The sequence below is a fragment of the Quercus robur genome, chromosome 11 (assembly GCF_932294415.1).
Source record: "Quercus robur chromosome 11, dhQueRobu3.1, whole genome shotgun sequence".
Lineage (NCBI taxonomy): Eukaryota > Viridiplantae > Streptophyta > Magnoliopsida > Fagales > Fagaceae > Quercus > Quercus robur.
The window spans coordinates 16,748,127-16,868,695 of NC_065544.1; the positions used below are offsets into that span (position 1 = coordinate 16,748,127).

General features: G+C 34.1%; 7 protein-coding genes across 11 annotated transcripts; 2 read left to right on the forward strand and 5 right to left on the reverse strand.

Annotated features, from left to right (window-relative positions):
* The first annotated feature begins 1,373 nt into the window (after window positions 1-1,373).
* LOC126706381 (sulfiredoxin, chloroplastic/mitochondrial) lies at window positions 1,374-5,547 on the forward strand. The gene is made up of 5 exons (XM_050405801.1): window positions 1,374-1,560; window positions 1,711-1,877; window positions 4,825-4,858; window positions 5,094-5,187; window positions 5,270-5,547. Exons 1-5 carry the CDS (start codon window positions 1,494-1,496, stop codon window positions 5,283-5,285), a joined length of 378 nt encoding a protein of 125 aa, XP_050261758.1. The 5' UTR covers window positions 1,374-1,493; the 3' UTR covers window positions 5,286-5,547.
* Window positions 5,548-10,386: 4,839 nt separating this feature from the next.
* Window positions 10,387-12,872, forward strand: LOC126706617 (protein NAP1-like). The gene is made up of 3 exons (XM_050406155.1): window positions 10,387-11,408; window positions 11,724-11,936; window positions 12,176-12,872. The coding sequence occupies exons 1-3, from the start codon at window positions 10,420-10,422 to the stop codon at window positions 12,672-12,674; spliced, it is 1,701 nt and encodes a 566-aa protein (XP_050262112.1). The 5' UTR covers window positions 10,387-10,419; the 3' UTR covers window positions 12,675-12,872.
* Window positions 12,873-16,549: 3,677 nt separating this feature from the next.
* LOC126706616 (pentatricopeptide repeat-containing protein At2g15690, mitochondrial-like) lies at window positions 16,550-18,777 on the reverse strand. Its single transcript, XM_050406154.1, has one exon. It carries the CDS (start codon window positions 18,461-18,463, stop codon window positions 16,745-16,747), a length of 1,719 nt encoding a protein of 572 aa, XP_050262111.1. The 5' UTR covers window positions 18,464-18,777; the 3' UTR covers window positions 16,550-16,744.
* Window positions 18,778-22,101: 3,324 nt separating this feature from the next.
* LOC126706453 (protein NAP1) lies at window positions 22,102-41,511 on the reverse strand. Its single transcript, XM_050405930.1, has 24 exons — window positions 40,859-41,511; window positions 39,770-40,212; window positions 39,594-39,668; window positions 38,113-38,193; window positions 37,266-37,346; window positions 37,006-37,088; window positions 35,984-36,068; window positions 34,391-34,516; window positions 34,162-34,269; window positions 33,039-33,083; window positions 32,781-32,923; window positions 31,956-32,088; window positions 31,072-31,182; window positions 30,884-30,962; window positions 29,834-30,027; window positions 28,877-29,022; window positions 28,070-28,151; window positions 27,813-27,923; window positions 26,870-26,995; window positions 26,635-26,774; window positions 26,444-26,540; window positions 23,564-24,555; window positions 23,036-23,248; window positions 22,102-22,796 (listed from the first exon to the last, which is right to left on the reverse strand). The coding sequence occupies exons 2-24, from the start codon at window positions 40,181-40,183 to the stop codon at window positions 22,298-22,300; spliced, it is 4,164 nt and encodes a 1,387-aa protein (XP_050261887.1). The 5' UTR covers window positions 40,184-40,212; window positions 40,859-41,511; the 3' UTR covers window positions 22,102-22,297.
* Window positions 41,512-50,624: 9,113 nt separating this feature from the next.
* Window positions 50,625-117,725, reverse strand: LOC126707451 (uncharacterized). Of its 4 annotated transcripts, XM_050407097.1 has the most exons (7): window positions 117,596-117,705; window positions 54,595-54,632; window positions 53,124-53,348; window positions 52,868-53,044; window positions 52,539-52,763; window positions 52,298-52,426; window positions 50,625-51,146 (listed from the first exon to the last, which is right to left on the reverse strand). In XM_050407097.1, exons 3-7 carry the CDS (start codon window positions 53,334-53,336, stop codon window positions 50,913-50,915), a joined length of 978 nt encoding a protein of 325 aa, XP_050263054.1. In that variant the 5' UTR covers window positions 53,337-53,348; window positions 54,595-54,632; window positions 117,596-117,705; the 3' UTR covers window positions 50,625-50,912. The 4 variants fall into 4 exon arrangements, with proteins under 4 accessions (XP_050263054.1, XP_050263053.1, XP_050263055.1 ...); XM_050407096.1 differs by lacking the exon at window positions 54,595-54,632 and having other exon boundaries at window positions 117,565-117,725; XM_050407098.1 differs by lacking the exons at window positions 54,595-54,632; window positions 117,596-117,705 and adding an exon at window positions 55,468-55,612.
* On the reverse strand, window positions 55,752-58,060 carry LOC126707450 (pentatricopeptide repeat-containing protein At4g19890). The gene has a single exon (XM_050407093.1). It carries the CDS (start codon window positions 57,932-57,934, stop codon window positions 55,826-55,828), a length of 2,109 nt encoding a protein of 702 aa, XP_050263050.1. The 5' UTR covers window positions 57,935-58,060; the 3' UTR covers window positions 55,752-55,825.
* LOC126707452 (sialyltransferase-like protein 2) lies at window positions 111,824-117,558 on the reverse strand. Of its 2 annotated transcripts, none has more exons than XM_050407100.1 (3): window positions 115,889-117,558; window positions 114,096-114,205; window positions 111,824-112,445 (listed from the first exon to the last, which is right to left on the reverse strand). In XM_050407100.1, the coding sequence occupies exons 1-3, from the start codon at window positions 116,045-116,047 to the stop codon at window positions 112,370-112,372; spliced, it is 345 nt and encodes a 114-aa protein (XP_050263057.1). In that variant the 5' UTR covers window positions 116,048-117,558; the 3' UTR covers window positions 111,824-112,369. The 2 variants fall into 2 exon arrangements, with proteins under 2 accessions (XP_050263057.1, XP_050263056.1); XM_050407099.1 differs by lacking the exon at window positions 111,824-112,445 and adding an exon at window positions 112,452-113,275.
* Window positions 117,726-120,569: the final 2,844 nt, after the last annotated feature.

Sequence of the window (120,569 nt, forward strand, 5' to 3'; positions counted from 1 at the left end):
ATTAACACAAGATCACAAACACAAATAACACAATAACAAACATAAATCTCCCTACCAGCCCATAGCAAATAAACCCAAATACTCCAATAGAACCCAAATCTAAAAACTCCAAAAAACTCAATAGAAAACCCACCACCTTATCGGAAGCCATAACCAACCCCGCTATAAAACCACCCCATATTGGAAATGGCTCCATTTTGATTTATTTGAACCCAGATCTAAAGCCTTCGAACCTAGATCTGCTTTGAGTTGGCTTCAATTCGAACTCAAATCTAATGATTTTGAACACAGATTTGGTTTGTGTTGGCTTCGATTTGGTTCATAATGCTAAGATCTTCGTTTGTTCCAATTTTTGCAGCTGGTTTTCTCTTTTTCCTATAGAAGATCAGAGCACCGACAAAAATTCTGACAAAAACGGCCACCGTATATGCTGGAAAACCAACCTTAGGTGCTCTTTATCAACATCGGTCAAAGCAAAACTGCCCACAACAGTTTGGTGATGAAAGTGCCCAAATATCTTCCCAATTTGTGTTTGTTATTGTGTTCTATTGAGTTTTTTGGAGTTTTTAGATTTGGGTTCTATTGGAGTATTTGGGTTTATTTGCTATGGGTTGGCTGGGAGATTTATGTTTGTTATTGTGTTCTTTGTGTTTGTGATCTAGTGTTAATGTTTAAATTTGAGTTTGTGCTTTTTGTGTTTGGTTCTAGGTTTGTACTTTATATTCTTGTGATGATGTTTAAATCTGGGATTGTGTTCTTGTTCAAAATGAATTAGATCTAAATTGATGTATTTTATTGTTTTTAATTTTTAATTTCGTTAAAATTGATTAATAAATTTTTTTATATTTAGAAGCTGACATGATATTTTTTTAATGCTAATTAAATTTTTTTTTTTTTTTAATTGGCCACGTCAGCATCAATTTGCCACCTAAGTAATTTTTGTTGGTGGACTAACGGAAAAGACCAAAATACATGTTAATTGATTTAGAAACTAAAAGTGGTAAAATTAAAATGTAGAAACTAAAAGTTCATTTACAACTTATTTTATTAGATTTTAGATTTTTTTTTTTCATTTTTAAAAAAAAAAATTTTGAAAAATTTTATTTATTTATTTATTAAAATGCTAACTTGACATTTTTAATAATAAATAATTTTTTAATATTATTTTAATGTTCAAGTTAACTTTATGTTCACTAGCAAACACTACTAGTGTGCCACACAAGCGCAGTGACTAAATTGGAAACTATTTTTTTTAGGACAGGAGCTCGAAAAAGGTAGGGTTCAAAATGTAAAATGGCCCAAAACGTAGCAACAAGAATGTATTTTCGTCTATTCATTGCTCATCGAAATATCTGTTTGTCAGTCAAAAACAAGAAGGAAATATTTGTTTAGTCCTTTGAGTTATTCCGCACTTTGTACTGTTTCTATATCTCTTCACAAAAAACAGAGGACAACCACAATCCAATTGAAAGTACAGAACCCAAAAAAAAAAAATGGCGAACTTTGTATTGCAATTCCCAAAGACCCTGAGAACCTTCCCTATTTCTGCTTCATCTAACGGTACAAAGATATTGATAAACTAACAGCTTTATTCTTTTCTCTTTTTAGAGTACGAGTATGAATGCTCTGTTTCTCTCTGGTTTTTGGTTTTAGTTTTTATTTTTTTATTTTTTATTTTTATTATGATCTCTAAAATGGTTTACAGCGCAGGAGGGGCATCGGTGAGTGGGTCCCAGAGTGGAGGGAATGGGGGCCCAGTGATAGTGGAGCTGCCGCTTGATAAGATAAGAAGGCCATTGATGAGAACCAGAGCTAATGATCCTCACAAAGTTAAGGAACTCATGGATAGTATCCAAGAAATTGGCCTCCAAGTACCTGTCAGTATATTACTATTTAGTTTTCTTTATCTGGGTTTCTTTTGCATTTTAATATTTTTTTTAATATTGGGTTTTTTTTTTTTTTTTTAATTTTTATAATAATTGCTGCACTGAGTGTTTGTGCTTTGTTTGGTATGCGAGAAAATGAATGGGAATTTTAGTAGACTTTGGTCAATTAAAAGTCATGCTTAAGTGGTGGAAGACTTCACTACTAGAAGCTTAAGGAAAATGAATGAGCTTTGTTTTTTTTTTTTTTTTTTGGTTAAATTTGATTAGCTACCTGAGATCTACATGTATTTTAGGTGAATCCAATATGACTCCGGTACCCAAATTTCAATTAAGTATAAGGAAACAACTTTAGCAGTAGTTGAAATGGCCTATTGTGATTAGGGAATAATATAAGGGGTGTCAATGATGGACCAAGGGTGAAAGTGATGTTCATTAGATCGCAATAAGCCATGTAGCAGTGGTGAATAATGTTATGAATGACTGTGTCCCTAAGAATTCTTTATTTTTTCCAAAATATTTTTAGGTTTGTAAACACATTGTCAAGTGTATTTATCATTTTATCTACAAGAATATAACATGTAAATGTGACATTGAATGGTTCCCAATCCACATATTTATGTATCAGCCACGCCCCAAAACCTCAAATAAATTGTAGGTGCTGAATAAGATATGAAAATATTGCTCATAGGTACTAAATAAGATATCATTAGAAAATAAAGCACAGACAATATAATAGATTAGGACAAATTTACATTCACTGGAAGAGCAACCTCCCTATGGTAGAAGCACAAAGTTCCAACAGTGTTACAGTTCGGTAGGGAGTGAAGTGTATAGAAGAGAGTTTGCATTAGAGTAGAAAAGATTTATATTTTTTGTTAGTCAAAAGGTTGTAAATTGTATGTGTTATTATGACTTCAAAAAAGTAAACTTTCTCAAGGCATGAGAATGTAGATACCCACTTCTTTAAATGGGAATCCATATTCTCACAATAGTTAGGTTTGGGGAGTCATTTTACAAATGTTATGTATTTCTAAAACTCTACTCTGACGATTGGTTTAGGTGATCTTTTAAAATTCCTTAGAATTCTAGACGATTCTCATGTTTGATTGCTAATAGTCAAGGGAATCCAGATGTCTATGGATTCCTACTCTCCTCCTCATGACAATAAAATGAATTAGACCATACTTTTAGTTTATTATGTGAGGGAACATTTTGAATTAATAGATTGGTTGTGGTCATTTTAGGCTACAATCAATTGGTTCATTTTTCAATCTTGAGATTAATTTGACGAAAGATGGTCATTGTGTTTTTGACACAAGACTGAAAGAGTGATGACATTGTCATTTGGGATGATGGTTTGCAAACCATGACATTGCTGGTCGGGAAATGTGATACTGAAAATTGAATATTGAATAGAGTTTGGCCAAAAAAAAAAAGACCTTACCTTTTCTTAGGGCCAACAATACCATCAAGCATTTGTGGTTTCCCGACCATTTTGCAAAATATAATGCTACACATTTACAACACACTGTTAGGAAAGTTCTCTTAAATTTTCTAGTTACGTAACTGTGAGTGAATATATTGGCATAACAAGAATAAAGAAATTGCTTAGGCTTTAACAGGTGAAGACAGTGGTTGCTCTTTAGGAGACTTCAAACCTAAGACTAGGTCATGGCGATAGCTAGAAAATTTCTTTGAGACATCCAAAGACTCCCTAGGACCAACATATAATGTTGCTTTCCATTCAATATGATTTTTCAAATTTGTATAACTCTCTTTTAGAATTACTGAATTAGTATTGCTGCACAAAAACTTTTAGGTTTGTCAGATTGTTGGATATTGGCAGAGAAGTGAAAATTACAATAAGTTTGCCATTATGATAATAAGTTTTACACCTCACTACTTTACATATTTTTGTAGTGCACGTGCTAAGAGTACAATGTTCTTATTGAGTTTTTCTCGACTGTTCCTAGCTGATGTGGCAACTTCCAATAGCACTTCCCAAGCTAATATAAGTTGTCCATTGGGATGAATGAAAGCCCTTCCGCTATATGAAATGAATCTCAAAAAAATTTGTCCAAATGTTTTTGAGTTTTGCTCAGGAGCAATTGTACTTGGAAAATTGCTAAGTATTTTTACTCATCAAAAAATGTTGTTAAGTATTTGTGGATTCATGTGGAACTGTGCCCTTAAATAAACAAGTAAACTATTTTAATTTTTTTTCTTTATGTTGGAATATGTGCATAATTTCCTCACTTGAGAGAGTGACCCTTTAGATCAACATATTCATTTTTTTCTCTGTAGAAAATGTAGGTTTCTTTATTTTCTTTTCTTTTTGGTTGGGGAGGAGGGGGGAGGGGGGCATGGAATTTGTATAAATGAAATTAGTAATAAGAACATCCATACAGGGCTTGTGATAGATCAAAAGGTGAGGTAGCTTCTATTGTTTTTCATGGTGTTTATGCCTTGATGCCTCATCTTCTCCAACTGTTGAACATTGGGGGTTAACAAATTTTTCAATGCTAAAAATAACAGTTGGAAGCATTCCAATTTTAAATTGTGCAACTGTGCCCTTAGATAAACAAGTAGTAAAACTATTTTAAGGAGGAATATGTGCGTGATTTCCTTACTTTAAACTGTGACCCTTTCTGATCAGTTAAGATATGAACATAATCCAATCAAAAAAAAAAAAAAAAAAGATATGAACATAATTGCAATGTGTTCTTGTTATTCCTGTATGCCAAAATGTTTTGGTTTCTCTTGATATATAAAAAAAGCTATGATAAGGATCTATGATCTGTCTGAATGTACATTCATTTGATTGAAAAAACAAATGGTGGTTACAACCGTTACATACACATACACATACACAAACACAAACACAGTCATATGATGCCAACTCTATTTTATTTGACCTACTGTCTTTTTAACAATGCAGATTGATGTTCTTGAGGTTGATGGAGTTTACTATGGTAGGTGTTTAATCTAAATTCTCTGTGAAGAGTTTTTAATTTTTATTTTTTGATAAGTAATTCTACGTGAAGAGCTATTACCCCCTTGTTCATTTAAATTCTTCTCTACAAATCACTTTCACAGCTACTTGAAAGAACAGGATGGTAGAGTCTAATTTGGATGTGTAAATATCAAAGCCTTTCGTTTGTTTTGCCATTATCAAAGCTCATGATTATCTTCTTTATTTTTCTGTAGGTTTCTCTGGTTGCCATCGATATGAGGCTCATCAGCGCCTAGGGCTCCCAAAAATCCGTTGCAAAGTTCGACGTGGAACAAAAGAAACTCTAAGGTTTATTTTACCCAGTGATTGTCTTATCTTGGATTTAATATCTGTTGAGAAACATTTTTAAGTCTCCTTTTTCATCTTGTAGGCATCACCTGCGCTGACATTTAGCGGCTTGTGTTTTCAGAGCGAATTTGCAACTTTAGCTCAATTAATTAGCTCTATGTGAACTAGGAAATCATACTGCAACAGTAACCAGATAGTCTATATATCTTTGTGTGTATGGATGTTTTAATACGTAATTTGGCCAATGTACCCGATCTTAGAGGAAGTTTGCTTGAAAATAAGCTTCTGATTGTGATAAAAAAAAAATCTTGTTGTATTTTGTCAGCTACGGAAATTATAAAATAAAAGGTGTAATGCAAATGTCTCTTCTTTGTCCCTTTTTTTTCAAAACAAAGACTAATGCCATTCTAGTAAATAGTAATAACACATTAGGGATGACTAGTGGCAGAGAGCCATTTGCCACACAAATAAGATCTAAACCCTGTTTAAAAAAAAAAAAAAAGGATCTAAACCCTATTCCTCTCTATTTCAACATCATACCAATATTCAAGTATATGTAATGACAGTATCCTTTAAGATTGGTGATCAAGACTAAAGTCACAGTGTTATCATAGACTAGATGTCGTGAAGTAAAGATTCAAGAAATTCTTGGAGCTGGTCAGATGTTCCAGTCATGAACATAGATACATCATTCGTGAAGGTATTCATATATTGAAGAGTTCAAAGGTTCTAAAACAGTAGAAGATTTATGTTGTAAGTTAATCTACGGGTTATATGGTCTAGGTATAAAGGTTTTATACTAAAAGTTAATCTATGGGTTGCCTTTTTGGGAAGACTACCCCCTCCCAATGGTTTTTTTACTTTGGGACAAGTTGCTCCATTAGTTTTTTCCGAGTTACCATGTATGTCATTTATTTCAACTGTATTTTATTTTAATTACACAATATTAGTGTTGTTTGCATAACCAATGACAATTCATAATTTGACTAAGTAACAACTTGACCTTAAAATTGATTAACTAATTCTTTTGAGGGTTTAGAATCCCAGTAGTCCACGTTTTTAAAGGGACTAAAAGTGATCACTTTGGACATCAAGAACTAAATTTCTTTTTTTGATGGAGCTAGCCACCGTTGCACATACATTTGTCTCATTTGTATTCATTTTGGGTGGAGGGGGGAATGGAATGAAATGGTAAATCATATTTGGGGCAAAAACGTCATTTGATTTAGGAAGAATTTGATATAGGGGGCTTAAAGAGATATTTATTTAAATGTAGTCTTATTAGAGTCAATCGTATTTTTATTGGTGAATTATTTTTTTATTTTAGGCCCTAGTATTTAATTTGGTTTATTAATTTTTTAAAAATAAGTCCATTAGAGTTTCCTATATCAATTAGTATTAGGATTTTAAAGTCTACATAATCACAATAATATATTCCTATTATTTTGATATATAAAACTTCTGTTGGAATTGTTCTAATGGTCCGTTGCTAACTCCAAATAATCCTAGGTTTCATCTCCAAGGACCGAAATGGTGTTGACTCCAAGCATGTCTAGGTGCTTCCTAGGTTCTTTATTTTAACTGTTCTTGTTCCTTAAAATTTCCGTTGATTTTTCATGGTTTGTCTAGCATTAGAGTTGGCTTGAGGTTAGTGTGCTGCTCTTTTCTAGAAATCTACATTTTTCATGATCCAAAGGGTTCTGGGAAACTGAGTCTAGGTAGCCAAAGAATGGGAAATATCAGGAATTCCTTCAAATTGCCACAATAGTGATCCAAAAATTTGAAGTGAGAAAGTTGGAAATGATCAATAGGTGCAAATGCATGGGAAGCTATTGTCACTGGCAGGTTGTTTACTCAACCAAATACTTGTACAGGAGGGGGCCATATCCGTGACCATAGTGGTCTTAATTTGGATTAAAGTATTTACCCAAAACATTGGGTTGACCACCAATGTTGATGCAGAGCTTTGGGTTACAAGGGATGGGTTGACATCATGTATAAATCTGTCTCTTGGAAGTTGAAATAGATATTGATGCCGAAGTAGTGCTTGGCTAGGTTTCTGAAGCTTACAATAGTAATTATATCATGCTTTTCTTATAATGGATTGCAAGATTTTGTTGTTTTTGATAGTCTGCTGTGGACCTTTGTATGCTTCTTTTCTATGGCAATTTGGGTTTGTATTATGAGAAACTTTATTTGCAAACTTCTGCTTAGTTAATGAAAGTCGGGGTTTACCCAAAAAAAAACAAAAAACAAAAAACCTTTAATAAAATGATTTTATTTTTGTTTAGTTAACATTTTGCTTTGATACAAATAAGTCCAATATATTTTACAGATAGACCCAATTATATTGGGGATACTTGAACCTAAGTATCTTGTATATTGTTTATGTAAAATCAATGTCTTACACAATATGAGATTTATATTTATGTGATCTTCATTAGCTACGATACATAAGATACTTGCAAATGATGTATACCCACTCTGCAGCCCCTATCATGTGTACAACTGAGCCTTGCTTGCTATATAAATAAAGTGATCACATGCAATGCACCTGTGCACATGATCAATTTTCGTCCATCACCGGTGACGCAAGTGCAATGGAATGATCAATTTCATCATTTCTCAAATTTCATGAGTCAATAACATCAAATTGATAGTACAAGGAATCTGTATATAAACCCAAACCACAAGGGTCATGCATTTTTACATTTTTCCTTGTTCAAATTAAAATAAAAAAATATATATGCAACACTAGAAAAACGGACCCAAACAAAATTAAGACAAGAAAATTAAAATAGCGTAGGCAATTTGGAGATTGTAGGGAAAAAGGCTGTCAGTTTCATATTGAAATTGAAAAAAAAAAGTTCAAATATTAAACATAAATGCCCAAACAAATATCATTGCTCTAAATAGCCTCAGAAAAAGAAAATTCTATAAGAAAACTATCAATCCAAAATTTATAATACTAGTACACTGAAGAAAAGGCACAAGTCTAACCTTCTATTTAGAGTTACTACTTGGCTAGTTTGAGCTCAAAAACTAGTTCCATTTCATGTGAAAATTCATGAGAAAAAGAATCTGAAAATCATCTCCCTCACAACTTGCACAAGTAGCCAAACAAAATAATTGGTGATGTGGTTTTACAATAGGGATTGCCACATTGAGTTCACGTGAAAAGAATTAAGGTTGAAACTTAAAACAAAATTGAGAAAAAAAAACACTAAACGGATTCCTCTGAGGATGCTTTGAATTTAACAGTGCTAGATTGAGAAGATCTCTTTAGAAACTACTTTATTTAACAAGTCTGAAGAGGGGATCACAGCATAATTAATTAATTCAAATGGAGATGATTCCTGTAAGGACTCCACATGAAAGCCCCACTTATAGCTAAACCTAACTGCACGAGCTACTAAACATGAATAAAATACTTGTACACTAATTTCTTACATAGCACATAAGATAAACTAGTTTCATCAACTTGATTTGGAGACATTAACTTCTTGACCAGACCACTTGCATTAAGAACTAATTCATGGTTTCTATTTCTCTAGTTGTAGCTTGACCAAACAGCATTCATATGATACTAATAAAGACTGCCTTATTCCATTCTCAAAATTGGAACAACCTCAGACTCTAAATGATAGATGCATTCATGTCTTGTGACATTAAAGATCACCATAACATATAATTTTTAGATCTTGGATCATATCATTCGTTATATCGACATTGCATATAAAGAGATCTCTTAGAACATTTTTAACAAGCTTTTTTGAGTCAACCAACCACAATTATTTCCCGATTACAAGTGTTAAAACAAAAGCCACCATATGATAACCCAAAGCAGAACTAACAAACACTAAATTATAACTTTTATCCTGTACATAGGACAAAAAAATAATTCTGCAATTGAAAGAGGATGTGCGTGAAAAATGAATTCCAAGCTAATAATAAAAAGGTGAGTTGAAGTACAGAAAAAGATAAGACAAACAAAAGAAAAGGATGAGAGAGAGAGAGAGAGAGAGAGAGAGAGTTTTCTTCCAAACACCATGTGGAAGATGCATAATTTTCAGTTTTCTTCCAAACACCATATGAAAGATGCATAAAACTTAGAAGTATTAATTAAATGATTAAATTTATCATATCCCAAGAGTTTAAGCTTTTGGGACAAATGGTAATTTAACAAACGAAAAATTTGGTCTCTTCAAAATATGCTGTCAGCGTTAACTCATTACAATAATGTAATGCTTAATTTTTCAAACGATTTATGTAAATGCATATTATTTGACTTGTTTGCTTTTTAGCAGTTTGACTGTGGATTCTCCCTAATGGAGGCAAATGTTTTGCCTAATAGGATCTGATCCTCAGTAGTTTTAGTTCAAAATTGAACTTCATAGACAATCTACACGGATTAACTTGTAAAGATAACAGAGGTATTGAGTACCATACTTTGAATGTGAAGAAACTCTAAATGACACAAACACACATTGAGAGACATTCACTCCTAGAGCAATGGATTTTATTTTATTTTTAAAATGTGTTATGCAAATACGCAACAAAACTTAAGAACTTAAGGTTAGCAACAGGTGCCTAGGTAGTTCATCACCTGAATTAATGAAATTATAAAATGGTTTTGGTTCTAATCTCGAGAAAGCAACTGATTTTTGGTTTGATTTTGGCTGGCTGTTTTATGGAACTCTGGATCTTGACTAAGCCAAAAACTGGTAGTTATTGGATCTTCTTAATATTAATGCTACAGCACAAGCATGACAATAGATAAAAGATTAAGACATGATATAAAATGCTTAAAATACTTGGGATTACTACAATGTAAAAGTATAGAAAAGCATTTATCTTCCTCTAGTATATTATGTGGTGAGTTTCACAGTCTTTAATCTTAAAAATATTTTTCAAAATGTCAACTTATAGGAGCCTGTACCATTTAGAAAAGTCAGCTTTTATTATTTTCCTTGTTATTGATATAGTAGTCTTACTGAATTTGTTTTGTAAGATAGCTTAGCATCATGCTTCTTTTGCAGTTAATATCCACAATCTATTCATTCATACATATTTACAATAATAGTAGTTCGTGATCAAATCACATCAAATGCATATGAGTACGTAATTAAATACATGCATGTTGATGCACATGTTTGGGATCCAATAAAACCATTAACAGATTCTTGTAATTTGATATTTTGATCCTAACACACCAACCATTAACTGCAGTATATGAGAGAATGCATCCTTGGGAACTTCAGGAGGAGATTGCTTGCAGTACTTAAAACTGATAATGATCTTCAACGGCCTTCTATTTTGGAGTCTCTGATTCGCAGACATATCAGCATTGTCCATCTTGCAGAGCAGCATATTAGCATGGATTTAACCCAGGGTATTAGAGAAGTTTTGCTCACAGAAGCCTTCTCAGGACCAGTTTCCTCTCTGCACTTGTTTGAAAAAGTGACAGAACAACCTACTGGATCAGCTGCTGAAGCTGTATGTAACTGGTACATAGAAAATATAATCAAAGATGTATCAGGTGCTGGAATCCTGTTTGCACCCATTCATAAATGTTTCAAGAGCACAAGGCCTGTTGGTGGATACTTTGCAGACTCAGTTGCTGATCTGAGAGAACTACAGGCCTTTGTTCGTATTTTTGGTGGCTATGGAGTTGACAGGCTAGACCATCTGCTGAAAGAACACACAGCTGCTCTTTTAAATTGCATTGACACCTCATTGCGCTCAAACCGTGAAGTGCTAGAGGCAGTAGCTGGCAGCCTGCATTCTGGTGACAGAATAGAGAGAGAGGCATCTATGAAACAGGTTGTTGATTTGGATACAGTGATTGAATTTTGTGTTCAGGCTGGGCTAGCCCTGGCTTTTGATGGGCTTCTGGCTGAAGCTGCTGGAGCTGTGCTTGAAGAAGGTGCACCCTTGATATATTCATTACTAGCTGAGGTAGTTAAGCATGTACCTGATGCAATACCTGAAAAGAAGGAAATTAGGAGATTGAAAGGAGTGGCAAATAGTGTCGGTGTGGTCTGTGACCATGATTCCCAGTGGGTGAGGTCAGTCTTGGGAGAAGTCGGGGGTGCAAATGATGGTTCGTGGAGCCTGTTACCATATTTATTTGCCACCTTCATGGCATCTAATGTTTGGAACACCACTGCCTTCAATGTTGAAACAGGGGGCTTCAACAACAATATCAATTGCTTGGCAAGGTGGGTATGCAGTCATTTTTCCATAAATTGGAATAACGCCGATGACAAGGACTCTTGAATGCTTATTAGTTAAATACTATCTGAAACCCAAAGTTAACAAATGCATACACGCAAATAAATTAAACCCCCTATGTGCCTTAGATCTTCTGGAACTACATCATTTGATAGCACAAATATCTGTGTTTTACCTTCTACGCTTCTAGATACGTTTGTGAATATAAAACTGAAAAGTTAAGCCATAGTCTGCTGCACAAGAAATGTTGTAGTGGTTCTCATTATGTTTAGCTATCTTTGACAATCAAATTTCTTCTGCAGGTGTATTAGTGCTGTGATTGCAGGAAGCGAGTTTGTTAGACTAGAACGTGAGCATCAGCAGAGACAATCTTTCTCAAATGGACATGTTGATGAGACACTAGATTCTGAAATACAGAGCCGTTTGTCAGCTGAGGCAAGCATAAAGTCCACAATGCAACTCTTTGTAAAATTCTCTGCAGGGATTATACTAGATTCTTGGAGCGAAACTAACAGGTATGTGAATGATTTCATATTCTGCTGCATGTGTCCAAATGCCCTTTCAAACTGTGATATGGCATGTTTCAAAATGGTCTTGTAGAAATTAGGCTAAAAAGAAAAATGACGACACTGCTGGACTATGTTTTTCTGCACAACTTGGTCTCTAATTCTCCAGTTTAGCCATTGGCAATATGGTGGTTTGTGTTAACATGTAAATTGTCCAAACTGTTAATGTCTTCCTCTTTTCTGCACAGATCTCATCTTGTAGCACAGGTTATCTTCCTAGACCAACTTTGTGAGATCTCCCCATACCTTCCAAGAAGTTCTCTGGAACTCCATATTCCTTATGCCATTCTTCGGTCAATATATAGCCAGTACTACACGAATAATCCATCCTCACTGCTGGCATTACTAACTGTATCACCCCGCCATTCTCCTGCTGTATCACTATCACATGCATCCCCTGTAATAAGGCAGGGCCGTGGTGACTCAACTCCTCAGTATCTCACTAATGATTCAGGCTATTTTAAATCAGCATCATCATCATATAGTCAGGAGCACATTTATGATAATGACAGTGGAAACTTTCGGGGGAATGAAAACAAACACCGGAATGTTCGCCGGTCTGGGCCACTGGATTACAGCTCAAGTCGTAAAGTAAAACATGGTGAAGGGTCAACTTCGGGAAGCACAGGTCCCAGTCCATTACCAAGGTTTGCAGTTTCTAGGTCTGGCCCAATAGCATATAAGTAGAAAGATGGCCAACAACAAAGAAGAGGGCGGTAAATTATGATATATATTTTCCCAAGGATAGTTATATGTGTATATATAGTTACTGAGATAGTTCATAAAAATTTTGACATAATGTATACCTGAAATTACTTTCCTTTTTGTGGTAGCCTTGATCGTGTAAATTAATGCCATTTATTTCATTCCTTGAACCTCCAAGCTTTTTATCAGAGCTAGAAATTTGTGAAATATGGTTGCTTCCCCTGGGGAAGTATGAACATTCACTCGTATCCTGTACAGCCCTCCATTAGTCATCTCCGGATTGCCCAAAGATGAGCTACCTGTGTTAAGTTTAAACTAGACAATCTCAAGTTTATTCTACCTGACATTAACCCGCTGCATTCTCTTTGATCATTACAGACCGAGAATCACAATACAAATATTCACCAGCAACACAATTAACATCTCTGCTCAAGTCATTGTTTGAAGGATTTTTCTTAAACACAATATTATTTCTATCCTGTCAAAGGTTCCAAATGGGCCAAGGAGGGGGCCTTATCAGTGACCATATTTGTCTTAATTTGGATTAAAGTATTTACCCAAAACATTGGGGTGACCACCAATGTTGATGCAGAGCTTTGGGTTACAAGGGATGGGTTGACATCATGTATAAATCTGTCTCTTGGAAGTTGAAATAGATACTGATGCCGAAGTAGTGCTTGGTTAGGTTTCTGAAGCTTACAATAGTAATTTATATATCATGCTTTTCTTATAATGGATTGCAAGATTTTGTCGTTTTTGATAGTCTGCTGTGGACCTTTGTATGCTTCTTTTCTATGACAATTTGGGTTTTTATTATGAAAAACTTTATTTGCAAACTTCTGCTTAGTTAATGAAAGTCGGGGTTTACCAAATTTATAATACCAGTACATTGAAGAAAAGGCACAAGTCTAACCTTCTATTTAGAGTTACTACTTGGCTAGTTTGAGCTCAAAAACTAGTTCCATTTCATGTGAAAATTCATGAGAAAAAGAAACTGAAAATCATCTCCCTCACAACTTGCACAAGTAGCCAAACAAAATAACTGGTGATGTGGTTTTACAATAGGGATTGCCACATTGAGTTTAAAAACTACTTCAATTTCACGCGAAAAGAATCAAGGTTGAAACTTAAAACAAAATTGAGAAAAAAAAAAAAAAAAAAAAAAAAAAAAAAAACTAAACAGATTCCTCTGGGGATGCTTTCAATTTATCAGTGCTAGATTGCAAAGATCTCTTTAGAAACCAATATTATAAATACCGTTTCGGACCCCATTTCGGTTTGTCTAGTTAAACAAAATATTTCAGTGCCAACTAATTTCGATGTACCATTTTAGGGTGTTTCGGGATTCCAAAAAAACAATATATATAATTTCATATCCTATTCCTTTTTATATTAAAAAAAAAAAAAAAAACATAAAAGTTATACTTTCATACATTTATAAAATTTGTTATTTTAAAGTTAATCTAATTAATTCTTTAAAATATTATTATTTTAATTAAAATACTAATTAATTTTTTTAATGCAAAGGCAAATTTGAAATAAGCCTGAACAGTGGCTTCATAATTTGGCTAAAGCACACTGCCCAAGCCAACTCTATTTACAACTTTTTTTTATTATTATATTTTTCCTCACTCACCCTATTTCACTTTCTTTCTATTTTTAATTTTTTTTCTCTTGTTTTCTCTCATCCACACACGTACACGTCTTCTGTATCTAACCCCTTGATATTTACACTACTCACTTTTGAATTCTATCCCATCTTTATGAGATCTCTACACATTAACTGACGCACTATCTTATCTTTTCATGATTTCATCTTTCTTTCTATTTTTTTACTCTCACACGCAACTTATCTCAGTTTTCCTCTCAAGTCTATTCTCTCTTCTCTATTCTCCTCTCTCTCTCTCTCTCTCTCTCTGATGGGTATCCAAATTTGTTAAGCATGACTGCGTGAGCCACACCATTCCTCTAGTTCTGATACTGTTATTCTTCTACAAATCATCTTATGAAGCAAAAGACTACAGTGTGTTTGAGGAAAGGAACGATGGGATTGATTTTGCAGAACTAACCAACACTAAATTATAACTTTTATCCTGTACATAGGTCAAAAAAATAATTCTGCAATTGAAAGAGGATGAGCTATGCAGGTGAAAAATGAATTCCAAGCAAATAATAAAAAGGTGAGTTGAAGTACAGAAAAAGATAAGACAAACAAAAGAAAAGGATGAGAGAGAGAGACAGAGAGAGAGAGAGAGAGAGAGAGAGAAAACTTTGTGTCCAAGTGTCCAACTATTTTAGCTTTCAGCTTCTAAACCACTCAATTATCCCATATTTCTCAAAAGAAGCTACACTATTATTGCACAAGGCTTTCATGCTTGCTTGGAAGCTAAGAAAATGCAGGACATATTTTGACTATTGAAAACTGTTACATTATTCCACTCCAACATGTGGAGCACAAAAACCTTTCTTAGTTGAGTTGAGAATTACCATATATACATATATGAAAAGCAAACTAAGAAGCACAAATACCCTCCACAATTTGTTCACTCTTTTTAGTTTCTTCCGATTTCACATCAAACAATCAAAGAATACCTAAATATAAGTCATAAACCCTAAAGAAAAAGCAAAAATATCCAAAATTAGTAACTAATTCTACATACATTTCTAGCACAGGTAATAAATAATAAAGCATACCTGCACAAAAGTCTCTGTTTGGTTGCCAAGAAAACAAGATTTCAAATGCCTTCCTCACAGTCTAGTGGCCTCAAAGGATGAAAAACTGAAATCGAACTTAGCTCAGCTCAGCAGAACCACATTTTTCTTTCCTCATCAACCAAACAGTGCACAGAATTAGTAAATCTTCATAAATTTCCAGCACATGTCACAAATTCTCCGTTTAATGCCGAGAAAATCTGAGAAAAGTGAACACAACAAAATTTCCAAAAAAATCTGAATCGAACTCAGCTCAAGCTTAGCAGAACCTTTTCAATCTTTTCTCAGCAACCAAACAGAGCATAAAATTAGCAACTCTACATATATAGCTAGCACATAGTCACAAAACTCGCTGTTTGGACGCCAAGAAAACGTGAGAAAAGTGAACGAAACAAAATTTTCAAAAATATATGAATCAAACTTAGCTCAAGCTAAGCAGAAAGTGAATTTCAGGAGTCAACATTGCTATCTTTTAGTAATTTTGTATTTTCTCAGCAACCAAACAAAGCATAAGGAGTCAGAGAGAGAGAGAGAGAGTACAATTTAGAGGTCGAGAGTTGAGATTGATGGATTGAGAGAATGAATTGAAGCTCAGATCTGAGTCTGTCTGTCTGTCTCTCTCTCTCTGCCCATTTAATACATCAAAGCACAGTGTTTTAGATAGAGAAAGACTGGAGTGGTAGTTGGTGTAAAAAAAAGCAAGCAGAATTTTGCTTCTGCTGAAATTTTAGTTTTAGTTTTTAAGAGTAGTGATAGTTACACTGTTTATCACTATTTCACAGTTCTGGATTACAGTTCTGGATTCAAAAGAAGACTGTTTATCACAGTTCTGGATTCAGAAACATATTAAGATGCCTACCTAACCAACAAATTATTTGCCTCAATTTTGTCCAAAAGAACATGCCATGAACATTTTGTACCTCAAGGATTGAGTCTCTTATATGCCTACCCAATTGCAACCTACACATTAAAAAGAAATAACTACTCTGCACAAAAAAAGATTAATATTATTTTATTCCAGACGGTTCTTGTTAACGGCTTTGAAGTCATGTTAAACATAAAAAACAGATATTTTACTAGTATGGAGCATATAAAGAAACTGAGGAGGGAGGGGGTTGGGATGGTGAGCCAATGGTCACTGCACATATCTTAACAAATATTTGATTGAATGTCAAAGCAAACAGACAATATATCATATGGCAATGGATGGTTCATGTCCTACTGGAGTCTCTGTCTGCAATATTCCATATGGCTTGGCAACTTTGCACTCTACATACCAAATTGCAACTGGAAAGAAAATCTCAGTGGATACGTGCAGTAGTTCAAAGTTTCAAAGGGCTTCACCAATAATCCCCACAAGAGCATTTTCCTTCCTTGAAATGATGAAACCGTTTGTTGTCTCTAATAATTAATTCCCTCCCAACAATCTTAGACATGATCTTGATGGCATTGTGACAGTCACCACAGATACGAAGGTTCTTAATGATCCTAAGAGGTGTTCTTGCTGGAGTACTAATCAGACCATACGCAATTGCCAAACGCTCACTGTGATAGAGCAAGGCCTGCTCCTTGGCCTCCTGATCAATGTCATGCAGAACATATCTTGTGTCCGGCACATAACCACCTTCTTTCATCCCAGCGGCCTTCAGCTTTTCATCATCCTTGTAGAGAGTTGGGTTTCTGAACTCACTGATCCTGTTCTTCCCATCAAGCATGCTGACTGCAGTATACTTTCTAGGAGGTGGGGTAGGGATCTTATTAGCAACAGCCTTCGACGGGTCAAGAGAAACCATTAACTCCTCAGCATGGTCTTCAAGATCAATATTTCCATGAATCCGAGCATAATTTCTCAATGCATCCCAAACCTCCACAGTGCGCTCAAAAGGCAGTTTCTCTATAAAATCCTCTGCTTCATCAAGATGGCCACACTTCCCAAGCACACCTAGAAGCCCCATATAATGCTCAAACCCTGGCTCAATTCCATACTCACTCTTCATTGACTCAAAGTGTAAAAATGCTTCTTCCACAGCATCTACACTAGCACAAGCCGAAAACACCGCAAGAAAAGTATCCCCAGTGGGTTTCATCCCCAGCTCCCTCATCTGCTCAAACAACTGCAACCCATCATCACCCAACCCGTTATCCGCATACGCATTAAGCATTAAAAGCCAAGTGTCCATACTCCTATTAGGCATATGATCAAACACCCTACGTGCATCAGTCATCGACTCACAACTGCTATACATTTCGATCACCATATGGTTCAAACTAAGGTCACCCCGAAACGTGGACTGCAGAAAGAAATCATGAACCTTTTTCGCATCCTCATACGACTTGGACACCTTAACTCTTTCTAACAACTTATAGAAGCAATTCCAATCAGCTTTAACCCCTTTCTCCATCAATTCAAGAGCTTCCTTAACCTTCCCCGAATCGCAAAGCATCAGTACATCACTAACCGAAGGCGGTGGTGGAGAATCAACCGGGGCTTGAACCTCAACAGCCTGGCCTCTATTAACGTTTTGGGGATGTGGGTATCCCTTATTTTGATTGTTCCACTGGTTTGGTGATCTGGGTTGTTGAAAAGTCGGGCTCTGAGTGTTGAACTGGTCAGGGTTCAATCCCCGGTTGGGATAGTTCTGACCACCTTGATTGGGATATCCACGGTTGGGATAGTTCTGACCACCCTGATTGGGATAACCACGATTGGGATAGTTCTGACCCTGATTAGGATACCCACCATGTGAATAGTTCTGGTTCTGACTCTGTGTCTTTGTTTGTGAGTTCCATCCTTGGTTTTGTGGGGCCCACTGATTAGGGTTTTGTGAATTCCAACCCTGGTTTTGTGGGTTCCATTGTTGTGGTTGTGGTTGTGGTGGTGAATGGGGTATTTGATTATACTCATTTGGGATTGCTGAGGTGCTTAGGGTTTTAGTTAGGGTTTCAGTGTTGTTGTTGTGATTGAAAATGAAATGAGAAGGGTATAAAGGTCGTACCTTGAAGAAGGAGGATGAGAAGTTTGGGGTTCGTGCGCGTCGTAATGCCATGATCGACGCCATTTTTGTTGAGCTGAACTGAGCTACCAAGTTCAAAACCCTAAACCCGCAGAGATAAACCCTATCGAAACGGTATAGGTGCGTGTGAGTAGTAACAGTGAAACTGTGATAGTGAGGCAGAGTCGCTCAAGCTTCTTTCTTTTCTTTTTTTTGGGGGGGGGGGGGGGGGGGGGGGGTGCGGGGATGATCTCTGAGAACTCTCTTTCTGATAATAAGAGGTTTGAAAAATGAGAGAGAGAGCAAGAGATGTTGAGGATGTCCAAAAACTGCACCGATCGAACCGTGCACAGCCCTAGAGAAAAGGGGAGAGTTATAAACGGGAGGGGAGCCTGTCCCTTTAGACCTTTGATTATAGTTTGGTGTGGTGGATTATGATCCGAAAAAACAAATGGAGTAGTGGACCGGATACGGGTTCTGGGCCTTGACCCAAAAAAATTAAGAAATAAAAATAAAAGCATTTTTGAAGAAAAAAAAATATATGATAAAATATTAAAATCGAAGGAAAGTTGGGAATGAGAGGAACGAGGAAGTGATGTTTCATGACTCATGTTGGATGGTTATTTGTGCCACAACAATATCAGTTTTGATAATCTTGTTGTGCATGATTTTTCTATCATTTGGGATTTGAGTTGATTTTCCTTCTATGGGTTTAAAAAGACATTCGTGGGTGTTGGTCACTCTTTTAGTCTTTTGGACCAATGCCAAGTCCTGAGCTGGACTGTCAAACTCATTTGAATTAGTGTGTGTTTGGGTCCGGCTAATACGTTTTCATTTGCGTTTCCGTTTCTCTTCTTTTTTTTTTTTTTTTTTCCACACGTTTTTTTTTTTTCCACACGTTTTGGGACAAATTTTACTATTACGGCTACTTTTCATGAACAGTAGCCGCAAAATTTGACTTATCAAACAATTTTCAGCCAATCGGTGCATACCGTGTACTGTTCACGAATCCACAAATTTCACTTTTCAATAACTTTTTCATTAAAAATGGGTCTCACGGTATTATTTACACATTTAAAAATTATTTTGCTACATTATTTTTCAGTTTTCAGTTTCAGTTTTTAGTTTTCAGCTGTATCCAAACGGACCTTTAGTGTCCTTAACTGGAAAACCTGCACCACATCCATGTTCTATACTTGTTTTTTTTTTTTTTTTTTTTTAACTATCAATAATTTATGGATAGCACATATGTGATGCACACATATTTTTCTTAATATTTGTATATAATTTATTTATTTAAAAAATATTAGAGCATCAAATGCATATTCACTTGTAATGGTATATTACTCTATATATGATTCTATTACCAAAGTTTTAAGAAGTTTAAAATATTATTATGATTAAAACATTATCAAATGTTTTGGAGCAAGCGAGTTTCATTATTTGTTATTTTTTTTTTTTAATCTATCATTTAATTTTGGTTAAAATGCAATTTCACTTTATGTACTTTAGCTAAACAATTTAAGGCGATTCTTTTACTATTTATTTAGGGCTTTTGTTAACAAGTGTCATTGCACTTCTAATAAGGAGGAATATATTGGATGCCACTACATTGAAAAATAATAAGAACAAATAAATAGATACTTCTTTAATTGTCTTATGTGTGATTGCATCTAAAAAGTTAATCAATTACAATAAAAAAATTCAACCTTAACCACTGTATTTAGGCACTCATTAAGCAGATCCTTTATTTAGTATGTAATTTTAATGATACTATTTTTTTAATGACTTTTAATAAGCATGTGCATCATGCGAGCATCCTACATAAAAAGTAGACCCAAATTCTTCAAGCACAAGAAGCATCATTTTTCTTTTCTTTTCTTCCCTCTCTTCCCCCCCCCCCCCCCCCCCCCCCCCCCCCCCCCAGTCAAGCAATTAAGGACCTTAGTTAGCGAACACAAAGCATTTAAAGGACTATTTGGTGAGGCTTGAACTGTGCAAGGCTTTGGGGGGAATGTCAATTAAGTAAGTGAATAGTCATTTTGTTATTTATGTTTTGTTTTTGTTTTTGTTTTTTTTTTTTTTTTTCTTGCTAGGCATTGCAACCGGAATGAGCTGTTGGGCAATGGAGACGCTACCATGAGGCCTGCTTTAATTTACTTGCAAAATTCAGTGTACTGGCAGCCTGGCACCATTGCATGGAACTAGTTTTTGAGCTCAAACATGCCAAGTAGTAACTCTAAATAGAAGGTTAGACTAGTGCCTTTTCTTCAGTGTACTGGTATTATAAATTTTGGATTGACAGTTTTCTTATAGAATTTTCCATTTTTGAGGCTATTGAGAACAATGATATTTGTTTGGGCATTTTTGTTTAATATCTGAACTTTTTTCTTCAATTTCAATATGAAACTAACAGCCTTTTTCTCTACAATCTCCAAATTGCCTACGCTATCTTGATTTTCTTGTCTTAATTTTGTTTGGGTCCATTTTTCTAGTGTTGCACATTTTTTTTAATTTGAACAAGGAAAAATGTAAAAATGCATAGACCCTCGTGGTTTGGGTTTATAAACAGATTCCTTGTACTATCAATTTGATGTTATTGACTCATGAAATTTGAGAAATGATGAAATTGATCATTCCATTGCACTTGCATCAACCGTGATGGATGAAAATTGATCATGTGCACAGGTGCACTGCATGTGATCACTTTATTTATATAGCAAGCAAGACTCAGTTGCACACATGATAGGGGCTGCAGAGTGGGTATACATCATTTGCAGGTATCTTATGTATCATAGCTAGTGAAGATCACATAAATATAAATCTCATATTGTGTAAGACATTGATTTTACATTAACAATATACAAGATACTTAGGTTCAAGTATCCCCAATATAATTGGGTCTATCTGTAAAATATATTGGACCTATTTGTATGAAAGCAAAATGTCAACTCAACAAAAATAAAATCATTTTATTAAAAGTTTTTTGTTTTTTGTTTTTTTTTTTTTTTTTGGTAAACCCCGATCTTCATTAACTAAGCAGAAGTTTGCAAATAAAGTTTCTCATAATACAAACCCAAATTGTCATAGAAAAGAAGCACACAAAGGTCCACAGCAGATTATCAAAAACAACAAAATCTTGCAATCCATTATAAGAAAAACATGATATAAATTGCTATTGTAAGCTTCAGAAACCTTGCCTAGCACTACTTCGGCATCAATATCTATTTCAACTTCCAAGAGAGATTTATACGTGAATATGATGTCAACCCATCCCTTGTAACCCAAAGCTCTGCATCAACATTGGTGGTCACCCCAATGTTTTGGGTAAATACTTTAATCCAAATTAAGACAAATATGGTCACTGATAAGGCCCCCTCCTTGGCCCATTTGGAACCTTTGACAGGATAGAAATAATATTGTGTTTAAGAACAATCCTTCAAACAATGACTTGAGCAGAGATGTTAATTGTGTTGCCGGTGAATATTTGTATTGTGATTCTCGGTCTGTAATGATCAAAAAGAATGCAGCGGGTTAATGTCAGGTAGAATAAACTTGAGATTGTCTAGTTTAAACTTAACACAGGTAGCTCATCTTTGGGCAATCCGGAGATGACTAATGGAGGGCTGTACAGGATACAAGTGAATGTTCATACTTCCCCAGGGGAAGCAACCATATTTCACAAATTTCTAGCTCTGATAAAAAGCTTGGAGGTTCAAGGAATGAAATAAATGGCATTAATTTACACGATCAAGGCTACCACAAAAAGGAAAGTAATTTCAGGTATACATTATGTCAAAATTTTTATGAACTATCTCAGTAACTATATATACATATAACTATCCTTGGGAAAATATTTATCATAATTTACCGCCCTCTTCTTTGTTGTTGGCCATCTTTCTACTTATATGCTATTGGGCCAGACCTAGAAACTGCAAACCTTGGTAATGGACTGGGACCTGTGCTTCCCGAAGTTGACCCTTCACCATGTTTTACTTTACGACTTGAGCTGTAATCCAGTGGCCCAGACCGGCGAACATTCCGGTGTTTGTTTTCATTCCCCCGAAAGTTTCCACTGTCATTATCATAAATGTGCTCCTGACTATATGATGATGATGCTGATTTAAAATAGCCTGAATCATTAGTGAGATACTGAGGAGTTGAGTCACCACGGCCCTGCCTTATTACAGGGGATGCATGTGATAGTGATACAGCAGGAGAATGGCGGGGTGATACAGTTAGTAATGCCAGCAGTGAGGATGGATTATTCGTGTAGTACTGGCTATATATTGACCGAAGAATGGCATAAGGAATATGGAGTTCCAGAGAACTTCTTGGAAGGTATGGGGAGATCTCACAAAGTTGGTCTAGGAAGATAACCTGTGCTACAAGATGAGATCTGTGCAGAAAAGAGGAAGACATTAACAGTTTGGACAATTTACATGTTAACACAAACCACCATATTGCCAATGGCTAAACTGGAGAATTAGAGACCAAGTTGTGCAGAAAAACATAGTCCAGCAGTGTCGTCATTTTTCTTTTTAGCCTAATTTCAACAAGACCATTTTGAAACATGCCATATCACAGTTTGAAAGGGCATTTGGACACATGCAGAAGAATATGAAATCATTCACATACCTGTTAGTTTCGCTCCAAGAATCTAGTATAATCCCTGCAGAGAATTTTACAAAGAGTTGCATTGTGGACTTTATGCTTGCCTCAGCTGACAAACGGCTCTGTATTTCAGAATCTAGTGTCTCATCAACATGTCCATTTGAGAAAGATTGTCTCTGCTGATGCTCACGTTCTAGTCTAACAAACTCGCTTCCTGCAATCACAGCACTAATACACCTGCAGAAGAAATTTGATTGTCAAAGATAGCTAAACATAATGAGAACCACTACAACATTTCATGTGCAGCAGACTATGGCTTAACTTTTCAGTTTTATATTCACAAAGGTATCTAGAAGCGTAGAAGGTAAAACACAGATATTTGTGCTATCAAATGATGTAGTTCCAGAAGATCTAAGGCACATAGGGGGTTTAATTTATTTGCGTGTATGCATTTGTTAACTTTGGGTTTCAGATAGTATTTAACTAATAAGCATTCAAGAGTCCTTGTCATCGGCGTTATTCCAATTTATGGAAAAATGACTGCATACCCACCTTGCCAAGCAATTGATATTGTTGTTGAAGCCCCCTGTTTCAACATTGAATGCAGTGGTGTTCCAAACATTAGATGCCATGAAGGTGGCAAATAAATATGGTAACAGGCTCCACGAACCATCATTTGCACCCCCGACTTCTCCCAAGACTGACCTCACCCACTGGGAATCATGGTCACAGACCACACCGACACTATTTGCCACTCCTTTCAATCTCCTAATTTCCTTCTTTTCAGGTATTTCATCAGGTACATGCTTAACTACCTCAGCTAGTAATGAATATATCAAGGGTGCACCTTCTTCAAGCACAGCTCCAGCAGCTTCAGCCAGAAGCCCATCAAAAGCCAGGGCTAGCCCAGCCTGAACACAAAATTCAATCACTGTATCCAAATCAACAACCTGTTTCATAGATGCCTCTCTCTCTATTCTGTCACCAGAATGCAGGCTGCCAGCTACTGCCTCTAGCACTTCACGGTTTGAGCGCAATGAGGTGTCAATGCAATTTAAAAGAGCAGCTGTGTGTTCTTTCAGCAGATGGTCTAGCCTGTCAACTCCATAGCCACCAAAAATACGAACAAAGGCCTGTAGTTCTCTCAGATCAGCAACTGAGTCTGCAAAGTATCCACCAACAGGCCTTGTGCTCTTGAAACATTTATGAATGGGTGCAAACAGGATTCCAGCACCTGATACATCTTTGATTATATTTTCTATGTACCAGTTACATACAGCTTCAGCAGCTGATCCAGTAGGTTGTTCTGTCACTTTTTCAAACAAGTGCAGAGAGGAAACTGGTCCTGAGAAGGCTTCTGTGAGCAAAACTTCTCTAATACCCTGGGTTAAATCCATGCTAATATGCTGCTCTGCAAGATGGACAATGCTGATATGTCTGCGAATCAGAGACTCCAAAATAGAAGGCCGTTGAAGATCATTATCAGTTTTAAGTACTGCAAGCAATCTCCTCCTGAAGTTCCCAAGGATGCATTCTCTCATATACTGCAGTTAATGATTGGTGTGTTAGGATCAAAATATCAAATTACAAGAATCTGTTATGGTTTTATTGGATCCCAAACATGTGCATCAACATGCATGTATTTAAAAACACACCCATATGCATTTGATGTGATTGGATCACAAACTACTATTATTGTAAATATGTATGACTGAATAGATTGTGGATATTAGCTGCAAAAGAGGCATGATACTTAGCTGTCTTACAAAACAAATTCAGTAAGACTACTATATCAATAACAAGGAAAATAATAAAAGCTGACTTTTCTAAATGGTACAGGCTCCTACAAGTTGACATTTTAAAAATATTTTTAAGATTTAAGGCAGTGAAACTCACCACATAAAATGATAGAGGAAGATAAAGGCTTTTCTATACTTTTACATTGTAGTAATCCCAAGTATTTTAAGCATTTTATATCACGTCTTAATCTTTTATCTATTGTCATACTTGTGCCGTAGCAATAATATTAAGAAGATCCAATAACTGCCATTTTTGGTTTACTCAATGAAACCATATTTTGATATCCTTAAAATAACTACCCAGTTTTTGGCTTAGTCAAGATCCAGAGTTCCAAAAAACAGCCGGCCAAAATTAAACCAAAAATCAGTTGCTTTCTTGAGATTAGAACCAAAACTATTTTATAATTACATTAATTCAGGTGATGGACTACCTAGGCACCTGTTGGCAACCTTAAGTTCTTAAGTTGTATTGCGTATTTGCATAACACATTTTAAAAATAAAATAAAATCCATTGCTCTAGGAGTGAATATCTCTCTGTGTGTTTGTGTCATTTAGAATTTCTTCACATTCAAAGTATGGTACTCAATACCTCTGTTACTTTTACAAGTTAATCCGTGTAGATTGTCTATGAAGTTCAATTTTGAACTAAAATTACTGAGGATCAGATCCTATTAGGCAAAACATTTGCCTCCATTAGGGAGTATCTGCAGTCAAACTACTAAAAAGCAAACAAGTCAAATAATACGCATTTACATAAATCATTTGAAAAACTAAGCATTACATTATTGTAAGAATTAATGCTAATTGACAGCATATTTTGAAGAGACCAAATTTTTCGTTTGTTAAATTACCGATTGTTCCAAAAGTTTAGGGGCCGTTTGGTATGTAATTTTGAGCAATAATTTTCAGTTTTTAAACAACATTACACGTATTTTCACACACTTTTTCACCCACACATTTCCAAAAAATACAAACAATGTTACTAGAACAACATTACCAAACAGGCCCTTAAGTTTTTAGGATATTGTAAATTTAATCATTTAACCAATACTTCTAAGTTTTAACACTCTCCCTCACATGTGGGCCGAAAGAGAATGAACTCAAGACCTCCTGCTATGATACCATGTTAAATTATTGATTGTCCCAAAAGCTTAAGCTCTTGGGATATAGTAAATTTAATCATTTAACCAATACTTCTAAGTTCTAACATCGTTCTTGATTAGTCATCAAACACCGGGAAGGAAAAAAAAAGGAAGAAGAAGAAGAAAGATAGAAAGAGTGGGATTTGTTTTCAAGCGGTTGAAAAAGCTGCCAAATATCGTACAAGATGGCATTCCAAACACAAAAGATTCAATGATGTCTAGGCAACTAAATTTAAATTTTATTGAAAGGATCATAAATTAGTAAGGCACAAAATTGATTTAATCAAAAGAGAGAAGGAAGCAACAAAAGAAGGAACTATCATCAAAAAGAAGAAAGACAAAGGAAAAAAAGGGGGGGAGGGGGGAAGTAAAGCACACTAGTGCACTGTAAAACACTTCTACACAATTTTGTTATCATCAAAGCAACAGGAGAGAAGTGAAAAGATTAAGGGAAAACAGAAGGAAAGAATAAGAATATAAAATGTTTTACCTCCCTCAAGACAAAGACATGGTTTAGAACACATATAGGCTCCATGTCATTCAAAACTGAGCACAGATTGGTCAGCCTCTGCATTGCAGCTTCTAACCTGCCATCATCGAAGAATTAGACATGCAAAGTTGCAGACTCTTGAATTGAAAGAAAGCAAAAGAGAACTTGGCATTTGATTTAAAATAACATACATTTTTATAGAACTATCATTTTCAGGATAACTCTCATGCCCAGGCAAAGCATAGCCAGCTGATAACTTTGGGGATTTAGTTGAAGGAATTGAAAGTCTTGATGCATAATTGATATAGGTAGCTGCCTGCTCTGGAAGAAGCTGAGAGATTTCTCCATAATTAGTAACATTAAACAGGAACAAGAGATCAAGTTCAAGTATTTCTTTATGTTACAACATGACATAAATGTATCAACCTGATTCTCAAGGGCACCAAATCCTCCTTCGGAATCAAGAATATTGATTAATCCCTCCAATCCTCCCATGATTGATTCAATGAGAGATTCAACATAAAGGACCGCATCCCGACCAATTTTTGTTACCTGCTTGCAGTATAGAGTAAAGTCACTTTAATTTCATTTTAGCATTTTTCTGTGTGTGTGTATATGAAACAACTGATGAAGGATTTAATCGGGCAGCAAAAGCAAGTAGTAGATGGAAGTGAACATGTACTTGGTATAAGCATCACCTAAAAGACAACACTCATTACCCTGGCAGTTTTGCCATCAGTTAAGTCACTATTGTTTGTAATGATGGAATCAAATTTCCCAATCACATTACACATTATCAGATATAAGGGAAAAAAGAATTTGCATTCCACCTTATCTTAAAATGATGATCAAAAGCATGTGGGTAAACCTTGAAAGAATTAAACCTCTCAGAAGTGCAAATGATCCTGTTTTAGGCAGATTCGGCAAAAATACAACTATGGATTTAAAAACCAGACCAGCCCGGCCCGGCCCAGCCAGTTCGACTGGGAACCTTGCACCAATCCAGTACAGTAAAACCGCCCAAACCGGTAAAAACCAGGAATTTGGTGCAAAAATGGTTCATTGACCGGTTCGGTTTTTAAAATTATTAATACAACATATTTCTTACTGATAAAAAAACACAGTAGCCACTATCTAAAGATTAGAACCATTTAGTGATGAAATATTTAAATGTTATGATATGTGGCTATTTTTAAGATATTGTAAGCTTCTAAGAAATCCAAAAAAAGAGGTCATAGGCTCATAGCCAATGCACAAAACTCTCACTTTTTGTGGGGTTTGGGAGAGGTAATTGGTAGGCTGACAGGCAACCTTGCCCCCAAAATATGAAAATTAAGGATGCATGGGAGTGGGAGAGGGAGAATTTTACCTCTTCCGGAACAATGGGAGAAGCGGATTCTGGAAAACTACTAGCAACACCAAGCCATGCACAGCAATGCTGAGGACGTCCTTCTGGTCCAAACATGGTGTTCCTGAAGACCTGTTACAACAATCAAGATCCAGGTCAGCATTACATAGCACTTTAATAGAATAAATAAATTCTATATCAATCAGACAATGTAATTTTTTTGGTATAGTAAGGGGAGCCTAGCAAACAGGTTAAACAAATAGAATGCAAGAAATTACCGCTGTAAGGTGCTGGTGGTAGAAATAGAGCTTTTTAAGACTGCCATGCTTTGATAATTGAGATTCCAGTTCATCAACACATCTGCATCAAAAGCGAAAGAGATGCACATAAGCTATTATTGTCTCTTTTGCAGAAATCCAAGTATGCATTGATGTCATCAATGCTCATCATATGTGAATTTTATCAATATAAGCTAACATGCTTCTGAACTAGTTCAACAGCTTTAACCAAATAAACAACCTAGATATCACTTTGAGAACACGATGACCTAGCCCGCTAAACTTGGAAATGTCTCAAAAAATGCACTGAAAACTAAGACACTGGCGTATTCATACTAACCTTCTTGGTTTTCCAACATGTTATATAAAAAAAGGAGCATGAAGTTCTTAAATCTTGGATTTTTCTTTTTCTTTTTATGGCCAGATATTAAGTGTTAGATTGAAATCACTAGTGATGATTAAAAGTAGGAAAAAGGTACCTTCAAGCATTTCACCAGAAAAGATTCCAGCTTTGACTTACCTCTTTCCCTCTCATTTTCTTTTATGTGTGTGTATGTGTGTAACATACGGATCATCTAAAAAAACTATACAGATCATTTTCTTTAAAATGTTTTTTGGAGTTCAAACAATACCTACTATTCCTTTTTTTCCCCTTGACTATTAAGCTCTAAGAATCCCTATTTCCAAATTGAAAACCATGAGTCTTCTTTTCAGTACAACTGCAATATTAATTTTGATTGTTGTAACTTATTGCAATAATGGACTATGATATTTAGCAAACTAATCAAAGTCGGATATATAGAACACCTGGACCAATTGTAAGCAGCATTTCCCTCTGATAATAATCCTTCCTTTCCGGTGGAGACTGTAGCTTTCTCCAAATGTCTTATGTTTATGTTAGACCGAGAAGATGTGACTATCATCAAAATCGTTAACCAATCCTTTCGGAAATCCTGATTAATTACCACAAATAATTATTTATCCATAATGTGCCAATAAAGAAGCCAGTACAAAAATGAGAACCACAATACTTACAAAACAATGAGGACAATTTTCAAACAAGACTAACCTCAAAGCAATTCAGCTGAGTGTGAGTTACAAAATAAGCATATCTAGAAACAACACACAAGTTGTGTGCAAGATGAAATATAAAACAGCTACAACTACAAACTCTTGAGTGCAAATTACATATCTAATATAATTTGTAGACTGTTGTGGCAATTCATTAAACCCGCTACATAAGAAATCCTCCGGTCAAAAGAGTGCAAGTTTTCTCTTTTCTGTGATCTAATATGGTCAGGGAGAAAGGGAGGATTCCATAGCTGACACCAAAAGTTTGAGACTGAGACTGTGGTTGTTATGTTTCTATTATCTCTCATCCGTCCAGTTGTCTTATCATGCATGATAAGAGACCACTTTTAATTATATCAATGACCTCTCTTGCATTATTATAAAACACAAACTCTGAATAACTTAAAAGTAAAAGCTTCAAGATATACAAAAACACACACTCAAATATGAGAAACTAATTGAAATCTCCAGGGCTTTTGACATAAACGAATAACCTCAGTTAACATGTTTATCAGATCACACACATTTGTCACTATGTTTTGTTACTACGTAATTTATTTATACGAGACTTTTACCCAAAGGAGGTGACAAACAAAATTACAGACCCATAGCAGGTCAGTAAAGTTTCAGAAACCTCAGAAGATGCAACATTTACTAAATAAAAATAGAACATGGTCTGCAGAGATAACTTACAGATAGATCACATGTGATGGCAGAAATATTTTCACCCTGAGGTTTTGGAATGTTTTCAAGGTGTTGAACAATTTGCTGAAGGAGTCCTTTTAAGCCTGCATCTAAGTCAAGCGCCACCATTCCCGGAGTGCCCAGCAAGAAACGGATTCTACCAGCACAGGAAGAAAGATATGACAATGCATAACCTCGAATTGCTGCATACAAGTATGAATAAAAGTATAAAATATACTTTAAATTTATATGAGAGATCTCTGGCTGTAGTAACAAAACAACATAGCATATTATCTAGTTGCTGCTCAGCAAAGTTTATCAGTCATATCAGATAAATTCTACATGAAAGCATTCATGTTATATCCAAGTGAAGCCCAGAAGACTGAGTATTCATGTTTAGTTTACTTGGCTTGCAGACTTGCACTGTTGATATGCTGCTCTGAAGGCAGTGGATGATTAACTAAACCATCACTCTACTAAATTACTATGGACCAAAACAAAAAATTCATATTTTTTTTCATGCAAAGTAGCACGGTAATGCCATCTTAATATATATATATATATATATATATTATGTGGTGATAATTAAAATCACAAAGCCAATCATGGAATGGGTGGCGAATTACTGTGGCTCAAAGTGTATATGAACCTTCTGAGAAGAGGGACTAGGGTTAATTTATTTTAATTTTTGGTACTAAATTATCAGATTGTCCTCTCAATTAATTCAGACTTTTAGAAGCTTAAAAAGGTAAATCATATTTAAATCTGCACGTAAACAACAATTAAAAATCAACAAGGTTATGCAAAATTCTAGATTCACTAGTGTAATGTCTGAACATCTCAATAGTAGAAAGTTATCCCTCCAAATGCATTTCACAATTTTTATTATTTGTATTTGGTACAAATTAGCCAAGGACTTGAGTCATTATAAACTATCTTAGAAGGAAACAAGTTACATATAACTTTTTGCTAGGGAGAAAAAACTATATATATATATATATATATATATATAAAACAATAAATTTAACCTGCAAATAATAATAATAAAAAAATTCTAACCTGCAATATACTTGCGCACTAAACAGCATAGGCGATCAATTCCATCTAATAGGAACCCAATGGTTGGATCACTTTGATCCTGAAACAAAGGTCATAGTGGTTAAAGTCAAGCACTTCATTAGCTGGTTCGCAAACAAGGACTAGTGGTAACTGGTGCAACCAATAAAGGGAAGGAAAACTTCACTTACTATGTCCACTGGTACCGTTCGTGCAGCCTTTGATTTTGATGATGCAATTCCTACATGTTGGAAATACCATATGACCTCAGACTGAGCAAAAGCCAAGGCAGAAAACACCATCTGTAGGAAATATTAAATCATTAGAGAATGCATAATTCAGCACTACAAAACTATTAATGAGTCAATTTTATATCTAAGTATTTTACATGTAAAAACAACTCTAACTCATTGACAAAGAGAGCATAAGGAGGAAATAAAACTAATTAGCAGATCCAAGGGTTCTAAAAAATTTAATATCAATGTCATTGTAAAGACTAATTAGCTGATCCAAGGGTGCTAAGAAATTTAATATCAATGTCATTGTAAAGACCACCTGCCCATATCCTAACTCATCCAGAAATGTAATTGGCTTAACGGTTTTACTGGAAAAAAAGACTAAGAGTTTCAGTGTGGGATAGGATGGCAGGTGAGCCACCCATTCAGAAGTAGGGCTATGACCGAGTTGAGTCAAGCCAAGTATTTAAAGTTAATAATTTGTTTATTTAATTTTATTTCAATCATGAACCAAGTTGAAGCTCACCACCAAGTTAGGTTACAATTCCACAAGATTCATTTGTTTTTTGAACAAGCTCAAGCTTGTTGATGAGTGGATTGATTAACTTTTTCTCTTTTTTTGGGGTAGGGTAAAACCTATCTACAATTCCTTGGGTGACATACCTTAGGTTCCCCAAATAAATTCAACCATATGTTTGCATTGGCCACATTGGCCAATAAGTCACATTCAAGTAATGCTATATGTCTGCGTGTTTGGGTGGGTGGGTGGGTGCACTACAGAACTTCCGGCATGTGACACAATTTCCAATACCTCATTTAATGAAGTTTGTAATGTTTACCTGAATGTTTGGAGCTAATAAACTAGGCTGGTCAGTAAAGAAAAGCACCATTCTTCCAATCTCTTGCTTCAATAATATTCTCCTCTCACGATGGATGGCATCACAAGACACAAATGCTTGCTCATGCACTTCACTGAAATGATCAACCAACATTACTATATCATTTTCAATGCTTGCTGATGGAGCCATAAACATCAAAGAGGTTAGATAATAATAATAATTAATAAATAAATAAATAAATAAAACCTGGTAATCTGATGGATATTCGAAACACGAGGAAAAAATTTTTACCATTCAACATCAACAGGAAAGGTTGTTTATGAGAAAATGAAAATTATGGTTGCTATTTTTATAGTTGCTTCTTAAAATATATATATATATATATATATATATATATATAAGAACAAAATTATAGTTACTCTTAAATGTTATGTCACTAATAAAACAAGAATTTCCCATGAAGTATGGACAAATATACAACTCAAAACTTTATGATATGAGAATGCCAGCATAGCTATCAAACAAACAATACATAGATACTGGTTATATCCCTTTTAATATTCCAAGGTCAATGCTGAAGTACTTATATTGTGCAAATTTTGCACCCAAAAAAAAAAAAAAAAAATTGCCTTAGGTTTAATTAGGTGTATCTTCATTATTAAGCTGTAAAAGGAAACTGTAAAATCAATATTTTAATTAACCTATAACAAATGTTTTTTCTTCTTATATTTCTACTCAGCAATGACAAGTTGTTTTACCTTTAGTGCTTTGCATTTAGACTTTGGGATAGAAGAAAAATAAGTTAATAAAAATTTCTGATTTTACCTTATCATTTTCTCAACCTGCTTCGCAACACTATACTCCAAATCCGCTTCTTTCTGCTTTGTACGTCCTGATTTTGCCATCTTCTTTGATTCTAATATTCGTGGCAAAACATATAACTGATAGTCCTCATGCAAAAGTATGTACTGCATTTTAATGTTTTACAATGACAGTCAATAACTGCAAATGACTCATATCTGAAAAAGAAAAAAACTTCAGCAAATGACAAGTATAATTTCAACAACAGGCGGTAGAACCCACCTCATCCCTGAATATTGTAAGAACTAAATTTTCCTTCAGCACAACCTGTAAGCCAGAACCAATTTAGAAAAGGGAAAAAATATTATCAGCTGAGATATATGATGAATGTAGCTTTTTTCTCTGATATAAGAAACCAAGAGAAAAAAACCAAAAAAATAATGACTCAATAGGCCTATCTTTTCCTCTAATGTTTGTGTTGTCTTTCTGATAGTTCTGTGGGGTGTGAACATTAAAGTGCAGTTTTAAATAAATGAAAATTATATGGCATGATATTTTTTTAAGAGATCTAAAAATCTCTTTGTCAATGACATTGAAATCAGTCTTCTATTGACACATGTATATTGGACATATACCAGCAACAAAATGGTTACATAACATTATGGAATTACTAAGATCTTAACCAAAGTTATTAATATCATCTTGTACCAGCCAAAAAGGCCAGAATGTATCATACCATTCACCAAACTGGTTCTCACAATTCATTACCCCCTAGAAATGTATAGCTTAAATTTTTGGAGTGTTTCTACTGGCCATTTCAGTGAATTTCGGGCATCTCAGCCAGTAACAAAATTGTCGGACCAGTATCAAAACTTAATATAGGCCAATGAGCTATACTATATAAAAATTGAACCCACCAATTTTATTTGTAATCCAGCATGTAGGCCCGGATGAAAGTTCTAATATTATCTATATTTATTTATTAGTCTAATGCTACTAACATATATATATACCAAAATATTTCTTTCTAGCGGCCAAATCGAAACAGCCATGGTATGGTATTAATAACTTGGGTTTAAACTATAAAAAATTTGTATACATGCTAGCTACAAGCCTACAACACCTAAATGCGCTCAAGTCCATATCAAATACGCCACGCTTACTTCATGAATCTGTTGCCTCCCAGTGGACTCTTGCATGTATACTAGTATAAGCCCTTTTTATAAATATTGCAAACTTAATTTATTAATTGCATTGCTAGCACTATGTATAGGATACACTTTCCATAATGCATGCTTATCATAGATTTACATACTTTTTCTTTCTCTTGATATAAGCTGAATTCAAATGTAAACTTTATTGCATAACAAGAGCAAAAAGGAACAAAGCAATGTCTGGGGCTTACATTGGCAATATCAATGCTAGTGACACGAAGCAGCTCATCAGGACAAACAAGATACCCAAACAATACCCATTCTCGGTAAGAAGTAACATTTGCTAGATCTTGTGCTCTCTGCAGGGGGATAATGACATAAGAAGTGCAGTGTAGTAGTGTAGTAAACAGTAATACCACTGACAAAAAAAGTTGCAAATTGTGACCTATCTCAAAATCATCAAAAGTAAACAGAATCTACCATTGGGTGAGCCGAATTTGTGAGTATATCTGGATATCGAGGATGATATGGACTCAAAAATCCCTCATTTCTAAGCTTCCTTGTATCTGTTGATAGGAAAATAACAGGACCGACTGCCTCTAGTACCTGGAAAAGGAAATTGAAACTTCCATTGTAGTTTTTGAAAGGAATGTCTCCGGCAGAAGTTTCTCAATGCAAAAGAAAAATGTGATCGACTAAATAAAAGTCACTTGAAAGATTTACAAGGCATTTAAAATGATCAAGCATTGAAACTTGAAGACACTATAACTTTGAGATCATTTGAACAACCATCCCACATCAAACTTGACAGTGAATCTCAAAGAACTAGGCATCCTAATTCAACAGTACCTATATAACAAAGACAATTCTTTTCCATAACAGCACATGCAATGCTAGAAGTCTTGCAGTGCATTTTGTTATGGGAAGCCATTACAAATATTAAGACCACATCAACCAGCTTGCCAAAAGAAAACTGGATATACGCAAAAAGTCAACAACACCCCCCCCCCCCCCCCCCCACTCCCTCTCCCCCCAAACGCCTTTTCAATTAATAACATGCGCCATCACCTCATCCACAAAAAACTTCACTCATCAAGCCCCCAATACACAGAAAACAAAGCCTCCATTTATCAGATGACCAATTAGAACAATGAAGGCATTTCCAAAGCCTCCTCACTGACAGCTAATGATCATGAATTTCAAGCATAAATGAGAAGACCCAAAGATATATCATCCAAGACCAGATGGAATCCCAGAAACCTACTACAACTGAGAACCCAATATTAAAATCTGACCTTGCTCTGATCATTGCTTCTACTGAGCCACTGCACTTATGTCACAAAATTCTACCGAAGCAAATATTTAGCAGTAACCTCTTTCAATATTTGCCTCTTCATTCTCATTTCTCCAAATCACTTACCCAGGAAAGCCATTTCAAAGATCTAATAGTTAATTATTTCAAATCTTCAAACTTCACCAACTGAAATCCTCGCCTAAGCAAATAAAATGACATTTGACTTCCAGTCCTCTTCAGATCCAGGAAAAGTTCCTGAACATTTTTCCTAATAATTTTTTTTTTTTTTTGGAGATATGGAATAAGGAAGGAGGGGAGAAAAACCAAATAAGTTGGAGAAGGATCTTAGAATAAGCACCAACTTCCCACCCTCAAACAAGAACAGACTTCCACATTTCTAACTTCCTAGTTTCAACAATAAAGAATCCAAATACGCGACCATTGTAGATACATTATTTCAGTTCATAATTTTTTTTCTTTCTGAATTTAATGACAGAAATTTTCTTTTCTATGATGATTGAGGCAAAAAGAGTAGAGGAGGAGGGTTTCTTTTTTGTAATTTTGACATATTGCAAACCAGGACACGTGGATGATTTTTAAGATTATCACCTCCCAACTATTATATATTTTCACTTAGACTGATTCCACTTGTAAGAATTCATTCACAAGTACAGCAGGAGCACAAAACTATCATAAGATGATCATCTTATCAAATGAAATGAGACATACAACTAAACATCATTTTAAAAGCATTTTGATAAGTAAAGAATGATATTAACCTCCCCAATACGTGGGCTCACAAAGTTTAGGTCCTCTTGTAATCCTTTCAGTGGTGGATCGTAAGAGTCTATAAATTGAACCAACCTGAAATCCAGAGACAGAAAGATATATGGTGTGATGCATCAATTGAGAACAAGAATCATATGACAGTTTTTATCTTTTGTTAGTAAGGTACATAGGCACTTAGTAGACCCTAAACCCATAAACTCACCCCCACCCCTCTCCCCACATTCTTGTTACAAGGAGAAGAGGAGCTCACTGGCAAATCATATGACAGTTATCCTTTCAAATATTAAAAAAATAAATAAATAAGGAAGTATCATCTGCAACTGGCCATTAAATGTTAATCTAAGCATCTAAAAGTGTGTTTTCCTTCTCCTAAAGATTGTTATGTTATAATACATACAGAGTACATAACTATCAACCATGATAAAGATGATTCTCTCTTTTGGGAAGCCAAACACAAATCATACCGATACACCCTCATCGGTTTGAAATTGTGACCTAACCATCTGCCCATTGTTTATAGCAGTAGATTCTATTTGGTTCCAAGACCATTGGCCCGTGACAAAAATTATGACAAGTCACAACTACCATTTATCACAAAAAGGATAAGCACAAGCTTTAAACACCATATGCAGATCATAGGGCCATGTGGGCATGGAAATGGTGGGCATCACTTGTTCATGTGTGAAACATAACAAAAAGATTCTCTTCAAAAGAAAGAGTCACACCCATTCAGTTTCAAACACCGTACAACCTCTAAAAACTTCCTCTGCTCTTCGACTATAAGCAGCAAAGTAACTGGAATCCTTATTTATTCCAGTCAGTGACTTGGACGTAGAGAGTTTCCTCCAAACATCTTTGGACATCAGGTTACATGCCACTAACAAAATTATAAGCTAGCTGTATAGTGTATAATCAGTAAAGAAAAAGGAAAATTCAAGATACTCCTATATTCATAATAACAAACCCTTCTAGGAGCACCAACATAATTTTGAAAAGTAGAAATATCTCCTACCTATGGTAAAAATCACAATCTCGGTCGTTACTTGACATGGCATGTAAAAGGTTATAGATTTGAAGCACCATTTTCCTTGGTATCTGTTATGAAACCATTGCATTAGCACAAATAAAAACATGCTGTATGGTACATGACTATACACATACATAGTTAAGACAAAGCAGTCAAAAGGTTTCAACTAGAGCACTTTTAAGAGTAGGATAAACAGGAAGAAAATGAAAGACAGATAAATGAAACACAATGGAAAGTTGACTTGCCTTCTCGGAGAAAAGGTTAACACGAACAAAGGAACAAAAGAGGTCCATAAATGCATGTAGTATAAGCGAGTTCTGATGGGGCTGCAAAATACTGTCTTAAGTTAACAAGCATAGTGTTGATGATTTTTGTCAAGAAATAATTACTCTAGCAATTTAAGTAGTCAGAGAACAGAGTAGAGTTTTATTATTTCAGCACCCCCTCATGTGGGACCCACACATGGGCAATAAAACTTACCCTAGTCACTTTTTTGTGAAATAGTTAACAAAAGAGGTATAACAGTAATACGGAATATGATGCTCAAGATAGAGCTTGAGTTTCCTCCTGCACTAAAAAAAAATGACTCAGAACATTTGGACTATAAATTGATCTTGCATCCCCAATACCTTCAGTCTTTCACTTTTTATTCTTCTAGCATCCTAAGACTGTTCAAATAGCCTTCACACAAACCATCCACCTCTCCCAAAGTGACAGTTTTTTCAAAAACATCTTTTGCAACATCCATTCAAGGAAACAATTTTAAAACACATAGAGAGAGGAAGATCATTACACTAGGAGAGGTCAAGGTTCCTATGAAGAGCCTAAAAGTTAGTTCGAACAACCCTACGAAGTGAGAACTCAAAAACTTTTGTAAACCATATGTTCTCAGTCAGATTTTCAAATGGAAGAGGAAGCTCAATGTCTGTCTTGTACCTTGTTCCCATGGCAAGCACTATACAACTATTGGTTGCCATTTCTCAGAAGTTGACAACTGAGCTTTCTAGAGTGACAAGTTGCTAACAGTTTCCACTCATCAAAGTTTACATCCAAAACATACATTTTGAACAATGACGAGAATTTGAAACTCACCAACAATGTAATTACTGTGCTGCTTAGATCCAGAATAAGCCGCAGCGCTTGTTCTCGAAATGCCATCAAGTCAAGAAGAAGCTGGTTCAAGCAAAGGAAAGCAATTAACTGAGTATATTTACCAGGAAATTGATTCTTAAACTATGTAAAAGTTTGCAACTATAAATTCATCATTTGACACAGAGTTATAAAAAGAGCCGGTTTTGAATTAATATTATGAAGTGGAAGCTCGACAGATCCCCACAATTCATTCCTAGCCCGTACAGTCCAAGCTTGCAGTAGGACAAGGAAGTTCCAGATATATGACTTGATGTCATGATGAAACATGTTTTTCTTATAAGTAATCATGGATGAATTTCGCTTAATAAAAAAGGGAAATTAAATGAACGAACTTAATAAATAGAAAAACAAAAAAAGGAACAAAGAGGTCGCCGCTCCTCAAGTCATGAAAAATGCTGAAAAATATTAATTAGAGAAGTCATCTCATTCCATTCACAAGTTAAACTCAACAAATAATCACAGAACGAGATAATGGGAATGAATAAAGAGAAAGAGAAAATTGATTAAATGATATGACACTAAAACTCTAATTCAGGATATAACATCCGAATTCCTTTCGCAACCTCAAGTATGAGGCTATCCATCATACTTTATAAATTATACTGACAAAAGATAATAACATTTCTATAATCCTCTTGTCATCCCCTCATTGGAAACAATTTCTAATTGTTTTCTCACAGTATTTATTAAAGAACAATGAATTAAAGTTAAATAAAGCTTCTTAATTCTCACTGATCATTGTGCCACATGAGATGACCAAATGATTTGGTAAGCACACTCACATGGTAGCCAAGTAGTAATACAGTTAGTTCCAGTTATGCAGTTGATTGCATGAAATACTGGGTGTTGTGGGGGGGGGGGGGGGGGGGGGGGGGGGGGGGGGGTGTGGTGGTATGATCAGAATTTGGAACAAGGAAAACACTATATTATTTATGAAATGATATGGCTCATCTGCAACTGCAGTGCTTTCTTCTTAGTTCCAGAACTTTATTATGGTAATCACTAGGTTTCTTTTAATTTTTTGGCTAGGGCATAGCTTATCTTCTCTACTAAACATGTGTTGCGATACATGGAGGTTCTATCATGACAGAAGTGTTATTGTTATGAAAACTACAGTTGACAAGCTAGATATTTGAACAATTAAAGACACATGCTTGGATGTGCATTTGACAACATTAACTTGAACTAGCATTTGATCATCAGAACATTAAACAAAAGACATGATTAAAAGAGTGAGATTAGAATCAATCTTCGGCTATGCAGCACTGGAAAAAAAAAAGACTTGGGGGGAAAGCCATTCAGTTTATTAGTTGCACACAAGCTTAACTTTGACCATGCCCAATTTAGAATAAATAACAAAAATGGGTTGAAAATAAGTAAAAGAAGAAGAGAAGAAGTAAACATAAGTACCAACTCTATACCTGAACCCATGGTTCCAAGCTCTGCAAATGAAGTTCTACACTATCATGCAAAGCATCCAATGCAAACTTATCAACCTGCAGCATGGTCACCCAAGGTGAAAGACTTCACTAGTGACACATAAGTAATTAACAAAGAAAACACCTTACTTTGAATGGGAAAGGAAATGAATTCTTACACGTTCAAGTTGTAATTTGCTAAAATGCTCTGGAAACTTCTTTGAGAGCAAAATGCAAAGTTTTGGGTAATTAGGGAACACACCCGCTTTCCAAAATGCTTCGGTAAATACATGTCCAATTGGATCTGGGTAGTCCAAGATTTGATTCAACCTATACATTTTAGCCATAAGACCTTCAGCAACTTCATTAAGTTGGACCACCGACTTCATGTTCAAACCCTTTTGTGACCCGCCTGAACTCTGGACCTGTCCATCAGGACCTGCATTCCTAGAGCTCCTAGATGTCATTGGAGGTGTCATTTGTGGACCCAAGTACTCAGTCCACCTTGATGGTCCCTCCCATTCCCTTGATCTTACCAGAGGGGGTGACATTGAGGAATCTTGACTTGAAAATAGTTGTCGTGATCTTGCCATTGATTAATTATACCTCCACTCAAGACTTTCTGCAAACCAAGTTTAGCTTACGAGTCAATTTCTTTAATATTATAAAATTAGTCTATAGCAGACTTATCTTGTTTCACATCTCCATTTACACGATTTAAAAAGAGAACAAACTAAATGCACCATTCAGTTGCCAAGAAAATATATAGATGAATCAAGTTACATTCTTATCTTCCTTTTCTCAGTTTTTCTAGGTAACCAAAAAGGTCATAATTTTATGCATTTTCAGTCCAAGTGTCCAACTATTTTAGCTTTCAGCTTCTTAACCACTCAATTATCCCATATTTCTCAAAAGAAGCTTCACTATTATTGCACAAGGCTTTCATGCTTGCTTGGAAGCTAAGAAAATGCAGGACATATTTCGACTATTGAAAACTGTAACATTATTCCACTACAATATGTGGAGCACAAGAACCTTTCTTAGTTGAGTTGAGAATTATTATATATACATATATGAAAAGCAAACTAAGAAGCATAAATACCCTCCACAATTTTTTCACTTCCTTTTTATTTTCTTCCGATTTCACATCAACCAATCAAAGAATACCTAAATACAAGTCATAAACCCTAAAGAAAAAGCAAAAATATCCAAAATTAGTAACTAACTGTACATACATTCCAGCACAGGTAACAAAAAATAAAGCATACCTGCACAAAATTCTCTGTTTGGTCGCCAAGAAAACAAGATTTTAAATGTCTTCCTCACAGTCTAGCGGCTTCAAAGGAAGAAAAACTGAAATCAAACTTAGCTCAGCTGAGCAGAACCACATTTTTCTTTCCTCATCAACCAAACAGTGCACAGAATTAGTAACTCTTCATAAATTTCCAGCACATGTCACAAATTCTCCGTTTGGATGCCAAGAAAATGTGAGAAAAGCGAACACAACAAAATTTCAAAAAAATCTGAATCGAACTCAGCTCAGCTAAGCAGAACCTCTTCAATATTTTCTCAGAAACCAAACAGAGCACAAAATTAGCAACTCTTCATAAATAGCCGGCACATAGTCACAAATTCTCTGTTTGGATGCCGAGAAAACGTGAGAAAAGTGAACGAAACAAAATTTTCAAAAAAATATGAATCAAACTTAGCTCAAGCTAAGAAGAAAGTGAATTTCGGGAGTCAACATTGCTATCTTTTAGTAATTTTGTATTTTCTCAGCAACCAAACAGGGCATAAGGAGTTAGAGAGAGAGAGAGAAAGAGAGATTACAATTTAGAGGTTGAGAGTTGAGATTGATGGATTGAGAAGATGAATTGAAGCTTAGATCTGAGTCTCTCTCTCTCTCTCTCTCTGCCCATTTAATACATCACAGCACAGTGCTTTAGAGAGAGAGTGTGTGTGGAGTGGTAGTTGGTGTAAAAAAAAGAAGGCAGAATTTGCTTCTACTGAAATTTTAGTTTTACTTTTAATTTTTAAGAGCAGTGATAGTTACACTGTTTAACACGTTATAATTATATACTCTTATTTTCACTATTTCACCGTTATAACTTAATTAACTCTTGTTTTCACAATTTTATAATTATCTAAACTATTATTTAAGGAATTTTCTTGTTTGAATTTGTCATTTTTTTTGTTCAAAAATACCCCTATATCTCTATGTTTAAGTAAAAACAAAATTAAAGGATAATTCGGTAAAAATGTGACTCTAACTTCTACTAAAATATTACCTAAAAAATAGGACAATTCTTTTGTTAATTTTTGAATTACTTTATTTACTTATAAATTAGATTCTTAAAATAAAAATTATATATATAAAATAAAAACATAGAATTTTTTTACTAAAAAAAAATCTCACTGGACACGTAAAGCACGTGTAATGAGGCTAGTAAGTATTTATTATGCTTGTGTTTGTACATGGTATTAATATTCTACTATTTTAAAGAGCTTTTAAATTTGATTTGATAAGTGGTTTCAGTTAGTTTAACTAGAGATTGGATATTTAAAAAAAAATTGATTTGATAAGATAAATGGATTATGAATTGTTTGTTTAAAAATTGTGTTTTTTTTTTTTGGGTCAATTTTTCCTATTTGATTAAGAAGGAAAAAAGATTAATATCCAGCTAAAAAGAAGGAAAAGAATAATGTAACTATGTAAGGGATAGTTATTGTAAGATAAGTGTCAATTTGCCCTGTCTTAAACTTATTTTAATTAAGTTGAATTCAATTCTTTCCTAAAAAATAAAAGAATGTACACTCTTTTTTATAGTTTTTTTTTTTTATTTTTTAAGATACACAACGTTTTTACAGTTTTACCCCCCATAAAGACTTATTTTTATTATATATTTTACTAAATAAATAAATAAGTCAATGAATATAATAACATCCAAATGAACGATCACACAATAGACAAAAAATGCCAAAACAAAACAAACACACAAAAAAAATAAAAACAAAAATTGATTCAATTATGATATTGATTCTTAGATTTTTTTTTTTTTTTTATACTTTTTTGATGCTAACGAGGAGATGTTGATTCTTTAGTTGTACTTTAAGAAAATGTATTTTTAAAATCATGCAAAAAATAATAATAAAAAAAAATTTCAAATATAATATATTTTTAAATGAAAATAAATGGAATCACACAAAATAGAATAATTACCCGGGTTCAACTCAACTCAACTCAATAGTAGTCTTATCCTTTAACGAGATACATATATAACATGTGGATAATTATTTTACACGAGGAGATAAAATAAGAAAAAAAAAATTATAGTTTTAATTTTATCTTGTGATTGGCAATTTTTCAATGGAAAATACCTTTTTTTTTTTTTTTTTTTTACAATTTGATAATTACAATGTTGGAGGAGAATTTAAATCTTAGACATCTCTATTATAAATATTAAGAGATGCCAATTAAACTACACAAACACGCCTATCACTAACATCACTTTTATTTTTCATTACTTGCACCATGTTAGTTCTGCAAGTTGTAAAACAAGTTGGTCACCAATTTTTTTTTTCCTTGCTTAGGAAAAGTCACGGACATCTTAAGTGTCCTAATCAAATATACAATTTTCTTCTATTAGCTAGTGTTGCAAGAAACTCTTTCATCCCATTAATAATGGTTCCTAACATTATTTATATGTATTTTAATTATATAATTTATTAAATTATTTTAATAAATCAAGTAACTATATATAAATCAAGTAATCAATAAATGCATGTCAATATTTGTTTGTGTTAGCAAATAGAGGGTGTGAAAAATTTTCCCCAAGGCCCATTTAGAGATTTAAAAAAAAAAAAAAAAAAAACTATTATTTTGTAGAATGCATCAATTATGAGGAAAACCCGAGGTAATGTGCAAAACAGCAATGCAAAAGAATTGTATATAGTTAGTTAGGCAACGTTTGAAACAATAAAGGAAAGTAGCATCTCGAGTTTTAGAAACCCGAGATCCATATTAGTAAAAGGCCACATAGATCTCGAGTCTTTAAGTCTCAAGTTTTATGCGAAAAAAATTTCACCTATAGTGGCGTTTTTAAGCTTTTCAATGACGTTTTAAAGCCCTATAGCGGCGTTTTCCTGAAATTTTTTTTTTCTTAAGTACAGATTTATGGAGTCCTATAGTGGCGTTTTTAAGCCCTATAGTGACGTTTTATAGACCTTTTATTCAATTTATGGAAATCGAGTCTTTAAAACTCGATTTTCAGCTTAATTTTTTTTCCACTTTAAACTAATCCACTTAGAAATCGTGACTTAAAAACTCGATTTTTATCTTGAAACTCGAGTTTTAGACACTCGAGATGCTAGTTTTCAATATTGATTTGAAACGTGACAATTAACTAAATTTTTTAATATTTATTGTTATTTAGAAAAAAAATTCAGGAAAACCCCATCTTAGCACAATTTTTTTGAGACAGGTGGGCTTTTTTGTTTTAATATATTTTTTTTAACATACCTATTATATTTCTAATTTTTTAGGCTCATGAGAGGCAAACTAGGAGGCACGATGTACGTATATTCATAAGCACGTAGGGATGGAACTTAATTGTGATCATATACTATTCACGAAAAACAAAAGGTGATCATATACTATTGTGTTATTTATTTATTTGTTTTAGGAAAATATAAATAAAACCTCACAAAATTAAGTTGAATACTATAACTTTATTTTGATTTAATACAATTTATCAAATTGCATTTCGAATGTTAATTTATTGTTCTTTCTAGTATTTGTTGAATTTTCAAACTAAATATTATAAAATATTACAAATCAATGTAGTTTCTTCGAATTTGGCGGTACACATTGAAATCGATTTTTATAACATAAAAATTATCCTATTTATGTTCTTTAATTTTTTTTATTCTCTCTATTCCTTTCTATACAAGGCTAATGATGAAATCAAACAAACCTATTTCTCCACCGGCCAAGTATATATATATTATATGTATCAATCTTTTCTTTATATGCTAACACCATTTTTTTATTATTAGGAACCTACTGCACAACGAAAAGAACTAATAAATTATATGTACGGTAATTAGTTGACAAACTATATGCTGAGAATCTGAGACCCTACTATGGGGTTGCTTAACTTCATGCAAGCAAAAGATTAAAATTTATGACACATAATTAGAATGAAAATGTTTATGATATTGATACATACATTATTAGACTGAAAGTATGTGCCTAAGCAAGTACACAAATTTTAAAAGTTTATTAGCCCATTTTTTGGGCCATGTCTCGCTCACATAACTTTTTTGTGTTGGTTAGGGGTGTGCATGGGTCGGGTTAAAGGGATTTTTTGACTCAATCCATCACGTAAGTCCTACCCAACCCAACCTAACCCACATGGGTCAGGTTGGAGTCAGGTTGAATGCATGGGTTGGACAACTTTTTCTATTACTATTATTATTAAATTGAACAGAAAAAAATATATCACACTTGCCACTTGATTTGATAAACAAAATGTTCATTAATGTATGAATTAATATTCCAACTTAGTTATACATTAATATACAAACTAATATACATTAATATTGGCTTTTATATATAATAGGAGGAAGAGTTGGTTATTTAAAAAAAATTATTAATTATATAATATTTTTTAAATATATATTAAATATATGGATGGGTCGGGTCGAGTTTGACGGGTTTGAAATTTTAAGACTCAAACCCAACCCGACCCGCTATCAAAAAAAAATTTTGTAACCCAATCCAACCCACCAAGTCCTAAAAACTGACCCAGCCCAACAGGTTGGATTGGGTCAGGTCGGTTTCGGTGGGTCGGTGGGTTGGCTACACACCCCTAGTGTTGGTAACTTTTTTTTTTGTTTTTGAGAAATTTTTGTGTTGGTAACTTGGTATACAAATATACCATTGTACATTTTGTGCTGGTTGGAATGTGGCAATTTGTATTATTAATGAAAAAGTTACCATTTGCCATGATATCAAGAGGTCTTAGAATAGATAAGTATCAAATTAAACGCTAAGGGGAAAAAAATGTATCAATTAAACACCATGTAAAAGTAAGAATTTATAAAAAAGAATGATAAAAATCGATATGGTCCATCCTTGTTAAAGAAGAAAGAAAAGATTTTGCCTACCTACCAGGATTTTAAATACTTTTACACAAAGTGTCCCACCAAACTCTTTTAGGAACTAGCAAAATACATTGTGGAATCTTGTCAAGTTTTGGTTGTGTTAGTTGAGACTTTTGTCTTTTTTTAGTCGAGTTGGAAGGTTCTTAAACTTACATATTCTTGGAATCTGAAAGTGATGTTGAAACTGCCAAAAAAAAACAAAGTCTATGTCATGGTCTTGAATTTATATGAATAATTGCATCAGAGTTCTATTTATATTTTTTGGGAGGGAAGAAAAGTACATTATTACAAGAGAAATTAAAATGTAGCGTTTCTTGTCCTCCAAAAATAGAGATAGAGGCATTATATAAAATTACTAATACGCTTTCCAAGAAATTAAAAAATAAATAAATAAAAAAAGAGGGGAAAAAATCACTAATTTGAAAAGTTTGATAGTTTGGTCCAAGGATTCCCCACATGGGAAAATAAGAGAACTCTTTAAAAGTACATGAAAGTAAAGTTTCTTTAAATATGAGTTTGCTAGTTTCAGGTTGAAAGATATCCTCATACCATAAAGGGCTGTGATTATTAAATACTTATATACCAAGTACCAACTCATATTATAAAGGGCAATGTTTATTACACACTTGTGCATCAACACAAGCGTGTAGCATGTTTTTCCTTATTATAAAATTTTGAGAGAGAGAGAGGCTTGAAAAGTAGCGCATGGAACGAGATGCCACAAATCAAGGAGAAATTGAGGCTTAAACTAATGATTTTGATGAGAAAATAATATGAGCGCACAAGGTGTGTGAGAGGCAAGAGCAAAATTACACGAGGAGTGGTTTTTTTGGTTAAGAAACACATACTAGAGAGAAACAACTTTTGGGTTTTTTTTTTTTTTTTTTTCTTTTCTTTTCTAAGAAAAGATATTGAGTGTGCAACTACGGAGAGTTATAAATTTGTAATATTAAAAGGAGGTGATATTATTGTTATTTTTCTTAAATTGTTATGAACTCAAAATTTGGACATTTTATAAAATATTGTAACTAAGGGAATTTGTTCATCCGAATTGATTCCACCGTTAATCCTTTTAAAAGATTTTTCACATAAATTTTAGTGTTATTATGCATGATTGATCTATTTAACTATTTATTAGATTTTATAAATTCACAGAAAATTGGGTTGTGGGCCTGTGGCCCAGATACGGCATTTTCTTTGTTAATGTGCCATACATACGGCCTTAATTTGATAAAACAAGTAAATGCATACCTTAAAATTTGAAAAAAAAAAAAAAAAAAAATCAAGAACATTGTACAATTCTATCTTAAGAAAATAGAGTGCAATTCCTTAATCTTAAATCTAATTAAACTTGCGGAATGTAAAATTCAGCAATCATGTGTATGTTTGGATAGTGCTGAAAAACACTTTTCAGTTGCGTCTCACATTTTCCAGTAGGCCCCATGCATTGTTCATAAGAGCCGTAAATATTTTTTTAGCAAAAAAAATTTCAAAACTGGGTTCTACGGCAATATTTACACATTTAAAAAGTGTTTTCAGTTTTCAGTAATAAGTGGTGTCTAAACACACCCTATATGTATCATGCGAGGATCTCACTTATCACATATGAATCAACCACAAAATATAGAGATCAAATTCAAAGATAAACCTAAAATTTTATTTTTTCTATCAAGTGTAGCTCATTTGTTAATACAATCTATTATTGTATAAAAAAATAAAAAAAATAAAAACTAAATTGAAAAGTTATAAAATGAATTTCTTTTATAATAAATTTGTCAAAAAAAAATTCCTTATATAATAGTAATCAACACAAAATTATTATTTGTTTCATTAATTTTTTTTTCCTTCTCAACCAAATAAAAGAAAATTATTTACAATTTCTATCTCTTCTATTAAACACATACAAATTAGAATAATAATATTTTCTTTTCTTTTAAGTATTTTATTCTTACTAAAATTTTTACCGTCATTTTTCCATCTTTCCAACTAAACTTAATGTTAACTTCTTGTGAGTGCAGAATCTGTAGAAATCAAAGAGATTTTCTTTCAATAGTAAGAAAAAGGGAAGAAAAAAATAAATAATGATAAGCATGATGGTTTCCTCTGTACATGACAGCGCCAAAAGGTGTATTAGTGGAAGCCATGATACAGTAGGGCCTGTTTTATATTAAATTTTCTTTTAATATTATTGGTTGACTTTCTTTAGTTTAGTGGGAGTCACAATTCTCAAGCTGTGCGTATGTTATAAGGCTCAATTTTCTTCGCTTTAGAGTTCGGATAATGAGGTTGAAGACATACTTGGCTTAGACATTAAGCCCCCATGATTGCATTTTTCCTTTATGAGTGCAAAATATGGAGCAAGTCGGCTTTGAAGATGATACTTGTGATGATAATGCACCCACCTCGGATTAAGATCGTCGACAATTCTTAAGATAACTCCATTGTGGAGTTTTTCTAAAGTCCTATCAATCCCATTTATAATGAGCGGATTAAATTTTACTACATCATCAAAATTTTTTTTTTAAATCATTGATTATTATTATTTTTTCAATAAAATTAGACGGAAGACTTAAATTGAATAAATTTGAAATTTAGAGAACTTAATTGAACAAACGTAAAATTAGAAAACTGAAATAAACTTCAATCAAATTTAAAGGATGTAACTTGCATTTTAGCTTTATTATTTTGTTATCTGTAATGAGTCCAAATCTTATTAGGTTGACTATTCTAGAATAATATTTTATTTATGAAGGAAGAAACTTCACTAAAGTTCGACCTAGATAGCTGGGTCTTGCCCAATAGAAACAATAGCTCGGGTGGAAGTGAGCACTTTGAAGTTCAAGTTAGATCCATTCTTTAGGAATGGAAAAAGAGAGAGTGAGAGTAAAAGTGAGACAAAAAGAGTTAGAGCTGTGAGCTCCCTTCTTACCAAATGATCTTCTCTTCACTAAAAAAAGGTGTGGTTGTAACTTGTAAGTGAATAAAGAATGTGTGATAGTAAAAGTTCTATTATTAGACCGCCATTATCTAAAATTTTAGAAATTTTAGAAACTTTACGGTGGAATTTCTCTAAGAACTTTATAAGATTTTAATCTCTCTCACCTCAAAAGTATTTTGACACGTGTGCTACATTAGAACCAGCCAATATGTCATTTTCTTTCATGAAGATCATGTTGCAATAGAGACCACAAACAGTTACTATCATTTTGAAGGGCTTTTGAAAGCGTCCCTACCGGCTACCACTAATGGAAAGATATAATAATTCATTAGTGTCGTGGAAGGGAAAGAATAATCGAAGTTAATGAAATCAATTCACTATTTTGGCATTTTTTTTTTATTTGTTTCAAATTTTTTGTGGAAAACCGTTTTATTATTACAAGTTAGATTTGTCCACGTTATTAATCCATTTACCAATTGAATTATGTTAAATTGACGGTTAAAGTGAGATTGTGTGCTAAGTGAAGAAAATGAATGACTAAAACACATATAGTGCCCAATTTGGCATTATTATAGGAAGTAGAGTTTTAACTTTTTAATTGTATAGCTTTTGTGATATAAAATTTTATTTAGAACTCCTTAATGATTTGAGTTATTAGTAAGATACAGTGAATAGTGTTTTAAAATTTGAATTTATAAAGTATGAATAGTAAGTTGTAGAGCTTTTCTCTAAATTTAAAAGCTCCAAATTTCAGCTTTAATCCACCATTTTAGTGGATTTTCAAATACCCCATTTTTTGGTTTAAAGTGCTTTTTACCACACAAAAAGTATTTTATGGCTGTGTTTCCATTGATGTTTAGAATCAAGAGGTAAAGTTTATATCTAGTGCTCCTATGCATTAGACGAGATACAAGACTGACACGTGATCATTTTAATATATGTGTCACGTTTATGTCACATTTAATCTATAGAAAAATTGAATGTTGTCCAAACCCAGTCTTAAGGCCTTCCTCAAAATGAATACTCTAGTCTCTAACACATTTTAGGCATTGGTTGGTGACTTTAGATAGAAAAAACCAAAATAAATTCTCTCAGAAATTGCATGATAAGCTCATTTGTTTTGTTTGATCTTTTCTTGTCATACAATAAAAATTAATATTCACATCAAAGAACTGAACTGAGCACCATCTCCACCTGTGTGGATTTGAATGAGCTTATTTTCATTGATTTATTTTGTTTATTGTGTAAAAGTGATACTTTAAAACGCTAGTTAAAAATAAGCTCATTCAAATAAAACCAATGTTCTATATCCAACCTAAAAGTGGGGCAAAAAGAACAGCTGTTTTTATTTTATTTTATAAGAAATTAGAATAGCTGTTGAGACTATATTAATATAAATTCTTATAATTGTTACAGAATCAAAATGCTGTAGCAGAAGTAATTATTAATTTGAACTTGTTATTGTATTCACAGACTACACCAACAGTTCATTTACTTACCTCTTCTGACTGTAGCTAATAAAAGTAATTACCGGGTGAAGATCAATATTAATAGAAAATCATTATCCCCAACCTCTTACATTATATTAATACTACTTGATGCAACTAATGTTCCTGATCTCATTCATGTCGTAAACAAACAGGCTATATAGGAAACGTGTAAAAGTTTCCTGTACAGCCCCTAGTATTTATATAGTTGCTTATGTCCGTATGTCATGTATTTTTTTCATTTAGTTTTCAATCTATTTTGCTCGTGTCCATCTTTTTAAAGCTTCCATTTTTAAAAGTAAAAGTATACTTGAAACCCACATTTTAACAAACAAATGGTTAGCAAAAAGTCAAATAAATTGATGCCAAAGGGATTGACAAACCTATAATAGAGCCATGTCTAGGAATAGCCCTTGAAGACCAAATTAGGTAAGACCAAAAAACTGAAGAAAGGTTGCATTCTATACTTTCCCAGATGTTGTACAAAGTGATTTTTTACCAGAATCTTTGTAAGATAGCAAGAAAGTACATGTCAATAGCAGGTACAACCTTTCCAGCCAGATCAAACTTAGTCACTAAAGTTTGCTGGTGGCCAACACCATCCATTATGCTGAATAACTACTACTCTACAGACCATGGCATTTACTGAAATGGCTAGACCATACATAACAGCAAAATCATATGAATTCAAGATTCTAAAAATTTATTTTATGATCTGAAATTATATACAATCTATGTAGAAAACCGCTCTCTGTCATGAGGAGATGAGTAGTCAATATCTGGGCCAAGCGGAATGATCCCAAATGGATTGATAGAAGGATGGCTTCCATAGTAATGTCGCTTGATGTGCTCCATGTTGACTGAACTGCTCATGCCAGGGATCTGAAAAATGTCTTTGGTGTAATTAAACAGATTCGGGTACTCACGTAACTGTTTCTTGTTACACTTGAAGTGGACAACATAAACCTGTCATTATACGAACTCAAATTTTTAAGATACTTGAAGAATCTGAGAGAGACAAATGCCAAAATTTCATGCAAGACCAAGAAAGAAAAAACAAAGCCAATACCAGACATAACGGAGGTTGGCCAAAGAGATCCTGTACCTATGGCCATAGTTTTCTCTAGGCCCAGCATAATAACAAAGGAAAATCACCAATGGTTCCTTATTTTAGAGTTAAATAGCTTTTACTCTCGTTCTCAAAATTACCCCAATTTCCTCATATCATGACTTTTCCCATCAAGGCATAAACAAAATTTCAAACATGACAGTAGCTAAGGTATTTTGGACAAACCATTTAAATAAAATGCAAAAGGCTATGTGGAATTAAATATAACTTTTCCTTTTGGGTAAGTAATTAAAGAAGACAATTTGGTAATCACAAACAGCTATATATGGGGCTGCTATGGTAATTTTACATATGCAGCTTCTAATAGGACAACGCCATGGAAGAGGGGGGGGGGGGGGGGGAATCAAAATAGTCAAATGATAAGTCCAGTGGTATTTTACATTCAAAGGTTTTTATGGCCTTCTTTCATGTAGTCGGATTTTATTTGATTGCAATCAAATAAAGTCCGACTACATGAAAAAAGCTATATTTGCATCTAACAACGCCTATAGTTAGGCAGGAAAAAGAAAAGATGCGTGTTGTGTGCAAGGGTTCAGAAAGACTGCAAGTTGACAACAATTTGAAGGTATTGTGTGTAAGGGCACTTCACTTAAAAACTAAAAAGCAATTCTCTCATGAATCATTCTAAAAGTGATCAACAAGAAGAAAGTCTAAAAACTAACATTCCATTTTGCTTCTTGAAAGACAGAATTAGGAAAGCCACTAGTCCTATGTGAATTCTGAAAGACTAATATTATTTGAAATTCAACTAATTTTGACGAATAATATCTCTTGAAACTTTATAAAATTATCCAGAAGACTCTGACATTTCTTAATATATATATTTTTCTCATAAGTAATAAACTTCATTGAAAAAAGATGTAAGAAAATACAGAGAAAAAGGAAAAAAAAAGCACACAGGCTGTGTGCTAGAGGCAACAGGGAAAAGTCATAGTCCATGCTTATTCCAACAGTCAAAAGTCCATGCTTATAAAATAAATATCAATACCTCATCAAATCTTATGAGAGTGACAAACAACCGAATATCTGCTTCAGACAGCATGTTCCCACATATGTACTGTTGCCTGCCAAGTATCTCCTCACATTTGTCCAATGCTTCATACAACTGTTTCACAGCCTGCAGATGAAAGGATCATTAAGATGCTTAAAAACAGCAGTCATTGGGAGAATACTTTCATAACAAGCCAGCCCCATTTAGCCTCAAGACAGTGGTATGAACAATTGCATACCTCTTCATAAGGTCCTTGCTTCTTTGCAAACCCACATTTATAGACACCGTTATTTATCCCATTGTATATCCATTCATTAGTCTCATCAATTTGGGCTTGCAAGTGAGGAGGATAGAGGTCTAGATCTGTATTCTCTGCTATGTCATTGAATTCAGTGTTGAACATGCGGATAATCTCTGAACTCTCATTATTAACAATTGTTTTGAGTTTCTTATCCCATAGAACCTAATATAGAGCAAAAAATCTATCAAATAGCATAAAAGATTCAAACTTAGATAATTCATGTTAAAAAAAGGAAAAATTGGAAAGGAGGACATGTGGTAACATACAGGAACTGTGTACTTTCCAGAGTAGTTTGTACTGGCAAGCTCATAAAGTTCTCTAATACTTTTTGCTCCATTCAAAGGGTCACTTTCAGCTCCTGGTTCCTCTGTATTCGAAGCAGGAAAAATCCACCCCATATGCTCATCAGTTTCCTTTGTTCTTTCCCACTTGGGTTTAACTGACTGAACAACAAACAGACAATATTGATTTGGTCATAAGATTGATTCCATCTCTAAGAAAAGCACTAAAAGATTTACTGACCGTGAAACTGATGGCTTTGTCAAGTCCTTTAATCTTCAAGTATGAAAGACACCTTGAAGCCCAAGGGCAAGCATATGATATATACAGATGATACCTTCCAACTTCTGCTGGAAATAGGGAGCTTGGATCTCGTGAAATAATGTTACGGAATGTTGATGCAGTTCTCATGAAAGCACCAGAATCTGACATCTCATCCAGTGAAGATCGAGCCATTTGAATGAAGTGCTGAAGAATCCATAAAAAAAGAAGTATATCATTACTTCCAGAAGTAAATATGGTCAAAATTGTAGAAACTTATAACTATGGTTAGAATATCATAACCAATTACTATGTATATAGGGATGGCTGAAAAGTTATATTATAGGAAAAAAAAATGAAACTAGAAATACAAAGTTAGAATCTTGCACAGAACAATTAATTCCTAAGGAAGAGGCTTGATAGATTTTGCCATCTCATAGCAATTTTTCTGCTTTGTTTGCAACACTAGTTTGCTTCACAGTTATTGAACCCCATACAAGTAAAAAAATAATTTCTTTCATATGAATAAAATTAGTGACATCTAAAGTAAAATTTACTCCAAAACATTGTATACCATGGATTACTATACATAATAAGATCACTTGCTTTCTGCTTGCTTGAGATCCTGGGGGACAAGTCACATTTTTAAAATTTTGGATGGTTACAAAAACTATACAAGTATAACCCAACAGGGTATGTGCTGTTACATGCATGTTCAAACAATGGTTACATGTTTTGCCAACAAAGGTATTAAAATTCTCAATGAATCAGTGAATATGAGAATCCATGAAACTACAAATGCATCAAGAAGAACCCACAGGTTATCTGTAGTTTCCTTTGCAACAAGCATTCCCAGTTGGACTATATACACCACAGACCACAAAACTCCCAGCATCCTTCTCTATTTGCAATAACAGAGCCAGACCATGTTCTTATGTGGGAATTTAAATCAGCAACCAAATTTTATTTTGCTGGAAAACATTCCAAAGATTACATTTTTACAGCTAAAAAGGTAACATTTATGGTTGTGAGATGTTATTCATGCAGAGAACCAAACATTATAAAAAAATTTACCCATCATCAGCTGTAAAATTCCATTAAAATATATGGGTCTGAAATCATATTCATGTCAAAGTTCTCAACCAAATATTTTCCCATTAAAACATATGGATCAGAACCAAAAAACTTCCTTTACAGCTACAAGATTTTGAATCCAGATCATAAATTAGTACCCAATCAAATAACTCAGAGTCAAATATTATAATTCTAGTACTAGGAAACCCAAGTAAGAAAATTTCATGAAAACAGTTCCTTTCTCAGTTTTCTTTTTTTTTTGAGCAGCTGGTCATTTAGAGTAGTTGAACAACACCCAGAAGTAACAAGAAGTTAGTATAAGCTAACATGGCAGGGAGAATAAAATAATGAAATAAACGGGAGTTTGCAAGCTTTCTACCTTGGAAGGGACTTGCTGGATGAGCTGCTGCTTCTTGGTGCCAAATACTAAGATGGGTTTGTGGAAAAGGGATATCATAGGATCAAATAAAAGAAAGCGGCCAAGTGGGCTTATTTTATTGTTGAGTCTTTGTTTACTTATCAGCAAAGGTATCAATAAACTTTTGAATGGAAATATTCATTTTTTATAGAGTTTTTAAAATGATAGTGAGTGGTTTAGACTTTTGATATTGTTCCATCATTAATATTAAATAAATATGAATTGATCATGATTATAGAAATCATGTCTGTAAACAAATGAAATATATAAGGTAATTTATCATTTTATAGACGTAGATGGTTCATCTGTGAAGTTTTAGCTTAATTAAGTATGAGATCGCACATTGGTCATGCTGGTCAAATAAATTATACAGAGAAAAATTCAAATTATATAGAGAGAAAATTCAATTTGTTTACCACTTTTTGTCAACTTCGGATGGTTAGAACTTTATAATTTCTACAATTCAGATCTGATTTAAAATTAAAGGTTAAAAACATGATTTAGAAAAATATTTCAGTCCATTTTTAGAAAAAAAAAAAAATATATATATATATATATATATATATATTTTTTGTGTGGCTAAAACAGTGTAAAAGCAGCTTTTGAAGTGAAGCAATGAGCAAAAGGTCATTTTTTTAGGTCGTAACAATAGCAAATTTTTGTGATCCAAACTGAATGGGAACTTTATATTATTTTTGGAAAGATATGGAGGTTTCAAAGAATTGGGGAACATTTACAGCTGGTAACAAAATTGCAAAATAGAGAAAAATGGAGCACTTTAAATCTAAAATTCCTGCCCCAGTTAAGAGTCCTGCAAAGGTTTTTGGTTCTTACCTTAATGAAGATCTCCTAGTCATACACACTGAAGTTATTGTGGGCATAGAAGATCCGTTGGTGTTCAAACCTGAACTCAAAAAGGGATACACTTAAGAAGAAGACACCTCTGGCCAATCCCTGCAATTATTCCATGCAGTTTGAACACATTTTGATTGCTATCCTGAAATGGCTTAAAACAGTACATGGCAACGGAACTCCACAAAATATATAATATGAAGCACTGGCTTATCACGCTGGTAGGCTCTGGAGCTTTTAAACCATCAGCAGTAGGAAAAGGATCAAAATATTGAAACTTGCTTTAGCATTTCAGCTTTTCAACACAACGAATTCACCCATCTAGATTAAACAATGGCTGCTAACCAATTCCTTTAGAGATCCTATCGGACAAGCTAGAAACAAGAGCATAGTTGTTGCTTTCATAACATGCGGTCATAAACGCTGCCAAAGTCACACGATCCACATTACGGTCCTTATCTAATATTCTATGAAAGAACAAAGCTGCTATGCCCACTTTCCCCTCACTACAAAGCTTCCTGACCAAGGTATTAACTGTTCGGCTCCACAGCTTTTTGTCTAGTCTTTCTAATATTATCATGGCAGTAGCAGAATCATCTATTTTGCAATACTCATAAGCCAATGTCAGCCGAGTAACTTCACAAGGGGATAGGCCCTTGTCTATCATGATGTCATATAACCGGTGAGCCTCATCCAACTTAGATCCTTTGCAAAGCCCACTTATGAGAGCACCATAAGTAATACTGTCCGGTTTACAGCCATGATCATTCATCCTATGAAAATATTTTACAGCCAAGTTAATGTTCCCATCCCTACAATACCCGCATATCATGGATGTATAAGTCTCCTTTGTTGGGACCAGGCCAAGCATGATAGCTTCTTCAAAAAACTTCTCGCTTTCTTTTAATCTTCGTTGCCTACAAAAGGCAGCAATCAATGTCGTATATGTACGTATATCGGGTTGAAGGCCAGCTTTGACCATCTTATTGAAAAACACCAAGGCTTGCTTCGTATCTGCTTGCTTGCAATGCTCTGATATGAGGATAGTATATGTAATTCTATCAGCTTGCAATCCATGTTGAAAACCCTTCTTCAGCAATTTATAAGCCTCATGAACCCTTCCCTTTTTGCAGAGGCCATCAATAATTGCATTATATGTACAGATATTAGGAGCAAAACCTTCATTATTCATTATGTTCATCAACTCATATGCTCTTTCAAAATTCCCTGCTTTACATTGGCCATCAATGAGAGTGGTATATGTATTTGTATTGGGAACCAATCCCTGTTCTCTCATTCTACTCAATAACATCTCAGCACGGTTCAACTTTTCCTCTTTGCAATACCCACCGATCATAGTTGTATATGTGTGAACATTAGGCTTGTAAGTATCACTCCGGACAAGCTTAAGAAATAGTCTAAAAGCCTTCTCAGTCCATCCCTTCTTGCAAAGCCCATGAATCAACGCTGTATGGGTGTAGACATTAGGTTTCCAACCTTTCCTCACCATTTCCTCCAACATTTCAAACGCTTGCTTAATGCTTCCCTTCTTGCACAACCCATGAATCAAAGAAGTGAAATTAATCACATTCGGTGTCAAACCCATCTCAATCATCTTATCAAAATACCAACACGCCCTATTTGCAAAACCCTTCTCACAAAACGCAGTGATAACTAACGTCAACGTCGCGTTGTCCACAACAAAGTCTCTCTCAACCATTTTACTCAACCACCTATCTGCCTCCAAAATTCTACCAATCCTACAATAACCAACAACCATCAACTTATAACTACAACAATCAGGAGACACCCCTCTCACACACATTTCATCGAACACGTTCTCTACATATTCAACAAGACCCATTTCACACCCAATTCCAATAACACAATTCAAAGTATGAGTACTCCGCGCCAACCCCTGATTCCGCATCTCGATAACCATATCCACAGCCTCCTTAAACCTCCCAATCTCACAAAAATTTCTCACCATACACTGCATCACTTCATGGGCTCTCACCATATTTCCATTATCAATCAATGCCACTGCACACACTATGTAAAGCCGCATAAAATGGCGAAACTTGGAAACCCCAATTGCCCAATAGAAGAAACTTAATGCTACCATCGAACCCGCCTCGCTAGCAAGCGAAGCAACGACTGTAATGGCATGTTCATGAGTTAAAGACTCAGCATTTAGGTGAAGGGTAATGTTTGGGGGTGAGGTTGTGAAGTGGGGTTGTTGGTAGTAAGAGTCACAGACCAATGAACAAACAGTTCTAACAAGTGAATGAGATGGTGATGGTGATGGTGAATTGGGTTGTGTTGGAATGGTGCAAAAGTCATGTTGTTGATTGGTACAAAGTGTTCTGAGAGTGAAGAAGAGTGAAATGGGGATTGGTGTTTTGTGTTGAAAGCTATGGGATTTGAGAAGAAATAAAAAGGAAACCATTTGAAGTTGTGTTCATGGGATTCATTCAAATTTCAAAGGTAAAACAAAAGATGGGTTTGTGGCCTCGTGTTGTTTTTGGGTGAGTAAAGACTCGTCTGCCTTTCAGTACAACACAGACAAAAGACTCTTGCCTTTCTTTCCGACGACCTAAGAAAAAAAAAAAAAAAAAACAATGTAGTGAGAGACAGAAACTGGCGATTGGCTGCCACACTGTTGAGTATTGGACTGAGTACAAGAATGAAGAAACTCGCACTTTTTTTTTCTTTGATGAATGAAGAAACTCGCACTTTAGACTTTGGGCCAAATCATCTATATATATATATATATATATATATAATCAAAATCTCTGAAGTTTCTACCATTTTTCACAGCACAATATTTAAATATAATATTAAAAAAAAAAAAACTAAATGTACCTGGACCTAAACGTAAGTGTTATTTAAACCTAAACCTGAACTTAGGGACTAAGGCAATGTAGAAAGCAAATATCAATGTGAGGGAAAAACTCCTTCAATTCGACACGGCCTTTTCTCCATTCATGGAGATGGGGTTGGCCTCTCTTCACAAAGATATTGATTTTTGTGATTATGTGAAAAGGATTTTGGGTGTTCTAATTTATAAATAAGTTTGAAATTTTTTATATTTTGTTTGTTTTCCTTCTATTTCGTAAACACTGCTTGCCAAAATCTGTTTTGTATTTTTCAATGACTTCTTTGGATTGTGTTTTCAATGGTTCTATTGAGTGGACTCATAATCTCAATGATTTTCTATAGATTATGCTATTTTACCATGTTTTCTTTTCTTTTGTAGCATGCAACTTATCCAAATTTGGATAGTTCCACCCTTCCTTGGTGTCTATGATGGTCATGGAGGTTAGCATATGACTTTTATTTATTTTTCCATATTTTCCTCCCATATCATTACAAATTTCTTCCAATTAAAATTTCTTTTCGAATTGAAATTTTTGTCCTTTTTTTGCTGGTGTTGGCATATTTTTCAGAATTAATACATTCTTTTGAGCGATATTTAGATTTGCTTATGAATCTTAATTCATTTGCTTAGGAATCTAGATTTATGAGGTCTTGGTTGGCTATGTTGAAACACTAAAATTGTTTGGATTCAATAATATAGTTAGGAAAAATTGAGAAAATAAATTCATAAAGTGCCGAATTGTAGGAAGAGTAGTAGCATTCACAAAAGGAACTTGACACTTCAAAAAAAAAAAATTTATGGGAACACCACCAATTAATTTAATTCACAAATTTCACTCTTTCGACCTTATTCTTATTTTTTTTAGAATAACCTTATACTTATTGAAAGCTAATGTAATATATGATATTTAAAATAATTGTTACATATCAAATATACGCATATTCTTACTAAAATATATGTATAAGCTATGTCTATTAATTAAGGTTTCTTATTCGTATATAAACTAATACTATAATGCGTATGATACATATAAATACAATTGTTACAATATAGGACTTGAGGAAGAGAATTATACATATTATTCAAGGTTTCCCAACTTTAATTCCAACAATTAGGCATGACTTTCCAATAGGTATATATATTCTCCTTGCAAAAATTTTATTACATATTCTCAAGTTTGGTGGAAACTAGAAAATATGCATATGTAGATGTGGCTCATGTATTTTTTTTTTTTTTTTTTTTTTAAATTTTGAAAATATGTCATGTCTTTCCTTATATTGTGAATGTAATTTTTGCAAAGCTATAAGGACTATTCTTTTGAAAGTAACCCATCTTTCTCTTATACTTATCAATTGTGTGTGTGTGTATATATATTATTATTCTTTTTGGTTTCAATAATTTCTAAGCTTAAAATCTTCTGAATCTTTAAATTTTTTGGCCTTTCAAAAGTTTAAATTTTTAAATTTTTGGATTATTTTTTGCAATGTCTAAAACTGTTTGGCAGATTTCAACAACTATAGAGTATAGGCATGTAATTTTTTTTTAGGGTAGCCCATCTTTCTTTTATATATTTCTATTGTATGATTATATATATATATATATATATATATATATATATATATATATATTTGTTTTGTTTCATTAATTTCTAACTCTAGATCCTCTGATTTTTTTTTAAATTTTTTTTTAACTCATTGTAACATTGAATAAAGTGAAAATATTTAACATTTGTTAACTATACGGTGCATCTCATGACTTTGGTTATATATATATATATATATATATATATATATATATAGATTAGAAATCCATATAAAATACTTTTGCCAACTTAAGCAATCCAAGTCCTAATTGGATGCTTATAAAAAAAGTCCTACTTGGATTCCATAATTATGCTCCACGGATATATATATATATATATATATATATACACACACACACACACACTCATGTTTTGTGCCTCAACATTGATTTTGTAATGTAATAGAGTTCATGCTGAGACAATTTACTTCAGGAAAATTAAGGCTTCTCCTTGTGGTGAGAGAGCTCTTTAGAGTTTGGGTTTTATGAGAATATTTTGATACTTTCTTTGTAATCTACATCTTTTCCTTGAATCATACAAATTTGTGTATTCTTTTATACACAAATACATAAGAGAGAGAGTCAAACTTAAATTCAAACTCGAAAGTTGATCATTTATCTCCAAATTTGCAAGGTTAATCATGAACACTATAAAAACAGTGCAAACCCCAATATATTTTTTTTAAAGCTGAGTATAGGTATGAGCTCTTCTTTTGTTATTTTCTTCTCCTCTACTTTGTTTAAAAAAAATTTTTAAAAAAATTTATTTTATGGTTTTTCATGTAATTTAAAAAAAATTATTTTATGGTTTTTCATCGTTTAAAGTTTAGACCCATTAAAATTTAAAACTTATTGTTTTATGGGTTTGTGTACTTTTTTCTTTTTCTTATATTTCTCTTTTGAATTGTTTCAATAACTTATTCTTTAATTATATATCTTTTTGGCATTTTGGAAGTTTTAATATTTGAATTTGTGTTAGTTTTTGCAATATTTGAACATGTTTAACATATTTCAATGACTATACCTTGTATTATTCTTTTGAAGGTAATCACTTGTTCTTTTATATTTCTCTATTGTGTAATCATATACATTTTTTTTTTGTTTCAAAAATTTATAGGAAGTAAATCTTATGATTCTTTATTATTTTTAGTCTTTTAAAAGTTTTAACATCTGAACTATTCTTTCGATGGTAACACGTCTTTCTTTTATATTTCTCTATTGTGTGTGTGTGTGTATATATATACATATATATAGGCTCTGAATCTTTTGATTCCTTTCAACAGTTATAGTCATGGATTATTCTTTTGAATGTAATCCATCTTTTTCTTATATTTCTCCATTATTTAGTCATATATATTTTGTTTTGTTTGAATAATTTCTAAGTAGTGAATCATCTAATTTTTAAAAATTTTTTGGTCTTTCAAAAGTTTTAATATCTGAATTTTTGAGTTTTCTTTTTTGCAGTTTCTGAAACTGTCTGACAAACAAATTTTTGGTAAGCCATTGCATGTTCAAGTAATGGTTTTTTCATCAAATTGTAACACAAATTGAAGTCATACAAGAGCAAATCATGCAATAGTGTAGTTTCTTAATCAATTTAAGAATTTATAAAATTACTTTAGTTTACCTCACAAATAGGAAGGTTCCCGTGCATAGCACGGGTTAGCAACTAGTATATATATATATATATATATATATATATATATATATATATGAATAGAATAGTAATGGTTTGTCTGAACAGGAAATCATTAATAAAATGGGTCATATGTCTATGGTTGAAATTGCTTATATGAATAACCATAATCTTGACCACCTTGAAATTGTTGACCTTCTTGTTACTGGATTTTTTGGCACTCTTCATGGATAATGAGACTCATATCTCACAGAAGATTCCAAAGAATCTATTAAAACAGCTGTTAAAAAGAATGATGAAGGTTTGCCTATTTTTTTATGAAAGTATTGGTCAAGGTATACCTGATGGTGTCAATACCTTAATCTATCTGTTCTCAAACACTTTGTTGGTACTTCATCTAATATTTCGTCTCGAATTTCTGATTATCTAAACAATTTAAGATTTCCTAATATGTCTAACTACAGATGGTACCAAGATGTTTTTATTTCCAGAGTTATGCTTTGGAAAGATTGCTACAAGCCTTATTGGAAAGAAAAGTTTATTGATGGTATGCCTCCTATCTTTGCTCATAAGGTAAAACAAGAATCAATTGGAAAAAACGATTCTATTAATTATGATAATTTAACTTATGGTGTTATTCTAAGCACTATTAAAAAACTTGGTATTAATATGTGCAATGATGAAAAACTGTTAAAACACCAATTAAAGAATAAAAGAAAAGCTAAATGTGAAATGGGTAATTTCTGTGAACAATATAGTTTGCCCCCTGTTGTTTCGTCCAGGTAAAAAGTAAAAAAACGTGATAAAAGTTACAAAAATTATAACCATAAAAAATATAAAAAAATACATAACCAACTTTGTTAAACACAATGATTTTTATTCTAAAAAGAAAAATGTTTCTAAAAAATATGATAAACAGAAATCAGGTAAAGGCAAATGTTTTAAATGTGGTAAACCTGGACACTACAGTAAAGACTGCAAACAAAACCTAGTAAGTTAAAAAGTAAGTTTAACATGTTAAATATTGATGATAAAGACCAAGAAGATTTATTCCGAATCCTTGAATCAAACAATTTGTCTGATTCTTTTGAAGATGATTTTTTTTCCTCATCTGATTCTTGTTATCAATCTGCTAATAAATTTTCTGGTTCACCTAATTTTAAAATTGGTTGTAGAGATTCTTGTTGCAATGTTATTAAAACTGTTAATGTTCTCACCAAAAGTGAAGAAAATGAAAGTTTATTAATTACTTTTATAAGCCAAATTGAGAACTCTGAATTAAAACAAGAGTATCTCAATAAGCTTAAGAAAAATCTAATAAAAGATGAAAATGTTAAAAAACTGAAATCAACAATAAGCTTTGAAGAAACCTTGGAAAGATTTAATAAAAAGAAATCCAAATATTTGACTGTTAATGACCTTTAACATGAAATCACTATTGTTAAACAAGAAATAATTGAATTAAAAAATGAATTTAAAATCATTAAAAGCAATAACAATAACCTTAAACAAGAATTGTTATGATTAAAAATTGATAAAAACCTTGATAAACATCACTCTAATAATGAACAAGATGAGCACAAAGATGGAGATGAATCTAGTTAATAGGCTCTTCTTTCTGATAAAGGTATTGCTAATGATTCTCAACTTAATCTTGTTAACAAGATGCTTCCTCCAAAATGGTTTACAAAAGCTAAAATTGTTGTTTCCCATGATTACCATTTCAATGTTATTGCTATGATTGATTCTAGTGTGAATATGAACTGTATCCAAGAAGGATTAATCCCTTCAAAATATTTTGAAAAATCAACTGAAAGATTAGTTTTTGCTAATGGTACTCAAATGAAGATTAAATATGAATTGAATAATGCTCATGTTTGTCATAATAATGTCTGTTTCAAGATTCCCTTTGTTCTTGTTAAAAACATGACTGATAAAGTGATTCTTGGACTTCCATTTATAAATGCTTTGTATCCTTTTTTTGTTGAGCATGATGGAATTACTACTGATCCTTTTGGACAGAAAGTAAAATTCAAATTTGCTTCAAAGTTTGAAATTGATATTGATGATACTTTAAATCTGATTCATGCTAAAACCAAACATCTAAACTTCCTTAAGCAAGAAATTAGATACAAGAAAATTGTTGAATAGCTTTCTGATAAATTGCTACAGTCAAAAATTGATAATTTTCAAAAAAATTTGATAAATGATGTTTGCCTTGATATCTTTTGGCAAGAAAAAGGAGCATATTGATAATCTAAATACCACTAGTAAGTGGAATAATATGACTTCCTTGGCAGAAAGGAAGAACAAGGGAAAAGCATCTGCACAGGGCTATTCTCAAGACAAAAGGAGTTCAGCAAAATTTCCTTTTATAATGCATGAAGGCGTATCCTCTAGGGTTAAATTGAAAGGATCAAAATCCCTTCAGGAATTTGTCCTGGCAGAGGTGACATATTCCAATAGTGACATGGTTATTGCTTTGCAGGAAGTTTTGTCCAGAAATTTACAATTCCACAATGGAACCTATACAGAATTGCCAAATTCTATTAAAGTTATCCTTGACAACCTCCATGCTACTTTTACTCTAAAACACTACACCCTTTCCAAAAAACCCTTCAAACACTTGAAATTCACCTGGTCAATACTACTCTATTAATGAAGCCTATATAAGTCAACTCTTTGGCAAATAGGATATCCATTCAAAGGATATAACGACTATAATGGATACTGATTATGCTAGATTGAGTTTTGAGATCCACTCTCTATTGAGAAGTGTTATTGCTAACTTGCCAACTGAAGTACAATTTTGTATTTTAGAAAGCAAGTCTATGTTCAGATCTTTTGATCTCTGGTACGAATATTTCAAGATACTTATTCCAACCGCTCTCCCTGATCCTGCTAATTTGGATGATCTTAGTGACATCTAAGAACAAGCTGATTGGGAAGAACACTTTCGGAGCAATCTCAGAGTGTATGAAAAGAAGCATCCCTTTCTTGGCCTTCTGGTCAATTATGAAGATGGTTCAGACAATGCTGACAGGGATCCTAATTGGTTGTCCCAAATGTTTGAGTATGGCTTTATCATACTCATAAAATTAACAAGTCATGATCAAGCCAGTTAGCTCCTGCAAATTATCTAGATAGTTGTTAAAAAATTTGATAGTCCCTTTGTTTCCATCAGATGCTGGAGCACCTTGCCAAAATGGGAGAAAGATAATTGGATGAATGTCCAGCCTTCAAAACATCTAGTTCTCATTAATGGATACACTTACCAAGGGCAATGGCATGAAGGAAATTCTTATTTATCCTTCAGAGATCCTTATGCTCTTGCAGAATGCTGGAGAAATTATTTTAATAATCAAATTATTGATGTTGTTCAGAATCTATGGAAAGATTATCATTTCATAGGAAGTACATAAATAATTTTTGTTTTTGGTCCCAAACCTTATGCTATTGTCATTTCTCGTATACAGTTTGCAGAACATTGTAATCTAAGAAGCTTCATCATCCCAGGAAAAACTCTGGAGTATGAGCCGCTTCTATATTGCGGATTCTGCAACCAGTACGCTGTTTATCATGAACATGAATGTAATGATGATCCTCCATGGGACCCTTATGACGGCTACCCGACTGATGCCCTTAATACTGATTAAGTCATTCCATAGTACAAGCAGCTGAACTGGCCAATGCCCCTGCTACTTCACCTATTAAACATGTTAAGCCCTCTACTAAGCCCAAAAAGAAAAGTTCTCCTCTTGATGACATTCGCAAGGATCCTGATGCTCTGTATGCCCTCCTCAAGCTGAAATGGAAGGAGGAAGAAGCTGCTGATAATCATGATTCGGAAGATGAATTGTCCTTCAAAGCATCTGTTGCAAATAACCCATATTACCCCTACAATTAGGAATTGTTTGGTCATGATGAAAAAGACACTCTTGATTTAGAGGAAGACTAATTCTCATATTGTCTGGCCTGCACAACGGCTAAAATTCTACAATATTTTCCTGGTGAAGTCCTAATTATTATGCTGCTTTCCCCCCACAGAAGATGCTACTTTTGATAAAATAGAACTAATTTCAAGCCTTGTACTTGTTGAAATCCTGTAACTACTATTGTTGTAAGTATTGTTGTCTATTTTCAATAATAACTACTGTAGGGACACGATTTACGTTGGACCACAACAGGGTTGGGTTCGCACGTAAATGAACCCGTGCAATATCATTTGTAGAGAGTGGGATCGAAAGGCTAAGCCATGTTTACTCGGCTGTGGATCTGTCGAGTTGTTCATACATGATCTCGAGGTGTTCACCCCTTTTTGGTCCTTTTTCTTTCCGGAAACCCCCCCCCCTTTTCTTTAGGTTGCAAACTTTCCTTTTATATTAGCATGCATTCAATTTCCTTCGTCCACGTGTAGGGTCGAACTTTCCTAGCCTGACACTTGTCCCATCAGCTTAAGACCTGAGTTGTTGGGAGTGGTTGAGTAGGCTAAAGAGACACGACTCTGTGAGAGACAAAGCTCCGTTTAGGACAGGTAGTTTGGGCAGCCTTTCCTAGATATTTTAGATTTCTTACAAGATTATCCCTATACCGCTTTTACCCCTTTGCTTAGTGTAGCTCTGGGCTAGCCGAGGGCTGTACCCTCCTCGGCGGCTTCTATGGCCCATTGGTGCTTTGCGTTTATTGGGCTGGGATTACTATCCTCCTCGGCCTGGGCCTTAAGTATTCCTGTGAATAGGTGGATCTGGCCCATCTGTCGTCGGGCCCCACAACTACTTTCAACTTTGTGTTTAATATACTTGCTGCTACAACTTCTTGGCTAGTTTTACTTTGATTACATATACTTTGATTACATATTTTCAATATAATATATATATATATATATATATATATATATATTAAAATCCAATTAGATTTCATGTATTCTATTTAATTTTTAATTTTTGTGTCAAGTGAATTATTAAATGTAAAAATGAAAGAGTTCAAATTCAATTAAATTCTAAATTTTTTGAGAGAGAGTCCAGTTAGATTCTAACGCTCTACTTGTTTCAAAAATGATGTTTTCAAGAAAATTAGTCATTTTTCAAAAAGCATTTTTTATAAAACTATCTCATTTTCCAATGTTTGATAGCAATTTTAAATGAGTTGAAAAATAACCTCCTAATTTCCCTTATTTAGCTTGCTATGAGATAGAGTTGTTTTCTAAAAAAATTTAATGGAAAACAATTTCTAAAAATAAGCCATACTTTTTATATTGACCAAAAATAGTTTTCCTTTGACTCATCTTTTTTATGTTACCAAATACTAAAAAACTATCTTTATACAAAGTTTTCCATCGAAACAAATAGAGCGTAAATTGAATTTCAATTAGAGTCCAATTTTACGCTATGTGCCCATCTAATTTTTTAATTTTTGTCGCAAGTGAATTATTTGATGCAAAAACCAAAAAGACTAAATCCAATTAACTTTTAAATCTTGTGTGTGTGTATAATGAGAAACCATTATATATTTTAGAAATTTATGGTTTAAAAAAGTTGTAAGCTAATACCACATATATTTAAGAAATCTCTTCTATAAAAAAATGTATAATTTGAATCGTGTAATTGGGTTTGTGTATAATTGTACTCATGCATATGTACGAGGTTACACACTAGTCTATATATATATATATATAAAGTTAAAACTTAGAGAAAATCTAATTAGATTCTACAATTGAGGTCCAATTTTGTGTCTATGTCCTAAATTATTTATTTTTAGAAAGAATTTTATTTCTTAATTTTGGAGTCAAATGTGAGACCATATCATAAATATCCATCTAAATGAGTTATTGCATACAAAAACCAAAGAGTCTAAAATTAATGAATATAAAAAAAAAATGTAAAAATTGACAATTTACATTTTTCTTACAAAACTTTTTAAAGAGTTAAAAAAAAAAAAGGATGACTATTAATAATATATAAATTATAATGTAAGAATTATACTATGCATCTTAATGTATATCTTTTAAGTATATTCATGCATATGCATGGGGTTACAAGTTAGTTGTATATAAAAGTGCGCATTCCTTGAGACTATCTTATTTAGGCTTCCACCTCATCAAAGTTTGCATTTATATCAAATTTTTAGTTCATTGAATATGTCAATGGAGTAAATACACATATTAATTATTTATTGGTGTGCACTAATATTATATATATATATATATATATAAGTATTAAAAAAATTATATAAACTATCTAATAGTACATCTTGATGAGAAAGCTTATGAATGACAAAAATGTAAGCTTTGACATCAAAAGAAATCTAGAGAAGAAGAAAGTGATTGCAAGAATGTAAAGTTGACACAAGATGTACATGGAAAACCCTAAAAAATGGATGAAAAACCACGGTTTGAGCAAGAAATGAACATTCTTGCTCTGTTTAGTTTTGTATTGTATGGAAAGAAGAGGCCAATCTTGTACAATAAGGGTGTTCTTCCTTAAAAAGAGAGACTTTGTTTTCTATCTTACTATCTTATCAACTTTCTACTCTCTTCTCAAAAGATTTACTTGAGTTCTCACCCTAAAAGTCTAGTTGCATGTTTCTCTTATAATCTGAGGAATATGGCTGAGTACAAAAATAGGTGTCAAGTCATCATTTTCCTATTTTGGACCTTACCACAGTTGGGGTACTATTTGGTGACTGGAGGAGAGAGAATGCACCAACATCAGCATTGTGGCATGCGGGTAGGTGACCTTGCCACTGCCTAGGGAATAACTCTTAGGCAATGAGAGGGACATCAGAAGTATTGTAGATGATACACGTGTCCTTGAAGTGGTCCAATATGCACTCAACCAATAAGGGATGTTTTTATAGTAGTTGACCTTAGAAGGTCACCATCTCCCTTTTGTGAGTACTTGAGTACCATGTCAGATGCATATCTTATTTCTTTCCCAAGGCAGTCACGCCTTTGGCACGGGCTAAGGATAGAACTTTGTAGCAATGATTTTCCTTCATTTGCTCATAGCCACTCCACATGTAGGGTCTAGATCCAATCACATAGACAGTCTCCCATGCCTCGGTGAAATGCACACTATCTTACTATTTATTTTGGTTCTTTCAAATCTAAATCACATTTCTAGATAACACAAAAAGTATTATCCATATTGCATATTAAAATTTTATTTTCAAGAATTATAATTTAATGGACAATTGGGTATAATAAATCATCTATCTATCTATCTATACTTCTAATAAAAAGATTTTCAGTTTATATTTCAATATTTGTTTACTAAAATACCCTCACACACATTATTAAATGCTCTAAAATATCTCTATCTTTTAGTTAAATAATTTTAAATTAAAAAACACAAATTGGCTAAAAGAGTAATTTATTGTTCTTTAGTTTTAGACTTTTTCTTTTATTTCCTCCATTCAGCCTAAAACTTTGAATACTATCTCTATCTCATTTTTAAATATTATTCTATGTTACCTTATCTCAATCTTAAAAAAAAAAAATATATATATATAAACAGTTATTTATATATCATTTTTAAACATTATAATACTAAAAAAAAAAAGCATTATTGCACACGCAAAGCGCATGATGAATTTCGTATAAATATGGTTATAAAGTAGTTAAATGTGCAATAATTATAACAACCAAATCAACCTCTCTCTCTCTCTCTTAGAATATGGTTTTCAAATTAAAAATTTGTAAAAAAAAAAGAGGTTTGTTTGTTGTGATTAATTTGAAGGGAAACATGAACCCAGTTCCTAAATGCATAGATCATCCCAATGAATCATGTGACAAGGAGGGATAATCTATGCATTTCCATTTCACCCACCATATTGTTATACACATTTCTAGGACAGCTATTTTCATAGATTCTGATTTAAACATTATTGCATGTTCTCAAACTTAATCATTTAGAAGGTTCTTTAATTACTCAACTTTCCTAGCAGCTGTGGAACACCATGTTATAATTTCACAACTGTTTTGCTATATCTTTAATTTTATCCCAACAATATTGGCTACTATATAGTACATACAACAGATGGCTCTTCATGAATTATTTATTTATTTATTTTTTAGTGTGTTTTTGGTTCCAAGGGGATGGGCATAGTAGATTCAAACTAATGGCTTACGCTTCAGATAGCGTTGTTCTCAGCCGATTGTTTTATCCCTATTGGGGTTGTTTAGATACAAAAAGATTAATTGAAACTCTTCAGAAAATTTCATTTATTATGTCAGATTGGTTTGATTAGCTTAGAGTCCATGTTTTCTTTGGTTTTTCTTAGTTTCACTGTTGGTGCAGTTTCATTCGGACAAACCATAGATGTACAAAGAGGAGCTTCTTTGTTTCGTCCAGCTTGCATTAGATGTCATCATGTCATAAGATCTATTGTTTCCCATCTTCCCAGGGCGCAACACTTTTTATAAAAGATCTTCAAAGGTAATCTAAGCAGAAATCCCAATATTTTGTTGGAAATAGCATGCCTCATGATATTGAGTCTTTTGGCTGAATATTGTAGAAAATCAAGTTTATTTGTGACATGGGTACTATTTAAACTTATTTGGGAAATTGAGGAGAGAAGGGAATTTCGGCAATACCATCGCTAAAATTCTGAGAAAAAGTAAGAGAGAGGAGAGAGAAATGATGTGACGGAAGGGGGAGAGAGAAAAAAGAAATTTCGGCAATGGTATTACCAAAATATGTGCCCAAAAAAAGCAGGCTGACCTACCCGAAATTGGGGACTGACTTGACCAAAATTAAAAAAAAGAAAAAGAAAAAAGAATTGTGGCAATTGAATTGTCAATTGTGGCAAGAGTAATGCTACATCCAAAAACTATTTTATAATTTTAAAAATTGTTGTTATGACCAACTTTTTACTAGTTCTCATCAGGCCCCACCAATAATATCACTTTTTATTTATCAATAATCATTTACCACATCAGCAGTTTGTGAAAGTTTTTGTAAAAAAAAAAATTGTATCTCTATCATTTTGCCTAAAGTGGATGATTACCAAAAAAAAAAAAAAACTCAATTGTGGCAATTGAATTGCTGAAATTGGAGGTTTTTTTTTTTTTTAATCATCCACTTTAGGCAAAATGCTAGAGATAAAAAAATTTTTTTATAAAAACTTTCATAAATTGCTGATGTAGTAAGTAATTATTGATAAATAAAAAAGTAATATTATTGGTAGGTCCTGATGAGAACTAGTAAGAAGTTGGCCATAACAACAATTTGTAAAAATATTATAAAATAGTTTGTGGATGTAGCATTTCTTGCCACAATTGACAATTCAATTGCCACAATTCAGTTTTTTATTTTTATTTTTTTTTAAATTTCAGTCAGGTCAGTCCCCAATTTCGGGTAGGTCAACTTGCTTTTTTAGGCACATATTTCGGCAATACCATTGCCGAAATTTCTTTTTTCTCTCTCCCACTTCCGTCACATCATTTCTCTCTCCTCTCTCTTACTTTTTCTCAGAGTTTCGGCAATAGTGTTGCCGAAATTCGCTTCTCTCCTCATTTCCCCAAATAAGTTTAAACAGTACCCATATCACAAATAAACTTGGTTTTCTACAATATTCAGCCAAAAGACTTCATGACATTAGTAACTTTCAATGAGCAAGAAGATAGAAAAATATAGAAGTATATCAAAGAAAAATTAAAAATACAATTTTCCCTAAATCCAGAAAGATAATGAGGATATTATATTAAAAACTGTATTAACCGAATATGTTGTTGCTTTTACAGGAATGGAGTTGACCAGAAGCAGTGATGAAGCCACATTATGGGCATGAGTTTTGAAAAAAAAAAAATAGTAGAGGTATTAGTTTGTGTAAGCGTGATCCCAACAATTTTAACTTTTTAAAGAATTTACAAGCTTCTATCCCCTCAGGCTCCGTGCTAACCAAAACAAAACAACATGAATACAAAGGAATTTACTATATCTTTTGAAAATCTAATTAAAATAAATACACAAGTTTCATTCTCACAAAATATCAACATCCTAAAACATAGAACATAATTACAAATGCTTTACCGTGATTGTCAATTAAGTTGTGTACTGTAAAGCTTGAAACAAACAAGTACGAGGTATTGGTGAGATGTAGGTTTATATCCTTGTAAGATTTTCCCTGCCATCAGTATCCTTCCACAAACACATGTTTCTCCAAAATCAGAGATAGCATTTCTAGAGTAAAATAATTTCTTATTGAGAAAAGTATTTTCTTCTCACAAAGATTTCCTCTATGAAAATAAAGAGTTCTTTAAATAAATATGCTGACTTCCAGAGAAAGGTATTGTGGATTATTGGATTAAGTGAAACACTCTAAATGAGACAAAAGATTTTAATTCTCAATATTCACAATGTAAAGAAACTCCTAAAGCTACGCAACAAACAACAAAACACTAGAACCAATCTGAACAAGTCTTGAAAGTCTTAATCTGGTTGAACCATATATAATACAAAATTATGGTCGGGTGAGATCCACACATTGTCTCCTTTAATAATGGACAGGATATTGATTATCTTATTTGGTACCAGCTCAGAGTTGCTGTATCAAATTGATAAAAAAAGAAATTCAAGATCCTAGTGCAACAGCATAAAAGTTTGTTATATTATATTGCAATTTATTCCTATCAATTATAGAATGTCAAAGTTTCGCTCATGTGAAATGATGCTGAGACCTTCGATAGCCAGGACAGAAACAACGTACAAACCCGAAATTTGCAAAAGCCATTCGACGGTGGGCAATCACGCTCATCAAACCTGCAATTGGAATGTGAACACCCTCTTAGAATAATGTAGCTCAACATGATATTTTATGATGTCTCTAATATCAATAAATAATTATTCAAAATATCTTGTAAAATTATGCAATATTTTTATGATGTAAAATATTGGTATATTGAAATATGTCTACTTGATTTAATAGACTAAGATTATAAACGCATTCATTATAATCCTTGACTTAACCATATCTATCATAATGTAGCATATTCTTATAGGTACATAGTTAGACCATGATGGAAATGAGATACAAATTAAAATTGGTCAGACTAAGAAAAATAAAAAGGGCTAATATTTTGACGGTTAGTGCATAGTAATCTCGGTAGTTTTTCCATAATGAGATTCATGCACTTTGAGCATTGACCTTAATAAATTAATCTAACGTGTCATTGCCAGGAACTTGGCCTCCTATAAGAAGTGTTGTCATTATAGTGATTTTGGATATGAACGATAAATGAATCCATGTGTTAGTCTAGTAATGACACATTAATAAACTTCTCATTAATGAATCTAATTAATGACAATGTTTATTAATAAATGCAACATATCTATTACATGAATTGATATTACCATAGAAAAGATTTTATGGCCGATCATGTCCTTTCTGAATATTATAAATATTGTCTAAGTAATAGGTTCATGACAGAAACAAAGTAGTTGAAGAGGAACCTGCAGATAAAGAGAAGCCTGGAAACTGTGAAGAAAAAGAAGAAAAACGACAGTAGCCTAAAATTCAGTTTCTGCATACGATTTGAAGTTTAGCTTTTATATACTTTCTGTTTTAGTAGTCACATGTGCTACACGTGTTAGAAGTAGTTAGTTTTGTTTTCATTTTTCTGTTTCCAATTTTGGCGGGTAGTTCTGTTATAGCATTGTATATTTGTATGGTGTATTCTGTGACTTACACAATAAATAAAATTACTTTTTTCCAATTTTGTTTTCCTGATATGAAGGCCACACTTGCAAAAGGTGTGAGAAGAAAAAAGAAAACTCTTGTTAATCCTGACTAGCATCTTAATTGCTTGTGAAGTTCTTGAATAATATAATTTAGTATGTAAAATTTCTCACATCTTATTGTTGATTTTTATTATATATGCACATAATAAAATTGTTAATTGATAGATGTATTATATTTGTTTCTCTTGATTTAATTTTTAAGTGAAATTCCAACACACCTAGTGGCAGAGAAGGCGAAGCCATAGCAGCATGATCACGAGAGGCCTGGAGTGGCTCGTTCTCATTCTCCAACTCATGATGTTGGAAAAGCAATTGCTCCGGCGTCCAAAACCTTTGGTCGCTCTTCAGTTGCCTAATGGTCTCAGTGCGGATCAGAGAGTTAATTTCTGGAATGCCCGATAAGTACAACTTCTGATCAATGAGAGCCTGGTCTTCAATGGATATAGTTTTTTTTGGATAATTAAGAAAGCGGAAACCACCATTTCGAACATTATTTTTGGAAAGTAGACCCTGCAATAAAATGAAAAGAACAATAATGAGGGAGTCCAAAAGCAAATGTTGAGCCAAGAATTCTTAAAAATTAAAAAATAAAAATCACCTATGCACATGTAATCACATTACCTACTTAACCACTAAGAGCATTCACATTAAGAGCATTCACACCCAGACTTGTAAATGCCATATGTAGGCATATTTAGCATCAAAGCCTCAAAAAACCTCCAGCACCCGGACTTCTAAAAGGCTACTATTGCAAAAATATTTGAATTGTGCTACAGTGCGATTCTAAATGTAGAATTGCACTGTAGCTCAATTCTTTAAAAAAAATATAATATTTTATTTGTTTGCTCTCTCATTCACACGACACTTCACACGGTCTCATCTCTCTCATCTCTCATCGCATGCTCTCAACTCTCACTCTCTCTCTCTCTCTCTCTCTCTCTCTTTGTGTCGGTGGTTGGGCCTCCATGCTGGTGGATTGGCGGTTTTTTTTTTTTTTTTTTTTTGCTGTGACCGGTGCTTAAAGGAAGATGTGGGTATGGCTGAAGTGGGTCATGGGTGGGGGTTCTCTCAAGTCCAGTGTTGCTGGGTTTTGTTGGTCGTTAGAGATCGCCAGTGTTTGGGTTTGGTGTTGCTGGGTTTTAGCGTTGTGGTTGTCGACGTTCTGGGTTTCTGGGTTGCTCAGATTGGTGATGGGTTTGGTGGAGATTGGTGTGGGTCACGGCGAGGTCATGGCGAGGTCATGCGTGGTGGAGATGGGGGTGGATTCTGATGGGTTTTTCTGTTGTGATGCTGGGTTTTTTTATTTATTTTTATTTATTTATTTTTAATATGGGTTTTTGTTCTGGTGGGATTTTGGTGGGTAGTGGTGGCTTGGTGGGCATGGTGGAGGCGCGGTGGTGGTGACTGGGCAGTGGAGGTCCAGTGCTAGAGTTTGAGGGAAGGTACATACGTGTGTGGAGGAGAAAATTGGGAAATTTTTTTATTGTGTAGATATATTATTTTAATGAGTAGAATAGGAAAATAAAAATTGGGATGCTGGGTGTATTGTAAAAGGGTATTGTATAAATGATAAAGTAAGTTTTGAGATAGTAAAATAGAATAGTTTAAAGATTTGGGATGCGAATGCTCTAAGGTTGGTATAAATGCTAAAATGCTATTTTTAGCAACTAAAACCATAAAAATCTAGTCCATCAAAGATTCTATATGCTAAAAAATTTGACATCTTACTATAGCGAGCTTTCATTTATGAAAGCTCACTATAATAACATGTTTTCATTTTTTATTGACTTTTAATTCTCACTCTCTCTCGTTCTCTCTCATTGAGCTCTCTCCCTCTCACTCTCGTTCTCTCTCATCTTTCTCTTTCTCAAACTCTCCCTCTCGTTCTTTGTCCTCTTTCTCACTCTCCCTTTCTCTTGTGGGCTCAATCTCTCTCCTCCCTTTCTATGGGTTCTGATCTAGTTTTTAGTGGGTTTTGGTTTTTTGATTGGTTCCTAGGTCACGATGTGGTGGTTTGTTGGTACGATTTAGGTGGTTGGGTAGTGGGTCACAGCAATTTAGGTGGTTGGGTCGTGGGTCACGGTGCAATGATTCAATGGTCCGATTTGGTTGTTGGGGTCGTGGGTCATAGTGGCGCTGCTTCGTTAATGGTTCGATGGTTTGATTTGGGTGCTTCAATGGGATCGTGGGTCATGGTGGTGGGTGGATATGGCTGGTGGGGGCGATGGTGGAGGTTTCTTTTTTTTTTTTTTTTTTTTTTTTTTTTTTTTTTTTTTTTTTTTTTTTCCTGCTGTGGTTTGTGGTGGTGGGTGGATGTGGCTAGTGGTGGCAATGGTGGGTTTTTGTTGGTTGTGGCATGGGTGGTAGGTTTTTGGTGGTTGTGGTATGGGTGGTGGGTTTTGGGTGGATGGTTGGGTCTGTGGGTTGTGGGGGCATGGTGGTTGTTGGTAATGTTTGAGTTTTGGGCATGGTGGCTGTTGATATTGTAGTGGTTGTTGGGTGTGATTGGGTTTGGTATTGTGGTGGCTGTTGGTTTTGTGGTGACTGGCGGTGCTTAGAACTGTTGGGTTGAGAAAGAGAGAGAGAGACAGAGACAGAGACAGAGGGAGAGAGAGGAAGAATAAAATATGAATAAAAAAATAAAGAAAGAATATTTAAATGAAGTATTAAAAAAATAGAAGTTTTGATGTTGGGTGTATTGTAAAATGATATGTTAAATGCTATAAAATTGATTTTTTAGATGCTAAATGCTAAATTTTTTAAAATCCTTGATGTGAATGCTCTAAGACACCTTGTTTCGACTTTCGACTTAAAACTTTTTCTTCATTTTTGGACGTTTAGAATGGTCAAACTGAAATTATTTTGGCTAGAAAAAACACCATCTTTATAACTTATAAAGATCTTTAAGCTACTTTACAGTCATAAGAAATTAGGTCAGTGTGGCAGTAACTTTTAGCTTTTTGTTATTGTTTTTTCTTTTGGAAAGGAAAATTCTTCTTATATATTATATCGTATGTAAAGCCCATATTTTAAGTTGGCAACCATGACTAAATTGTAACCTTTAAAACTTAGTTTATGTCTAGTGTTTAGTTTAAAAATATTCATAAACAAGACAAATGAAGTTCTGCATAAGTGAAGACTCAAAAAAGTAGGAAAAAATAAGTGTAGAAAGAGTCTCACTTATCTTGACCGATCGAGATTCATGCAGATTAGATTTCTCAGTTTCTTTCTCAACCATTGGATCTAGGTTTTGATGGATCTTAAGAATATGTAAATACAAACCCTACAACATGTTTTTACATATTTACGAGGGCAGTGCTTTGTACACATATTTGATGTTTTCCAAATCCTTTTGAAGCTACAACTGGAGATCTTGTGCTAACAACAAATCTGGCTATAAAGTAAAGTTGCTACATCAAATCAACCACAGTTAATGATCTAAACCTTTGAATGGAGTTCTCAAAGTCACAAATGAGAGTGTTTATGTATAACAGTTTCACAATAGAAGAGTTCGTAGATTTGAGTTGCTTGTGGTCACGTGAGTAAGTACTACATGAGATAACAGTAGATTTAGGGTTAAGTCTATTATACAAACTTTCATTCTATTAGTGATATGTTGCCTTGATGATTGTTTAGATTAAATCTTCCCTAGGTTTTTTATTTTAAAACCACAATTTCAAAAGTTTTCTAAGGTCATTGTTCTTGGTGTTCTTATGATTTGTGATTGTGTGATGTTTGTTTTAAACATATAAATGTCATTTTAAAATTTTCATAAATAAATTTCTTAAAATACCCTTTCACTAAAATTTAAATCAAGGATAGTAGTTGGTAATGTTTTCTTACCAGGACATTTCTTGGATGCCATCGTTGTCGTCGGCTAAATTTTCTCATCTCCCCCACGGACTGTTTGCGAACAATTTCTCTGCCCATATCTATAATCAAATCATGCATTGTTAGCCGTTTCGAGCAATCAATTGTAACAAGACCACGACGACAAAAATCTCCTAGTTCACTTTCAAGGTATAAACCTGAGTTTTGGAGGATTTTGAATTCGTATCCAATGAAGAAATGGGCAATATCTAGAAACAAGTTCATCTGCTTGTCGCTCAGTGAATAAAAACTCACCATAAGCGTTTCAAATATTTGGTAACGAGATTCTTTTAATTTTTCCAACGCACATCTCCATTGAGATTCCTCCTTGTCGAACAAACAAGAACCCAAAACTTTCAGTATCAATGGAACTCCTCCAGTATAATATATCACTTTCTTTGAGAGGTCTGCATAATTTTTAACAGGCTTGTCTTTTCTATACGCATGCCAACTAAAGAGCAGTAAGGACTCAGCAAAGCTCAATGCCGGTAATTTATAGATCATATCCACCTTAGCTAGCATTTCCTTATGTCTTGTTGCGATAATAATTTTACTTCCTGCATGAAAATTATCTTTCTCAATGCCTAGTTTATCTAATTGATTTAGATCATCCACATCATCGAGAACTACAAGAACCCTTTTACCCTTTATATTGTCTCTTATTAAACTAGTTCCTTCAACTACATCTGTAACTTTTTTATTGCCATGGTTTTCTTGGATACTGGAAAGAAATTCCTCTTGTAAATCAATCAGACCATTTGATTGTTGAGCTCTTAACCTTACATTTTCAAGAAAGCAACTTACTTGGAATTCACATTTTAGTCGCTTATATATTTCTTGTGCAATTGTTGTTTTGCCAATGCCACTGATCCCCCAAATGCCAACCATGCAAACATCTCCTGCATACCTGTCTAAATACATATTGAGTTCCCTCACTCGAGACTCAATTCCAACTATGTACGGTGTAGCAGTGAGATATGCCTGATTTAGTTCATTCGAAATTTTTGCAATAATCCTCCCTATAAACTTTGAACTGCCAGTTGTATCAGCCAAAAAAATAATAAGAAAAATAAAAAGAAGTCAGTGATGATTTAATAAGATGAAACTAACCATTAAAATGACAATGAAACAGCAAAATTCTATTTGGATATCCCATAAAAATATAAGGCTAAGTACAAATTCTACCAGGTTCTTAACACAAAAAAAAAAAATAATAATAATAATAATAAATAATAATAATAAAATAAAATACAAATTATACCATTGTTTCCCCCAAAATTTTTTTTTGACCACTCTTTAATTCAGTCATTTAAATTTCAAATTATTCGTTTCAGTCATTTAATTTCCATTTGTTTTCAATATAATTTTTTCATGCAATCCACGTTGTTAAGTTTATCAAAACAACGTCGTTGCAGAAAATTTAAATAAAATAAACAACAAAAAAAACTAAAAATGACAATTAGATTGGACAAAATTAGATGGAATGACTAAATTAAAAATAGATTAAAATTAAAGAAGTAAATTAAATAAAAATTAAGATTAAATTGAAATCATGTGAAATAAATTAAATGATAATATTAGCCAAAATATAATTTTGTATTTTTGGGATAATGAATAGATTAACGTCCAGTATTACAGGAAAGAGAAAGTGTTTGATCCCTAAAAAGAATGAAATATTTTAGAACTGCAAATTTCATCACATTTCTTTATATCACATCCACTTTTCAAGTTTTAAATATAGACATCATCACTTTTTTTAATTTTTTACACATTTTAAAATGTGTACATCAGGACATACATGAGAGTGTGTGTAAAAAAAGTGTGAAAGAATATTTACTATTTATTTATAAGTATTACATGCACACCTCTCATCTACATCATTGTTATTATTAAGTATAGTTGCAGATTTGCACAATGCACAAGAATATGTAATTATGTTACAATGAGATATAATGTATAACCTGTTTATTAAATATTTGCAATATCATATATTAGAATTAGTCATTTATAACAAAGTATTTTTCCCATATGAATATATTAATTATTTTGGGTGTATAAAATTATTAATTTAAAAAAAAATCCTTTTTATCTTGCTCTTTACGAAATGAACCAAGGGAAAGGATCTCTTTTTGTTTTACTAAAATATATGATGTTATGTTGCTTTTTTTGTCAACTAATGAAAATTTTGCTCTCTCTCTCTCTCTCTGTCTCTCTCTGTCTCTCTCTCTATATATATATATGTTACTCTCTTTTTTGTTTAAGATTTTCACCTACTCCTATTATGATTTTTCAATCATGATAGTAGAAATGGATCGGAAGAATAAATTAGATTTTCCCACTATTAAAAAACTTCAACGCGTAGCCCTCTTTTTTAAAGTTTTCTTTAATCTTAAACCAATGCATTATCATTTAATATTATAATTCTATCTCTTATGAATTTTCTATTTGGGAAAAACTTATTTAATTTAATTTTTTATTGAAAATATGCTAAATTATAAATGTACTTTGAAAATGTGAGAAAAAGTGAATTTTTTTATTTTAAAAGTTGTACATAAATGCTAAAAAAAAAAAAAAAAAAAAAAAAAAAAACTAACTTATAAACTAGTCCCAAACGCACACAAAGTATACAAAAGCATGATCACAATATTTCTTACTAATACATTGGTTATCTCTATATATTCGTAAATATCTACTAATTCAAAATATACTACCTATATGAAAATGCTTTACAAACAAAAGACAAAACGTCATATCAAGAATTTTTGCTCAACAATGATTAATGGGAAAAATTAGAAAAACTGTTTTCTTTTGATAGCCTATTAAGAATACTTTCTTCCACCCAAAAATATTATCAACTAAACAACTATAATTAAAATCTCATAATTAATTTTTTTTCATGTATCATTATGAAATTTTTTTAAAAATAAAACAATAATTAAAAACCAATTGCAAAAGTCAAATTATGTCACCTATTAGATTATTTCATTTCACTAATTGATTTTTTTTTCTGAATAAATGCTACTATAGAGTATTTTAAAAATAACTATTGGGAGAACTTTCTCCACAAAAATTACAAAATTTTCCATCCAAAATGATTAAAAAAAAATTAGCAAAGCCTCATACTTAAACATCTAAAACAACTAATTATCAACCCAAACTCAAATCAAATCAAAGTGATATAGAGAAAGAACCTGTAATTGTGAATTGAAACACCACAGCACCTAAATGCATAAGCCAAAACAAATTTGTTAGAAATAAAAATAAATGTGATTTGAAAATTAAATCAACAATAACAAAAAGAACCATCAGTGAAAAAAATAGGTAGAAACTATATATATCAAAAGAGAAACAAAATTGAAGAAATTGAGATAGTATTGACCTTTTTTTGTGGATAGAACTTGGAAAAAAAATATGAGAAAGGTGGAAAGGAAGTTATATAAAATTTATATAAAAAATAAAGGCTTGAAGGAGATGAAATGTTGAACAAGGTAAATGAAAAAATTTAAAAAGATATAGACCCCATTTGTTTCCACTTTATGAGCCCAAAAAGGGCGTTTTGAAAAAAGCTAAACCAAAAAATGCGTTTGGTAAGCCCAAAACGCAACTTTTTTATAAAAGTTGCGTTTTGAGCATTGAGAAAAAATGAAGGGGAAACGCGGAAGGGCTTATGGACCCCTGAGGGTCCATAAATGAAAACGCGCTATGCGAGTTTTGTATTATTACCGTTGCAAACGCGAAAATACCGAAATACCCATCAGTTCTCTCACGCCCTCATCTCTCAACTGTGTCTTTTTTCTTTGTCTTCCTTTTCTTCTTCCTCTTCGTCTTCCTCTGCTTCTTCACCGGTCTACCCCCACAATCAACAAAACCCATTTCAACCTTTGATATTCCGAACATAGAATCAACAAAACCAAACCAAAAATAACTCAAAATCAACACAAAAACAACTTAAAATCAACTCAAATCCGGAAAACCCATCCCAAACCCAACTCAAAATCAACCCAAAATCCATAGAAAAAAAAAAAACCCAAAATCCCAAAATCCTTATGTTTCAATCATCTTCATCTTCATCTTCTTCTTCATCATCATCATCATCTTCTTCTCTGGAGTGTGAAAAAAAAAAGAATAAAGAAGGAAAGACAAAATAAGGAAATAAAGAAAAAGGACAAAAAAAGAGATGCAGAGATGTAGAGACTTCTTCATCATCATCATCATCTTCATCTTCTTCATCATCATCATTAGCTTTCGAAGTGTCAAAAAAAAAAAAAAAAGAGATGCAGAGACCTTGAGCCGCCTTGAGAGATGAGAGAGGGGTTTGTAAATGTGTGGAACATTCTGGATATAGGATGGACCGTGTAGAGTGGAAGGGAAAAATAAGGAAATAAAGAAAAAAAAAAGTAGGGGCACGTGTGTGGAGGAAGTGGCAGGGAAGGAGAGGAAAAAAGGAAATAAAGAAAAAAAAATGAAGGTACGTGTGTGGAGGAGAAAAAAAGAGGGGAAAAAAGAAGAAAATATGGATAAAAAATAAAATAAAATAAGGGAAACATAAAATAAAGAATAAGAAATTAAAATTGAGAAATACTGTTACAATATTTTCACAATAAATCTTAAGTGGTATGTTATTATTAGTTAATATTGGTGAGAAAAAAATAATTTGTTTAGAAATTGAAAAAAAATAATTATAATAGTACGTTCAAATTAAAATCAGTATAAATTATCACAATACTTTTACAATAAATCTTAAGTGGTAGGTTATTATTAGCTAATATTGGTGAGAAAAAAATAATTTCACAATATTGATTTAAGTATGAAATAAACTCTCTTATATACACTGTCCTTTTTGGTAATTTATTTTTCAAACTGCCACTTTTATAAGTGTTAGCCAAACACTCAATTTTTTCAAAAAGTACTTTTTAACAGATTTTACCAGCTTTTTGAAAAAGCACTTTTTCATTATGCACTTTTTGAAAACTCCACTTTTTCATTATGCACTTTTTCAAAAAGCTGAACCAAACTCACCCATAAAGAAGAAAATTTAAGAATGTTTAAGGGAATGAAATGGAAAATTAAAAAAGACAGCTGTTAAAACTTAGAGGAGTTGAAAGGTTGAACTAAGATGGCAACAATTGAAAGAGATAAAAAGTTGAACAAAAAAAGTAAAAAATTGCAATATATATATATATATATATATATATATATATATATATACTAGAGTCAAGCCTTATCCTTTCAGTAAAAGGACAAAATTTAACTACAAAATTGGTTGTAACTTAAAACTACAAACTCACTCAATAAAATAAATATTACAATATATTTTGAAAATATAATCGTTAAATTGCACATTTTTTACGCGCTTAATACATATGTCAAATTTTGTGTCAATTGGATATTATTTACTATATGATCTAAAAGCTTATATTTTGTGCATAATTTTAAATTACAAAAACTTTCAACTTAAAAAAAAAAAAAAAATTAGTGATGACATAGCTATTGTAGATTTGTCAAAATTCACCTCCAATAAAAAAATATTGAGTAAAGTTATAGCTTATAGCTACAACTAATTTTGTAACTAAACTTTGTCTTTAGTAAAATTTGTAATAGGTGTGACTTTTGCTTAGGAAATCTAATATATATATATATATATATATATATATATTTATATATATATAATATACTTTGTGTGTGCAATTAGGCTTTTTATTTATATTTATATTTTATTTTAAATTTTGGATATAGTGAAATAATGTTTAAAAGTGAGATAGAGATAATGTCCTAATTTTTAAGATATTTCTCTACATGAGAATTGATAAAAGTTTGAAAGCCTAAAATTTAGGAACTTTTTTAAATATTGTAAATTACTCTTTTAATCAATTTGTGTTTTTAAATTTAAAAATATTTAACTAAAAGATAAGGGTATTTTAAAGAGTTTAAGAATTTGTGTGAGGATATTTTAGTAAGTAAAAAGATGAAACCCAAACAAGAAATCCTTTTATTAAGGTGGCATTTGGTACGGGGGAATCAACATTACTCTTGACATCTAGATTCTTGGGAATGTGATGCCTTGCAATCGAGATGCCTAAAAATGCAACTATTCCTATGTTTAGTTTAATTGGGAATCTAATTAGATTCCTAGAAATGTGAGATTAAAATATTTGGTTTATTCTTAGGAATCTTAACTAAATTATTTATTTTTCCCATTTTATCCTTAAATTTATTGTAAATCCAATATTAGTCTTTTAAAAAAAAATCTTCCTCTAAATAAATAATGGAAAACAAAATATAAACTATAAATTATGACAAATTCATTAAAACTATTGTTTAAAAGCAGAAAATATGAATATATCAACAGAGTTGTCTATCCTGTTTATGTTGTTTTGGTGTGAAGAGATAAAGACAAAGGAAAAATTATTGATGATATTTTTTTTTTTTATATTTTATCTCAATTGCTTAAATGATAAGGAAAAAGAGTTAAAATTGTCAATTTATAAAAAATACAATTTCCTTAAACTTGATAATCTAGATACCCACCTATTTTAAAGGGAACTTATATTCCTATTGAAAAGGAGTCAAAGGAGGAATTTAGATTCCCCCGATATTCCTTAGTGTGATTTGCAACCAAACATGAAAATTTTTAAACATTCCTAGGAATCCTAAACATTGCCTGGTACCAAACACCACATAATAGTGTGTGTGTATATATATATTAAATAAAATGAAAAAATGATAGGAAAAAGATATTGATGATGCGGCATAATGGGAACTTTGCAAAATTTATTGCCAGGCTTCTATGATCATATAATATAGGGAAAATTATTAGGTACTCTCGAAGTACCATAAATGCATATTCCCTCCTCTCACATGAATGGTAGGTCCCACCATTCATGTAAGAGGAAGGAGTACGCATTTATAATACTTTGAGAGTACACAATAATTTTCCTCAATATAGATAAATATCTAAATATTAAGTGAGAGAACATATTACGTACTAATCAAACTATTGAAAGTGATTTCCTGCCCTCTTAGCTTTGATGTTTATAAGTACTCTTAAATCTTAAATGGTGTGGGTGTTTATCTTCTTGAAATGTTGTTTTCTATCTTCAAGGGCTACATATGATATTGATGCAACTTCTTAATTGTTTTTAGATTCTACTAGCTTGAGTACCAAGCCTTATTTCCTATTGTTCTACTGCTAAGTATTTTAATTGATAATAAATTCTTTAAGAGAACTATATGAGGCTTTATCTGAACGAGATTAGATTTGTGACGTGGCGTTGAAATGATAAACCTGTCCTTACCTGCTTTAAACATGTTTTAGTTTGGTTTATCTCCTTTGTGCCACTTGTACTTGACAATTTAAAAAAAGAAATCCTTGATGTGAAAGTTTCGAAGGAACAAGACATGGTCAAGCACTAATTCTTTGTGGAGCATTGCTAGTGTTAAAATTTGTGGCACAACTTGCTTATATGGTAGGTTGTAGTTGGTAGAGGAGTAATGATGATCCATATAAAGACACAACTCATCACGAGCATCCACAGTAGGTGTGGCAAATGTGCCAAATGCCAAATATTTGGCACATTTGTCACACCAAACACAAAAAACACCAAATATCAGATGGGCTAAATCTCAAAATTTTTACAACATGTGAACAGTACCGTTGCAAATTTGTAACAGTACGGAACCGGTGTGGTATAATTATATTCTTTGTTTATTTCTCTTTCTCTCTCATCTCTCCATCAGTCTCACCTTTCTCACCCCAATCCTCTCCTCTCTCTCTCACCCCAATCCTCACTGCTCTTCCACACCCATGCCAATGCCCATGCCAACGATCACTTCCACGTCGACGCCGATGCCAATCTCTCTCTAGCAATGGTTTTTCTGTTTTTTTTTTTTTTTTTTTTTTTTTTTTGGCTGTGGTTTGATGGGTTCGGTTCCGACGGAGGTGGGTGGGTTCGGATGGGCTAGGCTATGGGTCGGTGATGTCGGTGTGGGTCTGTTGTGTGGGTCAGCGATGACGATGACAGCGATGAAGATGGTGGGTTTGGAGTCTGGGTTATGAAGGTTTTGGGTTTGGAAGTGGGTATGGGTGAGGGTGTGGACGCGGTGGGTTTGTCGGGGTTTATGGCTGAGGTGGTGGTGGTGGTGGGGCTTCCGATTTGGTGTTGGTGGGCTATGGGTTGTGGGTCAAGGTTTTGGGTCGGCGGCATTGTGGGTCAAGGTTGGTTGTGACAGCGTTGTGGGTTTTGGTCCGGTGGTTACTTGAGTTTGTTTGTTGATGGGTTGGTTGGGTTGGGGTTTTGGGTCAGTGATTGGTTAAGGCAGTTGATGGGTGGCAGAGGATTTGGCTGGATTTGTTTGGGTTGGGGTTTGGCTGGGATTTGTTTGGGTCGTGAAGGATTTGGCTAGGATTTGATGGGTTGTTTGGGTTGGGGTTATGGTTGTTTGTTGTGGAATTTGGCTGGATTTGCTTGGGTTTGCTTTGAGTTGTGTTTTTGGTTGTGAAGGATGTGGTGGTTATGTGGTGGTGGCTGTTGGTTGTTGGCAGATGGCTATTGATTGTGTTGATGATTGTAAATATTATTTTAATGTGTAGTAAATATTATTTTAATATATAGAATAAAATTATAAAACATCTGATAAATGGGATGTTGTAAAATGATGTGGTAAAATAATAAAGTAGGCATTTGGTGTGGTAAAATGACATAATTTTTGCAACATCTGCTACAGATGCTCTTATGACAATAATTATGCCACAAGTTGTAGAAACCGGAATTTTCCTTCTTTGGGGCTCCTTTGGGAAAAATCTACTTACTCTCTCCATTTCAAAGGCTGAGGTGGTAGTTTTTGCTTTGAGAGAGGGAGAGAGATGGGGCCATTTGTAAGGAAAACATGATTAGAATTAATAAAATATAACGTACAAGGCAGAAAAAGTGGCCGGTGCTTCCAGGATTTGGTTTAATTTTTGTCCTATTATTATTATAATCACGTCACTCACAACTCACAAGGCGTATAAGGTTACTTGGGGGTGGGAGATTTGCTACATGATATAAACATTAAGCACGTTATATATATATATATATATGTTGAGTAAGACTTAGGTACAGTATTTAGGTGCTGTTTTATAGATTCTTCTCTTAAGATTCTGCCATGTGGTTTTTTTTCTCATTAATGAAAGTGTATTTTTTAAGTTAACAAGCTACGTGGCAAAATCTTAAGAAAAAAAAAAAAATCTAAAAAACTACACCTAAAATACTATACATAAATTTTGTCCATTTATAATTAGAGGCTGTTTGGATGCAAAAATTTCATCACTCAATTTCCGTCACTCAATTTCCATCACTTATCACTCGTCACTCATCACTTAATTTTTCACACCCGTTTGGTACCATCACTCACTTTCCATCACTCAATATTTTTCACACTATTTGTGGGCTCCATACCTGTCACTCGGTGCAGATTTTTTTTTTTCCAGTACCCAAACTCACAGAACCTAGTAAAAAAAAAAAAAAATGAAGAGAAAGAATTGAACCCAGAAAAACCCAGCCAAAAAAAGAACCCAAAAAAAGAAAAAAAAGAGAAAGAACTGAACCTAGAAAAACCCAGCCAAAAAAAGAACCCAGTGAAAGAACAAAAAAAAAAAAAAAGAGAAAGAACTGAACCCAAAAACCCGATGAAGAACAAAAAAACCCAGCCAAAAAAAGAATCCAGTGAAAGAACAAAAAAAAAAAAAAACCCAAAAACAGCACGCAATGAAGGAAGAAGAAGAAGCCACTAGTGTGAAAGGAAAAAGAAAAAAAGAACATGAAGAAACGCACGCACCGAACCCAGTGAGGAAAAAAAAAAAAAAGATGGTCAAAAGTTGCGATTGTGACTGATAGTGGGTCCCTCTATATAGGTGTTTGTGTTTGTATCATCGGCGAAAAACACAAAATACAATAAGATTCATACAATCTCTTACAAAAATAACAATTGAAAAATTAATTAAGGAGTCTCTATAAAATAAAAGAAATAAAGGGTCGGTATTTGTTAGCTTTGGACAAATTTCAATTAAACAAAGTTCCTAGAGGACAAGCAAAAAAGATTAATAAAATATAATTTACTCCAACTAGAATATTGACCCGCTATATATTTCCGTAGCAGTTAAGTTTAAGCTTGGTCACTTACTAAAAAAACCTTTTAAGTATTCCCATCTGATTTGATTGTTTAGTGTGTGATAGGCTCAGATTTTGAAGTTTTTTTTTAAAGTTCCTTTATTTATTTATTTTAAGGAGAATTTGAAAGTCATTTTACTCTTGTTATGGGTAGTTTTGTGAAATCAATGATTATGGGATTATTTTTCAATTTTTTTTGTTAGATTGTGTTGAAGAAAAAATTATACTCCCTCTGTCCTAGTTTGTTTGTCCTCTATTCCATTTTGGAATGTTCTAAAATATTGTCATGTTTCTAAAAATAAAAGTCATTAATTTACTAATGTTCCTATTATACCCCTATTTTATTTTCAAAACTTTTTGAAAAGAAAACTCACAAATATTTAAAAAATCAATCTAATTGGGGCATCTTTTCAGTTGCCTCATTAAGAATAACTCTTATTTTTTAAAAAGCTGATAAATTTATTTAAGGGTAATTTTGTAAACTTATACATTTATATAAGGCAGACAATACAATAAATAATATTTTCTTAAAAAGTTTGACTTTTCAAATAGGATAAACAAATTGGGATGGAGGGAGTATAGTGGAAAGTAATAAAAAATGAGAGAGAGAATGCTAGTATTAATTAGGTAATAAGGTAGAAAACAATATCATTTAATGATATTTTTTTAACTGATAGATTTCTTAGAAATCTAACGGTGTAAAAAAAGTGTAAGTTTATAAGAGTTACATCAGGTGTAACTTGAATTTATCTCATACAAAGAATAACGAAAAGAGGAGGCTATCTTTCTTGTGTAAGAAAAATAAAATCTGCAACTTAAGAATGTTGAGAATAAGCACTTGTGCAAGGTTAGGGATGAATTAATTAGGAGAGAGAAGGAAAATAGAAAAAAAATAAATAATATTCTCTTAAATTAATTAGGTTAGCTAATATGAAAAATAATTAATTTTAAAGATGATATTGATTTTTTAATCATTAGATTTCTTAGAAATTTACGGTGTATAAAATGTGTAATTCTTGTGGAGTTACATCAGGTGTAACTTGAACTTATCTCATATATATATATATATATATATGAGTAATGCTATGGATACAAACTATTTTACAACATTTTTACAAACTGCTGATGTAGTTTTAGTAATTTTCAAATAATTATTGGTAAACATAAATGTGATTTTAGTAGTGGACCCATATTAGAACTAATAAGAATTTGTCACATCAGCAGTTTGTAAAAATATTATAAAATAATTTGTAGATGTAACATTACTCGTGTGTATATATATATATATATATATATATTAAATAAAATGAAAAAATGATAGGAAAAAGATATTGATACGGCATAACGGGAACTTTGCAAAATTTATTGCCAGGCTTCTATGATCATATACGGTATAGATCAATATAGATAGATATCTAAATATTAAGCGAGAGAAAACATTACGTACCAATTTGCGACATCTTGCAAGTACCAGCCAGCCAAGTTTGCAGCCTCATTCAAAGCAGCCTTCCAGTGCTGAACCTTATCTTCCCCAAAACGCTCCTTACACCGGGCAAAAACTTCGCCAAAACTCCCATTCAGGTCCTGTGTGCCCTCATCCAGGTTCCGCACTTCGGATGGATCCAAATCATAGAAAATGGGCAGTACAATTTGCTGCGAGCTCCGGTTGCATTCCATGATCTTCGCCAGCTCATTCAGACACCACTCCGAAGCAGCATAGTCTTTCGAGAATACGATTACTGCAATCATTGACATCTCGATTGCCTTCTCTAGCTCTATCCATATATCTTTCCCTCTCTCCATTTTTGTGTCATCTCTAAAGGTGTAAATCCCTCTCTTCTTTAGAGCAGCAAATAAGTAGCAGACAAAGCGTGCGCTAGTATCTTTGTTTTTGTAACTCACAAATACTTCGTAACTCTTTGCTGGACATGGGATGGATGAGAATGATGCGGAACACATTTCTAAGGCCATGAAAGCAGAGCTACACAGTATTCATCCAAGAAAGAAATTAACCAGAGAAATTATAGAGGGCCTATGTCAATAACAATAGTAATAATAATAATAATAAAAAAGTATACCAAAGGTCGGCGAGACATAGTTGTACACTTGATAGGTTTTCGGGTTTGGACTTTCCTATAATATATTAAAAAAAAAAGCATTTTGGAATGCATGGTTTTGCGTGCATGCGTTCAGTTGACTTTAACTATGTCACTAAATCATATAAAAAACATCGTACCTAATCATTATATGTATAAAAACAGTAACCTAAAAGTATGATATTTTATCATGTGGCACACGTTATGTATTGAAATACTCTTAAATCATATCAAAGATAATAACAAATTTAAAAATAGAAACTCTTTATTTCTTTTGATTCAATATTTCAAGACTACTTTTTGTTACATTTTTTATTCAATGTTTTAAGATTACTATTTGTTTCATTTGGTTCAATGTTTCAAGACTTTTTTTTTTTCACACACAAAAAACTCTTCGCATTTCCATTTACCATTTCCACTTTTACTCATTTATATACACATGCCTATAACCCTTCATGCTATCCCATCTCAAATACACTCAAACAAAAAACGATATCATTTACTTTCAACCTTTCAATGACACCTATGTAACTCTGACATTGTGGTACCATTTAATTCTAACCTGTATGAGTAGGCTATGACAAAGGAAGGGAGCTTCCATTTTTTATTCAGTGACGGTAGCTTACAATTTGATGTTGAAGTCAGACATTTTAGATTTTGTAAAAGTTGTAATTTGTTTTGAGTCTCTGGGTGTCTAGGATTTTGCTTTGGAAAAGTCACAAATGTATTTTGTTTTGGAATTAAAGAAAAAGAAACATTCTAATTGATTATTATGAAGTTAGCCTCTCTCTTTTTTATTTATTTATTTTTTTTACTGCTATTTTATGCAATGTGAGCCATAGTGATAAAAATAAAAATTGATGATGATTTCAAATTATTTTCAGTTTTTTTAAAGGGTATGAAAGTCCAAATAAAAACTATTAAATTTTGACAAATGGATGTGTTTTTAGCCAATTTCTCTTTCTTTAATCACGTTCTTTTTATGTTAATACTTAGAAATAATTTCTTTAATTTCATTAAGACAATGAGTTGGGTGTTTGCGACTGAGGTTTCCATATTTGGTTGTGAGAATAGAGTGGTTGAAAAAGTGTTTGAGAGGTTGTGTAAATTTGTGCAATTTTAGAATATAAAAGTATTTTATGCTTTAAATTATTATTTATAGATTTCAAAATCATTTATTCAGTTTAAAAAATAAATCTACTTTTAACGGTAAATATTATAATATGTTATCGTCTTATAGTGTTATATAATTTTTTAAAATAAAATATGAATTAAGAAAGTTAGTAGAGACCTCATACAGGAAAGTATAAGGTTCTGCTATGTGGCACATTCTATGAAAAGAATTGAAATACTTTTAAGTCATATCAAAGATAAGAACAAATTTAAAAATAGAGAATCTTTATTTCCTTTGGTTCAATGTTTCAAGATTACTTTTTGTTACATTTTTTATTCAATGATTTAAGACTACTATTTGTTTCATTTGGTTCAATGTTTCAAGACTTTTCTTCTCTTACACACAAAAAACTCTTTGCATTTCCATTTACCATTTCCACTTTTACTCCTTTATATACACATGCCTATAACCCTTCATGCTATTCCATCTCAAATACACTCAAACAAAAAACGATATCATTTACTTTCAACCTTTCAATGACACCTAGGTAACTCTGACATTGTGGTACCATTTAATTCTAACCTGTATGAGTAGGCTATGACAAAGGAAGGATTTTTTATTCAATGACGGTAGCTTACGATTTGATGTTGAAGTCAAACATTTTGGATTTTGTAAAAGTTGTAATTCGCTTTGAGTCTTTGGGTATCTGGGATTTTGGTTTGGGAAAGTCATAAATGTATTTTGTTTTGGAATTAAAGAAAAAGAAACATTCTAATTGATTATTTATGAAGTTAGCTATTTTTTTTCAATTTTTTTTTTTTTTTTTTTTTGGTGTTAGAACTCATAATTTGTAGGTTTCTTTGATGCCAAAGGGATTGACAAACCTATAATAGAGCCATGTCTAGGAATAGCCCTTGAAGACCAAATTAGGTAAGACCAAAAAACTGAAGAAAGGTTGCATTCTATACTTTCCCAGATGTTGTACAAAGTGATTTTTTACCAGAATCTTTGTAAGGTAGCAAGAAAGTATATGTCAATAGCAGGTACAACCTTTCCAGCCAGATCAAACTTAGTCACTAAAGTTTGCTGGTGGCCAACACCATCCATTATGCTGAATAACTACTACTCTACAGATCGACCATGGCATTTATTAAAATGGCCATTCATAACAGCAAAATCATATGAATTCAAGATACTAATTAAAAATTTATTTTATGATCTGCAATTATATACAATCTACGTAGAAAACCGCTCTCTGTCATGAGGAGACGAGTAGTCAATATCTGGGCCAAGCGGAATGATCCCAAAGGGATTGATAGAAGGATGGCTTCCATAGTAATGTCGCTTGATGTGCTCCATGTTGACTGAACTGCTCATGCCAGGGATCTGAAAAATGTCTTTGGTGTAATTAAACAGATTCGGGTACTCACGTAACTGTTTCTTGTTACACTTGAAGTGGACAACGTAAACCTGTCATTATACGAACTCAAATTTTTAAGATATTTGAAGAATCTGAGAGAGACAAATGCCAAAATTTCATGCAAGACCAAGAAAGAAAAAACAAAGCCAATACCAGACATATCTGAGGTTGGCCAAAGAGATCCTGTACCTATGGCCATAGTTTTCTCTAGGCCCAGCATAATAACAAAGGAAAATTACCAATGGTTCCTTATTTTAGAGTTAAATAGCTTTTACTCTCGTTCTCAAAATTACCCCGATTTCCTCATCATATCATGACTTTTCCCATCAAGGCATAAACAAAATTTCATACATGACAGTTGCTAAGGTATTTTGGACAAACCATTTAAATAAAATGCAAAAGGCTATGTGGAATTAAATATAACTTTTCCTTTTGGGTAAGTAATTAAAGAAGACAATTTGGTAATCACAAACAGCTATATATGGGGCTGCTATGGTAATTTTACATATGCAGCTTCTAATAGGACAACGCCATGGAAAAAGAGGGGGGGGGTGGGGGGAGAGGGGGGGAAATCAAAATAGTCAAAGAAAATGGCAAGGAAACAAAACCGACTTGAACAATACTCATGCATGGCCGAAATTTTAGACTTCTTGGTTAATAGAAGTCTTGCATTCACATTGGTCTAGAACACTTGACATGCAGCCGAAATATGTCACTTCATTGAATTCATGAATTGTCAAGAGTGTGCTAGCCGAATTGAATGAATTCTTAAGCAATAAATTGCTTAGCCACTATTGTTGACTTCCTTATCTTTAGAAGTCTTTAGTGTGCTGAAATTGTTGGCATTTCGGCTGAACCTTGGCTATAAATCAAGGATGTCAATACCGTACTTGAGGCCGTACCGGTTTGGCCACCGGTACGATATATTTCGGATACCAGTCAATACCAGTATACCGTTTTGGGTTTACCGCTATTTTATATATTTAATATATGTATATACACACACACATACACACACAAAATCTCTATTTACCATAAAACAATACCTCAAAAATTCATGTTTACCATAAAACATTACTTCAATTAAGAACAAATAATTCATAGTTTTAAACTTTAACATCAACTAAAAAAAAAAAAAAAGAAGGTATATTTCATGTTTCGGTCCGGTATCCAATTACTGGCCGGTACAGTCGGATTTCGCCGGTACGGCCAGTATTTTTTCCGGTACGAAACAGGGGGGTCAAGCGTACCGGATTGCTGGTCGGTACGGTATATTCTGGTCGTACCGGCCGGTAAGGTACGGAATCGATAACCTTGCTATAAATAGAGATGGAGCAATTGAGAGCAAGGGCTGTGTGAGAAAAAGGAGAGTTCCTACGTGAGCCATTTCATGTTTCGGTCCGGTATCCAATTACTGGCCGGTACAGCCGGATTTCGCCGGTACGGCCAGTATTTTTTCCGGTACGAAACAGGGGGGTCAAGCGTACCGGATTGCTGGTCGGTACGGTATATTCTGGTCGTACCGGCCGGTAAGGTACGGAATCGATAACCTTGCTATAAATAGAGATGGAGCAATTGAGAGCAAGGGCTGTGTGAGAAAAAGGAGAGTTCCTACGTGAGCCTAGGAAGATAGATAACTTCTTCTGTGTGTGTGCACCAGAGCTAGGAAGTTGTGTCTTGCAATTTGTCTAAATACAATAGGGTGTTCTTTACTTATTTGTGAGAGAACCAAGGGTGTATTTGGGGTTTGGGTTTGTGTGAGAGTGTCTTCAAGTCATTGTTGTAATCCCCACAATTATAGTGAAAATTTATTCTGTCGCCTCCTGTGGACGTAGGCATATTGCCGAACCACGTAAATTCCTTGTGCCATATCATCTTCTCTCTCTCTTCTTTAATCTTGTGTAAACAGATTTATTTCACCCAATTTCCACAACAGATTGCAATCAAATAAAGTTCGACTACATGAAGAAAGCTATATTTGCATCTAACAACCGCCTATAGTTAGGCAGGAAAAAGAAAAGATGTGTGTTGTGTGCAAGGGTTCAGAAAGACTGCAAGTTGACAACAATTTGAAGGTATTGTGTGTAAGGGCACTTCACTTAAAAACTAAAAAGCAATTCTTTCATTAATCATTCTAAAAGTGATCAACAAGAAGAAAGTCTAAAAACTAACATTCCATTTTGCTTCTTGAAAGACAGAATTAGGAAAGCCACTAGTCCTATGTGAATTCTGAAAGACTAATATTATTTGAAATTCAACTAATTTTGACGAATAATATCTCTTGAAACTTTATAAAATTATCCAGAAAACTGTGACATTTCTTAATATATATATATATTTTTCTCATAAGTAATAAACTTCATTGAAAAAAGATGTAAGAAAATACAGAGAAAAAAAGAAAAGAAAAGAAAAGCACACAGGCTGTGTGCTAGAGGCAACAGGGAAAAGTCAATAGTCCATGCTTATTCCAACAGTCAAAAGTCCATGTTTATAAAATAAATATCAATACCTCATCAAATCTTATGAGAGTGACAAACAACCGAATATCTGCTTCAGACAGCATGTTCCCACATATGTACCGTTGCCTGCCAAGTATCTCCTCACATTTGTCCAATGCTTCATACAACTGTTTCACAGCCTGCATATGAAAGGATCATTAAGATGCTTAAAAACAGCAGTCATTGGGAGAATACTTTCATAACAAGCCAGCCCCATTTAGCCTTAAGACAGTGGTATGAAAAATTGCATACCTCTTCATAAGGTCCTTGCTTCTTTGCAAACCCACATTTATAGACACCGTTATTTATCCCATTGTCTATCCATTCATTAGTCTCATCAATTTGGGCTTGCAAGTGAGGAGGATAGAGGTCTAAATCTGTATTCTCTGCTCTGTCATTGAATTCAGTGTTGAACATGCGGATAATCTCTGAACTCTCATTATTAACAATTGTTTTGAGTTTCTTATCCCATAGAACCTAATATAGAGCAAAAAATCTATCAAATAGCATAAAAGATTCAAACTTAGATAATTCATGTTAAAAAAAGGAAAAATTGGAAAGGAGAACATGTGGTAACATACAGGAACTGTGTACTTTCCAGAGTAGTTTGTACTGGCAAGCTCATAAAGTTCTCTAATACTTTTTGCTCCATTCAAACGGTCACTTTCAGCTCCTGGTTCCTCTGTATTCGAAACAGGAAAAATCCACCCCATATGCTCATCAGTTTCCTTTGTTCTTTACCACTTGGGTTTAACTGACTGAGCAACAAACAGACAATATTGATTTGGTCATAAGATTGATTCCATCTCTAAGAAAAGTACTAAAAGATTTACTGACCGTGAAACTGATGGCTTTGTCAAGTCCTTTAATCTTCAAGTATGAAAGACACCTTGAAGCCCAAGGGCAAGCATATGATATATACAGATGATACCTTCCAACTTCTGCTGGAAATAGGGAGCTTGGATCTCGTGAAATAATGTTACGGAATGTTGATGCAGTTCTCATGAAAGCACCAGAATCTGACATCTCATCCAGTGAAGATCGAGCCATTTGAATGAAGTGCTGAAGAATCCATAAAAAAAGAAGTTTATCATTACTTCCAGAAGTAAATATGGTCAAAATTGTAGAAACTTATAACTATGGTTAGAGTATCATAACCAATTACTATGTATGTAGGGATGGCTGAAAAGTTATATTATAGGGAAAAAAAAATAAAACTAGAAATATGGGCAAAATGGCCAATTACCATCAATTTTTGAAATATTTTGCCCAGAAACACTGTTTCGGAAAAATATAGTGATCTACCACTATTTGTGGTACTCGAGCTTGGTGAGCTCAAGTACCATATTTTTTTAATCCACCGTGGCACCATGACATGGAAAGCTTAATTAAAAAAATAGCTTGGTACTCGAGCTCATGAAGCTCGAGTACTGTTCTAGCCCATTTATACCGAGTTGTCTCCCTGTTACCCACACTTAAACCATCTGTTACTCACAAACCCATCTGTTACCCACACTTAAACTTTCTCAATCTGCCTCTCAGTCTCGCTATCTCCCTCTCAATCTCAGCTATCACTTTCTCAATCTCCCTCTCAATCTCGCTATCACTTTTTGAATCTCCCTTTCAATCTCGCTATCATCTTCCACACGCTCTCAATCTCCCTCTCAGTCTCGCGCTCGCTCTCATTCTCAGTCTCCCTCTCGGTCTCGGTCTCGGTCTCGGTCTCCCTCTCAGTCTCGCGCTCGCTCTCACTCTCACTGTCGGTCTGCATCTTTAGTTTGGATTCACAAGGTATGTCTCCTTATCTCAATATTTGTTTAAGCATTGGGTATTTGTGGGTCTTTGTGGGTATATGTGGGTCTTTGTGGGTATTTGTAGAGGAGATGCTGTAAATGTTATTATCTAGTCACAGAACCATTCTCTGGAGCCAGATTGGAGCATTGGGTATTTGTGGGTATTTGTGGGTATATGTGGGTCTTTGTGGGTATTTGTAGAGGAGATGCTGTAAATCAGAGACAGAGCTAAGTATTGACCAAGGGGGGCTCTAGCCCCCCTCACCTCATGAAAATTTCCTTAGTAGTATACATGGTAGAGAGCTTTTCATAGGGCTGTGGCCTCCCCAAGTTTTTCAAGAAAATCATATTCGGCCCCCTTGACCGTTAAGCAAATAAAATTAACCCAACCCTGCACTGAATACTATATAACCCAAACGATAACAAAAAAGAAGATAAAATTGGTCCAAATAACCTTGCACCGAATACTATATAACTTATTTCTTATTATTCTTTCTTTAAAAAGTTAGACTCACTTACACTAGTTAATGTTAGACCCTTAAATTGATTAGATTAGTAACTCAAGAAAAATATGACTTGGTTATTATAACTAGTTTATAACAGGCTACAAAGGTGGAGCCACAACAGCACTATGACATTGTTTAATATCTTGTCTATGATATTGTGATTATGTGTTGATTTTTTTTTTCTTTATTATCTTTTTCACTTTTATTTAGCAAGTATAATTAGTCTTATATTTAAAAATAATATTTTTAATAAAATTTATGATGATTTTTAGACAAATTGCTGTAACAGTTTGTAATGATTTTTGACATTTAAAAGAATGACTTCTCTTTTAATAAATAACTGTGTTGCAAAGTATTGAAATTAGTTATTTTGTATCATTTTTGTTGTTGTCATATTTTTCCAATTAGTCTCTTGAGGATGCATACCCAATTCCAAAGTTTTGGGACTAAGACTTTCTTTTCTTATGCTTGGTGTTGATGACTGCGTTATTATGTGTAAAATGCTAATGCCCATTTCTTACAAGTGTTTTTCAATCATATCTTCCATTGGATTGAAACAAAAAATAGGATTTGATGTGAATGAAGTGATAAGTATTCAAATTCAGCATGGTGAAGTCCTTATTTTTGCAAAATATTTCAAGAATTGATGGTATTTTGGCCATTTTGGCCTATACCTTACTATGATTCATTGTAATATCCATAGTTCTAATATCAAAGATGTAGCCATCAAAGACTTTAAATTGTAGAGCTACGCCGGCAGACCAAACTACGTAACCCCCTCGTGTTCTCTTTTTTTTTTTTTTTTTTTTTTTTTTTTTTTTTTTTTTTTTTTTTTTAGCATTCTCCTTACATTATTTTCTATTTCATTTTAATTTCAACAGACCTCATCCATCAAAAGAAACTATAAACCATCCGTTAAGCTAGGCACAGCTTGTGATAAACAATTATACACAAAATAGCTCAATAAACGTATTTATGAATTCATCAATTGTTGTGGTGGGACTTTCCCTGTAAGTTTTCTTCATGGCTTCAGTTAGACATGAATGATTCAACCAAGATGCCTTCAAATGACAGTCCCTTTATGCATGCAATATCAACTCATTTAGCAAGCCACACTTCAAACATCCTTTAACAAGTGTGAATTGATGCAAGAGAATGCTTGGACTAACTCAAGTTAGGGGCACTAAGAGTAGGGGGGCATGTCAAACCAAATGAAAACTTGTTATTCAGGTTGTGGGAAAGACATGATGGCCTATGTTTGACATTGGAAAACACCTTAACTTGAGTTGAATAATGGGAGTATTGTTCTAGTCTATTCCCATTAAACTCTAAGAACCCCTGTTACTATTACCCACAGTTTAAACTCTCATCCCTCACTTTCTGAGTCTCCCTCTCACTCTCTCAAGTTTAATTCAATTTTTTTTTTTTTATTGAAATCAGTGAAGGCTGCATTAGATATATATTATTGCCATTTTCAGTCAAATATGTTTCTAATTAAAAATAAATAAATAAGACTGTCTTGCTGTTGTCACCAACTACCAGATATGGACCCACATGGAGCAGGACCCTTTATACGGACTTTGTTGACGAGGCAGGATGAGCATCATTCAAGTTTGCTTTAGGATGCTCATTTGGAAGGCGAGGTATGCACTTGTTCAATATATGTAGTAGAAAGATTTTTGGAATTTAACTTTGAAGCGTAATTATTATGTGGTACTCTAATTATTATTAATACTAAGCTGCTGTATTTGCAGGATGTGCCAGGTGTATTGACTTGTCATCATCGAGAGAAAGGTCTGCTTGAAGGTGGATTAGATGGGTTAGATCCACGAATTGTCGCTTATATCACTGATGCGGGGTTAGATGAGCTACTTCGGGTCCCACATATGGACCTTGACCATGCATTGATCACAGCGTTGGTGGAGAGATGGTGGCCGGAGACGCACTCATTCCACTTGCCCCACGGTGAGATGACGATCACACTACAAGATATGGAGGTTATAATGGGGGTTCCTATAGATGGCTTGTCGGTGGTGGGATGTACATCCCCGACGGTCAATTGGCGCGACCTCTGCGGCAGGTTGCTAGGGCATAGGCCGCCAGAGAGAGAACTTGGTCGTAATAAGAACACTGGAGTGATGGAAGGGCCGAGGGTAAAAGCCAAATGGCTTGAGGATCGGTTTAGCAACCTTCTCTCGGTTGACGCCCCTGAGGAGCTTGTGCAAAAGTACACTCGGTTTTACATAGTGGAGATGTTAGGTGGTACGCTGTTTATGGACAAGTCTGGAGAACGGATCTCAATTAGGTATCTGCAATTTTTCGATCCAATCAGCAACGGAAAGAAGTATAGTTGGGATAGTGCAGCACTAAGTTGGCTCTATAGACACCTCTGTAAGGCATCAGAGAAGACAGCCAAGCAGATCGGCGGTGCACTACTATTGGTGTAGTTGTGGGCGTGGGCGACGTTTCCACACATATGTCCTGTGATGAGGCTTTCACACCAGGCACTGCCTCCAGGTCCACTTGCTATCAGGTATGTAGCATCTTAGATAGTTACCGTTTTACATTTCCTCATTAACTTTGTTCGCATGGGAATTATGTAAGTAACTAATATGAAGGTTATGCCTATGTTGTTTGCTAGATGGAAAGGGGCTAAGATAACAACTGAACATTCAATGCACGTCCTACGTGCCTATCGTGTGTCGCTTACTTCGTTATGGCCAAATCAGGTATCGTGTCTTACAAGTGCGAACCGCTTTGGCATGTAGTTTTTGTACTTACAATTCACTTTGGAATGAATAAACTTTTTTTATTTCAGAGTTACATGTATTGTTCACATTTGTTACACATTTTTTCTAATTATATTGTTAATATGGTTGTTTGCATTTGTTGGATCATTGTAGATTGTCTGGGAGCCGTACAGAAATTATTTGGGTTCCCTGCCCGCATATTGTACGGCAGGCCAACACATATGGAGGTCTATCGTGCCACTCATACATTTTTGGGTGGTTGAAGGCCATCATCCCGTACGTGTTCTCCGACAATTTGGGATGAAGCAAGGCATACCAGTCAATGTTGATACTTCAATTGAACTGCACAAGATAACCCTCCAGGGCAAGCACCATCAAGATTGGGCCGAAGTACATGCCCCGCATATTGCTAAATGGGTTGCGCACGCCACAATTGCCGATGCACCGCCCTTTCATGGGGAGATGAGCTACAATAACGAGTATATAGTGTGGTTTCGTCCCTGCACTGTTCGCCATATTACAAAAGAGACTTCGTACTGGGACACTTTGGTAAGTTTACAAAGACTGTTTCGTTATAAATGTACCTTGCTTTGCATAGTTTAGTTTAACCTACTAACACTACTCTTGTATATTTGTGACAGGTTGAATCGCAGTTGAGCATTATGGCGAAGTGCGAACCAGGGTCTGAGATTTACACCGACTCTATTAATGCCTTGCAAGCTATTGAAGAGATCGGTCGGTTAACCTTGGACCATGCACGCGAGGTGGGCAACACAAGTGAACTGGTTGTAAGGTGTGGTCGGCAAGCAGGTGGACGTCAAGGGGATGGAGGCCGTCAATCTAGTTAACGTCATACATCTAGTCAGCCTCCCACGTCTGGTCAGCGTCATACATCTAGTCGGCCTCCTACATCTGGTCAGCGTCACACACCCGTGCCCACATCTAGTCGATGTCCCACATCTGGTCAGCATCCTACATCTGGTCCGCGTCACACACCCGTGCCCACATCTAGTTGGCGTCACACACTCGTGCCCACATCTAGTTGGCCTCACACACTCGTGCCCACATCTAGTCGACGCCACACACTCGTGCATGACTACACCATGGTGGAAGCAAGTCAGACAACAGATGAGATGTGTTTGGACACTACTTATGACATAGGCTCCATGGCACACAATGATACGGGTCCATCCCATACATTTGCCCATGGAGACATATATCGGTCCCCATCCATGAGGAGCGATGGTACCTGCCCACCCACATCCCCTAGTACATCTCCGTTGCCCACCACCCGTACGTCTCCCCCACTGACTACCGGCACTGCCCCCGCAGTTGTACATGGTAGAGATGAAATGAGGTTCATGCCCACTCCTGGGCGACCCACCCCTGGTGCTGTCCCCCCTGAGTTTGTGCATACCAAGTTCATCCAGACACAGATACCCACCCCCCCCCCACCAGAGGCTTTACACATTGAGGATCGACTGCGAAGGCCGCAACGGACACGGACACATCCTCCTGATTATGGGACTGGACATGCTACTATAGTTCGATTCAATACCGATTACATTTACATCTCTTTATAGTTAAATGATTTACATATTAGTATTTGCTTGTGTTCTTTTCAAGCAAGGTGAGACCAGTCAAGGAACCGATGAGGAGAAGAAAACGAGAATGATTCAAGAATGGTCAAGAATCAGTGCTACTTTGACACAACAATAGTATATGATCTTTTTGTCCTTGCCAGCTTAGATTATCCCATGCGTAATTATAAAGTTACTGATTTTGCTGCATATTAACCACCCAAAAAAGAAAAATTTGATAAATTTCACAACTTTCTTAATAATTTGTTGAGATGGTAAATTATGATTTCTCATCACTTAGTATGGAATCAACTATAAATTACTAATTTATTGTGTAAGTAGACTTGTTCTAAGTTCTAGCATCAGTGTTTTGAAACAAGGTTCACACCTATCTGCTTAAATTATCGGAAACTAAACGAATGCTAAGAAAATTCTTGCATTTAAATATTTTTTTTATATATTCTAAGGATATTCATTTATTTTGAGTTCATTTGTTCTTTTTGTGTTTAAAATGTCTTTATTATATGCTTTATTTGATAAATACAACTCTGATGTGCAGAAAACTGCCAAAAGTGGTCTGCATATTCTCCTTGGAGGCATTTGTGCTCTTTTTAACAAAATTTATCTATTTCTTTTTGCAAAAAATGCTGGGGAGCTATCAAAATATATAATCATCTAACGCCAAGCCTTCTTGGAAACAAATTTTATTATTTTTTCTATTCATTTCTTTCGATAAGTAAATTTTGTCCCCAAAAGGCTAGTGACTGAGCCTTCATGGAAACAATAAATGCTAAACATATTTATGTTGGCATATTCATGGAAAATTAAGTTTGCAGTAGAAGATAGACTAGATGATATTAGAGAAAAAGGATTAGAAAAATGATGATTCAAAAGAATTCAATCAGACTGCACAATGCATCTAGGTGAGGTTCTAATCAAATTTTTAATACATAAGAAGAACCAAATGTGTGGATCATATGTTTTATTGGAGTAACTGTAGATTATATTTGACATGTGGCAAACCTTGTTGTCATGTGAATTTCCTCAATTTTTTGCTAAATACATTTTGAAAGTTCAAAAACGTGTACAAAACACCTTTGAACGTTTAGACCCCCAAATTACAACTTAACCAATACAAGCAATATGTCAAACAACTAGTGTGCGGAAACTTAACACATGCTATAATACGAAATTGGTTAAAGAATATCTAAGCCATAACAAAATAAAACCACAGCAGATAATAAAAAGGCAAAGATAGAAAGGAAGATGCAAACACAAAGACAACACGCGATGTGTTATCGAAGAGGAAACCGAAGTCCTCGGCGAAAAACCTCTCCGCCGCCCTCCAAGCGGTAAACAATCCACTAGAAAATACAATTGGGATACAAGGATAGCAATAGACCCTCCAAGCCTAATCTACCCAGTGCACCTAAGCCCTCCAAGCTACTTGCTCCAACGAGGTTGCGCCGAACCTTTTTCTTTTCTAGCTTCCCGAATTCCGCTACTAGACCGTAGCATCAACCAATGAAGATTGGTTCCTTCCTAACTGCTTCCCAGAAATCCAAACAACTGTCTCACAGTGATGATGATGGTGAGAACCAGGTTTGGTATAATGCCTCTCAAGGATTTGACAATGGAGAGGAAGAGAGTTGAGGAATTTGAAGAGACTCTAAGGTAGAAATTGTGGGTAAAACAATCTGGTTTTTCTTTAGGGTTCTCTCTCAAAATTCTCTCTGGAAGCTCTCTTTCAATCGTGGGTAAAAGGGGTATTTATACTGGAGTGGGAGAGGAATGTGAAACGTCAGGTTTTACAAAACAGGGGTGGCTCGCGGCTTGACCTCGCGGCTTGACTAAGTCGCGAGATTCAGTCGCGAGTTAATCATATGGCCAGTTGTCCTGTTTTGTCCTGTAGTGCTCCAGCTAGCATGACTGTTCATCTTCCAGCATGCTTGGCACGTGTGCTGCTTCTGGCGGCTTGCAGCCGCGAGTCACCCGCGAGTCCCAGCCGCGAGTCTCTGTTTTCTTGCACACTCTTGAGCAAACTTCACTCTATTTCACTCACTACCCTTACAACAAGCCCACCTAAATACAGGGTTACTAAATGCTGAATTACAAGCAAATTTGGCACGGAATAAAGCCAATTAGATGGTTGAATAAATTCAATCTTACAATCTCCCCCTTTGGCTATTCCGTGACAAAACCCTAAAACAAACTCTAGACTTAACATGTGAGTTGGGAACAGTTGAACAAAACTCACTCACACCTAACTCTAGAAGCTGTGAAGCACTTGAATCATATGAACATAATACTCCTGAAATACAACAATACACCATGATCATTGTAAGCAGAAAATTATAAATGCATATGAAACAGGCAATATGTGATCAAGCAAAGATGGAGTTAATAAACAAACCATGGCTTGATCAACCAAGTGAACACCACAAGGTAGTAATCACAGTGCTCATTCACACTTGGAATGAACACAAGGACATACAAGTTAACAAGCACAAGGCAAGACACTTGTATGCTCAACACTCAACCAATGCATAACACACAAGGCATATGCATCTAGGAACAATCCTACAAGGGCACAAGAGTGACAATACATAAACCAAAATGCAGAACATTTAGATTAAAGTACTGATTTCAACATAGCATAAAGGCTGCATTAAGCAAGGTACATACCATAAAGCCTACAAACTATGCATAAAACATTAACCCTAAAAGCTTACAAAAGCACATGGGTACAAACACAAAAACATCCTGAATAACATCGTCAAAATATATTAAAGATTAAACCAAGAGTATAAGTAAAGAGTTAGGAACAGCTATACACCAAAACACAGTGTATCAAAACCATAAAAACACTAAAAGTACCCAAAACATAAACATATATAAACAAAGTCTCTGATTTTGACAACTCCCCCTTAACTCATTACTCCCCCTTAAGAGCTGCTTTTCTGCTTCTCAATCATCAATGACATTATCAACAGAAAGAAACTTCTCCCCCTTTTTGACAGGAATGGCCAAAGGGTCACTGTTCAGGCTGAGTGGTGAAGCTGTCAAGTTTTGCAGACAAGACATCAATCTGGTCCTGCATGGCTCTCATCCGCTCAGAGTGCTCAGTCTGGACTTCCCTGATCCCATCAAGTCTTTCCAGAATGATTTGGAAAGCATCTGGAGGTGTATCTGAAGAAGTTGAAGCTCTAGACCTTTTGCCACTCCTCCTGGGTGTTGAGGTTGATGCATGCCCTGCTGCCTCTGCTTCAGTCTCCATTGGGACACCCTCTCCTTCATCACCTTCATCTTCTTCTCCTGGAAGCCTAACACTTATCCTTTTGCAGGTAAGCTTGTTAATTGCAGAGGGTGTGGACATGGGACTGATGTCTTGAGGGATTGGAACACCCTTCCTTCTAAAAATCCTCATTAGCAAACTGGGAAAGATCAATTTAGGCCTAGAGGTTGTTCTTGTCTCATCCAAAATGGTGTCATATATGTGGGAACTTATGTCTATGAAATTCTTTTCTTTGAGATCTATCAGAAAAACTGCTCTAGCACAATTGATTGTAGTCAATTTCTTAATGGGATAGAGGTTAAATATCATGATTATTGTTAGACACCTCATGTCCACTGGAAAGGCAGTGGTATTCAAACATTTCCCTTCTCTCTGCCCACCTATCCTTTGTTGAACTGTTTCAATAGAAACACTCCTATCCTTGTAATTGATAAATTCCTCATCTTCTAATCCTTCAAGTCCTAGTACATCATCTATGACATGTGCATCCAAAATGAATTCTTTACCTCTAACCCAGCAACTTAACTCATTCTCCTTTATCACAGCATTTGAGTAAAATTCCCTAATCAGGGGTTCACACACAACAGGGAAATCACTCAGAAGCTTTTCCCATCCTCTTCCTTAAAAACAGCTGGGGATAAAGGTTTGTCTTAAGTCCTCCAAATCTACAAATCTTTCTTGAATAATTCCTGCATTCAAGAAGTTATCCTTGTATCTCTCAAAGTGATGAACTGACCTAAACAGTTTAGAATCCATTTTCAATCTTTTGTCAGCCTACTTTGCAGTAGATTTCTTCTTTGGAGGTGAGGGAGCCATCTGTGAACAATCAGAAAAGGCCACAACAGCATAGAACAATATATGTGCAGAACTAGTCAGTACCATGTAATTAACAAAGAGATATCATCCATACAAATGAACTTTGAACACTTAAACAATAAGCTACTTAGATCAATCACATGGATAAACCAAGCCTAAGATAGGAAACACATATAAAAGCAACAGATATAGAAACTATCCTAAAGGTAGATATATGTCAATGAGACAGATAATGAAAAATGATATGGCTCATAAACAGCATTGTGAAGCTCACATATGCTCCCAAAAGATTTACACAATAGAGCATGCATATTTAGCACAGTAAAACTCACAGCCTCAAAAGGAACAATTTGAAACAACTCAACAACTCAAAGTTCAGATAAAATAGAAGAATCACTTAGCTAAGCACAGGATGAAGAGCAATAAGGAAACAACTAAGATCAAATCAAATTCTAGCAGCAGCATTCGCAAGCTAAGCATGAACAAGGAGCAAAATCCGAAACACAAACCTATTTCTAAATCACAAACATATGCGAAAAATCAAAGGGAAAAGCACAAAATCAAGTAGAAAAGAGTGCAAAACTGAAAACCCATACCTGTGACTTGAAGATTTTGAGCTATAAGAATGCAACAATGGAGATTGGAAATGGGAGCACGGAGTGTTTGGGAGGGAGATAGTTTAGAGAGAAGATGAACAGTCACAAAAGTTCAAGGGAAAACTAAAAAGAGGTTTAAAAACTGCTCCTGTTTCTGCAAAACACGCGTTTTTCGCGACTTGATTAAGTCGCCACACAGTCGCCAGTTCAAGCCACCAAAGCACTCAAGAACAAAAATTTGAAAAATTTTTCTAAGTGTTTTTCGCGATTGGAAGGTCTACCCGCGAGTGAGTCGCGAGCTGAGCCGCGAAAATCTCTGAGTGAACCTTGCGACTGGACCTTCCACTCGCGAACAAGTCGCCAAAAATGACCAGCGAAGATGCGACTGTGGCTCGCGACTTGACATACCCGCGACTGAGCCGCCAAAACAGGGCAAAACTGGATTTTTGAAATTTTCAGATTTTTTAAACAAAATACTTTCCAAAAACACCTAAAACACTCAAAAATCTTTTTGTGCTTGAATTAACAAAGATTGAGCATGTGAAAACACATTTCATCAAGTACAATCACACAAATGAATATGGCATTTATTGAACATAAACTTGTGTGTTGTGTGTGGATATCAACAATGAGATAGTCCTTCGTCTAATGTGAAGTTTCAATGATCGATTCAACCAAGGCATACACCATTAGCACTAGATCATGTGACCTATCTTAATTACAGAAATATGTATATATGACCTCCCACAACACTTGATAACAAGACTTGGAGCTTTACATTTTACTCCACTTTTAGTCATAGCATTTGATCTTTTCGATCTTTTGAGGCAATCACCTCTCATTGTGAGAGTGATATTTGACATTTCACTTTAATGAACAAGCCTTTGGCTTTTTGAATAAACATTCACTTTAATATAAGGTCGCTTACCATTTTTCCTAGTCGAATACTAGAATGTGCGACAGGCTTTTGCAGCTCAATATCTCTTTTCATTTGGAGATTTACATTTGGTGAGCTCTTTTTAGCAAAACAAAAATAAAGAGTGAGAAGATATATAGACACAAGTCTATGCATGTCTCAAGATCAACATAACCATTCACTAATAATTCATGACAAGTTTGAAGATCTATTTACAACAATCACATAGATTTCAAGATTTTTCCCACAGTGATATAAGTGCATGAAAACAAGCAATGCTCGAAAATGCACAAAACCATTAGCACAAAGGTACAAGACAAAACAAGTTTTGAGACAAACCTCAACAAAGTCAATCAAGCTTTTTGATTTTCTAATTTTTTATGTGATTTTTGGATTTTTGACACAAGAAACAAAAAGATTGATAAAACAAATTTTAAAAAAAAAATTCACAAGTAGACAAGCAAACAACCAACATCAAAAACAGCAAGCAAACCGAACAACCATTGTCACAAAGTATAGGAAGTATTAAAGCATGGACATGTTGTAATGCTTATGCATGAGTACCCTTTTTCACCCACACGTCACTTGCGTTTGGGGTGATTTCCTTATAGGATTGGGTACGGGAGTTAGGGCTTTCAAACCTTCGTGAGAAGCTTTCCAAGCAGTTGGTGAATGCACCAATCATCTTCATCACGTTCATCATTCCGGGATCTCCATTTTGATCTCTAGATTGATCACCTGCCCAAATTCTCCTATCATTTCTGGGTCCTCCTGACCTTTGAGGAGTTGCACTGTTCTTTGCTCTCAGCTTTTGGCAATTTGGTCGAGTATGCCCTTGAAGTCCGCAATAATGGCACACATAAGTTCCTCTAGGACCTCTTTGTGGTCGTGGACGTGACTTGGCACGAGATTCAGACCTGCCCACAGATTGATTACGGGGATTCAACATCCGTTGGTTCACCACATTCTTCTTCTCCTCCACCTCGAGCTTCTCACCAGTAAGGTCAGCTACAACTGGATCTTTGGCCTTTACGAACTTCACTTCTTTAGTGACATTTCCAGATGAACTACTTCCTCCGGTATATCCTAATCCGGATTTGTCTGAAAAGCTCTTTTGAAATGATATAACATCATCTAGCTTCTTGGTGGTGACCCTCTCTATTTTAGCATTCGCTTGCACAACCTTATTCTCAAGAAATCTCACTTTTGTGTAAGTTTCGGACAACTCACCATTCAGTGTTTCTATCTCACATTTGGCCTCCCTATATCGAATTAGGAGACTTTTGTAGTCCTCCTCAACCTTCTTCATTTTTCTCACAGCAGCCTTGGCCACCCTTGTGTACTCACCCGACTTCTCCAAGAGTGAGTTATAATTCTCTTGAAGATTTGTTGTGCTTTCATCTTCTTCAGCATCTGATTCTTCAACAATTCCTAGTGATTCATCATCACTATGTTCTCCAAGGTCTCATACAAGCAGATTCAACTCATCCGAAGACTCAACATGAGCAATAGTCATAAAAGCTGAATAGTTCCCCTCTCCATCACAGCTCTCTTCAGATTCTGAGTCAGACGAATCCGAGTCACTCAAGGTCGTGGCATACACTTTACCTTTCGATTTCAAATAATTCGGACATTCCTTCTTAAAGTGTCCATGCCCGTTACATTCGAAACAAGTGACACCTTATGTGGGTTGGGATTCTTTTTCATCTTTCTTTTTGAAATCCCTCTTCTCCCTTCCAGAACTTTGGAATTTTCTTTTATCATCAAATTTGCCATTATTTTTGAATTTCAAGAACTTTCTGAAATTTTTGACAAGGTAAGCTACATCTTTGTCAACCACATCTTCTCCCGATGAGTCTTGATCTTCCACCTTCTCATTAATGGTCTTTAGAGCAAGGGATTTACTCTTTCGTTGATTGGGTAGCGACATCTCATAAGTCTGCAGAGAACCAACCAGCTCCTGTACTTTGATGTCATCAAGATCCTTGCTCTCTTCAATTGCTGTCACTTTAGCACGAAAACTTTCCGGCAATGATCGAAGGATCTTCCTTACAATCTTTGAGTCCTCCGTTTTCTCCCCCAAGTTGAACTTACTGACAACCACCTCATTTAGCTTTCCATAGAAAGAGTCAAAAGACTCATCCTCACTCATTTTAAGCTCCTCAAACCGAGTGGTCAGCATTTGTAACTTGGTGTCTTTCACTTTCTTCGTGCCTTCATAAGTGGTTTCCAGAATCTCCCATGCTTCTTTGGCAATGGTAATGTGAGAAATCCTGTGAAATTCATCTGGAGACACACCACAGAAAATAGCATTGAGTGCTTTACTGTTAGCATTAGATGCAGCAAGTACTGTCTTATCCCATGTGGATTTGGCTGCCTCAGGTTTGGTCCAACCAATCTCAACAGCATTCCAAACGAATTCATCAATAGAACACAGAAAAGCTCTCATGCGAACCTTCCAAAAAGCATAATTACTACCATCAAAATATGGAGGTGCATTTAGGGATTGAGACCTATCCATCTCAAAAGGGAGTCAATGATCACACAATGGTAATGAAACCAATAGCAGTGTACCCGCTCTAATACCAATTGAAAGTTAAAAAACGTGTACAAAACACCTTTGAACGTTTAGACCCCCAAATTACAACTTAACCAATACAAGCAATATGTCAAACAACTAGTGTGCGGAAACTTAACACATGCTATAATACGAAATTGGTTAAAGACTATCTAAGCCATAACAAAATAAAACCACAGCAGATAATAAAAAGGCAAAAATAGAGAGGAAGGAAGATGCAAACACAAAGACATCACACGATGTGTTATCGAAGAGGAAACCGAAGTCCTCGGCGAAAAACCTTTCCGCCGCCCTCCAAGCGGTAAACAATCCACTAGAAAATACAGTTGGGATACAAGGACAGCAATAGACCCTCCAAGCCTAATCTACCCAGTGCACCTAAGCCCTCCAAGCTTCTTGCTCCAACGAGGTTGCGCCGAACCTTTTTCTTTTCTAGCTTCCCGGATTCCGCTACTAAACCGTAGCATCAACCAATGAAGATTGGTTCATTCCTAACTGCTTCCCAGAAATCCAAACAACTGTCTCACAGTGATGATGATGGTGAGAACTAGGTTTGGTATAATGCCTCTCAAGGATTTGACAATGGAGAGGAAGAGAGTTGAGGAATTTGAAGAGACTCTAAGGTAGAGATTGTGGGTGAAACAATCTGGTTTTTCTTTAGGGTTTCTCTCTCAAAATTCTCTCTGGAAGCTCTCTTTCAATCGTGGGTAAAAGGGGTATTTATACTGGAGTGAGAGAGGAATGTGAAACGTCAGGTTTTACAAAACAGGGGTGAGTCGCGGCTTGACCTCGCGGCTTGACTAAGTCGCGAGTTAACCGTATGGCCAGTTGTCCTGTTTTGTCCTGTAGTGCTCCAGCTAGCATGACTGTTCATCTTCCAGCATGCTTGGCACGTGTGCTGCTTCTGGCGGCTTGCAGCCGCGAGTCACCCGCGAGTCTCAGCGCGAGTCTCTGTTTTCTTGCACACTCTTGAGCAAACTTCACTCTATCTCACTCACTACCCTTACAACAAGCCCACCTAAATACAGGGTTACTAAATGCTGAATTACAAGCAAATTTGGCACGGAATAAAGCCAATTAGATGGTTGAATAAATTCAACCTTACACATTTTCCTCTATTAGGGACGAGGAAGCTATGAGGACCGCACTGAAATGCTTCGTCTTATTGTAGATCTTGTGGAGGCAAGCATCTATGCTGATAATCCAGAATGGAGGTTGTGATGATTCTGACTTTAATGTTTGGTTGACAACTAAGTTTTCATGTTTGGTATAGAGCAATTGTGGTTCATAAAACTATCAGTAACTTGCATAATAAATGCGTAATATTTGCTATCTGATTTCTCAAATTTCTTTGAACCTGAAATCTGGTTTGCGTTATATTGTAGCATTGATGAGCAGATAGCAAAGGATATACAACTTATAGATTCTATTGCAGAAAAACAAGCTCAAATATTCTTTGAAGAGTGCAAGTTATTCCCTGCTGATGTTCAAATTCAATCAATATATCCACTGTAAGAATGTTCTTATCCCATCTGTGTTTCCATTTCCCCCTAAAGATCTACTTATTTATTGAAGTGTATAAAACCATAACATCATAAATGAACTTTAAAAATTTTCCTTTTCTATATAAACTAGAAAATCCCAGATTCTCTTAGCCACCATGAACTTTCCCTGCGGTTACTTATATATTGCTCCTGTACATACAAAACGTAATACTTTCTGTTACAAAGAAACATGAAGAATGATTTTGGAACAAATTCAAGTTCTTAACTGTCAAAGAATGATGTCAACTATGTATCATTGCTACTTAGGGAATTGTAAAATTTCAATTTTTTTTTTTTTTTTTTTTTTTTTGTAAATTACACACATATTCAAGTAAATTTTTTATTAATTCTCAAATTCTCATCAATCAAAAAAAAAAAAAAAAGAATATACCCAATGTACGGGTTTGGTGGACCCATACTTTGTGAAGTACCCCAGCCCACCAAGCTCGGGTACAATCTACCTAATTTTTTGAAACAGGCTGATTGGTACCCGAGTTTGGGGGACTCAGGTACTTTGTGAAGTACCCGAGCCCACCAAGCTCGGGTACAATCTGCCTAATTTTTTGAAACAGGCTGATTGGTACCCGAGTTTGGTGGACTCAGGTACTTTGTGAAGTACCCGAGTCCACCAAAACTCGGGTACCAATGTGCCTCTTTTAAAAATAGGCAGATTAGTACCCGAGTTTGGTGGGCTCGGGTACCAATCTGCCTAATTTGTTAAAAACAGGCAGTTTTACATTGGGTAAATTCTTTTTTTTTTTTTTTTTTTTTTTGGGGGATTGACGAGAATTAATGAATGCTTGGTCTTTTTTTTTTTTTTTTTTTTTGGTATTTTCGACGACAAAAGTCTTATAATTTAACTCGTTTACACTTTTGGTGTGTCTATCAAAATTATTGGGAAAAAAAAGTTATCCTTTTTTTTTGGGTGGTCTGTTATTATTTTCCAAATATTTGCTATTGAATAAATTACTACTCATTGTCATCATGGGCAATTATAATATAATGATGGAATTAATAATTGAATTCTGTCTTTGTTTTTGTCAATACAACTTAGGACATGTTTAAAACTATTATTCTATTGTTTTGTTTATGTTTTTGATATAGGAAACTTTTGAAACCAGAAGCTTCCAATCCTGTTATTTATGAGCACAATCAACCAAATCTATTTCAACTTGCATTAAAAATCTCTAAATACATCATACACATACCCATCTGTCACTTTTAAATGCCCCACAACCCATTATCCAAAAAAGAAATAATTACCACCAAATATTTTGGTCATCAACCACTGATACTAGAAGAGAAGCACATCCATTCAGCTTTGGAAAATTCCTTCCTGGACTTGACTATGGTAAGGACATCAAGTGCCTCGGGTTTTTTCTTCCAGGCATGAGAAGCACTCCTAGTTTGACAAAACTGGGAAAAAGAATGAACAGTTATCCCAAGCTCCTACATATGGGCATGATGTAGAGAGCCTTGGACTGAAGGAATTGCATGGCAGCTCCTACATCTTCTTCCATCAGCTTTGCTACTTGCTGTTCTGTGCCATCATTTGACCACTTATCCCAAGCTTGTTGATTTGTTCCACCTTCAATGCCCTCACCCTGCATTACACACATATCAAAAGTGAATACATAAAAGCAACAAACATGAAAATACTAGAGACAGAAGAAGGCAGACAACTTATTGAACCATTTTTAGATTCAGACAAGAATGGCATGTCAAAGGAAAAAAGGTGACTTACGGCACAAGGCCTTCTACTTGAGACATGAGGCACCAAAAAGGCACAAGCCTTATTGAAGTGAGGACCAAATCCAAAATCAATGTTGCAAACAAACATAGGAAAACAAGTCTGATTTCCAGAAAATGTTCTTTGGAAAACGAATCATTTTGTAGAAAACGTTATCTATCAAAACAAACAGAGCATAAGTATCTTGGGTTTATATAGTTTTGCGTCCAAGTTGGTCTTTTATATATTACTTTATTAGGTTTTTAGTTTACTAGTCAAACTTGGGAATCCTAATACTACTAGTACAAGAATGAGTACTTATAATATATATATATATATGTTCTCAATGTAATCAAAGAATAGGTGGAGTTGATTAATAAATAAAGTATTTGAGCATAGAGGCATGTTGGCCTTCATGTGTTCTTTTCTCCCTCTCTCTTCTCTATATACTTCTTTTCTATCTTGTGCTAATGAGGATGTGTGTTTATTTGTCTTCCTTCTTCCTTATAATCCCAAATCAAGCTCCTCTTTCAAATGAAAACCCTAAATAAACCACAACCAGTGATGTAGGACAAATTCACCACATATTTTTGATGGTCACTAGCCACCTATCTAAGGTTTGACAATGCTACAGGCTCTCTCTCAACTTGCTTCTTAGTAATTGAACATGCAGCTAATGGGTCACTAGACCCTGCTCCAACCCTCCTGCAGGCAATCATAAACAAAGAGGATAAAAATACCATTCACCAGACACGCAAGACAATAGTTTTCAACTAATACTGAAGTGGTCTCCAAGATATTGAAAATTGATCTACTCATAATAAAATAAAGAACTAGAGTACTCCTGGAGTGAGCTTTTGGATTATGCTTAATAGGCCTTATCCACCTCTCTCCCTTTTTTCAAGTTACTTAGAAAAAAGATAATGCATTAAAGGACTCAATTAACATTTTACGATAAAGATATGGAAGTAGGAATGTCACAACCAAAATTTTACTTTGAATACTATGTTAAGATTGACAGAACCATAGGTTTGAGCTATAAAGAGGAGGCAAGGAAAGGTAGATCTTCCATCAGTCAGTAATTACCCATGAAATGGATCTTTAAATATAAAAAATAAAAATAAAAATAAATCCTTCTTTCATATTGATTATTAATATAAGAATCAGCTCATTCACTAGAGCATTAATAATCTCAGATCGGGTTGAGATCATTGACTGTTGTTAGTGTTTCTCTACTTGATGAGACCATTTCAAACAAAAAACATCTCCATACACAAACATGCCATAATTACTTAACCATGCCATTTCTGCAAGGTTGTCCGACTAATAATTGGATATATATTCCACTCATCAAATTGAGGGCCATAGCTTGCAAAAGCAGGACCAAGAATGGCAAAGGAAATTGTGATAGTAAATAGAAGATGAAGAATTCATTAATGATTAAACATCAAGCCAAACAATTATACCTGCCTATTCTAAATTAATATGTTTTCAAGACTAGAAAAATAAAATAAAGCTTACTCACTTCAATAATTTCTCTGATGCAATTCTAGCCGCTCTAATTGTGCCACGGCGTGGTACCCATTTTACAACACGGTTTGGATCAGCCCGCATGGGAGAATGGATTTTGATAAGCTTAACAAGCAGAAGTAAAATATATCAAACAATGCTAATGATAGAAAATAACAACCTATGAGAGGAATTCACTCACGTAAGGAAGAATGATGGAAATGTTTATACAAGTTGCAATGAGAAAAGTTTATGATATCATAATCTAATTCTAGATAATTAACAATTGCCATGATTTATATTTTAATATTGAATTACAACATTTTCCCAGCATAGTGCCATATAAATTAGGAAAACAATGGGGGTGGGAAGGGGGGGGGGGGTGATGTTCATACACCACATAAATGGAAGAAATAAACCTCTACCAGTGCTACATGACCTTGTAATTTGAGTATGCAACATCAACCCCCCCCCCCCCCCCCCCCCTTAAACATTAAGATGTCTTTGTATTACATTGTACTATCATAAAGAAAATGTGTAAATAACTTTGAGGATAAGTTTTCAATATAGGAAACCCACGAACTTATTTAAATACCAATCACACCCAAAAAATGCCAAAAATGTATGCGCATCATGGGTAGTTCAATTTTCTTCTCAAATATAGAGTTTTAATGGCTTATTGACTTGAATAAAATGAATTACAAAATAAAAAAATGAGTACGCAATTGTGGGGTGCAGTAACATTCTTCACAATACAAATTGCATAAATTCTCTTTTTAATAAATCTTAAATATTCAAATAAACTTGCATATTCACATTTGCATTAACCCAGTATGCTGAAAAAAATATTGGAGATAAAAGCCAAAATAAAATTAGAGATGGACCAAAATTAATTTAACTCATAGTTGTGGGAGTGGGACATTAAGAAATAGAACAACCATCTAAATATTGCAGATAACCACAAAGCTATTGCAGAAATAGAACAACCATCTAAATATTCATTAACAGTAGCCTTGGGGAAAATTCTAACTAAAAGAGTATCACTTTGTAAATCAATATTGTATTTGCAAACATAATAGTGAAAAAGTAGACCATTTGCTTCTTCATTGCAAAGTTGCTCCTAAGTTAAGGGCTCTCATTTTTTTTTCCCCTATGTACAGAGAACAGTGGTGACTGGTGATGCCGAAGAGAGTGATAGATGATTTATTTGGTTTTTATAGCTAGTCTAGCAAACATAGAAGCTCTATTACTTATAATGGCACCACCTTTGTTTAATGTGGACCATATGGAGGGAGAAGGAAGTGAATGTTTAATGAAAAGGAGTCGACAGTTCTAGAGATAAAATCTGGCTTCTTAAGATCATTGTTCGAGTGGTCCTGATCATAGGCAATAATGAGTAAATTTCTATTCTTAGATTTCATTGATTCACTCTCTATTCATAGGCAATGATTAGTGTTTTCATTTTTTATGAGTATCTTCTACACACATCCAGTGTGCATAGAGTATCTCCCCTTTCACACTAAAATCTTATTAGTTATAAATAAAAAATTGAAAGAGAAGAAGAAATTTTAGACAGTCTTAAAATGAGTTTTACAGCCTTGAAAATTGTCTGATGACAGCATAAGACCTGTTAAGCCCTAAGATTGTGCGGAATTTACTAAAGCATCTTGCCATCTTCTACATGCATAAAAATACCCAAAAATACCCAAAAATACCCACAAATTATGCATAAAAATACAAAATTTACAAACACAAATACCCACAAATACCCAATGCTCAAACTGAAGATGCAAGCTGAGCGAGACATACCTTGTGAAAGGGAGACTGAGAGCATGAGCAACAGAGCGAGAGGGAGACCGAGCAACAGAGCGAAAGGGAGACCAAGCAACAGAACGAGAGGGAGACCGAGAGCGAGAGGGAGATGGAGAATGAGAGCAAGAGTGAGACTGAAAGGGAGATTGAAAGCATGTGGGAGAGTTTGATAGCGAGATTGAGAAAGTCAGAGAGAGTTGAGAGGGAGATTGAGAGAGTGAGTGATGAGAGAGTAGCTGTGGGAATGAAGTTTATAAGCTGGGTTTCAGAAAATTGAGAGAGGAAGTTTTGATATTGTTATAAAATAAGTTGCCAGTACAGAATGGTACCCGAGCTTGATGGACTTGGGTACCACGCATAGTACTTAAGCGCACCAAGCTCGAGTACTAAATGGCCAAATTTTTTTTAAAATTTTTTAATTAAACTTTCCATGTCAACGGGCCACGTTGGATTAAAAAAATATGGTACTCGAGCTCATCAAGCTCGAGTAAGATCGAGTACCACAAAAAGTGGTAGATCGCTATATTTTTCCGAAACAGTGTTTCTGGGCAAAATATTTCAAGAATTGATGGTATTTGGCCATTTTGGCCCTAGAAATACAGAGTTAGAGTCTTGCACAGAACAATTAATTCCTAAGGAAGAGGCTTGATGGATTTTTCCATCTCATAGCAATTTTTCTGCTTTGTTTGCAACACTAGTTTGCTTCACAGTTATTGAACCCCATACAAGTAAAAAAATAATTTCTTTCATATGAATAAAATTAGTGACATCTAAAGTAAAATTAACTCCAAAACATTGTTTACCATGGATTACTATACATAATAAGATCACTTGCTTTCTGCTTGCTTGAGATCCTGGGGGACAAGTCACATTTTTTAAATTTTGGACGGTTACAAAAACTATACAAGTATAACCCAACAGGGTATGTGCTGTTACATGCATGTTCAAACAATGGTTACATGTTTTGCCAGCAAAGGTATTAAAATTCACAATGAATCAGTGAATATGAGAATCCATGAAACTACAAATGCATCAAGAAGAACCCACGGGTTATCTGTAGTTTTCTTTGCAACAAGCATTACCAGTTGGACTGTATACACCACAGACCACACAACTCCCAGCATCCTTCTCTATTTGCAGTAACAGAGCCAGACCATGTTCTTATGTGGGAATTTAAGTCAGCTATTTTGCTGGAAAACATTCCAAAGATTACATTTTTACAGCTAAAAAGGTAACATTTATGGTTGTGAGATGTTATTCATGCAGAAAACCAAACATTATAAAAAAATTTACCCATCATCAGCTGTAAAAATCCATTAAAATATATGGGTCTGAAATCATATTCATGTCAAAGTTCTCAACCAAATATTTGCCCATTAAAACATATGTATCAGAACCAAAAAACTTCTTTTACAGCTACAAGATTTTGAATCCAGATCATAAATTAGTACCCAATCAAATAACTCAGAGTCAAGTATTATAATTCTAGTACTAGGAAACCCAAGTAAGAAAATTTCATGAAAACAGTTCCTTTCTCACTTTTTTTTTTTTTTTTGAGCAGCTGGTCATTTAGAGTAGTTGAACAACACCCAGAAGTAACAAGAAGTTAGTATAAGCTAACATGACAGGGAGAATAAAATAATGAAATAAACGGGAGTTTGCAAGCTTTCTACCTTGGAAGGGACTTGCTGGATGAGCTGCTGCTTCTTGGTGCCAAATACTAAGATGGGTTTGTGGAAAAGGGATATCATAGGATCAAATAAAAGAAAGCGGCCAAGTGGGCTTATTTTATTGTTGAGTCTTTGTTTACTTATCAGCAAAGGTATCAAAAAACTTTTGAATGGAAATATTCATTTATTATAGAGTTTTTAAAATGATTGATAGTGAGTGGTTTAGACTTTAGATGTTGTTCCATCATTAATATTAAATAAATATGAATTGATCATGATTATAGAAATCATGTCTGTAAACAAATGAAATATATAAGGTAATTTATCATTTTATAGACGTAGATGGTTCATCTGTGAAGTTTTAGCTTAATTAAATACTAGTCGCTAACCCGTGCGATGCACGGGATAGTTAAATAGAAATTAAATATATTTATTTTGTTCAAGGTATTGACTTGAAAATATATGAAAATAAAAACAATTGGTTCAAAATAAAAGTTCACATAAAAATAAAAATAAACACAGAACTTGTAGAAACCTAAAACAACATACTTTCAAAAGATCACAAAAGTAATACATGTAAAATTTCATAAACTTAGAAGAGTAGGTGTTATTAATGCTAGTTGAACATTACTTTTATGAACACAACCACAAGTTGAATATTTCTTTTATGAACACTTCTTTAGCAAATCTATCATTGTACATGGACATTTGTCCATTTGCATATTCCATATTTCTATGGTTTATGAACTGGTTCTGCAACAGTGTATGTGAAACTCATGAGATGTTTGTCTTCTTGTCCTCATTTCCTCCATGAAAACAGGATCATAATTGAATTGAGTTATCTACTTTTTGTCAATGCTAAATCAAACCTTTCATACCTCTAGGAAATATCAGCAACCCCTTGTTAAAAAAACATTTATATACAATACATTTTTAATTGATAAATAGTAATAAGAATCAAACACAGCTTACCTTGATTAGATCAACAATAGAGCATCACATTTCTTACCTATCTTCCTCCTTACGACTCTCCATGTATTATGGCTTCTAGAACTCATAAGAAATTTCATCAAACACCTTGTGTACATGTAAAAGAAACAACACTTAATGAAAGTGAACATTACTAAAAATGTCCATACTCAACTTTAAAATAGAAGCATAATAGTCATAAATCAATGCAAAACTACAAATGTAACAAGAAAAATTAATCAAGGACAACCCAAGCAAAATCACAAAATTAACACTAAATGTATTATGACTTTGAGAAAAAAAAAAATAGTAATGAATTGCTAATGGTGACGATTTGGAAAAAAAAAAAAAAAAAACTTTATAGGAAAAAAATAATATGAAGAATTAAACAAACTTCACAACTTGCAGATAATTCTTGTCATCTTTAGAGATCTTAAACCAAATATAAACTATACAACAAATTGAGCCATAGCAAATGTTGGTAACACAAAATCTCATAAAGGATGTAAAAGCATATTCCAGTAGGTAAAAAACAACAAATTTTTAATAGATGTTATCTTAAAGAATACAATCATATGAAACTTGAAAGCAAGTTCAAAGAATAGGTGTAGCACATAAAAGCCAATCACTCATTTTAAGTTGGAGAAACAAAATCCATCCTGGTTCAATTGAAAAAGCATAAGAAAAAGGAGTGGAGTTCTTTACACTATTTATATAAACCATTCATGCTATCCCTCATCCAAAATCATATATGGACCTTTTATATATCATACCTACATATCAAATCATAACAATTTTGTAACCAAGGGCCTATTATTAACATTCAATACTTTACCATCAAATCTGAAGCAAAAACCACAACAGCCAATTCCAAATCATGAGTTTGGGTAATTTTTGTTCAAAATTATTTAATTGTCTAGAGGCATAAGCAACCTAGCTAGTCATTTTTTTACATTGCAAAAAATAACATTGAAAAAAGAAGGCCGACAAACACATCTCAACCTGATTAAATCAGCAATATAGCATCACATTCTTTACTTATCTTCTTCCTTACCAATCTTCATGTAATATGACTCCTAGAATAACAAAAAAAAATCACAAGAATTTTATCAAACAGCTTATGTACATGTAAGAGAGATGGGGATACTAAACACATCCAAAGAAATAGTTGTGTGCTTGAGGAGCTCTAGATACCCATGTTAGGAAGAAGTAGTAATATTAGTCTGTAATATAAGAGCTTACCTTGGCAATTGGCATCTTTGCCCTCTCCGAATCAATTAAGGAAAAACCAATATCAGCCACAACAATATCTGCATAAATGGGAGCATATCATCTGCAATTTGTAATATATAGTTAGCCTAAGGAAAAAAAAAGTGTAAAAATCACTAAAAACAAAGAATTGAAGTTGGCTTAGAGCCATGATATGATCGTTAGTTTCAATATAATATTTGCTCATATTTTGATTGAGTTTGCTAAAGGATTGCAAGCATTTGTAGATCTGCAAGCACCATAATAACCAAATCATGTTGAAATAATAAACTTTGTCCTAGTGTGCGGGGGTCATTACTCATTAGTTTATAGTCTCAATCTCCATGTTAAAGAAAAAGGGAAAAATAAAGTCCTATACCAGAAATCCAATCCAAAGGAAGAAGAAGAAGACATGGAAACTCTGCAAAAACAAAAACAAAAACAAAAACAAAAAAAAACTTAAATTAAGACAAAAGAGAAAGAGGAATGATGTGCAATGCCAGGTATGTAATACTGAAAATGGAGTATTACACAACCAATGATAAAAAAGAATTCTAACTAAATAGTTGAACTTTTTCTTTTTCCTGATAATTCTTCATAGTTGACAGCCATAGCAAATTCATGTTCATTTGTAAGTGAATTTAATATCGGGGTCTGAATTGTAATTTGTGAGCTTGATTGAATAATTTAAAAATGGAAAATAAATTGAATATAAATTAAGTCAAATCAATGTCAAGACCATGTAAGAAAACATTTTTTTTCCACATTAAATTTAGTAAAGAAAATTGAGT

Coding starts and splice junctions, on each gene's coding strand:
- LOC126706381 (XM_050405801.1), top strand. CDS start 1,494: ATGGCGAACTTTGTATTGCAATTCCCAAAGACCCTGAGAACCTTCCCT. Junction 1,878..4,824: donor AAATTGGCCTCCAAGTACCT/GTCAGTATATTA, acceptor TTAACAATGCAG/ATTGATGTTCTTGAGGTTGA. Junction 4,859..5,093: donor GGTTGATGGAGTTTACTATG/GTAGGTGTTTAA, acceptor ATTTTTCTGTAG/GTTTCTCTGGTTGCCATCGA.
- LOC126706617 (XM_050406155.1), top strand. CDS start 10,420: ATGAGAGAATGCATCCTTGGGAACTTCAGGAGGAGATTGCTTGCAGTA. Junction 11,409..11,723: donor AATATCAATTGCTTGGCAAG/GTGGGTATGCAG, acceptor TTTCTTCTGCAG/GTGTATTAGTGCTGTGATTG. Junction 11,937..12,175: donor TCTTGGAGCGAAACTAACAG/GTATGTGAATGA, acceptor TTTTCTGCACAG/ATCTCATCTTGTAGCACAGG.
- LOC126706616 (XM_050406154.1), bottom strand. CDS start 18,463: ATGGCGTCGATCATGGCATTACGACGCGCACGAACCCCAAACTTCTCA.
- LOC126706453 (XM_050405930.1), bottom strand. CDS start 40,183: ATGGCAAGATCACGACAACTATTTTCAAGTCAAGATTCCTCAATGTCA. Junction 34,270..34,390: donor CAAATTCGGCTCACCCAATG/GTAGATTCTGTT, acceptor ATCCCCCTGCAG/AGAGCACAAGATCTAGCAAA. Junction 31,183..31,955: donor TATTAGCTCCAAACATTCAG/GTAAACATTACA, acceptor TATTTCCTACAG/ATGGTGTTTTCTGCCTTGGC.
- LOC126707450 (XM_050407093.1), bottom strand. CDS start 57,934: ATGGTTTCCTTTTTATTTCTTCTCAAATCCCATAGCTTTCAACACAAA.
- LOC126707452 (XM_050407099.1), bottom strand. CDS start 116,047: ATGCTTTCAATCTCCCTTTCAGTCTCACTCTTGCTCTCATTCTCCATC. Junction 114,206..115,888: donor CTCAGTCTCCCTTTCACAAG/GTATGTCTCGCT, acceptor CTGCTTGTTAAG/CTTATCAAAATCCATTCTCC. Junction 113,276..114,095: donor GCATCAGAGAAATTATTGAA/GTGAGTAAGCTT, acceptor GATTGCCTGCAG/GAGGGTTGGAGCAGGGTCTA.
- LOC126707451 (XM_050407096.1), bottom strand. CDS start 117,642: ATGATATCCCTTTTCCACAAACCCATCTTAGTATTTGGCACCAAGAAG. Junction 52,764..52,867: donor CTGGAAAGTACACAGTTCCT/GTATGTTACCAC, acceptor GCTCTATATTAG/GTTCTATGGGATAAGAAACT. Junction 51,147..52,297: donor CTCTCATAAGATTTGATGAG/GTATTGATATTT, acceptor GTATAATGACAG/GTTTATGTTGTCCACTTCAA.